The 120172-nt window shown below is 37.9% G+C and overlaps 1 protein-coding gene across 1 annotated transcript; it reads right to left on the bottom strand.

Moving 5' to 3' along the window:
- Positions 1–6265: 6265 nt before the first annotated feature.
- LOC127423956 (bone morphogenetic protein 1-like) lies at positions 6266–116531 on the bottom strand. The gene is made up of 20 exons (XM_051668674.1): positions 116387–116531; positions 80898–81011; positions 78773–78916; positions 75831–75948; positions 68596–68774; positions 59185–59290; positions 43773–43897; positions 38060–38175; positions 36448–36550; positions 36231–36347; positions 31051–31196; positions 29030–29225; positions 24927–25052; positions 19338–19498; positions 15916–16096; positions 15685–15810; positions 12108–12235; positions 9841–10054; positions 8007–8257; positions 6266–6654 (listed from the first exon to the last, which is right to left on the bottom strand). Exons 1-20 carry the CDS (start codon positions 116529–116531, stop codon positions 6517–6519), a joined length of 2934 nt encoding a protein of 977 aa, XP_051524634.1. The 3' UTR covers positions 6266–6516.
- Positions 116532–120172: the final 3641 nt, after the last annotated feature.

Here is a 120172-nt window from a genome sequence, read left to right as displayed (position 1 = left end):
TGAACTTCATAGTTTTTTTTAAAGATTCTTGTGAAACAAACATTGAGTTCTACAGCATAATATTGTGCTTCTAATGTGGTTTGTTTAAAAAAAAAATTATAATAATAAAAAAATAAACAGTGAAACCATTGCTTGCATTTGTGTTTTTGTACACCAAACGGATGGACTTAACCAAATGTCATTTTTGATTGTTGCCATTAATTTATCTTTTGGGAAACACACACAGGCTCAATCCAGAAATGATAATAACCGACCTTCAATTGGCTTGTTTAGTTTGACCTCTTAACCAGCACTCTAGAGATAATACACCACTTCAGCTGGCATCCATTTTCAATTATTGACACACTGTGCTTCTAAAAGCTCTCCACTGAACGATCTCTGTATACAGGAAAGTAGAAGATGCACAAAGAGTGGGTTTACCTGCACTGGAAAGAAAAAGGAATTTATAAGCTTGTGAGGTGGTTCCTCTGATCAAAGTGAGTGCTTTTTATTAAAAAAAAAAAAAAAAAAAAAAGTTAACCATTCAAGTAACCATGAGTCATAGTAACTATTCATGTTACAGCATTCAGGTCACCATGAAAATGCATTTGCAACCAATTTTACTTATGTAATTGGACAATTCTGAGTTAAACTGGATTTAACAGGAAAAAAGTGCTTGATTGGACGAATGTATTGAATCAATTTCAGTGGGAATTAATTCAATCTAGATACAGAATGGAGTTTGCAGTGGATTGTTAAGGACTACTCCCCTCCTGAAACACCAACAACACACACTGAAGAGGATTTTTGACCAGGTCCAGTTCACCCTCAAGAGCATCTTAATTTGTCCCATTAGCAGTGTAATTAGTGTAATGTAATTACAGGGTAATCAATTACTGTAATCTAAGTACTTTTAGTACAAAAAGAAGTGTAACACATTACATTTAACATTCTTGTAATAAGATTACAATAACTGACCTTCTATTAAGTTAATTACTTGCAAACACTTCTTGGGTTACACAAATAAAATTACTTTGGTTATTTGGGTTACTATAAAATTATATTATGTAGAAAACACGTAAAACATGAATTATCTTCATAATGTACGAGTGACTTTATTACTTGAGGAACAATTCAATATTTAAGCCATTTTTACTCTAAATTCTCTTCTCTAGCCAGTAGGTGGCGATATGCACGAAGAATGTGAACGCAAAAAACAAAAGAAGAATGTCAATATGACAGTGGAGATTGACAGTAAAAAAGGAATTAAATATTATTCTGTTTCTCACCCACACCTATCATATCGCTTCTGAAGACATGGAGTTAACCACTGAAGTCTTATGGATTACTTTTATGCTGACTTTAGGAGCTACAAAGTTTTGGCTACCATTCACTTGCATTGTATGGACCTTCAGAGCTGAAATATTCTTCTAAAAAACTTCATTTGTGTTCTGCTGAAGAAAGAAAGTCATACACATCTGACATGGCATGAGGGTGAGTAAATTTGAGAGAACTGTCATTTTTGGATGAACTACTCCTTTAGGAACATTACTAGGGTTACACATTTCTAAAATACATTTTAAACATGGATTATTTTTATATATACATCTGTTTGCATTTCTGTGCCATCTGAAGGGACATTGTTTTCATTTAGACATTTTAATTTTGTTTAGTGAAAAAGTGTTTTAGAGAGTAACTTAAAAGTATAATGTGATTACTTTTTCAATAGATTAGTAATTACATTACAAATGTAGAGAAGTAATCAGTAATTTGTTGTGGATTACTTACCCAATGCCGGTCAATATACGGGAGAAACATGTGGTGCGAAGTGCATGACTTGCATGTGACAAACAAGAAAATATAGAAATTATATTTTATTCATTGTGCGGACAAACAATCTTTTCTGTGAAAAAAGTATCTTAATAGTAATTCATAATTTGATTACTCAATGAAGTAATCAGTAAAGCCAGTGGGAAATGACAGAGCTGTAATGCCTGCAAGTGGACTTTCAAGAAAACTGTCAGAAATATATGTTCATACATTAACACAATGACATACCGTACATAAGACTCCAGCATGAAAAGGTCATTCTAATTGATGGGAGCATGATTCTTTATGGGTGTAAAGGAAGATCCTTTTTACATTTAATCAATAAAATCAAAATTCATAGACATCTATGTATTCTCACACCTACATTTAGACTCAAAACAGCTGTCATCTTTTCCACTATATTTCCACTCTACAGCATAACATGCACATTTTCATCAGGCAACTTCACACGTGACTTGCTAAAACACTTGCTTGACTTTATTTAGCTCACCCAATCAATTCTGCTTAATTTTTAATGCTGTAAAACGGTAGATAGGCATTAATAATGCAGTGTGGTGACCATATATAATTGATGATGTGTGATATATAGCAAAAGCAATGCTGATATGTGGTGTATTTGGAAATCCATACAGTCATCAAGATGTGGACAGCAGCCAAACCTCATCCTCACTGGGTTTACACTGAATGGTTTTGAGCTCAGACCTTAACAAACATAAGGAAAATAAAGAACTGCTTGCCCATAAGACAAAATGTACCAGTATTCCATTGTGTTGGTCAACTGTAGACCCAGTGGAATATGTTTTGTTCCCATTCAGTATACAGTTCAAAACCAACAGTTATATATATATATATATATATATATATATATATATATATATATATATATATATATAAACACCCTTGAAAATTGTAAAAACTACATGATAGAGTACTTAGCCTAGTCTAGTGAATTTCTTAAACTGTCAGGCCTTTCTGCTTCTAACACAGCTCATCTTTCTTACATAATGCTAACTGTTAATTCAATTGGCATATTTGGGCTTTTATTTAAATGAATGAAATGGTAAGTCCATAATTCCTGAGTCTACAAAACAAAGTGTGACATGAAGCATTTGAAAATGAAAAGAACATTTTATGAAACAGATGCACTTGTGAACACTATGTGCAAAACATAGGTGAAAATTAGCTATACGATATAAATAAATTGCATTTTTTGTCTGCAATTACACATAGCCTTACTTCTCAAGTTATCTATGGTTTAGTGTACTTTGAATACATTAACACATATTTACATTCATACATATGATAAAATGCATAAACATGTACCAAGTCTAACGTAGGAAGGCCTGTCAGGGTGAATAAATCAAGCATACACTATTATGCTGAGGTAACATTTCAGAAAACGTGGTAAAACATAATTTTAAGCTCCTCTTCACCCTCTTAACACAAAACATTACATTTCTAACAGGAAACAACAGGGGCCATTAAAACATTAATAATGCTTAGGAGGATGTGCTTTGATTAGAAAAATGTACAAGTGCTCCTCTACTCTAAAAAGCTATGCTAGAAAATATATTCAAACACGGAAAACTGGGTGTAGAGGTTCTTTCAGACAGAAAAAAAAATAAAATAAAATAGAGCTGAAGTTAATTGATCATCTGAGCATGACAGCTAACCACCCTTTCAGTGCAGGGATGTACTGTATACTGAGAAACTTGTTTGGTCATAAGCACAGCACATGTGGCTTGAGGTGAACAGAAGTTGACATTGAAATCATTTTACAGAAACTTGGCTCATCAATTGCCTAAAACCTTGTTAATTGTCATTTTTTGCCTTCCTGGATTTGACGCATCCAAGCCAAACACTAACCAAGTCCTGAAACAAATAAAATCTTGTTTCTTTAAGTGATTCAGAGAGTAAGAACAAGCAAATATTCTGAACCTGAGATTAAAAAGGTAAATCCACATAGGAAAATGGGTGCGAAATGATGTCATAAGATGAAATGAGTGCCTGGAATGGAGACAAAGTCAACAAACTTTGAAAGAGTTCTGCAGGAGAGAAAGAAAGAGAGGTAGGACAGCAGTGATGTAGACTGCATGCTTCACCAGAATATGCAGTCTACCGGAAATAAGAGTGCTGTGACACTTCAGATCAAATAATCAACCCCCGTGGCCCTTTACTGGCAAGACATGTGCCCGCACACCTTACACCATACTGCAAGAATTTGAGAGGGAAACAAAGGTTGAGCTTGGAAAACTTACTCAGCTAAACCTAGAGAGTACTGAGATTTAAAAAAAAATACTCCTCTCTTTTCCTTACTGCGATTAGAATTAATGGTGATTTCAAGTGTCCAACAACCAGTGTTAGGCTCATTAGCAATAGCACCATTCCTCCACTCTCACTATCACACACTGAGGTATAGTGTTGTTAGAAATTACCTTTTTACACTTATCAGTCTTGCCAACAGTTTTGCCATTGAGTGCACTAATATTAAGTGTCAAAGGGGCAGGCAATGCTACCTAGTAAATATCTATCTAAAGATGTTATAAAGGCCTATAAAGATATATATAAATATCTAAAGGCCATTGACGTTAAAAAGACTGCTAAACATGAAAATCCTTCTCAAATTCAACTCAGACTTATTGGCCAAGTTGGTACATAACAACTTAAACATAAACCTTAGGTCAGGGTAGACGCCATATTTAATTTGACGCAAATGAAAACAAGGTTGGGAGCGATAGATGTCCAATAGGTCTTAGGTCCTAGGTCAAGCCTAATTTTCACAAGCCATGTTTTGTCAACATGATCACACAGGAAGTTGGCATGACTTTTCTGAGTGTTCCAGTACTCTAGGTTCGTCCACATTGTGCCGAAATCACTGACATCCAATCACTCCAATCAGATATTTTTGCATCTGCTCCAATCTATTTACCTGATCCTGTGGCACGGGAGACCAGGGTTCGTAACCCATGTTGAAACCAGAAGTATTCAGAAGTAATTAGTGATGAGCGCAATTCGGAAGTTGCATTTTTCCCCCTAACTTCACATTTTTTTACTACACTGATGGTTAGGTTTAGGTTTGGGGGGTACAGATTAAAAAATATGCATTTCTCTTCACTGTATTACAGCCTGTACAGCTGAAAACAACTCGCTTTACAACTCAATTTTAGCGCCCCTCTGTGGACATTTCAACCAGAAAGTGGCACTCACACATGCCCATCTTTGCCACAACACTTACCGCTTTGGCCACTGGGGGCAGTGTTTTGCATTTCGGTAAGTACAAACCATGCCGAGTTTGTCCACTGGAAATTTGCGGAACAACTGACAACAGTCCAACCCACTGTACAGACTGTACTTCTTGGGCAGTTGCTTAAAATACCAGGGAGCAAGACAAAATTGTAAGGATGGGCCTCCCATTGGGTGGGTATGGGACTGCCACAGTCCCCATGTGTAAGCTTACCTATAGAACCTCAGTGGAGGTTCAGAAAGAGCAAGAGAAAATGGACAAAAAAAGTGGGTGAATGATTGGATAGGACAATAAAGAACAGGGTTAGGACATAAGGCATCTAAAGACATTATTTGAGTGGACCTGATTTGTTTTTGACTGGGAAAGCACTTACCCACAGCAAACAGAATGAGCATTACAAGGACAGCAGTACATTATATGGTACTTGGAAAAGATGTGTGCTTAAACTCATGATATCTGAACATTTTCCACCATAACCTTTTCCTTTTTTTATGCAAAAGTAATTACAGTAATAGCCAGCAGACATGGGCCATGTTTCATTTATTAGTCTTTTTATGATGATAACTGTTTCTGGAAAATTTCCTGGAGAGTGATGATATTGGGCAGGGAAATCTTCTGGACTACTGGCCAGGAAAATTCTAGTTGTTACAGATGCTGATGCCATCATGTCCACAATTTTCTGTTTGACTCTAAGTCCTGCTAACTGTACTACATGCATCTCTTTGACATACAGTGTCATTCGTTCAAGTAACGAATATCAAACAGCCGAAAATGGCCAATAAGACTGTTTATGATCAAGCAATGCCAATAAAGTCAAGAAGAGACGGTTGTTTCCCCACAGTGCACCAGTAATCTTATGTTTCAAAGTGGGAAATCCTGTGAGGAACCCGTCATCAATGCCCTACTCAACTCTCGCACTTTCTCTCCTTTTCTACATCCCACTGTTGTATAGATGACTGGTTTGTTGAGGGTTGACTGCTCAGTTCTCCTGCAGGATGTCCTCTGAAGGTTTGTGTTTTCCGAATGCAATCTCGGCTCATAAAAATAAAGTAAAATAAAGGGGTGGGTTCCATGGGGTGATCAGCATCAAGTCAACTATGCCCACCCCACCCTACCATACCATAATCCCTTTTGTTTTTGCTCATGATCCCAAAAGTATCCATCAACTGAATACACCCCCCCCCACCCCCCACCCCCACCCCTTTTCCACATCTTGCCCAAACTTTAGAATAAAAAAAAAGGTAAAAACAAGGTCTACTGCGGAATGGCTTTACTCCTCACAGTCAGTAGGGGATGCCAGAGCCCCTGTGAACTACTGAGGTGCGGTTGGTGTTCTTGCGGCTGGTCCGTCGTGTTTGAGTGTTCTTGGCGGCCGGGGGGCTCAGAGCGATGGGTGAGGCCCTCCCCTTGGGGCCCTTTCGCCTTCCCCTAGGCCCTGCACGGCCCCTCCCGGCCACTAGGGGTCACTTCTTACGGGAGTGGAGTGTGTCCTGAAACTTAGTGCTGGTGTAACGCACGTGGAAGCCCTTCTTATTGATGGTGTCGTCCGAACGGAATTTGATGACAATGGAATCGCCAGCGGAATAAATCTCCTCGGGAGGCTGGAAATACAAATGAAGGCAGAGGCAGTTGTGAACAAGTGCACACAATGTATGGAACTTATTTCCTACTGTTACATAAAACCATCCTCATTATTTAGCATATACAATTATACCAAATTAAATTTTACTCCACTTCAGTGCATTTAGTTTTATCCTGAAAGCCTTTTAATTTTTTCCCAGTGTGTTTAAGTTACACGTCAGTACACTCATAGGGCCTTATTCAAAAACACGATCAGAACATGGAAATCATAAATAAAAAATAAAAAAATAAATTAAAAAAAATCAATGGGTGTCAGAATGAATTTATGAATGATTTACACAGAAATTCGTTCTGCTCATGGTTCGCGAATAAGGCCCGTAGTCCCACTTAACCAAACTTTTGACTAATGGCATAAAGTCTCATCCACACTGCAGCTTATTCTGACCAAGAATTGCTTATTTAAGACACATAAATTTTGCTACGCTTACGCCTCTCATCCACACAAGAACGCATTTTCCTCCAACATAAACAGAGCATTTCAAAAACGCACTCCATTCCCACATACTTTGAAAAACGATGATGTAAGGAAACTGAAAACTGAGTTTTCAAACGAAAATGGATCAGAGTTACTGGCCTTAAAAAGGAAGACTTTATCTGAGGCCACGTCCACACTAATACGTTTTTGTTTGAAAATTCATTAATTTCATTAATCTCATCTGCACTAGAGCAGCATTTTCCTCCACTGAATACTTTGGAAAATGATGACGTTAGGAAACAGATTAGTGTGGATGTGGCCTGAAATAGACCGCAATTGACTGTAAAAAAAACAAAACAAAAAAACTCATTCAAATAATGGTGCGACAGTCTCTATAATCGGTTGTACAGAAAACACAAAAATAGTGGAACATGTACACCTTGTGATCAGAATTTTTGCCCGTGCACAAGTAATTAGTACTAATTATACTCATAATGTAGCGTGTTTTTTCGCCAGCAAAATCATCTTGAAAAAAATTAATAAAATCGCCCAACCCCAACCCCAACCCCACTGCCTAAAGCCCAAAGATACTTCAGGTCAGACGTGAACGCTAGGCGTATGCGTTCAGAACGCGTGACACAAATTTCGTCATCAGCAGAGTGCTCGAGCACTGAAAGCTTGCGGTTCAATTTTCTAACCGCGCAGAACACGCATTGGAATTATTTGCACTAATTAGCGGGTTCACAAGGTGGCAACACTCACAATTGAGCTGTTGCTGTCATGAAGACGCACTAGAAGATGTAATTGCAGCTAAATTTTATAACAAGATTTTTTTCTCTAAAATGCTTGGTGTGATGGTATTAGGGACAGCAGCTGTGCAAGAAATCTGTGCTTTACCCCTGATCCACAGTAGCGGCCTAGTCTGGGTGATTTGGTGTCCGCCCCATCAAACAGCTCCATGTAATCATAGCCGCAGTCTGCCTCTTCTTCGATTTCAAAGGTCTGGAAGATGAGCTCCACACCATAGCCCTTCTCTGCTGAGATCACCCACTGGCAGTCTGATGCTCCTGGGTAGTTATTATCACCAAACTGAGCATGGGAGTAGAGCTCTTTTGTTTTGACTTCCGCTTTCAGACGGCCTCCGCACTCTGGAGAAGAGAGGGCAATGAAGTGACGTGGGGAGGTATGCAAAAGGGTCATCAATGATATACCACAAATAAAGTAGCTTAGCATCTTTTTGGTGTGCTGTGACAAGTTAAAGGGATAGTTCACAACAAAATGAAAATTCTCGCATCATTTGTATGACTTTCTTTCTTCTGATATCTCAAACGAAGATTTTTAGAAAAAGTTTCAGCTCTGTTGGTCCATTCAATGCAAGTAAATGGAGGGCAGAACTTTGAAGCTCCAAAAAGCACATAAAGTCAGAATAAAAGTAATCCATAAGTCTCCAGTGGTTAAGTCCACACCTTCAGAAGCGATATGATAGGTGTGGATGAGAAACAGATTAATATGCAAGTCTTTTTTTACATTTTAATTTGTCTCCCTGCCCAGTAGGTGCCGATATGCATGAAGAATGCGAACTGCCAAAAACAAAATTAGAAGAATGCGAAAGTGAAAGTGGAGATTTATAGTAAAAAAAAAAAAAGGACTTAAATATTGATCTGTTTCTCACCCACATCTATCATATCGCTTCAAAAGACATTTAGAGATTTAACCAATGGAGTCTTATAAATTACTTTCATGCTGCCTTTATGTGCTTTTAGGAGCTTCAACATTTTGGTCACCATTCACTTGCACTGTGAGGACCAACAGAGCTGAGATATTCTTTTAAAAATCTTAATTTGTGTCCAGCAGAAAATAGAAAGTCATACACATCTGTGATGGCATGAGGGTGAGTAAATGATGAGAGAATTTTAATTTTTGGGTGAACTTTCCCTTTAAATCTGCTATAATATGTCTTATATGTGCTACTTATTACATGTATAACTCTGGCTCTAAAGTCTGATTGGATGCCAGTTCTCCTCTTGTTCCACTAACGTTTGACAACCAGAAGGTGTCCAAATACGTTTCTCTTTTGATTTATGATTTAAAACCCAATAAGCTTCATTTTCTGATTTTTGAGCAACGTATTTATAAAATAAATGCCCCTTGTTTTGATCTAATGCAGTGGCATTCAGACAGGCTTCAGTGAAATAATGTTTGGGGCCACTGTATGCACAAATGTAAAAAAAAAATTTGATTTGTATATTAATACGCCAAGTTGCTGTAGCAAACCATCAAAACCTTTTATCACCAATCCAAATGTCCAGACAATGATATCAACAACATTCAATCAATAATATCAACAATTATCCTGATCAGTACGAAGATGATTCATTCATAGTATGATCTTTGATTGCCCAGTTGCTTGGCAACTATATATATTTTGATAACATGAACCATACCAAACCATACGCTAATGCTAATAAACTTCAATAGCTGGAGCAAGACTTGCTTATACTGATTATCATTATTAATAAATGTAGTTATTTAACAAATACATTTTTTATGCTGTTGTCGCAGTTTTATAAAAGCAACTTGTGTAGTGCATTACATTAATTTACCATGTTCATAATGCATACATGTCTTCTGATGGCTTTTTGCTTGAGTGCTTTTTCTCTAGTCTCTTCAGTTTTACATGTAGTCTCAGTATTTACTGCTCCATTGATTTATTTATGATGTCTTCGCTCACCTGCAGTATGGGAAGCCTCGAAGCCTTTCTTCTGCACTGAGTTATCAGAGAAGAAGCGGATGAACATCTTATTGCTGCTGGATATGATCGGTGGAGGTTTCTTGGTGCCGCACAAGCGGCCGAGACTGGGCGCTTTCCCATCCCGACCATCGTAAATCTCGATGTGGTCATAAGCACATTCCAAATGAGGCTCCATGTCAATTTCATTAAAAGCCTGAAACAGATTGCTCACGTCAATGTTTGAATAGCACACAACCCAGATGGCACACGTACATCTCCGAGATGTCTGTTTTAGATCTTTTCATCTGGAAAACATCACATTCTAATTAACATCTACTAAACATCTTAAAAAGAGCAGATTTACAAACATTCTAAATGATAAACATCTCAAAGATATCTGCTGAATGTACTTATTGATATCCGAGATTATTGATATGCTTAGCGACAGGGCCGTAGCTAGTGGGGTGAGGGGTGGTAAAGACTCTAGGGGCCTAAAGGTACAGGGGGCCCCACAACAAATTCTAAACTATATTTTTTAATAGGAAAGGGGTCCAGAGCAATATACAGCCAGGGGGCCCCAGATTACCTTGCTAAGGCCCTGCTTAGCAACATCCGTCTTATAGACATATTGCAGATGAGCAAAAAACATAAAAGTACATCTTCCAGATGTAAACACTCTGGGTGATGTACAGTCAGATCACATTATTGCGTGGTGACAAATTTCCAAGAATGAAAAGTTTACAGCACAAGACATGTAAGCGCAGCGTAGTTCTAGCAGGAAGACTATCAGCTGTACACCATCGCACCATTAGCTAGGTAACTCCTAGCCAATCACATGTAAGCCATTGCTTTATAAGTCTGCTCACAATCTATCACATTGCTGTTTCAGTGTGCTAACACGGCAACCTCCACCACCCCACCGCCACCAGTTGAGTCCCGTCCTGCACGGGGGTAGGCTCCTCGCCCCTGCCTCCCATCTCCGGCAGGATCTTATGGTTCCGAGTACAACAACTTTGGACCGCCAGACGGGGCTTACGCCAAAGAGAGACATTACATTCCTGTTTTATATTCTTCAAATAAATGTAATCTAAAACTTTACTCAAATCTGCGAGTCTTCCTGATAGAAGTTCTATACACACAACCGAGTCAAAAGCTCTGTTCACCAGGTTAGCTGCCTTGCTGTCAACTGGCTACATTGGCAGCAATCTTCTTAGGCAGCATAATCTCATATGAAAGTGACAGATTTGGAACGCACTAGACACAGTAGGCAACAACGGTGTTAACGGTCACTCACACTTGTCATATGAAAAGTGCTCAACTAACTCATATATCTCATGTAATAGTTGATTCCAAAAGAGACTGCTGTTAGCACATTGCTAAGCTAATGATACTCGGTCTAACAAGCATAGAAAATACATTGCATACACAAATATTGGGTGGAGTATTCCCATTTAATTAATTAAATAATCTATTTAACCAATACTTTTCAGTACTGAATGAAATACAGGTATTTTTATAAATTACATTTATTACTGACTGAGCTCTGGGATTGCCTTCCCTGTAAAGAATACATGCAACACCAGACTTTGGTAAAATCTGGTGCCTTTGAAGGCAGCATAACTTTGCTACCTACTGTTTAGAGCAAACTTTGCATCAGGACAGTGGCTCTAATGCCTTCAGTGGCTGACAAGGCAGCTCACTATTTTTTGGAACAGAGCATTGTCAGGAACTGGACTTTGTCTAGTTCAGTCATGGTAAATCTATGTGTTAAGGGAAAAAATATACTCTGATATAGAGAAAACATATGCAAATATAATTTTCATTACTCTGTTCTCTGAAATAATTGATTTTGATTGGTCAATTGTGACATTCAGCAGTCAGATATTTTTGTACAATGAATGCAAAACCCTATAATTGACTACTGTCACAGGCAACCGATTTCATAAATAGCTGTGCTGGTTTCATGTTTCTCATATTGCGGTCTCTTTCTTCTCACATAATAAAATTATTTAAACTCATATCAATATTTCAAGCCAAGCCCATATTTTTTTGGTAAGTAGTCAAGTATTAAGAAGGATAATGTACAGTCAGAAAGACATTATTGCAAAATAAACTCCTTCATGGTGATACAAGATCTTTCCAATTCGCATCAGGATCCTGATCACCCTGTCAGGCTTTATATTGCGTTAATGACTGGCTGACTGCATATTATGCCTTACTTAGTAATTATGGAGGAAGTGAGATTGTACTGAGTGGGTATTACATACTATTTTGATCCGATGTCCTGGAGTGGTGGAGAGGGCCCAGGTGCAGGCCTTCTTACTGGGGTATTTATCTGGCCAGTTGGGGCTGGTGATGGTTCCGCTGACGCTGTTCACAACATGATCGCAGCCAGCTGCAAGAGACACCTCCAACAGTCAAAAACATGTGACTTTCAACACTCGAATACACACAGAAATATTCCCTCACCCTCTTGCTCATCACAACTCTAAACACAGAGAGGGGAAATTCACTGAGAATTAATTGCACCTGCTGATAATGTTGTTTTTGTACCCGGTTCACTAAAGAAATTATACAAATCAGGTAACACTGCCAATACACCGCCGTTAAGGTGTAATCTATAATAAAGACCTAAATATGATGCAGCCGATTAATTGCTGGTAATGAATTAGACAGGGTATTTTATTTTGAAATATCGTGCACAAAAGTTGCATTTCAGTTAAAAATGTTTCATATCATAAAAATATGTTTTCGACTATGATGATAAAATGTTATATATTATCGCAAAGGGGAGATCTCAGCTTTCTAATGCCACCTAGACTGAGCTTCTAGTCCACTCAGAGGCCGAGATATTGAGACTATGAGGGTGGTGCATAAACTGAAAATTAGACTGAATATCTATGGACGAGCACATCTGTGAGGGCTACAATGCATTAGAGCACCACCTACATTTCAGATCTGTATATTGTGATGGAGAAAAAATTATTTTTTGTAGTGCTTGCTGCCATCTAGTGGAATGAAATAAGGCTTGAGAACCAGAATTACATGCTTACAAATTTGGGCCAAAAAAAGAACAAAAAAAAACTGTTTATCATAAGATTATAAACATGTACATTATTACTTATAAATAATTGACATTTTTTTATTTATTTGGGGGCATTTCTTTGCAATTAGTCCACAGTGTGTGTGAATGTGAGAGTGAAAAATTGCAGGCAGCAGCCCAAAAATGCATCAGATTTTAACGAGTAAATGTTTAGTTGTGTCAGGCACTTTTCAAACACTTTCTCTCTCATTTTCTCTCTCTACCACTGCCTCAATCTTTCTATTTCTGCACATAGCAAGAAGGTATTCTCTAAAAATATCCTGATGCTAGTTAGTGCCAATGAGCTGAAATCGATGGCGAAGGTTTGGGGCAGTCTCGAGCTATTGGCTGATGTAATACAATCAGACTGCTGAAATGTACTCAGACAGCAGCAGACTGCACAATGACCCTCCAGACACACAGGTAATTCTGCAGTGTTTTTTGAAACAGCTTAAAAAAAAATCCTAAACCAATTTCCAAAAGAATTATGCCACTGTCTGAAATTGACACTTTTTTTCCCCATCGCCAATATTTGGCAACCAAGTTCTGTCTTCATTTACCCACTCATCTCGTTCCAGATGCATATGCCTTTCTTTCTTCTGTGAAACACAACAGTAGAAATTCTGAAGGATGCTCCTCTTTTCCATACAACGACAAGTTCCAAAATAGCAAGCTATCTTCCATATATTCCATATAAAAGATTTAAGTCATTATTCACAGATAAGCTTCACCTCTGCCACGACTCCAAAACCTCATTAGTGCTCAAATTCAGTTCAAACATGGTTGTTATAGGTTTGACGTTAATGATGGCAAATGGCACTGACTCATGACCTTAGTCCTGGGCAAAGTCCCTTTCAAGGCAAGTCAGTTCACTTGCCACCCATCTTTGGAATGCTCCCAGGCAGTTATTTTTATGGATACAAGCATCATAAAAATACAGCTCTTATCGACTTGAATGGGGAAAGACAGAGTTCTCTAAAACGGTTGGTTAAGATTAGAATCACAGAACATATTTCAAATGAGCATTAAAATACGACAACAATGGTATCATAAATTGTGCTTCTTTAGCTCAGATCACGCTTAAATAAAACCCTGTTTTTTTAGGCTGGTCCAGCTAAGGCACATGCACATTCTCGAGTTGACTAACAAGTGATCTGTATCTAAAAGATGATTGGCTCTTTAACCTGTAAGGCAGGACTTCCTTTTCTACACCCACCATTTTGGGTGTTCCAAATTCTTCCATTCATTTTTAAGTTCTCCATCTCAGGCTAAATAGTCTCTGTCCAGTGTTCCCACACCTTTTTACCTTTGAAATTCCATGACTTTTTCATAACCTTTCCAGTCATTTGTATTCACTAGATACAGCCTTTTTAAAATAATTTTGATTAAATTTGCTAATTTGCTAATGAATCATTCAGACCGATTTGTGAACCGTTTTGAATTACTCCTTGACTAAAATGAATGATTTGCTCACGAATCAGACAATGGTTTGCGAGCACGCTTTACTTACAAAAAACCATCTAGCTGATGAGATATTTTTTTCCTAAGAAAAAACAGTAAAATTCATATTCACTATAGATATCTTCATGTCTTTCCCATGACTTTTGAGATTACATACAAGCCATATATCTAACTGAATGGGGAAAAAATTGGTTGGTCAAGATTACAATCAAATACTGTATCATATTTCAAGTTGGCAATACAATCTGATCGCAAAGATATCATTAATTGTGCTTCTTAAGCTCAAATCACACAAAAAATCTGCCATTTTTTGAGCTAATGTGCGTTAGAGTAAACTGACAGTCATTGTAAAATGTCATTGGCTCCTTTAACTGGAAGGCGGGACTTCCATATTTAGTGTTTAGCCGCAATAAGTAGTGTTACCGTTCATTTGGCTCTCCCATTTATAAGTAAACCAGTCTTTGGTCATAACACACCAGTATGAATATGCAAAATGGATAATGACATTCAAGAGCTGTGGTGGAGGGGAAGATTATCAGTTAATAACAAATTAAATTTCAGTTTGTTCATCATTCCCTGGTGTCCTGGCCAAATTTCCCCCAATGGCCCTTATCAATCATGGCCTCCTAATAATCCCCATCCATTAATTGGCTCTATAACTCTACTCTCTCCTCTCCACCAATAGCTGGTGTGTGGTGAGCGTACTGACGCACTATGGCTGCAGTCAAATCATCCAGGTGGATGCTGCACACTGGTGGTGGTTGAGGAGAGTCTCCTGTTCACTGTGTAAAGCGCTTTGAGTGTAGTGTCAGAAAAGCGCTATATAAATGTAACATTCATTCATTCAAAGCTATTGTATGAGAGGACTTGGAATGCAGCGCACGAGCCGTGTGGGCTACATTTATGGTGCTTAATGTGCTTTTTTGTCATTTTTGGAGCTGCTGTGGTCATCATGAACTGTCATTGTATGGAAAAGAGCAGCATGAACATTCTTCAAAACATCTCCTTTTGAGTTCCACAGAAGACACCTAAAAAAACCTACACTCTGCAAAACAGTGGCCTTCAAGTAATGAAAATGAAAAGCCATGGTCTACACTCTTATTTCCTAAAAATAAAGGCAAAAAGACCCCAAAATAAAATACAAATAATAAACCACTCGAGGCAGTGCATTGCAGTGATTTTATATGTGTTTCAGGCATTCTGCGTAGTTTGCGTCATACCTAAACACACCCCATTACTATGGTATAATCACGGTAACATGCAGCCTCTCATGTTTCCAGATGAGCATGTGTTTTTCTCACCCTCCTTGCAGTCATGTTTATTCTCATGCAGCACGAAGCCACTTCTGCACTGGCAACTGTAGCTGCCAAACGTGTTCACACATTCATGTTGACATCCGCCGTTCTCCTTTGAGCACTCGTCTTTATCTGTGAGGAGACAGCACCACATCTCAGTTAACCACGCACGCACGCACGCACACACACACCACCCTCTCTCTGACTCGAAACACAATAATTCATGCACACACTCACCTGAAAAGAACTGGGCCTTAAAGCCCTTCTTGGAGACAGTGTTGTCAGATTTGAACTCAATTCGCATGTTGTTGTACTGCGAGGTGATGGCCTCTGGTTTCTCGGCACCACAGAACTTTCCATGCAGCCTGGAGTCTGCAGACAGACCGCTCCTCACCTCAACAAAATCATACTTGCAGACCTACACAGAAGACAGTAAACCCGAGTCATGGGTCAAAATCTAAAGATGCCTGCAGTATATATTCCAGAAAGAACAGGAAGAACTAGCATGAATTTCTACCCTTTCTGAAATAAAGCAGATGTAACAAGCCTGAGCTGGTTTGCTTGGCTTTTTTTCAGCAGGGATACTGATTAGTGCTGGTTTATGGGTGTTAGGTGCTGGTCTAGCCACACCAAACTGGTGATGCTAGTCAACCAGCATGATCTTTCTGGTTAATCTGAGTTGATCAAGGTAGCTTTGCTGCATTGTAAACCCAAATAAGTTAGTAGAACTCAGAAAAGTTGAGGTAATCAGTTACATCAAATTTTTAGGTTATTAAACTCTCATGTTAAAAGTTAATAGAACTTTCTGATTTAAATTTTGTACTACAGTACACATACATGTTAATTGCCCTTAACTTGAAACATTGAGTAAGCTAACTGATACATTTTGATGGCATTTCACTTGAAATTTAACTATTTGGCTGAACTTAAAATTATCATGTAGTCTCTACTTAAATACTTCAAGTTGAGGGAACCTACTGTAACTAGCCAGCATGTCCTAGCTAGAACAGTGAATGCTAGCATACTGAATGCAAGCTACCTGGCAACACCATGCTTTGATTAGCATAGCGATTGCTCAATGAATAAGGCAATATCTACATACTTGACTTGTATCTATTCTCAAACTAAACTCAAGCTCCACTATTCATCATAATGGTAACCCCTAAATCTCCAACATAACAGAGTCTCTTCTAAATAACACAGCACAACATTAAACACTACTAAGTCTCCCCTTTTACATTCATCTTGCACAAAGACACTTTATATAACACTTAATTTTAACATTTACTGTCCATTTCGAGTGCCATGCAAAGCATGCTGGGAAATAGAAATCCCCTGCCCAGTTTCAGACAATTTTAAGTTCCAGTAAATTTAAAGAGACAAGTTCATTAAACTCAAAACAATAAAACAATTCAGGTAACTTAAAAGGTGTCAGTTTGGTGGACTCAAAAGAAAGAGAAAGTTCTAAATACTCATCAAGGTTAATTTATTTGAACAAATTTGTATGATTTAATTTTTTTAAGTATTTTGAGCATTTGAGTTTAAAGTGTGGTTAAGCTAGTTAAAGGGATAGTTCCCCCAAAATTAAAATGTGTTCACTTTATTTTACTTTAAATTATTAACCCAGATGTCATTCCAAACGTGTATTTTTTGTCACTTTCAGAGGCATTTTGACCTGCACTTGAGCTCCAACCCCCCCCCCCCCCCCTTCTTTACTATAAATCATCCTACCCTGCACAGTAGGTGGCGATATGCACAAAGAATGTTAATTGCCAAAAACAAAAACAAAAAAATGTAAAAGTGAAAGTGAAGATTGATAGTAAATAGGGACTTAAATATTGATCTGTTTCTCACCCACACTTATATCTTTTCTGGAGACAAGGATTAAACCACTGGAGTTGAATGGATTACTTTTATGCTGACTTTTGTGCTTTTTGGAGCTTCAATTTTTTTGGTACCCATTCACTTGAATTGTATGGACCTACAGATCTGAAATATACTTCTGAAAATCTGTGTTTGTGTTCAGCACAAGAAAGTAAGTCATACACATCATTTACATGAGGGTGAGTAAATGATGAGAGAATTTTCACTTTTGAGTGAACTATTCCTTTAAGCAAAAAACAACAGCACATACACTGGTGGCCAAAAGTCTGGAATAATGTACATATTTTGCTGTTTCTGAAGGAAATTGGTACTTCAATTCACCAGAGTGGCATTCAACTGATCACAATGTATAGTCAGGACATTAATAACATGAAAAATTACTATTACAATAAAAAATAAATAAAACAATGTTCAGAACTTCTTAAACTACTTCAAAGAGTTCGCTTCAAAAAATCCTCCCCGTGCAGCAATGACAGCTTTGCAGATCCTTGGAATTCTAGCTGTCAGTTTGTCCAGATATTCAGGTGACATTTCACCCCACGCTTCCTGTAGCACTTGCCATAGATGTGGCTGTCTTGTCGGGCACTTCTCACGCACCTTACAGTCTAGCTGATCCCACAAAAGCTCAATGGGGTTAAGATCCATAACACTCTTTTCCAATTATCTGTTGTCCAATGTCTGTGTTTCTTTGCCCACTCTAACCTTTTCTTTTTGTTTTTCTGTTTCAAAAGTGGCTTTTTCTTTGCAATTCTTCCCATAAGGCCTGCACCCCTGAGTCTTCTCTTTACTCTTGTACATGAAACTGGTGTTGAGCGGGTAGAATTCAATGAAGCTGTCAGCTGAGGACATGTGAGGCATCTATTTCTCAAACTAGAGACTCTGATGTACTTATCCTCTTGTTTAGTTGTACATCTGGCCTTCCACATCTCTTTCTGTCCTTGTTAGAGCCAGTTGTCCTTTGACTTTGAAGACTGTAGTGTAACCTTTGTGTGAAATCTTCAGTTTTTTGTCAATTTCAAGCATTGTATAGCCTTCATTCCTCAAAACAATGACTGACTGACGAGTTTCTAGAGAAAGCTGTTTCTTCTATGCCATTTATGACCTAATATTTACCTTAAGACATGCCAGTCTATTGCATACTGTGGCAACTCAAAAACAAACACAAAGACAATGTTAAGCTTCATTTAATGAACCAAATATCTTTCAACTGTGTTTGTTATAATGGCAAGTGATTTTCTAGAACCAAATTAGCAATTTAGCATGATTACTCAAGGGTAAGACGTTGGAGTGATGGCTGCTGGAAATGGGGCCTGTCTAGATTTGATCAAAAATGACTTTTTTCACATAGTGATGGTGCTGTTTTTCACATCAGTAATGTCCTGACTATACTTTGTGATCAGTTGAATGCCACTTTGGTGAAAGTACCAATTTCCTTCTGAAACAGCAAAATCTGAACATTATCCCAAACTTTTGGCCGTCAGTGTATATAAATGTGTTTTTGAGGGCTAATAAATACAAATGAATCCAGAAAACAGCTTCATCTTAATAGACACTCTAACAAGGTTAGTAAAAAAAAAATGTCACCAGTACATTCATCACGTGAACTGTACCTGGCAACAGTGCCATAAGCAATCCACACTGTACAAGTGAGAAAACAAGAATGCAAATTGGAGATTCGGATGTCAGTCCCTATATCCCTGTCATAATTTACACTGATTCAGCTACTATGAACCAGACAAACCCACCCCACGCTCAGGCAAAAACCTAGTGCTCACATCGTTGCCCTCTGTCTCGAAAACGTCAAAGAGGAGGGTGATGCGGTACTGTGTAGGCGCCACCAGCTGCCAGATGCAGTTCTTGTTGGGTGGATACTCCTTGGGCCAGCCCGGACTGGTGATGGATCCATTCAGCTTGGTGATGAAACCACCACAGGCAGCTAATACCAAAAAGAAATCAGAAAAAGCAATAAGACAAACGATGTTTATGGTGAAAGTGTAATGAATTTGTGATTTATGATAGGTTAAAGGAATGTTTAGGGTTCAATACAAGTTGAGCTCTTTCGACAATATCTGTGGCATGCTGTTGCTTATGACTGACAATACTCATCTATTGCAAACAAATACAGTAATATAATTATAATAGAAGTCTATGGGGCAAGGCATTGTACCGGAATAACCACTAAAATACATACTGATTTGAAAATATAGAGCAAATCTACACATAGGAGTTACTGTGTGTCTGTAATGTATGCACTGCAAACAATTTTTTTATAGTATTTTTGCCTTATTTTCCAAAATGGCATGAGGCTGAGTAAATGATCAGAGAATTTTCATTTTTGGGTGACCTAATCATTTAAGGTTGTGAATGGTTTTGCAGTGCAATCAGAAGTTCATTACACCTAGAAAAGAAGTTCTGTCACTAAAAGGATAATTTAGAATATTTTATAGCTAAAATATAACACATTTTTTTGTATAGAAAAATATCAGTGCTTGAACAAAAATACAAGCAGCACTTTAATTCTTCTAAAACATCTGGAATGTCTTACCCCCATAGACTTCCATTCTAAGCGAATGTGAACCAAGCCGGTGATATTCACATTTTAAGAAGTAAGCCAATCATAACAGAGGTCATTTAGATATAGAAGTCTTAAAGGTACAATAGCAAAAACAGCATGATTACTTCCTAATTAATAATAAAAGGGTCAGAAAGAGAAAGTGAAAAATGTGTTGCATAACTAAATCACAACTCTTTTGGGGACTAAAGGAAACCTCCGGGAGAAAAATAAAAAACTAGAAAATCATAGCATAAGAGACCACTGCAAAATTCTCTGGATTTACAATTTATAGGTATGTGTTTGAGTAAAATGAACATTTTTGTTTTATTCGCTTGGGGAAATTACTGACATAATTTCTCACAAATTGCAAATATTGTCATAGCTTGTCATTTCACAGTGGGTGCGAGACACTGTGGCTTGAAGGGTCTCCAGGTCTCCGTCTAACGATTAGATGACTAGGTAGAGGGTCGTGATGATCTGGGGGTGCTTCAGCAAGGCTGGAATCGGGCAGATTCGTCTTTGTGAAGGACGCATGAATCAAGCCACGTACAAGTTTATCCTGGAAGAAAACTTGCTTCCTTATGCTCTGACAATGTTCTCCAACTCTGAGGATTGGTTTTTCAAGCAGGACAATGCTCCGTGCCACACAGCCAGTTCAATCAAAATGTGGATGGAGGACCATCGGATCAAAACCCTGTCATGGCCAGCCCAATCTCCAGACCTGAACCCCATTGAAAAAAATCTGGAATGTGATCAAGATGAAGATGGATGGCCACAAGCCATCAAACAAAGCCGAGTTGCTTGAAGTGGCATAAAGTCACCCAACAGCAATGTGAAAGACTGGTAGAGAGCATGCCAAGATGCATGAAAGCTGTGATTGGAAATCAGGGTTATTCCACCAAATATTGATATCTGAACTCTGTGTTGTTTAAAAATGAATATGAACTTGTTTTCTTTGCATTATTCGAGGTCTGAAAACACTGCATCTTTTTTGTTATTTTGGCCAGTTGTCATTTTCTGCAAATAAATGCTCTAAATGACAATATTTTTATTTGGAATTTGGAAGAAATCTTGTCAGTACTTTATAGAATAAAACAAAAATGTTCATTTTACTCAAAAACATAACTATAAATAGTAAATCTAAAGAAACTGATCATTTTGCAGTGGTCTCTTAATTTTTTCCAGAGCTGTTGCTCCTTTAAAGAGGGCTACATATCAGAAAATTACTAAAAACTAGACTATTAAACTCATCATTGGAGATATCTTGTATGGTCATTTATTTCATGCACAGCACACCAAAATTACAAAGCACTCGTAAAACGTTCATCAATTTCATCTGAAATTCATCTGATCAGAGCTGCAGATCTTCTAAATTGGCGCATACAATACATCAAATAACAAGAACAGTCCTGCTTTAATTAAAACACAGAGAACAACCCCAGGCTTTATATCTCAGCAAACACAAAGCACACAGGCAGAGGAGTTTAGTCTGGTGCGGTACCATCCAAATTAACGAACAAATCCCCTACAGCGATTTCCACGAAACACAAGCGCTTGAGGAAAGACGTTTCCATGGTTACAACCATGCCACTTAGATGCCTTTGGACAGCCAATGCCTTTGTGTACATTAAAGCCCTTTCTATCTCTATACCCACTGGACTGCCACCCAATGATTTGTTTCTTTGAGAAAGGGAGACATACACTTTAGCCATTATCATAATATTGGATTTACTGCTGATATTACAGCCATTGGGAAGGTATGCTTGCCCAATCTTTCATCTAATAGAGAATAACTGGGTCACGATTGAGCCGTTGAGTCATCTCAGTGCCTCTCTGAACACAAACAGATTTATGCTCAATATAGCAGCTGCAGGGTACATGCTGTCCAAAAACTGCCTCACGTATCCAGATATTAGCCTAGAGTCCAGACCATAATAAGAGACATTAGCTGTTAGTCAACACTTTATCTCAGTCCTGACAATAAATCAATGCGTTGACCTAAAACTTGCAATGTATATTCCTGTCCACTGCTCTGGAAGAGATGATATATTGGGGAGAGAGGCCACTTGTAGAACAACGAATGGGAATAATCGCAATTGGCAGATGCCTTTTTAGTTGAGTCAGTACTCTAGAAGTTGGGATGTGCAAAATTACATATTTTCAAAATCGACTAGTCCAGGGGTTGCCTGAAGAACTAGCTGACAAATCAGGTTTAAAGCTGCTGTATGTAATTTTTTCAATGTTAAAATCCTCATAACCCAGCTTAATATGAAGAGCCAACCACACTGAAAAAATGATGTGTAGGATTTACTTAAAAAATATATATGTAGCATTTTTGCATCATGCTTTGTAAGTGAATTCAACTTGTGGTAATTTTATGTCGGTACAACTAGAAAACCTTCGTTAGATATACACGAATGTATTAGTTCATTCAACTTTATTTACTTAAAAATATACGTCACAAGAATATGATTTAGCAACTAATAGCAAGTTGTTTCAGATTAACATTTCTATCACTGTTTCTACTAAATTTACTTAAAATAATAACTGAGGCCAGGCATTAAACTTGATTCCCCAAAGAAGTGCACATGCACTTCAGCTATGCAGATTCACATGCGCAAGGAAAAATTACATGAATTGAACAGGATCCAAGTTGACCACTTCATCATCCTAATGGTAAATTTACACAAAACACCTATTTACAGTAAAAGAACATGGGTATTCCCCCCAGCCTCAGTTCTGTACTTGATTGTTTAGTAGTGCTTAAAATCTTAATTTTATGGATTTGTTAGCTAAAGAAGTTCAAGGAACACAATTATTCACTGACTTTATAACCTGACCCTAAACGGATGCGTTTCTTAGGGGACGTTCACATAGGAACGTGTTCTTGTGTTCAAATACAACAAGACGGAGCGTAATGGAATGGAACACAATGCAGGGGTTTCGGAATTGTTTTTAATATAATACGGACATACTGTTTTTTGTTTAGTTTTTTTTATTTGACTTGGCATCTTACAAACACAATGCTCATGGTTCAAGACACATGAAAAACAGTAACAGTCACTGTGCTACAGCCAAAGACACCTGTCTGTATATGTATGGCTGTAGTGGCAGGATGAATTTAAAAATGCAACTTCTCAGACAGAGTTTTATCGCATAAACTAGCTATCAGCTAAAGTACAACAAACGGTGTCAGCCGCTAAAAAAAAAGGAAAAAAAAAGAAAGAAAAAAAAGAAAAAAAAACGATGTTGGACGACTAGTCAATCACTGTGACCTATCCCTATCTAGTACGCGCATATGCAATATGTGGACCAGCCTACAAAAAAAAAAATTATTTTAGTGTGACTTTAGTGCAAAATTTTTCATAACATTTTTGTCTGATTTTATTGCTGATTTACAATGTTATTAAAACGTAATCTAGAAAATGGAGATTTCTGTCTTTTCTAATTTACTAAATGCCCGCAGAGTGAACTGACTTGCCTTAAAAGGACTTCAAACAAATTCAAACTTTCTGATTATTTCAGAAAACAGAGCATCGCTTTGCTGTGTGGAGAAGGGTAAAGAAACCCAGACAACCCTGATGTCAATGTGAGGTAGATGCTCATAACTTGCTGGCAGCCCCAAGCCAATAGCACAAAACAGATGTTGGCGGTATGTCAACAGAGCAGGCAAGAGTATTAAATAAGAGCAGGCAAGAGTATTAATTACGAGGATGCAGTAGCATAGACTGTCCACTGGAGGCAGAGTGTGGTCACTGCTGGTAGCTGCTTGTCAGAAGAGCCTTTTTTAAAATCGAAATGTGTATTTTTTTTTAAAATACTTTATTATACAACTCTAAGTAAGAAATTTGTAGGTTTACACCCAAGAAAAGTAAAAAATTATGTGGCTATGTAGTGCTATCAAAACATTGCTCTGTTTGTTTAAAGAAGCAATATGTACCATTGACATCAAGCGTTTAAAATGGGTACTGCAGTCCAAATTCAAAATTTTGGAGAGTTGTCTCCCCCGCCCACTCCTCCACAGACTCTAAGCTCACGTGGGTTGCCAGGTTGAGGACACGCAACAGGAACAAGCAAACTGACAATGGCAAGCGACGAGCTTTACACTGAAAATTGATCAGCTAATGTATACGTTTGCAATGTTTTTATTGTTTGCAAATTATAAACCAGCTCATGTGGATTTTTTATAACTCTGTCAATGTTAGCTAGACGTATTGCTGGCTTCCATGGCTGCAGCGTGCTGTGTTTTCCCGCTAACTTGTTTCAAATCTGGCAACCTGGGGTGTCGAAATACTATTGGGAAATGGGCAGTGGGTGGGATCACACAGGCCAAAACACAAACAGAAATTTTAGCCCGGAACGGACATTTCAAAGTAGCATTGGCTGTAGCATTGTTTTCGGAGAAGCCAGTATTTCAACTTAGCATGTTTCCTAAATCTCTGATAACATATTATGATAATTTTATGCTTTACTACAGTAAATATATTACATATTGCACCTTGACGTAGCAAAATTGGCTCAACCAATTGCATGAATTTGAGGCAGGACAATCTCTTTGCTGATCAATGATTTTTGGGAAACCTTTTGAATATAGTCATTATTTTTGCAATTCCTTTTGGTGACGTTAGTGGTGCGGATATTATACACTTCACCTTTACAAATTCTCTCACTATTTCTCCATAAGACCCTGAAAAAACAGTGCTAGCTCTGCTGTACAATTGAGCACACCTTTAGATTACATGTCACCATGGAACACGTTTTACATATGGATCTGGCATGTATCCAGCAATGCATCCATTCACATACTCACCCTCGCAGCTCCGTTTGTCCGCCGCCAGCTCGTAACCAGGGTCACAGGCACACTTGTAACTACCAAGCGTGTTGACACAGCGTTGCTCACAGCGACCATTGTCAGGTCTAGAGCACTCATCCATTTCTGCAATGACAAGAGCATCAGAGCACAAAGTTACGCTGTCTCAAAGGACCGGTTGTAAAACTATTGAAAGAGCTATTTAACTCAAACAATAATGAAACAAATATACAACATATAAACTGGAATAAAATTGGTTTTCACTTTAAGTTTAATAGGAATGCACAGTATATAGGTGACTATATTGGTATCAGCAAGTATTAGCTATTAAATATTGTCATTTTTATTATTTTGGCATTGGTCTGATTAGGCCGATATCAGAAGCAGATAATATAAGAGCTTTAGGTTTGCCACCGTTTTTGACCAATGAATTTCTATGACTTTTCCAGTCGTTTCTGATGAATGGGAATTGAATTTTTAAAATCATTTTAATTGACCAATTGGCTAACGAATCATTTAGACCAATCTGACTCAAATTTTGACTCAGAATGCTTTGCTCACAATTTGGACATCACTGTGGCTTGTAATCAAGTTTTACTCTACACAAGCTCTACACAAGAACAATATCTAGGTGAGTAAATATTTTGGAGTAGAGCAAAATTTGAAAGAAATTATATTCATTAAGTATATAAAGAATTTCCATTACTTTTCCATGGCTTTTCAGATTTTATAGATTTCCATGACTTTTCCAGGTCGCGATCCAAAAGACGCGTGCTTGTGAAGCTTCGTCAACACGCGTTAGGACTCCGCTGCCAAGTATTCATCTGCTGCATGTCCGCTCCCTCGCCAACAAAACGGACGAACTGCTTCTGCTCACTCAAACAAATAAGGACTTTTTTAACTGAGCTGCTCTGTGTTTCATGGAAACCTGGCTGAATGAAGCCATCCAGGACAGCGCGTTACATCTGCCGGGCTTCTAGCTGTTCAGAGTGGATCATGTTGCGGAATCATCGGGGAAAACAAGAGGCAATGGAACATGCTTTTACATCAATGAAAGTTGGTGTACAGATGTAACAGCATTGAAGAAGATGTGCTGTCCTCATTTAGAAGCGCTATTCATCAACTGTAAGCCTTTCTACACGCCACGGGAGTTTTCCTCGTTCATTCTGGTGAGTGTTTACATCCCGCCACAAGCATACGTGAACGCAGAGTTGCAACAGCTGGCTGATAACATCACAGACATGGAGCAACAACACCCAGACTCACTTATTATTATTCTGGGAGATTTTAATAAAGCTAACCTGTGAACAGCCAAAATACAAACAACACATCACATGCCTCACCAGAGACAAAAAAATATACTGGACCACTGCTACACCATTGTAAAGGATGCATATTGCTCTGTCCCATGTGCAGCTTTAGGACTCTCTGATCACTGTCTGGTTCATCTTCTCCCAACCAACAAGCAAAAACTAAAATCAGCTAAGCCTGTAGGAAGGACTGTAAAGAGATGGACCAATGAAGCAGAACTGGAACTTCAAGTCTGCTTTGACTGCACTGATTTAATTGTTTTTGAGGCTGCAGTCACAGACCTGGACGAGCTCACAGATTCTGTGATATCATACATCAGTTTCTGTGAGGATATGTGCATCCCTACTAGGAAATTTTGATCATTCAATAAAGATAAACCATGGTTTACAGGAAAACTCAGACAGCTTCGTCATGCCAAAAAGGATGCTTACAGAAGTGGGGATAACATATTGTACAACCAGGCCAGAAATACACTGACTAAGGAAATTAGAGTGGCTAAAAGAAGAAAAAAAAAAAAATCACTTTTCAGCCAACGATCCTGCATCTGTGTGGAAAGGCTTGAAAAGCATCACCAAGTACAAGACACCTCCCCCTCACTCTGTAGAGAGTCAACTAATGGTTGATGAACTGAATGTGTTTTACTGCAGGTTTGAAACTCCCAGTCTCCCACCCCTCCCCCACTCTGATCTTCACTCACACACACACTCACACACACACACACACACACACACCCCAATACCTCCTGGAACCCCCTCCTCCCCCATCCTGCTACTCAATCTACACTTATGATCTGTGAGGAGGTCTTTCGGAAACAAAAGACTAGGAAAGCTTCAGGCCCTGATGGCGTTTCACCTGCCTGTCTGAAAGTCTGCACTGACCAACTGGCCCCCATCTTCACACAGATCTTCAATAGATCACTGAAGCAGAGTGAAGTTCCCTGCTGCTTCAAATGCTCCACCATCATTCCGGTCCCCAAAAAACCCAAAATCACAGGACTTAATGACAACAGACCTGTCGCTCTCACGTCTGTGGTCATGAAGTCATTTGAGAAACTGGATTTGGCCTACCACAAGGACATCACTGGACACCTTCTGGACCCCCTTCTGTTTGCTTACCGAGCAAACAGGTCTGTGGATGATGTTGTCAATATGGGACTGCATTATATCCTGCAACACCTCAACAGACCTGGGACTTATGCAAGGATCCTATTTGTGGACTTCAGTTCAGCCTTCAATACCATCATGCCTGATCTTCTCTCAACTAAACTGACTCAGCTCTCCGTGCCCACCCCAATCTGTCAATGGATCACCAGCTTTCTGACAGATAGGCAGCAGCTAGTGAGACTGGGGAGACGCGTTCTCTCTCCACTGCTCTTCTCCCTGTACACGAATGACTGCACTGCAAAGGACCCTACTGTCAAGCTCCTGAAGTTTGCAGACAACACCACGGTCATCAGCCTCATTCGCAATGGTGACAAGTCTGCATACAGATGGGAGGTTGATCAGCTGGCTGTCTGGTACGATCACAACAACCTTGAGCTGAACACACTCAAAACAGTGGAGATGATAGTGGACTTCAGGAGAAATCCCCCCGCACTTCCCCCCTCACCATCCTGAACAGCACTATGGCAGCAGTGGAGTCATTCAGGTTCCTGGGCTCTACCTTCTCTCAGCATCTGAAGTGGTACACCCACATAGACCTCATTGTGAAGAAGATTCAGCAGAGGTTGTACTTCCTTCGCCAGCTGAGGAACCTGCACAGGAGCTGCTGACACAGTTCTACTTGGCCGTCACTGAGGCTGTCCTGTGTACATCTATAACTGTCTGATTCCTTGTGTACGTAAGAACACTTGGCAATAAAGCTCATTCTGATTTCCAAGTTTTGCAACTGAAAATAATATAAGAGCTAATTTTTTTTATTATTTCATAAAATATCAGGCTTAAAGGGATAGTTCACTCAAAACAAAGATTTTTAGAAGAATATCTCAGCTCTGTAGGTCCACACAATGAAAGTGAATGGTGACCAGAAATCAAAAGGTCCAAAAATCACATAAAGGCAGCATAAAAGTAATCCTTATGACTCCAGTGGTTAAATCTATATCTACAGAAGCAATATGATAGGTGTGAAAAAGAACAATACTGAAGTCCTTTTTTCCTTCCAATCTCTACCTTTGACCAGCCCCAACCAGTAGGTGGCTGAAAGTGTAGATTCACAGTAAAAAAGGACTTAAATATTGATCTGTTTCTCACCAACACCTATCATATCGCTTCAGATCACTTGCATTGTGTGGACCAACAGAGCTGAAATATTCTTCTGAAAATATAATTTGTGTTCTGCAGAAGAAAGAAAGTCATACACATCTGGGATGGCATGAGGGTGAGTAAATGATGAGAGAATTTTCATTTTTGGGTGAACTATTCCTTTAATTTTTATCTTATTGAAGATAATATCAGGGCTTTTTTCCTAATTCAAACTGTATACTCTTTTTCTTTGCCATGTCTTTGCCATACCTACAATAACCAACACACTAAACATTATAGATTTTTTTTTTTTTCATATTGGTCTTCTGCATTATAATAATAATAATCATTATTATTGGTCACTGGAAGTGGCAAATATTTCTATACTGCTGTGTTTTAAAATTTAATTTAAAAGAATTCTGGTTAGTAATGCCAATCATAACCCATCTGATTCCAAATATCAAACAAGTTATACAGCAAAAATGTATATAAAAAAAAATTTATAATATACATATTAAAAAAGATCAAACAACCATACAGCAAAAATCACACCTTTGAAGAAATTAGCAGCAAAACCAGCCTTATTGACAGAACCGTCAGACACAAACTTCATCCAGAGCTGGTTGGAGCTGGATTTGATGTCATCGGGTTTGTCATAACCACAGAATCTGCCCAGCAGAGGGCTGCTTTCCGAGTTCCCATCACGAACTTCCAGGTAGTCATATGCACAGTTGTCGTGCCTCTCGATCTGCAATTGAAAAGGCAAACAATGATAGTAAAAAAGGAAATGTAAAAAAGTTGTCACCAAACATAATGATAAAGGAGTAGTTCACCCAAAAATTTTAATTCTTTCATATACTCATACATGTCACAAAAAAATGCAGGCTTTCTTTTTCTGTGGAACACAAAAGGTGACGTTTTGAACAATAGACCTTATTCACGTTAGTGCCATCTTTGATTTTTAATGGGAATGAAAACGAGGCACTGAGGGATAGACTTACCATCTCTTCAATGGCACGAATGGTATAAAGATGTATAAAACTCGTGTTGTCTGGAGTTCTTTGTATACTGAATGTTCTTGGACAGATACTGTATCAATGTTTTGTCTGTGAAATGATCCAAAAAAACTTGTAACTGCAGTACAGCCCCTTGAAGAGACTGTATTTCTATCCCTCACAGCCCCATTGTCATTCCCATTAAAAATCAAAGATGGCGCTAGCGTGAATAAGGTCTATACCCAGGACACTATTTTCCATTTCCTGAAAGGGAATAGGGACTGAGGCTGTCAAGCTGCAAAATGACAAAAAAGTACCATAAAATTATCATAAAGTTGGCCTATATGACTCGTGCACTATTTAAAAAGCTTTGTTAGGAAAAGACTGAAAATTAAGTCATAATTCACTCCCAGTAAAGCACCGAAATGGACTACAAAAGTTGTATAGATATAAAAATGCCACGTCAACGCAACTGATGCCAGAAACCATTGGTTTTCATGTGTCTTGTGAACAAACGCCACTGAAGTTATTGACAAAAGTCTAATGCCGGCATATTTGAGAGCTACAGTGGAAGAAAAAATGATTTCGGAAGAAGCGCACAAGTTGTACGGACCACTTTTAGGATACTTTTATAGTGCATGAAGTTATTTTTGAACTTGACATCCCCTGCCCCTATTAACTTTCATTATATGGAAAATAGTGTTCATAAATCACACGAGTTGGCTCATACAAAAACTGCCATGGAGAAAAATAAACGAACCACCGAACAATGTAATTATGATTTTTCCTAAGTTTAACCCCTAACCCAAACCTAAATCTAACCTAAAATCTTTTGTATACCGCAGAAGAAAGAAAATGTCTGTATTTGGAACAAGACAAGGGAATCCTGTTATAGGTTATTATTGACATAAGTCATTTGTACTGTAAAAACAAATGTGGACTGAGAAACCAAATTTGTTCACAGACATTTCTATAAATCAATTTTAAAATTGTTTGTTGATTGGTTGGTCTCTATATGTAAATAAACGTCGTACCTTTTCATATGAGTCAAGTTGTGCGATATCGTACGATTTCGCCATCTCGTACGAATTATTACTATGGTGGAGTGGCCAGAATATTCTTCAGAAATTCACCTTTTATGTTCTTTGAAAGAAGTCATATAGGTTTGGAATGACATGATGAGAAAATTATGACAGAATTATAATTTTTGTGTGAATCATCCCTTTAAAATTGTCATGCAACTAAGTGTGACTGCAACCAATCTTTTCAAGGATAAGATCTTCACAAGAATGAAGAGGGTCCAACGCTGAATGTTGTTCCCTGTTCATTTAAACTAAAAATTTACAACAGCCCTTTGTTCCAAATACAAGGATCATGGAGCTGGTTAGAGACAGCAGCCAATCTAAACCAAACCCAAAACGAGTACAACACAGCATATCAGAATCAGCCAGACAAATGGGACCGATGCTTTTATTTCATTTTTTCTGCTGTTACATTTCTATAAAAAAAAAAAAAAAGTGTATAAACAAATCATTACATGTTTATAAAGCAGTAATAACAACCACCTTTTAATCATACCTCAAAAGACTGGAAGGTCAGGCCTACATGGTAGCCCTGAGCCACAGTAATCTTCCACACACACACTTTGTTGGGTCTGTAGTCATCTGGGTAGTTTGGAGACTGAATTTGGCCATTGTCCTTCTTCACTTCCCCACCACATATAGCTGTAAGATAAAAGACAACAGTGTCTTTATTATCTTCAACACTGAAAACCCTAATAAGTTGATTCTACACAACTGATTGAGTAAAGTCGTTCCCTTAATGGAACTGAGTAATGGCGTCTCCAAAACTTGTGTATTAAGTTTACTTGGTGCTCATATAGTATGAACTTAACTATTTAAGTTATGGTAACAAGGTGCAAGTAGACTGAACCCAAATTCTCAATTTAAATGTTTTTGTTTTAACTTAATAATTTTAATTGAATGGACTCAAATGTATAAGTTTATAAGTTAAAAAAATAAATTCAAGGAACTTAGATATTTGAGTTGTGAGCTCATTACTTGAAATGTCAAGTTTTGTTTAATTAGGACAACTTGATTTTTTTCCAGCAATGACAAAATTAGGGTTTACATTGAACTTCATAATCTTTTTTTGGTAATACTGGCCTCTAAATACCAGATCCCTGCTGGAAAAAATACATCTTAGACCAGTCTAAGCTGGTTTGCTGTTCTGAAAAGCTGAAACCAACAGTAAAAAGGCCAAACCATAAAACCAGCCAACAGACCAGCTTTCCCAGGCTGAGAGACCAGCCAAGACCAGCAAACCATTATAGGCTGGTTTAAGATGTGTTTTTTGTTTTCTTTCTTTCTTTTCAGCAGAGTAGCTTGAGAGTCAAGAAACAAATGCATGGAAATTACTTCTATTACTACAGAAACGTCTGGAATCTGAGATGTTGACCTAATGGAAACACTCTGTGGTTCATATGCCAATGAGGGCTGGATCTAAGTATGTGGGGCAAAATACTCATAATGAATGAATTTGACAATGTTTTCTGTTATTCCGAGCTTCTTTCCAACACTCTGGACATCTCTTGCCCCAGATATTGACCCGTAATATCTGATTAAAGCTTGAGCTAAAGAGACTAGATTATAAACTTGCACAGTGACACAATACATTAGTTTGGTATCTCAATGGCTGCAAAAAGTAACTATCGGCACTGATTAATTGGTAAAACCGATATATCGGTCTATCTCAAATCCTAATTTGCATACTATACACACTATATAGTTACCCAATTTAACCTAAAAGTTAAAGGCGCAACTAGAAGCATCAAATTAAAATGCAATCTGATTGTTTGAGCACCCCGACATGACAGGACAAAACAACATTGGCTCTATCGATGTGAGTTTGGGAGGGACTACCTGTTTTTTGATCAATGGAAGACGGTGATATACAAAATCTTTTTGAAAACGGGAACTTATTGCAATTCTGTTTGGTGCTGCTAGTGGCGCATAAATTATACATTTAACTTTTAACATTTTAAGTGGATGAATTTCCTAACCATATCCTAACGTTTACACACAAATGCAAATGGTAAGTGACAAAAGGGTATATGGTGTGAAGACACAATTTTATGACATTATACTATGTGTCACATATTCCCTGTTTTTTTTATTGACTTGTATGTTGAAATTCTTGTTTAGTTCCCATGTTTCTGTTTCCTGTTAATTTGTAGTCCTTTTGTAGTTTCATTTTATGATTGGTTTTCCCCTGATTGTTTCCACAGGTGTTCCTCATTCCCTTGTTTGTCCCTGTGTATTTAAGCCTTTGTTTTCCCTGTTTCCTTTGTCAGTTTTCACATGTATTGTCATGTTCTGTACCAGGTTCCCTGTGTTCTGTTTTCTTTCTTATTCTGAGTTACTTTGTTCATCTTTTGTTTCTATTAAAGGCTGCACTTAGATCCTCCATCCTAGCCTGCCATGTTACAGAAAAACTGACCAAAAAATGGATCTAGAGGCCGTAAGAATTCTGCTCCTTCAACAAGGGGACCGTCCAGTTGAGGATCACGTCCGTGAGTTTTTAGAGCTGGCAAATGTAGTGCACTATCCAGACTGCTCTCTGGTGGTTTTCTTCCGGGCCGGTCTGAATAGTGCACTGAGAGAACTGATGCCTCCGGCTGATCCTCACTGGACGCTCGGTGAATGTGGAGAAGGCTCTGGAACTTTGCGGTTCCCTTTATACAGTAGATTATGGTGGGAACCCCGGGCCAAAACCTGCATCTTGGCTCCCTTTTCGAAGCCCTCCACAGCCCCCGTCTCGAAGCCCTCCACGGTCCCAGTCTCAAAGCCCTCCACGGTCCCAGTCTCAAAGCCCTCCACGGCCCCAGTCTCAAAGCCCTCCACGGCCCCAGTCTCAAAGCCCTCCACGGCCCCAGTCTCCAAATTGTATGATCTGCCACTAATGTCGGTGTGTAGGTCCATGAAGTCCCTACCTCAAAAATTGTCTGTGCCCACGCCTGCCACGGTCCACGAGCCAGCGCCCACACCTGCCACGGTCAACGAGCCAGCGCCCACGCCTGCCACGGTCAACGAGCCAGCGCCCACGCCTGTCCCAGAACCAGCGTTGCCAACTTCGGCCATCCAGAGGAGGAGGAAGAGAAAAGTTTCTGTTCCCAAGTCCCTTCCCATGTACACGACCACGGAGGTCATTTCCGAGTCTCTGCCCATGTTCACGACCACGGAGGTCGTTTCCGAGTCTCTGCCCATGTTCACGACCACGGAGGTCGTTTCCGAGTCTCCGCCCATGCCCACGACCACAGAGGTCGTTTCCGAGTCTCTTCCCATGTTCTCGACCACAGAGGTCATTTCCCATTCATCCAGGACTCTTTGCCCATGGCTCTGCCTTCCATGGCTTCGCCCCTCGAGCCTCTCCTGGCTCCGCCTTCCATGGCTTCGCCTCCTCGAGCCTCTCCTGGCTCCACCCCCAGAGTCTTCCACGGCTCTGCCCCCGAGACTATTCCTCCAGCAGCTCCGCCCGCTCCACCAGAGACTATTCCTCCAGCGGCTCCACCAGCTCCCCCAGAGACTATACCTCCAGCGGCTCCGCCCCCTCCCCCAGAGACTCCTCCTACAGCGGCTCCGCCACCTGACCCAGTCCCTGTCCTGCAGCCGCCTCCCAGGCCTCCTGACCCTGTCTCGGCCCTGCGGCCGCCTCCCAGGCCTCCTGAACCACTCCCCTCCTTGAGGTCATCTCCTTGGTCTCCTGGCCATCCGCCTGATTTGCTCTGGTCTCCTTGGTCTCCTGGCCATCCGCTTGATCTGCTCTGGTCTCCCTGGTCTCCTGGCCGTCCGCCTGATCTGCTCTGGTCTCCCTGGTCTCCTGGCCATCCACCTGATCTGCTTTGGTCTCCCTGGTCTCCTGGCCGTCCACCTGATCTGCTCTGGTCTCCCTGGTCTCCTGGCCATCTGCCTGATCTGCTCTGGTCTCTTGGCAGTCCGCCTGATCTGCTCTGGTCTCTTGGCAGTCCGCCTGATCTGCTCTGGTCTCTCTGGTCTCCTAGCCGTCTGCCTGATCTGCTCTGGTCTCCTTGGTCTCCTGGCAGTCCGCCTGATCTCCTCTGGTCTCCTGGCCATCCGCCTGATCTGCTCTGGTCTCCCTGGTCCCCTGGTCGTCGGCCTGATCTGCTCTGGTCTCCTGGCAGTCCGCCTGATCTGCTCTGGTCTCCTGGCCATCTACCTGATCTGCTCTGGTCTCCATGGTCTCCTGACCGTCCGCCTGATCTGCTCTGGTCTCCCTGGCCTCCTGGCCGCCTGATCTGCTCTGGTCTCCTGGCAGTCCGCCTGATCTGCTCTGGTCTCCCTGGTCTCCTGGCCATCCGCCTGCTCTGCTCTGGTCTCCCTTGTCTCCTGGCCGTCCGCCTGATCTGCTCTGGTCTCCCTGGTCTCCTGGCCGTCTGCCTAATCTGCTCTGGTCTCCTTGGTCTCCTGGCAGTCTGCCTGATCTGCTCTGGTCTCCTGGCCATCCGCCTGATCTGCTCTGGTCTCCCTGGTCTCCTGGCCATCCGCCTGATCTGCTCTGGTCTCCCTGGTCTCCTGGCCGTCCGCCTGATCTGCTCTGGTCTCCCTGGTCTCCTGGCCGTCCGCCTGATCTGCTCTGGTCTCCCTGGTCTCCTGGCCGTCCGCCTGATCTGCTCTGGTCTCCTGCCAGTCCACCTGATCTGCTCTGGTCTCCCTGGTCTCCTGGCCGTCCGCCTGATCTGCTCTGGTCTCCTGGCCATCCGCCTGATCTGCTCTGGTCTCCCTGGTCTCCTAGCCGCCTGATCTGCTCTGGTCTCCTGGCAGTCCGCCTGATCTGCTCTGGTCTCCCTAGTCTCCTGGCCGTCCGCCTGATCTGCTCTGGTCTCCTTGGTCTTCTGGCCATCCGCCTGATCTGCTCTGGTCTACTTGGTCCTCCGAGCCTGCAGCGTTGCCCTGGCTCTCCATCCCTCCGGCTACGCCTTGGTTTCAAGCCTCCCTGACTTTGCCTTGTTCCCTTGCCCCTTGTGCCCCCTTGAACTGCCTGTTTACCCCTTGTGCCCCCCTGAACTACCTGTTTTCCCCCACACCCCATGGACAATTTGTTTTTGTTTTTTTCTGGAGCATCTGGAATCCGTTCCTTAAAAGGGGGGGCTCTGTCAATATTCCCTGTTTTTTGTATTGACTTTTATGTTGAAATTCTTGTTTAGTTCCCATGTTTCTGTTTCCTGTTAGTTTGTAGTCCTTTTGTAGTTTCATTTTATGATTGGTTTTCCCCTGATTGTTTCCACAGGTGTTCCTCATTCCCTTGTTTGTCCCTGTGTATTTAAGCCCTTGTTTTCCCTGTTTCCTTTGTCAGTTTTCACATGTATTGTCATGTTCTGTACCGGGTTCCCTGTGTTTTGTTTTCTATCTATTCTGAGTTACTTTGTTCATCTTTTGTTTCTATTAAAGGCTGCACTTAGATCCTCCATCCTAGCCCGCCGTGTTACACTATGTCCCAATATTAGGGCACTGTCTTATTACACACTTAAAAGTATGTACCTTACCATCACCACTGAAAAACATACGTTACACGCTTAATAAAAGTATGCAAATTAGGATGCAGCCATTGTATTTTAAACATTTTAAACAGAAGTGTTCTAGTGTTTTATTATATTTTCTTCAATGTCAGTTAAAAACAGACATATTTTAGAATATTTGATTGTTGTTTGGTCAATAATTGTTCCTTGCTGGTAAAAATACCTTCATAAACAGCAGAGAAGCCCTTTCCCACCCAGTTGCTGCTGCTGCGGAACTCAATCCACAAGCGACTGTCTGTTGATATAATTGGTTCAGGTAACTTATCGCCACAGAATCGACCTTAACAGAGAGGCACAAGAAAATAATTCAAAATTAATAAAACAGCTTCACTTTCACTTGTTTGTATTGTTCATCAGAAGCATCAGTGGTTCATTCAAACCTTTCAATGGGGCTTTCCTCCAATAACCATCTCTGATCTCCACATGATCATACCAGCATAAATGACTTCGGTATAAATCCATAGATGTGAAGTTTAGAATGATCTTAAAAAAAACAAACAAAAAAAACCACAAGTGATAAATTGAGCTAAGTTTAAATCTGCGAAAGCAATGTCTTAATATCTGTGCAAATGAAAAAAAATTTTTTGGCATTCATAAGTGACAAAGTGGCTGATTGTCCATGACTAGATCTTGAAACATTCTGAAATACTCATTTCAACCAGCAAAAAAAGTCAAAGTGTGTGTTGGAATAGTAACGTCTGATTTGCAAACACATGATTTTTTATGATTATTTGCAAATCACTGGATGGTAAGTGATTTGTTGGAACTATAACCAACACAACATTTGACAGAATATTTCAGCACACAGACCTTAAAAACTGCATTTATCTGGAACAAATAATCAGGATCTCAATTAGGGTGACTAACTTTAACATATAAATTTATATTCAATACTTAATAATAATAATAATAACAATAATAATGAATTATTTATAGTGAAGAATTGTTACAGTTATATAGATGCATTAAACTAACTAAATATTTAATTTAGGACTGGGAAATTTAACATGTTAATTTCTGTGATTAATATATTTTGTTTAGCGCATTAAAAAGAATGAACTCAATTAATGCAGTATCCTTTTTTTTTGTTGTAATTCCTGAAACTTCACGCAAAAGGAAAAAGGTGTCCCGAGTTGTTCCTGGCAGGCTACTCAGCCTTATAGGCTCTGATTAGAGTGGGGGCAGGATTAGGGCATCTGCTGCCTGCCAGGAACAAATCCAGGCACTTTTGTACAATGTGCGAAACTTCACCAATGTTTTTCCCCTCTTTCTGTGGCTAACATTGGCATATTTAAATTTTCAGGAGGTACTCGCTTGACTCAACAGCACATCCTCGCACAGAAACCGATTGTATGAAGCACTGCATACTTATTCATAATAAACATAGGAGCGGATTTACTGTACAGAGAATGAAGATTCTTCATCCACAAGCGGGCGAGTGATACGGGCAAGCTGCTGTATCTCTTCGCATCACGTGAAAACGCTCACTGACTTTCATCTGAACCCATTTCAAGAGTAAAAATGCCCAATAAACTTTGATATGAATTGAATCTGCCCATTTGATCATATTATTACAAAAAAAGGTCCACTCCAGCCAGGTCTCCTAAGCAACCAAATTGGCCCGGTTGCTAGGGAGGGTAGAGTCACATGGGGTAACCTCCTCGGGGTCATGCACAACGAGCCACGTGATAAGATGTCTCTGTCTCTGACTGTCTCAGAAGCGGAGGCAACTGAGACTTGTCCTCCACCACCCAGATTGAGGTGAGTAACCGCGCCGCATGAGGACCTCCTAATTAGTTGAAACTGGGCATTCCAAATTGGGACATTCTTAAATCACAGCCCTAATTTACATATATTCATTACAACATACAAAATGCCACGCCGAGCTAAAATTAATGGGACTTCTCAACTCTTTGTGGGATTATTATTACTTTTGAATGAATGGCACAAAATAAGTAGTTTGTTTGCAACAAAGTTAACTGTTGTCTTCACCTTTTCTCCTGGTGTGACTGAAATTCTCCAGATGCAGTGCATATATGCTGAATAACCATTCGGAAAACCAGGGGAAGAGAAGTTCCCTGTGCTCTCCTGCAAACTGTCTCCACATCCTATGGAGAATAAAAAGAAAGAAAAAAAGAAAGAAAAAAGAAAAAAAGAAAGAAAGATCATTAGCTGTCAGCATTCAAAAAAGTTAAAAAGTGGTCATTATACATAATGTGCAATTAGCTCCACACAATGGTCTACGACAATGACCCCAAGCATACCTCCAAAGTTGTGGCAAAATGGCTTTAGGACAACAAAGTCAAGGTATTGGAGTGGCCCTCACAAAGCCCTGACCTCAATCTGATAGGAAATTTGTGAGCAGAACTGAAAAAGTGTGTGCGAGCAAGGAGGCCTACAAACCTGACTCAGTTACACCAGTTCTGTCTGGAGGAATGGGCCAAAATTCCAGCAACTTATTGTGAGAAGCTTGTGGAAGGCTACCCAAAACATTTGACCCAAGTTAAACAATTTAAAGGCAATTCTACCAAATATTAAAAAGTGTATATAAACTCCTGACCCACTGGGAATGTGATGAAAGAAATAAAATCTGAAATATATAATTCTCTCTACTATTATTCTGACATTTCACATTCTTAAAATAGTGATCCAAACTGACCTAAGACAGGGAATGTTTTCTACGATTAAATGTCAGGAATTGTGAAAAACTGAGTTTAAATGTATTTGGCTAAGGTGTATGTAAACTTCTGACTTCAAATGTATGTGCACGTAAAACAAACAAACATGTACATTCATATTTAGACATGCTAATACCTATACAAACCCATGTGTTCACAATTTTAAAGTAATATTTTTACATTTTAGCTTTCATATTTATACTACTACCTCTACAAACACGTGTTCAATATGAAAAATCACTATTTTTACATTTTATTTTTTATATTTATACTACTACCTTTACAAACCCATTTAAATGTAAATTCCTTTGCACATTTCTGTATAAAAACATACAGTATACTATTCATCTTGTCCTGTAATCCTGTGTCTAGCTGTTATATTTCTGTATGTACTGGAAGCTTTTGTTAAGAGGCCGAATTCGTTGGGTGTGTGTGTGTGTGTGTGTGTGTGTGAGCACATCTGGGCAATAACAATGTGATTTCTGATGGTATCAGATGCTAATACAAAGGTACTTTGATATACAACTATTCATGCACCATTCTGTAGTTGCATGGTGCTTCAAAGTACTTCAAAGAATGCCATGTTATTACCATGGTAATTTGATATATGATTCCCATATTCATATACTACTGTATTTACATGGTGCTTCACGGTAATGGTACATGTCCAAAAACATGGTAATGTCATGGTACTTTTTAAAGTGTTTTCGTGTAGGCTAATAAGTGTTTTGATACTCTTTGTTGGAAAATTTCTTAACTTGCAGAAGTCGTTCACAAAATGCACACGTATTGAAATTAATAAAGCCTTTCTTCATCACTGGCAAACGCTAGATGTATTTGCAGGTTTGGTTTCCATTGACTGATTGTAGATCCACTGTATCCAGCGTTATCTTTATTTGCCGTGTTATCAAATTATATAAAATATTCCATGAGCTTGTTGACAAGTGAGAGCACGCGCCAAATGATTCAGCAGCGCGAGCGCAAGCTTTCTGAGTCATTCAGATTGAATCACGAACCGATTCAGACGGCTTTCCTATCACGTGTGACCAATTCATTGTAAAGAACCGACTCAAATGAGAGATTAATTTGTGATCGGACATCTTTAGTTCTGATTCAAACTGGCATTAGAAAACACCGGGTACAAGGCATGATGTAGCGGTGTAGCTTTTGTCAATGCTACACCGCTACCTTGTCAAAAATAGTTTCGCTACTGAAAAGCTACTTGATTTTAAAACTAGTGACCTTGAATGTAATGCAATGTAATGTAATGAGGTATAATATAATATAATATAATATATGACAAGGATACTGTACAGTTATCTGTACAAACTAAAGGGGTTTAATGAGGTGATGTCCAGCAGCTGTGCACTATTCTGCTTATTACTATGCTATTAACCAAATATGAATATGAGACATGAAACTAGCACAGCTATGCAGGAAAAATTGGTTGAATGGGACAACCAATTTTTACAAAAATTAATGACCACAGAATACTGCAATCGACCAATAAGAATGCATAATTCCAAAGAGCTGTGTAATAAAATGTAAATGAAATATATTGGTATCATTCCACAATAAGGTTCCATTCATTAACATTAGTTAATGCATTAGGTATCATGAACTAACAATGAGCAATATAGTTTTACAGCATTTATGCTAGTTAATAAAAACACAATTGTTTATTGTTAATTCATGTTAGTTCATTAGTGCATTAACTAATGTTAACAAATACCACTTTTGATTTTAGAAATGTATTTGTACACTGTATGTTGAAATTAACATTAACAAAGATTAATAAATGCTGTAAAATATGCTGTGTTCATTATAACTAATGCTGTTAACTAATGTTAACAAATGGAACTTTATTGTAAAGTGTAAACAATATATTACTATAAACATTAACTAGTAATTAAATTAATATTAAATAATAATAATAACAAAACAATGAATGGTAAAATTTCCAGCAGTTTTGTAATAGATGCATGAATTTTCAGCTGTGTAAAAATGGAGTGGCAGGAGCAGAGTGTGGAGGCCAAGTGTGGACTGATCATTGTTTAAAACGATTAACAAGCGGTCTGGCAAGCCACAGCATATGACAGACACCACGAGGAATGCTGTGCAAGAAATCTGCCACACTTCCACCTTTCTTCCAACATGTGATTTTCTGCATCTATTCTTTGTGGCCACATCATCCCGTGTCCACTGCATGGATACAGCGTCACATGACTCATACTCCTCCAATATGCTTCAATCTTAACTTTAAAAACTAATGACCATACTGTATGTGAACATGAGCAACAGTCCCAACTTTTATTGTTTATGGGTTCCTTATTTTTCCAAGTGACAAGGAACTTAAATCTCAGATTAATTCACAATTTTGCAGGGTACTTCTTAAATGTAACCACTGTGAATTGATTAGTATTCAACGGCCGTGAAAACAGGCTGTTCCATACCAGAATAGAGTAAGACTTGAATACAAGTTTGCGGTGGACTACTCCTTTCCGGCACTCAAATTTGCTGAGGCTTCTTATTCAAATCTTAAATAACTTGTTATTTATGTATGCTGTATCTATTATTACATTACCTATACCTGGGTTTCCATCCAAAATGTTTTGCATTTGTAAGTGCATTTCTAAAAATTTAACTAAAGGAAATGCAAATCATTGCGCGTTTCCATCAACTTCCTTATGAGCATTATCTTGAGGGAGCCTGCCGGTATTGGAGCAAGTGTACATCGTTTTATTAAATGCTGCCTGGAGATGCCGCAGAATGAGTGCAATATCTCAAAAAAATGAGGGCTAAATTAGCGGCTACTATGCCCATACGCCATAAGTCTCTGCATACCTGGGAGCGCGCCTGCACTAAAAACTGTTCTGGCAGATTATGAGGACCCATTTTAATAACCAGCTGTGGGTTGAACACCTCCGAGTGGCAAGAGCTATGTTCAAAGAAATATGTGCCAAGATTGTACCTTTGGTTGGGCTATTAACATTAAGCTATTGCACACCCATAACACGTGCAAAAATCACCCTAATGCACATTTTGACAACTCTATAAAATTCACCTCTGCCTAGCGCATAAACTTTAAAGTACATTTTGAGAGTTTATGCCCATATCAAGCGTTTCCATTCAGGCTTTCATAAGTGCAAATTTAAAATCCACATAAAACTTTGAATGGAAACTCAGCAATTAACTGCTGTTAACTATTGGCAAGATTTTAGAAAGGCTGCATTACCAAAAAAAGTAACCTAAAAAAACGCCTTAACAGCTAATTTACTATTCGCTAACATTATTTTCACAAGCATAAAAGAAAAGTTGTTTCAGAGGCAGAGCAAGTTATTACAATTTGATAGAAAATTACGAAGACTAACGTTTTCTTTGCAGTATTGTTCACTGATGAATCATGCACATAAAGTCCAGGAACCTGTATTAAAGGCCTCATGACATGACTTTTTTATTATTTCAACATGTTCCTTCAGATTCACTTATAATATTAGTAAAGTATTTTCCACAAAAATCAGTCATATATTTGTAAAAAATTATCATTTTCCACCGTCATTCTGATGCTTTGTCAGAAATGCTTGGTTTTGGTGCTGCTTCTCCTTTAAGACTTGACAGTAAATGCCCACTGTTCTGATTGGCACTTTGCTCTTGACTGATAGGCTCTCTTTTTGCCATCTCACAGCTCACAACTACTGGGCGGGGCTACAGAAGGGATAAGGTAAAGTAGACATTGATGTGTTTTTGTGGAGGCGGTCAGATGCAAATGTCTACCACAGTGTGACATCACAATGAGGAGGAAGTAGAGAACGAGTTGCTTTGGCAGCTTGATTTCAACAAATTCTCTTTTTGCAGTGAGGTTGAAGTTTTGAGTTCTGAAACCTACAGTATGTTTTTATAATACAATGACCTCTCATATGTCAAAAGATCAAGGAAAATGTAATCCCTCAAGTCATGACCCCTTTAAGAAGTATATATGGTCAATTTTGATTTCATGTTGACTTTAAACCTGGTATTTTAAAAACAGTTTTATGATCTGTTTTCACTCTCTGGTGGTTTCTGTTTGAACATTTCCATAGAGATTACATGGAAAATGTCTTGACCCCTTGTGCTCCATTTAGTTGCAGTATCCTAGAAAGCAACTGTTTTCTCCTCTTGATTTATCTGGGAAAGAGGACAGATGACTAACTTCCTGTGCTTGACCAGTGTTTACTCTGCCTTCTGCCGGACTGGGAATCAGAGAGACCGTCGCCAAGATAACGTACTACATCAGTTGCGGATACTCTGCTATTTTCAGACAACGTGAACTACATCTGAGAACCCTTGAAGAGTTTCACCCAAGTGATCTGTCAAGTGAAACATTAGACACATTGGGATCACAGAACTTCAAATTTGTTCTGTACATGGCAACAGCAGGAGGAAGATTTCTCTGTCCACAGTCTGCATCCCTGTGTAACAGTGTGTGATTAGCTTTGTACAATATCCTGCAATAACCAAATGTGGAATTTGGCAAAAGTGAAAATAAAATAAAACTGGAATGCTTTGTGTTCACAAAGCATGTTCTAAGCAAACTGTGTCGGCGGTGCAGAAATCTGGAATAGAGTTCATTTAAAGTGTTCATGTAAAAGCCAAATTGTTACGAACTGCCCAGTAATTAAACAAGTGTCACCCAGAAGTTCAAAGAAACTATATGCATGTGGGAAGCAGCATGAATCTGGCAATACTATTTTGGCTTTTTGTTGCAATTTTGTTTTTCACTCACATCATCTGAACTTTGTGGGCATTCTCTTCGCCAGCAAAGGAATAAAGAGCCACAAAGAGCACACATAAGGTAAACTTTGACCAGTCGACTAGTTTTCTGGACAACTAGTAAAAATTAGTTGTCGGGAAAGCCCTAATGCAGATGCAGTAAGATTTTTATCTCCACAATTTTCCATGTTTTCTAGTCAGACAGTAGCTTTACCTTTAGTAATTGTACTGATGGATGTTGACAATTACAAAAGTTTACATTTCTAGGATTCCCTTACTTGGACACTTGTAAAGTTTTAGTGCCTGTGCGATGTCTCCTTTGCTTAATCTGGTCCTTTGACCGATGGGCGGCCGAACTCCATTCACATCATATCGCGGCAGAATGGTGTCCAAGAAAATCCCTCTGTGAGACAAAAAGAAAAAGAAAACATCCCTTTAATAAGAATGTATGCAAACACAAAAGACATATTTCTGGAAAATCCAAATGATGTCCGACAATCTTTTATATCATACTTCTTGTCTCTTGTCAAATCATTGTCTCCTGTTATCTGAAATTTCTAGCAATACACATCTACACACAGCATCATGAGTGCAAACACAAATGTTATCTCGCAGGTAATGCTTTAAGATATTGCTGTGATATGTTTTGGCAGATGTACAGAATGTCTATGGCAGTTTGAATTCAACAGACTGCAAAATCATTTGTGTGGAACTGACATCATGCCAAATGGGAATCAAGTCAAGCTGTGTTCTCCGTAGAAGCATTTATGGCTCGTCTGCTCTTTTCTGTTGTTTTGGCAAGGGGTTTTCTGTGTGTAATACTGCATAAAATGTTGAGTATACCTAGATCACTTTGCCTTGGTTTCAAAACAAACTCACTATCCTAAAATTTCCAAACAGCAAGAGCCTCGTTTACACCTGGTATTGTATTAACATTCATCTTGGGTGATCCGATCATAAGTGGTCAGCAAAGTCAAAACAGATTGCCATTTACAACTGGTATAAATGTTTGTCTTAAACAAGTCTGTGACTACTCAGTGACCACTTGTGATCAGATTTTGTTGAGGAAAGCTCTATAATTTCATGACTAGTGTGTTACTGCATGTTGAAATGTGCATGTATATGTGTGGGCTTTTCCAAATGATCAATTGCTAGCTCGCAAAGTTAAAAAAAAAAAAAAAAAAAAAAAGAAAAAACAATCTTATGACCACCTCTAAATGTGCTTTGGGTGACTGGATCACAAAATACTGTTTGCACCTGTATTTAGGTGATTGGACCACCCAAGAATAATTAACACCAGGTGTAAGCAGGGCCTAGTTGTATTACAGATAAAAATGGATAATAGATGATAGACTGATTGGAATAATCATGTCTCAGCCTCAGATAACACACTCATGTACCACCAATGAACCATCCACTGATAATCAAATGCATACCACACAGGGGCCTGGGTAGCTCACCAAGTAAAGACGCTGACTACCACACCTGGAGTCACAAGTTCGAATCCAGGGCATGCTGAGTGACTCAGTCAGGCTTCATAAGCAACCAATTGGCCCGGTTGCTAGGGTGGGTAGATTCATGTTGGGTTAACCTCCTCGTGGTCGCCATAATGTAGTTCTCGCTTGCAGTGGGGCGCGAGGTGAGTTGTGCGTGGATGCCACGGAGAATAGCATGAAGCCTCCACACGCACAAGGTCTCCGCGGTAATGCGCTCAACAAGCCACGTGATAAGATGCACGGATTGACGATCTCAGACGCGGAGGTAACTGAGATTCGTCCTCCACCACCTGGATTGAGTCGCTACGCCACCACAAGGACTTAGAGCACATTGGGAATTGGGCATTCCAAATTGGGGAGAAAAGGGGAGAAAAAAAATGCAAACCACACACAAAACATGTTTTATTCAGTTTTTAGGAGGAACATTGGAGGAAGGTGCCCTGATTAATGCCTGATAAGCTGATGTAAACAAAGTTGTTTTTACAAGTTCTCCTTCCTGTCTAAGCAGTGTTTCATTTTACACCGTTTTTTGTTCTAGTCATAGAACAAACGCAAATTCCTTACAAATGTGATCAACATTTTGTCGTGTCGAATTCGTTAATTTTAGTCCGTTTTACTCTAACATGGACTAACATTTTTGACAACGAAAATAACATTTTAGTTGACAATGTGTAAAATGACAAAACACTTGTCAAACTGTAACACACCAAACTTTATTTAAATATTCAAACATTTAGAAAAACGTATAAACATTTATTAATTTAAACACGTTTCAAACATATAAAAGATACAACAAAGTACAACTGTCCTTGTAAAAACATGAGCTCCATATATAGTAGTGTAAAATAAATGTACTGAAGTAATTCTACTTAATTCTGAATTATTAATTTTTCGTGTTTTAGCCGGTTTAGGATATTGCATGCAGCACATTTTTGTGGAAACAACAAATTCACAACACAATCTACTTATTCTGACACATAACTTATTTCAAGTTCATCTGTTTATCCGCTTCACTGTTTGTGCAGTTTTAGGATGTAATATTACATACTGTTTATGTTGTGGATATAGTGATTAACCTCATGTATAAAAAGAATGCATCTGAGTTAGGTAATAACCCATTTGTAAAGCGGTTCATTTTGCTGGTGTTCAGCTCTTTCTGTTCACGCAGCTCAAGCGGGGAAATCCCCAAGAATTATTTGAACTAAATTCTATCTAAATATTTCTTCTTCTAAAACAGGATGTTTAACTATATGCATCTTCTTCTGTTTGTGCACTGCTAATATCTTGCAGTATTATTTTTCTCATCATATTTTCTTTAAAATTAAAGATTAAATTAAAATTGTTTAAAGTCATGATGTGTCTTTTTGTCTCATCTTTGCTATTGTTAACTAAAACAAATAAATAAAGCTGTGGATTTAATACAATTAACTATGCCCCAGACCAAAATTCAGATTATTCCAACCATCTGAGCAATTCAAGCTTTTTATTTTATTTTATTTTTTTTATCACCTTTTCTCCCAATTTGGAATGCCCAATTCCCACTACTTAGTAGGTCCTTGTGGTGGCGCGGTTACTCACCTCAATCCGGGTGGCGGAGGACAAGTCTCAGTTGCCTCCGCTTCTGAGACAGTCAATCGCACATCTTATCACGTGGCTCGTTGTGCATGACACCGCGGAGACTCCACATGTGGAGGCTTATGCTACTCTCCGCAATCCACGCACAACTTACCACGTGCCCCACTGAGAGCAAGAACCACTAATTGCGACCATGAGGAGGTTACCCCATGTGACTCTACCCTCCCTAGCAACCGGGCCAATTTGGTTGCTTAGGAGACCTGGCTGGAGTCACTCAGCACACCCTGGATTCGAAATCGCGACTCCAGGGGTGGTAGTCAGCGTCAATACTGAGCAATTCAAGCTTGAAGCACCACCTGTTTTCAACAGGGGGCAGTAAGCGAAACTCCAGCTGTATTTGCAACGTGCAACTGTACAGACAACAAAATTCACTCAGGCTTGCTTGATAATAGCAACAGCACAAGATGAGAATGCGTTCTTGCGTTCAAACACAAATGGACACAATTAAGTGCATTAAGTGCAATTAAGAATGCAAAGAATCTTGAGACGTGTTTTTCCAAGTTTCAAACTACATTTAACTTGACACATCAGTCAAAAATGCTGTTTATTACGTACCGCAAATAAAGTGGGATGCTCTGAAAGTGTCCGTCTGATGCATGTTTACACTGATTAGAAAAGCCCTTGCAATAAATATATCTTGAACAGATTGTAAAATGGATTGCCGTGGACTGTTGGCCAATGATTGGCTTAAGTTCAATAATATGGAAATAAACAATTTACTGCCTTTTAAAGTCCTCACAATAATGAAAACATTTTAATTATTGTAATTGTTATATTAATAATATATATTATGTTTATAATTATTTAATAATTATATATTGAATTATTGTTATTTGAGGGCCTTTCTCAGCAAATTATATATATATACACACATACACACACTAACACACTCTACCGGTCAAAAGTTTTGAAACACTTGACTGAAATATTTCTCATGATCTTAAAAATCTTTTGATCTGAAAGTGTATGCTTAAATGTTTGAAATTAGTTTTGTAGACAAAAATATAATTGTGCCAACATATTAATTTATTTCATTATAAAACTAAAATTTAATTTAAAAACATTTTTGAAATTGATGACTTGGACCAAATAATAAAGAAAAGCAGCCACTAAGTGCCCACCATAGATGGGAACTCCTTCAATACTGTTTAAAAAGCATCCCAGGGTGATACCTCAAGAAGTTGGTTGAGAAAATGTCAAGAGTACATGTCTGCAAATTCCAGGCAAAGGGTGACTACTTTGAAGATGCTAAAATATAACACAGTTTTGATTTATTTTGGATTTTGTTTAGTCACAACATAATTCCCATATTTCCATTTATGTTATTCCATAGTTTTGATGACTTTACTATTACTCTAAATGTGAAGAAAAAGAAAAAAAAAAAAGAAAAAATTATAATAAAGAATGAGTAAGTGTTTCAAAACTTTTGACTGGTAGTGTATTTGCAGTTAATTGTGATTAATTCGATTAATTAATCGGAATATCATGTAATTTATTCTATACATTTTTTTTTAATTAATTGACAGCCCTACAAACCTTTGTCAACAAACATTTTCATCAGTAATTTCACTGATGAGATTAACACTGTGGTTGTTTTTTGGCCAGAATAAGCTGCAATGTAGACCAGACTTTAGGCCAATAGTCAAAAATCTGGCTACCCAAGGCTAGAAATGTATTAAGGAACAACACTTTAACTGTGAAAACATTCTTTAAATAATAATACATTTAAAAAAAAAAAAAAAAAACTCTTGTATGCATCAATGGCCCACTGGCTCTCCATACTGTTATTCACTCAGCATGCTCTCCAACATATTCTTGAGCTGAGCTAAATCCTCCCTCATAGGCCTGATGGAGTAATGTTTCGTAAGCTGTAATACAGTGACCAGTACACTGGCAACTGAAACATGACCTGAATTCAATGTTCTAGTTGGCACCCACACACGGCACAATAACTTCCTATTTGACATCACTGTACACTTCATTACGCACTCCAGGGCTGTGGCTTCCTTAAGGCAATAGTTCATCCAAAAAGGAAAATTCTCTCATTTAATGTCGTTTCAAACCCATACTCTGTTACTTTTTTTCTGTGGAACACAAAAGTGGAATTTTTTGAGGAATCTTTTTTGCAGCTCATGCCTTACGACGGCAGTTTACAGTGACAGCTGCTGTCAAACTCCAAAAAGAATAAAAAGCATCATTTAAATATCATAAAAACAGATCATATGGATTAAGCACTATATTTCAAGTCTTCTGAAGAACAGACCAAATTTAAGTAATTATTCATCGATGCATCTAAGATTTAAAAAATCAAATGTGTTCCACAGAAAATAACAGCGTACAGGATTGTAAATGATGACAGAATTTTAATTTCAGGGTGACTACTCTTTTAAGTCAATCGTATCACCATGACAATATGTGGTCATAAATAAGCTATAAATAAAGAAAAGTTGAGTAAATATGGAACGAATTTGGTTTCAGCTGCTTGAGCTTTGCAACAAGTCTCATTCTCCAGATCTTCAAATGATAGCTGAAAAAAAAAAAAAAAACATTTGCACAGTGCAACAAAGAATGATTCAGTATCAAAAACCTGTCCCTTTTCTCACACTTCTTTTCTCACTTTGACACTTTTTGCTAGTTTATCGCCTTTGCCTTTCACTCTATGGTGGCCAGCGAGGGTCCGCTCATTTGTTTGTTCCCATGGGAACCTTCCATTCAACAGCAGGCATGTTCAAATAAGGGAAGGATGGCCTTTCCAGAGCTCAACTACAAGCTTTATAGAAAAAAAAATCAGTAAAGATATGCAGACAACATTTCAAGTAAACATTTTCACTAAATTTGCAATTCAAGATAAGCCTGATAAGTTCAAGTTGAAGTCTGGCTTAGGGATTTAATTATGTATCTTTTCAGGTTTCATGTCAAAACAAACATATTTTCAACTACAAAAGACATACTCGGTTTGATAAAACCCTATTCACTACCAGATATGGGCTTATGATTGAATGAGGGACATAATTTGTGGACATTTACCCCAAATCAAAAGAAAAACATCAGAAACTATATTTTACATAAAGAAAACGTTGCCAGGGGTGGGGGCCTGGGTAGCTCAGCGAGTATTGACGCCGACTACCTTCCTAAGCAACCAAATTGGCCCGGTTGCTAGGAAGGGTATAGTCACATGGGGTAACATCCTCGTGGTCACGATTAGTGGTTCTCGCTCTCAATGGGGTGCGTGGTAAGTTGTGTGTCATGCATAACGAGCCACGTGATTAAGATGCACGGATTGACGGTCTCAGAAGCGGAGGCAACTGAGACTTGTCCTCTGCCACCCGCATTGAGGTGAGTAACCGCGCCACCACGAGGACCTACTAAGTAGTGGGAATTGGGCATTCCAAATTGGGAGAAAAGGGGGTAAAAAAAGAAAATGAAGCCTATTTGTAGGACCATTGCAATTTTTAGTATTGTGACATTAATGACAATCAAGTTAATTGTTTTTATTCAAATTCAAACTCTTTTTTTCATTCCTATAATGCAAAAAAGGGATGTATTTAAATGTACAATTATTTCTATATTAAGGTAGTATTTGTTATACTGCCTTTAATTTATGCAGATTTAAATAAGAAATCGTGTTATAAGAATTGTGAAGTATCCGTATTTGTCGTACCGCCTTTCATTTATGCTGAATTAAATAGAAATGAATCATTACTGTAATTCAGAAAAAGTACTGTATTGCAGTAATGAGAAAGGAATGAGTCTCGATTAAGAATAATGGGAATTATTGTATGAAAACACTAATGACTTGGTGCATTACAATAAAGAGAATTTTGTGGGAAAATGTGCTTAATTGAAAATAATGTCACAAATTGTACTAAAATAGGCTTCATTTTCTTCATCATGCAAAACCTTTTTTCATATTGTTTTCTTTTGATTTTGGGTTGATAAGTGACCTGAAAGGGTTTTCGAGAGAGTCACCCTTTCTGTCAATCTGTGTGTATTGAGCTGAACAGTAGTTGTGTGGGTGAGCGCTAGCACTCGGCTCCATCTCATCTCACACTGAAGACATACTGCTAGCTCTTTATTTGCTTTTGACTCAATTTGCCAGTACCAGTTTCAAGAAGAAAAAGCTCCCTTAGTAGGGTGGGTGAAATGGGGGGCAGGAGACAAAGGAGGGGGTCGGAAAACATGCCCTAGACAAGAAGCCAGGAGGGCTCACTCGCTTCTTACCGAGCAAAGTTTCGAGAAAAAAACTGAAGGAAGGCCATGAAATCCGCCCAATACAAGTGCAATCAAAGAGCCTGCCTTCCCACGGAGATTTACAGTACGAGCACTCTTCAAACACAGCAGGGACAATGGGGACAAAAAACAACAGGACAGTCGACAAATACAGCAACCAATAAGAAGCTGCCGTAAGGTTCTGTCCATCTTGCATAGTAAAGCCTTGTTCTCATAAAGCATTATAGAACCGAGTGACATACCCTTTAATTTAAGGTGTAAAAGAAAAAGAACGGAAGAAGAGAGGAGAACTCAGGATAAACTCCACAGACTTGAAGCATACTACATTATGTAGTAATCATTTATTAATTATGGGCGGCTATGAAATGATCTGGGAGGAAGCCCTGGATGAGTTCTCACTGTATTCTATACCTACTCTGTGCTATAGTTAACTCTGGGCTTGAGTTTTCTAGAACACTGCCAGAAGATACTGTAGCTTTAGAGTAATCTGAGAAAGAAACCAGTACATGCAGTGGCCATGCAATAAAACCAGAACCACCCTCACTTTGCCTCCTACAACTAGGGCTGGACAATATAAGTAAAAAAAAAAAAAAATGTATATCTAAAATAAATAAATAAATATATATATATATATATATATATATATATATATATATATATATATATATATATAAATAAATATAAATATATATATATATATATATATATATATATATGCATTATTATTTATACTGTATATAGTACAGATACAATTTATCTATATACTGTGTGTGGGGGGGGAATAGCGATCAATGCCCCCAGGAAATCAGCTGTTACAGAAATACTCAAACCAGCCCGTCTGGCACCAAAAATCATGCCATGGTCAAAATCACTGAGATGACATTTTTCCCCATTCTGATGGTTGATGTGAACATTAACTGAAGCTCCTGACCCGTATATGCATGATTTTATGCACTGCACTGCATAATGCATGATTAGATAATCACATGAATAAGTAGGTGTACAGTGTTCCTAATAAAGTGGTTGGTGAGTGTATATACTGTATAGCCAAAACCCTCACGGCACCATCATATTTTGACCTCAGCCTATAAATCGTACTCTAATTGAAAGAATCCCTAGAGATTTCTCTTGTTCGTAAATAAAACTGTAGACACTATCAGGGGTCTGATAAGTCATGAAATTATGATTAAACCTTTTAGTCGTAATGGGTGCTTACAAACTATCTAGTAATAGTCTCTCAGAGAACTCTCTCTCTCTCTCTCTCTCTCTCTCTCTCTCTCTCTATCAATCTATTTGTCTAACTGGATGAAAGCATTACGTGGCTTGATGACAGGCTCCCCTTAACTGAAGTATTATCCAGATATTCATTCTCTTCCTAGAATCCTGCAGCCATGAACAAATAGCAATTCGTTTAAAAAAAATTTTTTTTGAGAAACAGATGGCAAAAGAGAACTGAAGAGAAAGAAAGAGAGAGAGAGGGAAAACGAGAACAAAAGGAGAGGAAACAGATGGTTCTCATATAAAGGCTGATCGCAGTCTCTGCGTTTGCGTGTGCCTGGACTCATGTTACCTTCACTGGGGGAATGTTGGCTGTAAGCTGTCAAAACTATTCAGGAAAACTTACTGATAAACACATGAAATGGGAATAACATTCTTCAAAGTCTCTTGAGAATGTTCTACGGTCGCTTTCATTCAGCTAAGGACTGATACCAAACTCGGTTTCTGGTGTCGTGTTATCTCAAGACTAGAACCAATATTTTGCTTCTTTCCTATATTACATTCTCTAATGTTCCATCAAGGGAAGATACAGTTTGTAGTACATGAACCCATTGCATTAACCTGAATGTCTGCATATATTGGTCATACAGTTTGATCTGATCAAGTATATTTTACAGTACAATCCTGTATCGATATTCTAATGCCACGAAATTATATTTTAACTAACATTTTTCACATTAATAATTTGGAGAATTAGCACCATAAATGTGTGAGAAGCCAAAATGTACTGCAACATTATGTCAACGAACATTCAATTATTTAAATTCCACCAAATGTGAACTCGGAACAAGCTAAGAATACAAGTACTTAATTTTATTAATTTGAAAGGTTGTGCTACTTTTATGGTTCTACGATGAAGTCAAGCAGGAAATTTAGCAGTTGTGCAAAGCACTGAAGTCCAATCAGACTGATCTCACAGTGAAATCGGAAACAGTGGGATGACTTTTCTTTAGCTAAAATCGGTCTGAGCTTACCGAAATTTGAATCACTGCACCCAGTGGCCAAAGCGGTAAGTGTTGTTGGGTGTACGGGCATTTGTGAGCTCCATTTTCCGGGTGAAATGTCCATGGAGGGGCGTCAAAAGCGAGTTGTGAAGCGAGTTGTTTTCAGCTGTACAGGCTGTAATACAGTGAAGAGGAATGCATATTTTATACACTGTACTTCCCAACCCAAACCCTAAACCTAAACCTAACCAGCAATGATGTAACAATGTAATCTTAGAGGGGAAAATACAACCTCCGAATCGCGCTAGTCACTGATTATGCGAAAAAGATTACTTCCTGGTTTCGACGTGGGATCCCATCCACACAAAGGAAGATAAACACTATGGAGCCGATGAACGGAGATGGCGCTTGTCAGTGAGTTGGCATAATTTGGAAGATTTTAGGGTACAGGAACTCTTGGAAACAACATACAGACGTCCCATGTGATCATGTTGATCCAAAGAAGATTGCAATATATCGCTGTCTTGAATACACTAAATATAAAGACTCGCAATATTATTGTATGGAGACCTAGATCCCTGCTGATTCCCACCACTAATATTCATGAGTTACCAAAACGGAAGTCCGACTTCAAGTGGAATTTTCTTGCACTTCTTCAAGTAGGGAGTCTGAAATTCTGACCTTCTGAGTTGAATGGAATGCAGCATAGAAATTAGCATCAGCATAACCAATGGAGACTTAAACAACAGCTGGTGTAGGTTTCGTAATCGAATGAACAAGTATGGAAAAATATCAAACAATTGATTTAAAGTTGTTGATTAAAAGTATAGAAACAATATCCAGCATTTAAATTTTATTGCAAAATATTCAGATATGTACAAATATACAAGTAGTTTAAGAGTGTAGAAGACCGACTTCATGCGAATGCGGTCGCTGCACAGCTAGTTTAGCACACTTTGTTTGGTGTGATTCACTGATTGGTGGATCTTTTGCCTATGTGGATTATGTGTAGTGTAGTTCTTCACCAAAATGGCACTATTAAACATGAAAAAAAAAAAAACAAACACATTTAAATAACATGGATTGATAGCTTCGGCAGAGGAATATACCATCGATTAACAGCCTCTGAGCTCACAGTAGGTCTTGTCTTTAAAAGTTTATAAGTTATCATTAAAGTTCAATTCGACTACGGGAAAAATGAATGGGATTTTTACTTCCGGAACCGGACTGTTGCGTTGTATTCCAACAAAACAACAGGTAACGTGCAGAGGAACAAAACTGATCTCCATTAGTGTCTAGAATAAAGCTATCCAGCTTTCCTTGCTCAAAGCCTGAGTCACTGTGATAGAGTAGTTTGGAAATGATAGGATGACTCTGTGTGGTTTCACAGACGTCACTGACAGAAATGAATTGTTTTAGTTTGTGTATGAAAGTGTGTGTGAGTCTGTGGATGAGAAAAGAGGTCAGTCAGTCCGTTGGGGCAGAGAGACACATGCACATAGATAAAACATTTAGCGTTAGTGCCATTTTTACGAAAAAGCAGTGCTTCAGAAACATGAATGACATCATAGGTTTCATTTAAATGCCTTTTACTTAGTCACTACAGCACGACTACATCATTTTCAAATTTACTTTTTTCATATACTGTATATGAATAGTACTGCTTATATGTCATTTAATTTGGATTGATTGTGAATTGAATTTTAATTACATTGCAAATAACCACTAGATTCAAACAAGTCCACACAAAAACCCAACTCGAAATCCTAAAGTTTTTGAGTGTTTTATCTTTAAAAATGTGGGCTTGCCATCTTGAAATGACAATGTGTGCATTTACATGCATGTTCTTACACCTTCACTTAAATGGTGTTCTTCAATTAGGGAAAACTCATGAACGGTTAAAGCAAATTAAGAACGGCACACCTATTGTACATTTTTGCCCATTAACCCCATTTCTCTTTGCATGTAAACACTTTTAACAGCATTGTGACAGCGTATTCAATGTGTACGTGTTTTTTTCTTGTCTGTATACATTTGGATATCAACATTGGAGAAAACCCAGATGATCTCAAACGCGGTCTCATGTAAACACATATTTATTCCATTGTCTGGTTTTATAAGGAGCTGATATCTGTTCTCACCCTTTTGATGTACAAGTTAACACATTCATATACACACTAGAGGACTTTTAAGGACAGGACAACATGTTCTCACACATTAAATTTCTGCCCTCCTTATGTGAACAAGCTGTGTTTAACTGACATAAAATGGAGAAATAGCAGCTTATAAATCACTGTCATATGACATCTGGAGAGCATGGAGATACCAAGTGCACTTTAAAAACTCTCATTACATTAATTACATATCATTGTAATTCACATATCATTACATATGCCTAACATCATCATATGTGCATAAACATAACACAGAAATAAATAGCCGAACAACTCTGTCTTCACAAGGACCGCTTTGCAAGATCGAAACGGCAGCCACCTCACACACACAAGGACACGTGATAAAACAGACAGAAAGACCAATCTCAAAGATAAATGACAGCACACATGCCAAGAAGGAAAGGATGCTTCTTTATTTATTCCTTTTTACAAGAGGCTGTGGTATGGTAAAAGTCTGTTATAAAAAATAAAGTCTAATCCCTAAATCCACGGCCAGGTTTATTGGCTCCATCACATGGTCGTGCCACATAGGGCTGGGCAATATAATGATTGAAAAGTGTCAAGCATATTTTGATCTACGGTTCATACCACTGTGGATTTATCTAAGTCTAAAGGAATATTCCGAGTTCAATACAAGTTAAGCACAATCGACAGAATTTGTGGCATAATGTTGATTTCCACAAAAACAAAAATTTGACAAATTTAACTCCATCCTTTTCTTAAAAAAAAAAGTAAAAATCGAGTTACAGTGAGGCACTTACAATGGAAGTGAATGGGGCCAATTTTTGGAGGGTTCCAAGGCAGAAATGTGAAGCTTATAATTTTATAAAAGCACTTACATTAATTCTTCTGTTAAATTATATTAATACTTGTGTATTATTTGAGCTTTAAAATTGTTTAAATCATTTTTACAGTCATTTTAGGGTTAACGGCATTGTGTAGTTATGTTGTCATGGCAACAAAGTTGTAAAACCTTACATGGAAAAAGTTAGTAAGCGATTTTCTCACACTAAAATAAACATACTGTTTACATATTGTTGCTAAAATTTTGACACAGTTAGTATTTTAACCTTTATGAATTAGCCCCATTCACTTCCATTCTGGAACCCAGATTTTTGCTTTTTTATAGAAAAGAAGGGACGAGTCTAAATACATTTTTGCCATAATGAACATTATGCCACAAATGCTGTCCATTGATTTTAACTTGTATTGACCCCAGAATATTCCTTTAAGTGAGGAGGACTGCTTTACTTATACATTTGAGAGTGACAAAGACCTGGTTACTAAGGGGTGTTGTTAAGTAGAATGCAAAGCTGTGTTTAGGTTAGGGCTGGGTAACAAATATCGATTTTCCTATGAATCGCAATCTTCATTTGAACAATCTCAATATGAATCCTTGAATCCCAAAATCTATAATGCAAGTAAATCACTCGCATTTATGACCAAATGCCCCGCGCTATCTTTGAAAACAAGGCTGTGAGGGATAGACTTACAATCTCTTCAATGGTACGCACGGTATAAAGCTGTATAAAGCTCCTAGATCACATCTGATTTTCCACAAATGTTTTTTATCTACTGAATGTTCTTGGAAATATATTTTTTCAATGTTTTGTCTCCAAAAACAATTTAAACTGCAATACAGCCAATTGAAGAGACTGTATGTCTATCTCTCAAAGCCTCGTTGTCATTCCCGTCAAAAATCAAAGATGGCGCTTCTGTGAATAAGGTCTATTCCATTACAGTTAACATTTACATTTTTGGTATTCAGAATTCAGTTACATTCAAAAAATATTTTGATTACTAAAGAGATGACTTGTCTCTTTAGTTGAAAACTTTTATCCAATCCAAAGAGCAAACCGAAGAGCGTTTGAACAGCGGTGAAACATTTTCTTATAATTTGTCCCATTCATCCGTGCAGACAGAGGGCGCTTTCACACTGTAATGAGTGAAAAGGTGGATATTACATCATTGAGGGACTTTCTTTTGGGAGCTTTAATAGACAGAATCCACATACAATCAGAAAAAGATGTCGTTGTGTACACACTGTGGGGTTTTTAAGCAAGTTTGGAACAGCAGAAATAGTAAACATTGTGTAAATTGTCAAGTGAACATTTCGCTTTATGCTAAGCTAAACTGCTATTTCTAGCCCTCTTACATGCACCTGTTACCAGGCACAATATTTTTTTTCTATCAAGAAAATCCATATTAGGTTTTTTTTTTTCTCTAGTAAGACATCTACAGTATTTAAGGTTGCTGAGCAATGTCGCAATTTACTACATCGTAATTCGGAAAACGCATCGGAATGCATCTGATGTGCTGATATAGGCATGCGTATATTAGCTATTTTACAACAGCATAAAATGAGGCCCATCCAATCAGAAATTATAGTTGGAAATATGCATAATATTAGTTTTTCTTTTTCAGCCTTTTGCTTTTAACTTAGGTATTATATTATGTGAGGCTATTTTTGAACTGATGCAAGTCTTATCATTCATTTGTTATTAATAATCTTTCTTTTGGTTCGTGACCATCAAAGTTCAAAATAAATGTATTAAATAAGCAAATGTAGTACCTTTAATTTGTAAAGTATTTAATTGTCAGTATCATCCAATATTATAAAAAATGCATTTTTCCGATTCTAAAAAGCCTACAGTTAGGATAATTAACTAAATTACTTGCTGGAAGAATTGTTTATTCTGATTACTATTAATAGTAAATTATTTTATCGGGTTTATTGAGCATTTGTAACTTTTAACCTATTGCCGTTTATGGTCTTTTATTAACCGCTATGTTGTGTTCTGGTCATTTTGACCCAGACAACTTTTCTTTTCTTTTCTTTTTTTTTTTTTTTTTTTTTTACTTAATCCAATTGGAATAAAATTCCTTGACTTTATTCACATATGGTATCTGAAAAGACAAAAAATTGGACCATTTTCTTTACATATTATGGTTTTATTTCACTTTGTTACACTTGTTGTGTTCCCGGTCAAAAATGACCGGCCATTGGAAATGAATGGAGTAGACTACAAAATACAGAAATATTAAGTGTTCAATCCTTTAGATAAGCACATATTTGGATGTGTGCTTTCACACACAAAGTCCTTCACAAAAATTTTGGTAATACTGCCTAGCCCTAGTGCCACACTCTCATGCAGAGAATGACATGGGGAGGTGCTGACACTGAGCGAACGGATCAACCAAAAGATTTGAAACTAGATGGAATCTGTGCTGAAACTTTCCATCTCTCTCTCTCTCTCTCTCTCTCTCTCACACACACACACACACACACACACACACACACACACACAGGGATACTGGCTCGCTCAGATTGCTCTATGAAGAACTGATTGTCAAGTGAGAAGCACAATAGCTGTGATGTGAAAGCTCAGCAGAATTAATGTAATAGGAGAGAGATGCTCAGATAGCCACGACCGTCCCAAAACAGCTGATGCCACATTAAGAGGTCACCCTGAGACTACTGATAAAAAGATGTGCGTCGAAGAGATTCCACTGTCACAGAACAAAACTGATAGATATAAGTTGTTGCGCAACAACGATGCAATATGAATCTGGTTGAACTACAACTATTAGGCAAAACAGAAAAAAACAACAATGTAACAACAAAAATATTTTCTCCCCTCGATGTCTATGTGGTTATAGCCCAGCACATGTCATATGGACCACTTTTATGGTGCTTTTTGTCCTGTTTGAAGATTCACAGCCTCCCGTTGTCACTATAAGTTTGAATTGTTTACAGAACAAAAAGGTCTGGAACACTATGAGGTGAGTAAATGATGACAGAATGTTCATTTTTGGGTGAACTATCCCTTTAACAGCTGTGATTTTCTGCATAGCAATAGCAAATATCATCATGCCTGCAGATAAAATCATAGTGAAATGTGGAATGAAATACTCTTGAGAGCAGGCTTTTACCTGGAAAAAGTGTTTCTTGCATAGTGCATGATACTGTCGAAGTCATAGACCTCTCCGAGCGAGTCCACCTCACCAGGCTCCATCTTCAGGAAGTTGTACTCCTGTCCTATGAGATCAAACCAAGAATGAGATCTTACAGAGAAAGGAAGTATATTGTAAAAGTCAATTTGTAACAAAAAGGCTGCTTATACAATTTATTTGGATTCATGGATTTTTTTTTCAGATAGTATCCGGATAATTTATTATTCTGTTACAGGGCACGTTCAATAAATTCAGAGCATTGTGTACCCAGAATGCACTATGGGAGTGTTCCCAAGTATTCTTGGGTGGTTAGCATGGCAACACACCACAAATGCTGAAGCATATTTCCTGTTTGCTGGCATTTTTTGGAAGCCACTCAAAGATTTATATATATATATATATATATATATATATATATATATATATATATATTATACACATACACACACACACACTACCATTCAAATGTTTTGAAACACTTGACTGAAATGTTTCTCATGATCTTAAAAATCTTTTGATCTGAATGCGTATGCTTAAATGTTTGAAATTAGTTTTGTAGACAAAAATATAATTGTGCCAACATATTAATTTATTTAATTTTCAAAACTAAAATTTTATTTAAAAAAAAAAGTTTTTGAAATGGATGACTTGGACCGAATAATTAAGAAAAGCAGCCAATAAGTGCCCAGCATATAGATGGGAACTCCTTCAATACTGTTTAAAAAGCATCCCAGGGTGATACCTCAAGAAGTTGGTTGAGAAAATGTCAAGAGTACATGTCTGCAAAACCAAGGCAAAGTGTGTCCACTTTGAAGATGCTAAAATATAACACAGTTTTGATTTATTTAGGATTTTGTTTAGTCACAGCATAATTCCCATATTTCCATTTCTATTATTCCATAGTTGTGATGACTTTACTATTATTCTAAAATGTGAAATAAAAAATTATAAAAAAAAATACAAATAAAGAATGAGTAAGTGACCCTAAACATTTGAACGGTAGTGTGTATATTATATATATTATATATATATTCATATATATATAAATTCATTAGGCCATAATCTAATCTAATCCGTGCGTATGGAAAATTTCTGGGATCTTTTATTTCAGCTTATGAAACATGGGACCAACACTTTACATGTTGCATTTATATTTTTGTTCAGTGTACACACACACACACACACACACACACACACACACAAACAGATCAGACACAACATTAAAACCAACTGTCTTATATTGTGTAGGTCCCCCTCTGTAGACTTTGTCAGTTAGAACCATTCTGGCCATTCTCTGTTGACCTCTTTCATCAACCAGGCATTTCCGTCCACAGAACTGCCGCTCACTGGATGTTTTTGGTTTTTGGCACCATTCGGAGTAAATTCTAGAGACTGTTGTGTGTGAAAATCCCAGGAGATCAGCAGTTACAGAAATACTCAAACCAGGCCATCTGGCACCAACAATCATCCATGCGATTATCTAATCAGCCAATCGTATGGCAGCAGTACAGTGCATAAAATCATACAGATATGGGTCAGGAGCTTCAGTTTGTTCACATCAATACATCAGAATGGGGAAAAAAAATGTATCTCAGTTATTTGGACAGTGACATGATTGTTGGTGCCAGATGGGCTGGTTTGAGTATTTCTGTAACTGCTGATTTCCTGGGATTTTCACGCACAACAGTCTCTAAAATTTACTCCGAATGGTGTCAAAAACAAAAAACATCTAGTGAGCAGGAGTTCTGTGGATGGAAATACCTTGTTGATGAGAGCGGTCAACGGAAAATGGCCAGACTGGTTCGAACTGACAAAGTCTACGGTAACTCAGATAACCGCTCTGTACAACTGTGGTGAGAACAATAGCATCTCAGAATGCTATTCTGAGATGCGGGTTGGCACTGTTTTGGCGGCATGAAGGGGACCTACACAATAATAGGCAGGTTTTGCTCTTATGGAAAGAAATTGGTACTTTTATTCACCAAAGTGGCATTCAACTGATCACAATCTGTAGTCAGGACATTAATAACATGAAAAATTACTATTACAATTTGAAAAAAATGTTCAGAACTTCTTAAACTACTTCAAAGAGTTCTCATCAAAAAATCCTCAACATGCAGCAATGACAGCTTTGCAGATCCTTGGCATTCTAGCTGTCAGTTTGTCCAGATACTCCGGTGAGATTTCACCCCGCGCTTCCTGTAGCACTTGCCATAGATGTGGCACTTCTCACACACCTTACAGTCTAGCTGATCCCACAAAAGCTCAATGAGGTTAAGATCCATAACACTCTTTTCCAATTATCTGTTGTCCAATGTCTGTGTTTCTTTGCCCACTCTAACATTTTCTTTTTGTTTTTATGTTTCAAAAGTGGCTTTTTCTTTGCAATTCTTCCCATAAGGCCTGCACCCCTGAGTCGTCTCTTTACTTTTGTACATGAAACTGGTGTTGAGCGGGTAGAATTAAATGAAGCTGTCAGCTGAGGACATGTGAGGTGTCTATTTCTCAAACTAGAGGCTCTGATGTACTTATCCTCTTGTTTAGTTGTACGTCTGGCCTTCCACATCTCTTTCTGTCCTTGTTAGAGCCAGTTGTACTTTGACTTTGAAGACTGTAGTGTAACCTTTGTATGAAATCTTCAGTTTTTCAGCATTGTATAGACTTCATTCCTCGAAACAACGATTGACTGATGAGTTTCTAGAGAAAGCTGTTTCTTTTTTGCCATTTTTGACCTACTATTGACCTTAAGACATGTCAGTCTATTACATACTGTGGCAACTCAAAAACAAACACAATGACAATAGCTTTCAGCTGTGTTTGATATAATGGCAAGTGATTTTCTAGTACCAAATTAGCAATTTAGCATGATTACTCAAGGATAAGGTGTTGGAGTGATGGCTGCTGGAAATGAGGCCTGTCTAAATTTGGTCAAAAATGACGTTTTTTTTCCAAATAGTGATGGTGATGTTTTTTATATCAGTAATTTCCTGACTATACTTTGTGATCAGTTGAATGCCACTTTGGTGAATCAATGTAACAATTTCCTTCCGAAACAGCAAAATCTGTGCATTATTCCAAACTTTTGGCCGCCAGTGTGTATATATACACAGTACATTTTATATATATATATATATATATATATATATATATATATATATATATATATATATATATATATATATATATTAGTTGAAGTCTGAAGTCTACATACACTTAGGTTGAATTTAAAACTCATTTTTTAACCACTCGACAGATTTTATATTAGCAAACTACATTTTTGGCAAGTCATTTAGGACATCTACTTTGTGCAATGACACAAGTAATTTTTCCAACAATTGTTTACACACAGATTGTTTCACTTTTAATTTGACTATATCACAATTCCAGTGGGTCAGAAGTTTATATACACTAAGTTAACTGTGCCTGTAAGAAGCTTTGAAAATTCCAAAAAATGATGTCAAGCCTTTAGACAATTAGCCAGTTAGCTTCTGACAGGAGGTGTACTGAATTGGAGGTGTACCTGTGGATGTATTTTAAGGCCTTCAAACTCAGTGCCTCTTTGCTTGACATCATTGGAAAAATCAAAAGAAATCAGCCAAGACCTCAGAAAAAAAATTTGTGGACCTCCACAAGTCTGTTTCATCCTTGGGAGCAATTTCCAAATGCCTGAAGATGCCACGTTCATCTGTACAAACAACAGTACACAAGTATAAACACCATGAGACCACGCAGCCATCATACCACTCAGGAAGGAGACGCATTCTGTCTCCTAGAGATGAATGTAGTTTGGTGTGAAAAGTGCAAATCAATCCCAGAACAACAGCAAAGAAACCTTGTGAAGATGCTGGAGGAAACAGGTAGACAAGTATCTATATCCACAGTAAAACGAGTCCTATATCGACATAACCTGAAAGGCTGCTCAGCAAGGAAGAAGCCAATGCTCCAAATCCACCATAAAAACGCACATGGGGACAAAGATCTTTCTATTTGGAGAAATTTCCTCTGGTCTGATGAAATAAAAATGTAACTTTTTGGCCATAATGACCATCGTTATGTTGGAGGAAAAAGAGTGAGGCTTGTAAGCTGAAGAACACCATCCCAACTGTGAAGCATGGGGGTGGCAGCATCATGTTGTGGGGGTGCTTTGCTGCAGGAGGGACTGGTGCACTTCACAAAATAGATGGCATCATGAGGAAGGAAAATTATGTGGATATATTGAAGCAACATCTCAAGACATCAGCCAGGAAGTTAAAGCTCGGTCGCAAATGGGTCTTCCAAATGGACAATGACCCAAGCATACCTCCAAAGCTTAAGGACAACAAAGTCAAGGTATTGAAGTGGCCATCACAAAGCCCTCACTTCAATCTGATAGAAAATTTGTGGGCAGAACTGAAAAAGTGTGTGCGAGCAAGGAGGCCTACAAACCTGACTCAGTTACACCAGTTCTGTCTGGAGGAATGGGCCAAAATTCCAGCAACTTATTGTGAGAAGCTTGTGGAAGGCTACCCAAAATGTCTGACCCAAGTTAAACAATTTAAAGGCAATGCTACCAAATATTAACAAATTGTATGTACATTTCTGACCCACTGGGAATGTGATGAAAGATATAAAAGCTGAAATAAATCATTCTCTCTACTATTATTCTGACATTTGACATTCTTAAAATAAAGTAGTGATCCTAACTGACCTAAGACAGGGAAAGTTTAAATGTATTTGGCTAAGGTGTATGTAAACTTCTAACTTCAACTGATATATATTATAGGGGTGTAATGGTACACAGAAGTCACGGTTCGATACGAGTTCGGTACAACAGGAAAAAGCAACAAATCCCAAATGCTAGGTTTCTATTCATTTATTTTGAACAGACAGTAGTGCAAATTACAGTTTGTTCCACCTAGCGGCATTTAGTCTATGGTGACCATATTTTTTCCAAAAAAGAGGACACCATTTTTTTCCGCCGTTGGGGGAGGGGTATAATAATAGGGTTCTAAAACGGTGTTATAATGAATGCAGACTTTAATACAGTGAAAAAAGACACTCTATTAGCATAACATAAATATATATAAATAAATAAACAAACATTTCCAACATTCTTTTGAATGAGTGTACCTTCATTTACTATTACTATTATTTTGAATGGCCATGGAAAATGAAGCAATTTGATAATTTTACCTGGTCGCAAAAAGTAGTCCGTTAATTTACCTGATGAACTTTCACCTTTTGCTGACCCTTTATGCTTCGCAGAGCTACTGTGTACTTCTAAATCACTTGCACCTTTATTAGCAACTGCAACCTTTATTAAAGTGCCAGCTTTACATGTCATATATTCTGCTTCCCACGGATCTCAACTTGGACGAAAGCATGGGATTTTTTTGTGCAAATCTTCTGTAAATTTGCACTTTCGTTTGGGCATTGTTTCCACTCGGCTGTCATTTGCTGCTACTGTCAAGCAACTGTTTGATGCCGAACACAACAGCGCTTCGCGCATTCACGGAGAGATTGACAGGCAGGAATTTGGCCAATAGTTGCTGCAAGCCTCTTATAATTGACCAACTGGTGTGCGAGAAGACAGGACTTACAAAGAGGCATTAAAGCAATGCAAATATACGCGTGCACACACACAATGAAGTATTAGACCAGATGAACATCACAATGCAACTAAAGCCGAATCCCGGACATTTTCGCAAATTTAGAAATCCTGGCCGGACACTTTAAGGTCTGAAAAAAAGGCTACACAATCAGCTACAAAACTGAAAAGCATCTCTTGTGTTATAAAAGTACAAAATAAATAGAATAATGAAAAATAAAACTTCTGCATTAGGGGAAGCTATTCTCGTTTTAGGTTGGTGCATAGATGGTCTCTTCTTCTGCTCTTTTTCCTGTTGTGGCGGTTAGCAAACAGCATTGCATTACCACGCGTGCCCCCTTCTGGATTGGAGTGGATCGCTGTGTCAGATGTATTCTTTGTCTGACTGCATGCGCTGAACTGTGACATCAGTACCGTGACAGTTCGGGACGAATACATGTACCGTTACACCCCATATATATATATACACATATAACATTTTAAACAATAAGGCAGCGTTGGCATTTTCACAAGAGTTGTGCACAATTATTTATGCCATATTACGGGGCTTGCACGAGTGTTTAACATCATTGCATCATGTCCAACATCAGCCATTATTTCAAGATATTCATTTCACTTTTCTGATTCATTTGTGCAATTATTTAAGATGATTTTTAGTGGATGCATGTTATCTCTCCTCAAGTTCACACAGGTGTCCTAGTAGAGTAACCACATGTATACACAGAAAAAAACAAAGAGGATTTTGTGGTGAAGTAAAGACAGCAGAAAAGATTAAGTACATTCTACATTGAATAAGTTAAAGCGTGAACTTGACAATATGAAGTAAATTCTACATTTGTCCTCAATTCAAACATGTAAAATGAATGTTCTAGCTTTTAAGTAAATATTATTTATGATTATTTGAGTAAATTTCACAGGTAAATTCACTGTTTGCAAGTTGATTTACACCGTTTTTATTGCTGATTTTGTTGCTACATTTGGTAACTTCTTGTTGATTTTTAACGTCATCATGTTACAGCATGTGCACCAAGTGTTCAAGTCTGCGTGCGCAGCAGTTATGTTGTCTAAGACCCCGTTTACACACCAGGTATTAAGATGCGTTTCGGGTGATCCGGTCAGTGCTAAATACGGATCTAAAAAGTTTTGCGTTCAAATCACAAAAACCATACACGAATGTGGTCAAAAACACATGTGACCACATCACATTTGAGGTGTAAATGCTAATACATCCCTTACACTGTACATCCCGGACAGAAGCGAAGCACCTCCCCTCACCTGTCAATCAACTGGTGTGCTAAAAAAAGAAAAGTTTAAACTTTTCCGGTAACAAGTGGTTTTTAAAAAGAAATAATCGTCTGATCAGAAAATTAAAAAAAAAAGCGTATACATAAACACGAGAACTTCACGGATCTTCTTCGGTGTGTCCGATATCAACATGAAGGGACACATATGAGAAGCACGAACATCTGAAGCTCCATTAATACAGGTACTTCCTTAAAATAACAGAGAATTGTTGCATTTGTGCTTACATTAAATCTGAACTCTATCTGGGGGAAACAGCGCACCAGTTTTATTCATGCTTTTTTTTCTTTTATTACATTTTCGTGGTTTATCATGCATCACACTGGCATAAAGACTGATGTGTGTCTTTAAAGACCCTCCCCTCGAAATTCGAACAAGTGGTCACAGGAGATGCATTTAAGTGACCAGGTGTAAACACTGATGTGTCTCACCTGACCACATGTGACCAGATAACCCGAGACTCATCTTAATACCAGGTGTAAATAGTGATGTGTCTCACCTGACCACATGTGATCGGATAACCCGAGATGCATCTTAATACCAGGTGTAAACAGTAGCTTAGTTTCCATCCACTTTTCACGCTATTTTGTTATCGACAAAGTGAAAATGCATAAAAACAAAAATAATAATAATTTGCCGTCTTCTGCCTGTTTCCATTCAAATGGCCTTTTATCGATAAAAATGGTGTGCGTGATGACATCATGCCTAAAAAAAACACTTTGTCGCATACGTTTTGGTTTATCGCAAAAGAAATCTGCCCTTAAGCCGTTTCCATACAGAAGTGTGTATATATCGCTAATTGTGTACCTTTCGCCTCCCAGATGTCCTTAATGATTTTTCCTCCGAAGTTTTGGTGAAATGGGGAGAGTATTGAGACAATTCATTGGAATTAGCCAGCTTACTGTCATTTTAATTTCACAAATAAATGCAATCAGAAGACGAGGAATTGCAATCAAAAGGGAGCAGTTGCCCTTCTGATAGGACTGTAATATTGGTCCTGATGTTGCGCCTATCGCAGGTTGCCACCGGTTCTGACCTGAAAGCGAATCGCCATGGCCCTGTTCAAGCTGGCAACCTGCAACAAGTAGTGGGGGAAACTTTCGGTCTTAGTATAAGAACCATCCATTGATGTGTATATGCTGTGTGCACCGCTATTAAAGAAACATTGATGCGGTGTAATGTCAGAGTTTACATATGATACATTCCTGATATTCAATAGGCTATTTTATTTATATTTTATTTTATTTGTCATCTAACTTTCAACGGATGTAGAAAGGAAGTTCCACCTTACAGTTAAAAGAGCCAATCACCTTTTAGATACAGACATCACCTGTCAATCAACTCTAGAATGTGCATTCACATTAGCTATACAAGCCAGGAAAACTGCGTTGTTTAGCATAATTTCAGGAAAAGAATCACAATTTATGATTCCAGTATTGTCAGATTTTATTGCTGATTTGAAATATGTTCTTTGATCGTAATCTTGACCAACTGTTTTTGAGATTTTCTCCATTCAAGTAGATAGGAGCTGCACTGACATGACTGGAAATAGCCTCCAAGGGGCGTTCCAAAGATGGCCGATAGTGGACTGACTTGCTAGAAAGACTTTGCTTAAGTGTTCAAATATATTTTAGGGGCCACTGTAAATTAATTTTATTGTTGCGACCAATAGTTAGAGGGCTATTAGGTAACAACAAAGGTTTCAAATCAAATACTTTGGCCAGAATCATAAATGAGAAATATACAGTACACAAGTGGGTTGTGCTGAACTCAGCCGGCAATAATTTGTTTAATAAAGTGAGCCATGTTGTTCCAAGCATGTGGTGTAACAGCTGCTTATGTTCTCTGAAAGTTGGCACAAAATCATCTTTTGTGCTTGTTGTTAGATTGTTGGCCTTCGCAATCTTCTGCTTTTAATCAGGACAGTTTTAGTTCTAAACCAGTACGTTATGTCATCTATATTGACAATTGGCATTGCACCTGAATTCTGAATACAAAGTATTTGGACACTTAAGCTGCACTTAAAAATGCATGAATGTCATTGTCGAAGATAATGAAATACCAAACCAAGTACAATTTATTATAAAGAGAGATAGAACAAGCAAAACATTTCACAAAAATACGTTTGTTAGGTCTGAAATGATGAAACAAAATATATAGGTCTATTATTCAAACTGAAAACAGAAGGATTTGGACACATTCCAGTTGTGAAATATTAGTGGAACATGTGCACATCATCCACTAAAATGACCTTTGGACCTGTCAGTTCATTCAGTGTCATGGCAAAAATGGACCAGAAAACTGAAGTTAGTTCTGAGAAAAGCTCAAGCGTCATTTCATTGCAAATGCCACTTGGTTTGATACTTTGTTGTCTAATTCAATGGCATTCAGACACTTAAGTTTGGCTCAAGTGTCCACATACTTTTTGGGGCCATTGTAGATATTTTAAATGTGTTTTTTTTACTGTACTTCAGTTAAGATTTTCAGTTTTTCTGTCCTACCTGGCTGAATATTGTCCCGTATAATGCTGACGTGATCATCTCTGTCGGGTCGCGTGTGCTCATGCCAGAATCCGATCACATGCCCGAGCTCATGCACCACAATTCCAAACTTATCACAGTTCTTCCCAATGGATATAGCCTGCGGACCCCCTCCTCTCCGGCCGACATACGAACAGCACCTGTAGAGGAAAATGTGGTGCATTATGACATCTGAAAGTTCATGTACCCTGAAATCAACCCCATTCTACAAAATCGCTGACAAGCGACACATGAACAGCATGAACACATTTCTAACGCTACTGATAGTGTGTTGCACGTGCAACCTCAGAGACACGGGTTCTGGTCCCATGGGAACCAGGATGTAATCGCTTTCACATAAACAATGTTAAGCACGATTCTGAGGTTGCATTTTTGCTCTAAAATAACATTTTTACTCCATTGACGGTTAGGTTTAGGTTTGGGTCGTTCTACATCATTTACAACAAAAAACACAACTCGCATTTGGTGCCTCTATGTGGACATTTTATCTGGAAACTGGAGCTCACATGTGCCCATATGTTCAACACTTCCAGCATTGGCCACTGGGGGCAGTGATTTAAATTTCGGTAAGCACAGACCGATTCCAACTGAAGGACTTTCAACCTCATGTAGCCGATTTCGCTGATTTTGGAGTGATTCATAATTGTTTTCAAAAAATATGCTGAAGACACAAATGAAACTGGAGGGTCAGTGTCCATCATAGTACAGTGGATATAAAAAGTCTACACACCCCTGTTAAAACAACAGGTTTTTGTGACGTAAAAAATTAAAGATAAATCATATCAGTATTTTTGCACCTTTAATGTAAAAATTACAACCTATGCAATGCCACTGAAAACCAAAGTGACACATTTCAGAGAGAAAAAAAAAAAAAAAAAAAAAAAAAATAGAATCACCTAACTGCATAAGTGTGCACATCCCTGAACTAATACTTAGTTGAAGCACCCTTTGATTTTATTACAGCACTCTGTTTGGATAAGAGTTTATTAGCTTGGCACATCTTGACTTGGGAATATTTTCCCACTCTTCTTTGCAAAAACATTTCAGATCTGTCAAATTGCGAGGGCATCTCCTGTGTACGGCCCTCTTCAGTTCCCCCCACAGATTTTCTATAAGATTCAGGTCTGGGCTCTGGCTGGGCCATTCCAAAACATTAATCTTTTGTTTGCTGAAGCCATTCTTTTGTTGATTTGGATGTGTGCTTTGGATCACTGTCATGCTGAAATGTGAAATCTCTCTTCACCGTGGGTATGGTGTTCTTTTGCTGATGTGCGGTGTTGTTTTTGTGCCAAACATTCCTTTCGCAGTTTTGGGCAAAAAGTTCAATCTACAGTTCAAACACATTTTCCACATGGTTTTGGGAGACTGGATATAGGTTTTAGCAAAGTTTAGCCAGGCTTGGATGTTTTTCGTCAGAAAAGGCTTGCATCTTGCCACCCTGCTCCCATAGCCCAGACAGATGAAGAATACGGTACATAGTTGTCACATGTAGGGAGCAACCAGTACTTGCCAGAAAGAGCTGCAGCTCCTTTAATGTTGCTGTAGGCATCCTGACAGCCTCTCTGACTAGTTTCCTCTTTGTCTTCTCATCAATTTTGGAGGGACGTCCTGTTCTTGATAATGTCACTGTTGTGCCATACTTTCTCCACTTGTTGATGACTGTCTTTACTGTGTTCCATGGTATATCTAATGCCTTGGAAACTTTTTGTAGCCCTCATCTGAGTAATACCTTTCAACAATGAGATCCCGTTGATGCTTTGTAAGCTCTATGTGGCCCATGGCACTTGTAGTAGCATGCAACCAAGATGATGTCAGAAAAATCCTAAAAGAACAGCTGAGATTTATTTGGAGTTAATCAGAGTCACTTCAGGTGAAGACAGGTGTGTACTATTTCACATGAGCTTGATGACTGGTTGATTCTGAACACAGCCATATACCCAATTATAAAACGGTGTGCACACTTATGCAGTTAAGTTATTCAAAGTTTTTTTTTTATTATTCTCTGAAATGTGTCACTTTGGTTTTCAGTGGCATTGCATAGGTTGTAATTTTTACATTAAAGGTGCAAAAAGTCTGATATGATCTACCTTTGTTTCATTTTTTACATCACAAAAACCTGATGTTTTAACAGGGGTGTGTAGACCACCGTATATTTGGTGGATTTATACAAATGAAAATAGTTTAAGAAATGTATTTTGGATAAGAAATTTTGAATTTTCATTCTCAGATGTATTGTCACATTTCCTTCTGAAACAACAAAAAAAAGTCTGGGTGGGTTATATGAAAGGGCTTGTCTCCTTTTTTTAATAGCCAATAGCCTTTAGTTTACATCACAGCCATGAACCATGATTTGCTACTTGCTAATTGGTTGCATGTGGTATTATGGGGAACGGACATTCTCATTCTTTAGAACATTTAATTGGACAAAAATCTGTGTAGTGCAAGATGAGTCATCAATATTTTTGGCCTGTTTTCCCATAAAAGAAGAAGACTTTAAATTTTACATGTGTGCATATCTGCTAAAAGATTAACTTTTTGGAGTACGCTAGCCAATGCCTGCAAAGCAAACAGACGTGGACTAAAAGCCACAGAACTCTCTAAAACATTTTGATTTCATAGGATCTTTAACAACACAAGCTACAAAAGTTACTTAAACTTAAACAGAACATAAAGTGCACTCAGACAAAATGTCATTCATCGTTTGCTTTGAATATTTGCTTAGAGCTAATGTGTTGCAAAGTCCAGATAGACAGCGTGTGTGTATCACACCAGCAAGAAGTCTTGTATAAAACACAATCAAACAATTCCTTTCGGAAAGGGCACGGGATGTGTGGGAGAAAGGCTGCCGAGAGCTCGCTTGCTTGTGATCGGCACACACACACAAACACACATGCACAGCCCGTGTGGGTGCAATAGAACACTCTTAAATTACGAAGCATCCAGCAGCTCGCTCCAGAAACTCTGCCTTGAACTTTGCACAGCACAGACAGAGATTGCCAATATACACATGCATCCGAGTCCATCCGTGCATGGGTTCCCTATCTGTCACTACCGCTGCCTGCAATGGGGAAAAATCTTCATGTATCGCCACTCTAACCTAAGCGTGCATACACACACAGATAGAGTGTTTGTGTGGCCATCATAACCTGCAGTGCGACACAAAGGCCCCCTGTACTTCCACAGAACCAAATATGACTGGCACAGCATGCACAGTGGTATTTTTCATGAAGTTTCCTCTCGCTGCTTGACCGCAATGGCAAGCCTACTTATTAGACAGTGAGAAAGCAAACAGTCCCTGTAACATTTGTCTGTGTCAATATTGCTTTTTCGAACTTGTGAAATCAAAATAGGAGTTTTGCGGCTTTTAGTCTAGCTTTGAGGCCATATACAGTATACGCTAGTGTACTCCTAAAAGTTGACTAAATAAACTTTTTATTTAAGCAGATATAACGCATTCCAAATTTACTGTATTTTGTCCACATGTGTGTATCCAAATTCTGGTCCAATAATTCTCTCTTGAATTAAAATGTGTCCTCTCCAAAAATTATAAATACCACCTGCCTTTACGTCAATACAGCAAAGACAACTGCTCATCAAGCCATTGCATGGGGTCTTTAATTTGTAACAAGTTCATTGAGAAAATCAGTGGATTAAAAAGTGGAAAAAGTGGATTGTGACTTTATAGATGCTAGTAAAGAAAATCTTGCATTTGTAATTAATAATAATAATACGTTTATTTTATACAGCGCCTTTCAACAAACTCAAGGTCGCTTTACAAATAGCAAAAAAATAAAAAAAAATACAAAAAATTATTTTTAAAATAAGTGGGATTAAAAGAAAATAATTTCATTATGTTCGATCAAATTACTAAAACGGGATGACTAAAGAGAAACCAGCAGAAGCTGTTATGTACCAACTAAAGTGTTTGGCCGGGCGGCTAGCTCTAGGAAGAGTCCTGGTGGTTCCAAACTTCTTCCATTTACGGATGATGGAGGCCACTGTGCTCATTGGGACCTTCAATGCTGCAGAAATTTTTCTGTACCCTTCCCCAGATCTGTGCCTCGATACAATCCTGTCTCGGAGGTCTACAGACAATTCCTTGGACTTTATGGCTTGGTTTGTGTTCTGACATGCACTGTTAACTGTGGGACCTTATATAGACAGGTGTGTGCCTTTCCAAATCATGTCCAATCAACTGAATTTACCACAGGTGGACTCCAGTCAAGTTGTAGAAACATCTCAAGCATGATCGGTGGAAACAGGTTGCACCTGAGCTCAATTTTGAGTGTCATGGCAAAGGCTGTGAATACTTATGTTCATATGATTTTTTTGGTTTTTTATTTTTAATAAATTTGCAAAGATTTCAAACAAACTTCTTTCATGTTGTCACTATGGGGTATTGTTTGTAGAATTTTGAGGAAAATAATTAATTTAATCCATTTTGGAATAAGGCTGTAACATAACAAAATGTGGAAAAAGTGAAGCGCTGTGAATACTTTCCGGATGCACTGTATGTATGTATATATATATATATATATATATATATATATATATATATATATATTTATTTTTTTTTGCAAACTTTGTGTGTCATTTTGAGTAAATATAATGCTAAATTTGTTTTTTATTTTATGTACAACTCCAATTCCAAAAAAGTTGGGACAGTATGAAAAATGCTAATAACAGTCGAGTGCTTACCAATATGAAACATCACCATTTCTTCTAATAACACTTATTAAACATTTGAGCACTGAAGACACAAGTTTGGAAAGTTTAGAAAGTGGAATTTTTTGTAGGTAGGTCTTCAGCAGCTCAACTGTACGGGGTCTTCGTTGCCGTATGGTGTGCTTCATAATGCACCACACATTCTCAATTGGAGACTGGACTGCAGGCTGGCCAATCTAGCACCCACACTCTCTGCTTACACAGCCATGCACATGAAATCCGGGCAGTATGTGGTCTGGAGTTATCCTGCTGGAAAATGCAGGGACGTTCCTGGAAAAGACGGTACTGTATGGCAGTATATGTTGCTCCAAAATTTGTACATTTCTGTCTGCATTCATGGTGTTCTCACAGATGTGTGAGTTACCCATGCCATGGACACTGACACATCCCTGGCCCATAGAGGCACTAGCTTTTGGACCTGACGCTAATAACAGCTTGGATGGTCCTTTTCCTCTTTGGCCCGGAGAACAAGACAGCTGTGTTTTTCAAAAACTATTTGAAATGTGGAACTACTTTCCATCTAAGATGAGACCGAGCCCAGAGAAGTCGTCAGCGCTTCTGGACAGTGTTGATGTAGGGCTTCTGCTTTGCATAGTAAAGTCTTAACTTGCATCTGTGGATGCAGCGGCGAGTGGTGTTGACTAACAAGGTTTACTAAAGTTATCCCAACCCCATGTTCATGATATCCATTTTTTTTTTTAAACATATCGGTTGATCACTAGTAAATACCTTAACAATTTTGAAAGAACCTACGTTTTCAGCTTACTTTTAATAGTCTGGGTGGACTGGGGAGTGAGCTTTGCGCTTAAAACGTTAAAATATGTCCTCAAATGTCTTTTATCGTATCTTAACCCGACGTGATGCAATAAGATTCCAGTGACAAGCAATTTGTTTCACCACACTAAGCGCGAAACTAATGCATGACACCGCACAATCACAGCAAATCAGAACATATTTGATGTTTAATGTACAGTTATGAAAAGCAACATTTTGGGCAAATGGGATTTCAGAGTGGAATCGCAAAAATAGAAACCAAGTGACCGGCAAAATGTCCTGTCGCTTGTTACTTGTCATGCTCTCGACTGGTTAAGACAAAAACTCTAATACATATGGAAGAGATACCTTTGATCAGGTAGGACACAGTGTTTTATTTCAAAAGAGCAAGAAAAATTATACTTTTTATTATATGGCCCCTTCAAACTTGTGTAATAAAATCACAGTAGCAGACAAAATGAGCTTAAAGGAATGGTTCACCCCAAAATTCTTTACTCACCTTTAGATGTGTATGACTTGCTTTCTTCAGCGGAACACAAATGATGATTTTTAGAAGAATATTTCAGCTCTGTTGGTCCATTCAGTGCAAGTGAATGGTGATCAGAATTTCTAAGCTCCAAAAGGCTCACAAAGGCAGCATAAAAGTAATCATATGACTCCAGTGGTTAAATTCATGTCTTCAGAAGCGATATGATAAGTTTGGGTGAGAAACAGATCCATATTTAAGTCCTTTTTTACTTTAAATTCTTGATATGTATGAAGAATGTAAATCGCCAAAAATAAAAGAAGTAGAGCTCTTAGGAGAGAAGAGCGCTTAGGAGGGCTGCTTGAAAATGGAGATTTATAGTAAAACAGGACTTAAATATTGATCTGTTACTCACCCACACCTATCATATCACTTCTAAAAACATGGATTAAACCACTGGATTCGTATGGATTACTTTATGTGCTTTTTGGAGCTTCAAAGTTTTGGTCACCATTCATTTGCACTACATGGACCAACAGAGATGAAATATTCTTTTAAAAAACTTAATTTGTGTTCTGCGGAAGAAAGTAAGTCATACACATCTGGGATGGCATGAGGGTGAGTACATGAGAGAATTTTCATTTTTGTGTGAACTATCCCTTTAAGGGGAAATGAACGTGCCAACATGGTATCCAGGGGTCTGAAAAGTTTCTTAACTGATGTGAGTGACAAGCTGAGCTCTGGACTTCTGACACACTACTGAAGCATCAACGGGGAGCCATTGTGTAAGTATAAAACACACACATGTTCAGGTGACAGTCCCGTGGTGTGCAGTGTGACAAAGTCGCCTGGTATTTCCTCAGTGAAGAATAGAGCGATCGTTAGGTCGAGACATGAGGGCCCACCCACATATACACACACAAAACTTTCTGTTGGCACACAAAGAAGATAATCAAGAACAGAAGAATAAATCGGACGAAGAGGATGGAAAACCACTTGAGCGATAAATCAGGACGAGATTGAATAGAAGAGAAAGAAAGAAAGAAAGAGAAGTGTAAGAAAAGAGAAAAGAACACGCTCCAGATGAGCGAGAGACGGAAGAGTCAAAGGTTCCCTTCTCCTGCTGTGCAAACTCTCTCACACACTGACACACACCAACTCATACACACCCCTGTGAACTTGCACATATCCTCTAGGAAGCCTGTTATGACACATACACACACACACTTACCCACACGGCCGGTAGGTGAAGACGATGTAGCTCTCCTCAGTTGTTCTCTCAATGAACGTCACACATGTGTGTTTCTCCCAGTGTCTCATAGCCTGTCTGAATATGGCTCTCTGGCTACCTGTAAACACACATACACAAATGCGAAAGTTTACTTTGCTTTGTATATAGGGGCATATCATAGATTTCTATTGTTTTTGTATGTAAAGCTAGGAAAATGACTACAGGGTTATTCCATGTCAAATCAACCAAATTTCAGAAACTTCCCCACTTTTTCTGAAGAATGATAACATAAATGATAATTAAAAGCCAAAATATGAAATGCCATGAGTAATCCATTATTTTTTAAAGCATAATAATTGTATTTTTACACAGAGATAGGTAGGTCTATTGCTAGAATCAGTTAACTGTAGCACAACCGTTGCATTATATGCCAACAAAGGAGGTCCAAAAATTGGAAAAGGCTCTTTTTTGTGATGTGTTTTCAATGTTGGAGTGCATATAACTCCAGATGTATTAAATATATTTTCCATTTCTTACAGACTCTGGTTTAGAAGAAACTTTCCTTTTGGTATCTTCATTTTTAAGGCCCTATATGGTTAAATCCCAGAGATATGTGGCTCTCAATGTGGCTCTATCTGCCATGTGTAGAAGATATCACTGATTATAAGGGGAGTGATTTGATTTTGACAAGAAGTGACGTTTGCATCTGGTGTAGACAGGGTGTAAACTCAAATAAAACTTTTTGCATTTTTAAATTTAAAAGAAAAGTACAAATATTCCAATTTGATTGGAAATGACCAGATTTTCTAATTAAGGACGTCCCCAAATGACTTGGTTTTCTCAGATTAATCTCACTTTTGTGGACAGTTTTGTCCCGAAACTATAGTCAATTAGGGCTGCGTCGATACAATCCAATCTCGATATAACCGCGATACTTTTTCTCATGATATTGTATCAATACTTTAGATCCTTTATATCGATATTCACATTAAACGATTTGTGTATTGTTATCATGTTCAGCATTTCAATAAAGAAGAAGCAGGTCATCTAAATAAGAGCAAACTCAAGAGCTGTTCCTCAGTGCAGTCAGAGACGCTTCAATGAAGAGAGAGAGACTGAAACTGACCCTGTTTCTCTAGCTGACACATTGGGCCTCTCTCACGCGTTTGGCACTATGGGGCCGGACAAAAATATCGATTTTCCGCTTAATCGCGATCTTCATTTGAACGATCCCGATGTCGATTCTTCAAATCCCATTGTTCTGATTTTGGACTTTCTGTTCTTTACAGACAATTATTGATCAAAAACAACAAAAGAAACTTTTAATTCTAATTACATATAGCATAGATGCTGCAAAGAATTCATTCAAGCTAAACACTTCTGTCAAAGTCCCTGCCACTGGTCTTAAAGAGACAGTACCATTTTAACACTTATTATACATTTCAATGTAAATCCTTGTAAAAAAGTACAAATTATATATATATATATATATATATATATATATATATATATATATATATATATATATATATTTAGTTAGATAGAAATTAGTTTTGTAGACAAAAATATAATTGTGCCACCATAATTTATTTCATTATAAAAACTACAATTTAATAAAAATAAAAAAAAAGTTTTGGAATGGATGACTTGGACCAAATAATAAAGAAAAGCAGCCAATAAGTGCCCAACATAGATGGGAACTGTTTAAAAAGCATCCCAGGGTGATACCTCAAGAAGTTGGTTGAGAAAATGTCAAGAGTACATGTCTGCAAATTCTAGGCAAAGGGTGACTACTTTGAAGATCCTTAAATATAACACAGTTTTGATTTATTTTGGATTTTGTTTAGTCACAACATAATTCCCATATTTCCATTTATGTTATTCCATAGTTTTAGTTCTAAAATGTGAAGAAAAAAAATTATAATAAAGAATAAGTTAATTTATACAGTATAAATTCTATATATTTTATATAAATATATAGTATATATAAAAATGATGAAAAACTAATCAAATAAAAAAAATAAAAAAGATTGTATCTATTATTTTTATCTATTTATATTGATATCCCTATATTGAAGGTCCCCTGTAAAAAATTAATAACAGCATTAGCTGACAGAATTTCTTTCATAATGTATGTCAGCAAAATGGAAATTATAACTGAAATATACTCAAATGAATTGGAATTGAAAGCTTGTGAATTGAACTGTGATATCGATGTACCGCAATATATCGAATCGCTGGCGATACCCAGCCTTAGGTAAGTATGCACTCAGAGTTTAAAGTTGAGGAAAAAGTGCATGGGGAATTTATGGAGATCAAATTAAAATAAACTAAAAGATCGAATTTCAGAACAACAGCAGGACTGCTGACATCTTGTCTAAACTGTGTGCAATGTGTCAAGTTTTCAGATTCAAGTAATGCGTGTTGATGCAGAGAGCCAATCAGAAAATAGTTGTCGTTTAATCTCAATACGTGACCAAAAGGCTTCTACTATCACAAAGTCTAAAATGGCTGAATGCTGAAAAGAATTTGGTGTTAACGATCAGTGTCGAAACACCATAGAGGGACTGGGTCACTGTGGCGGGCCATGACCTCAAGTTCTATAGGAGAATTTGTTTCAGGACTAACCTGAATGAAACTCAATGAAATACACAAATCTACACATAAATACACACATCTATATCCATTCCTGTCAACAAATACACTTTTAAAACATTCCAAAGAAAACCACTTAACAATAGATCTACACAATAAAACTCATGTCAGATTAAGATCAATAACAAACACATAAACACACTTCAGGTTAATAAACAAGTAAAACACATACAGTACATACAAATATCACTCATAGACATAATGAGATTACCCCCATGTAAAAGGGAAAGATAATCAGATGTGTGTGTGTGTGTGTGTGTGTGTGTGTGTGTGTATACATGACTTACCACTGAAGTTCCCGCTGATAACATAAGGAATGACCCCCTCAGGCCACACCCTCTCAGGTCTGGAGGTCGCTGCCCTCTTCTTGCGATGGGACCCCGGCTGACCCGATGCTGTATTGTTTGGATTCGTCTCATTGGACAGTGAACCTACCATTCCCAACATCAAATAAAAACTGATGTTTAATTATGAACTAGTCTGGATCACCACGATCACTTTTGATTCAGTCAGCATTTACTCACCCTGATGTTGTTCTAAACCCATAACTTTCTTTTGATATACAGATATTCATATATAACAAAAGCCAATATTCATTGTTGGCCATTGTTGGCCAATAACCAATATGATGATCAGTAAAAACAAACCTATACTGTTTTATCTTTACTTAAAAAAAAAAAAAAATAGACTTCACAATAAAGCTCCATTCTGGATGTTTACATGCTTCAAATGAAATCAGGAGTCAAAAACATTAATGTAAGTGTAAAATAGAAAAGATGGATAACCATTTAATACACTGTAATCTGGCATGGAAGTAGAGAATACAGTTAGAGTTGGAAAAAATAAGCCCTGATACAATCTGCTTCCAATATTAGCCTAAATATTGAAAACAAAACACCAGTACTATCGGTAATTGGCCAATACTGATATGGTCACTGATACATTGTGCACCCCTAATTCCTATATTTTAAATATATGTAAATGTATGCTCTTTGCAGGGGAGTTCTTGCCAAACCAACTTACTGAAGATCTCAAAAATGGACGATTACTTTAAGAGGGCAAATACGTGACTTTAAATTCTGCTCAGCAGTCATGTCTAACTCATATGTGTTTCAACATGTGCAACAATAGCATTTTTTTTCTATGGCATTTTGAATGCTTACCCATATTCAAACAATTTTTGCAGTGATTCTGCACAAAAGATTTGTCCAGCCTGATCTCATGATCATTACATGACGGTGGCAAGATTTTTGCAAAAACAATTACGTGCTTCATTACACATTTCGCTGCAGATTCCCAGTGGGTGAAATGGTGTCGGAATCAAACAAGGTTCTTAAGGTGAATATTAGATGGAAGTTTTAATGAGTAAAAAGTACCCCTCTAACCTAAAACTTTAACCTAAACCTAACCGTAAGTGTCCTATAAGCAAATGAGAGGTGAACCAAACAGACATCCTTACCCTTAACCAACGCCTATACCTAAACTATAGTGTCATAAAAGCAAATGCGACATGAAAAGCACATTTTCTGAAGAACAACGTTTGCGTTGCTTCTACGACACTTTTGTCTCACGAGTCAACTTGCGTGCTTGTTTTGGGTTCGAACCAGGGTCGTCCGAGTCCAACACTCTTTCAGGTGAGCTACCGTGGAAGCTAATCACATTGAAATAAGTGTGGAAATGTAGGAGAGTCTGTAATACAAGTGTTAACATGTTGTTTTTCAAATGATGCGTTAGAGTATGTGTTTCAATATCAAAACATAGCAGTGCGATTAATAGAGCGAAAAATACGTTTTTATAAAGTCATAATCAGCGGTTGTAGTCGTGACTTGTATGAAAATGAATGAAACGCACAGTTGTTGTAGCGCCTCTAGTGTTCCTTTCACCAGTAAACTGCGACGAAATGTAGAACGCAGCACGTAAGAGTCAGTTTGCAAAAATGTAGTTACAGTAATGTTCATTTTGTAAGACTTGATTGCAAACGATTTGTCTTATCCTTTTAAACTCCTACTTCATTGCATTTCCCAATCACCTCTTGTTTTTGCAATCACTGCAAACTAATTTGTTCTTCTTTCATTCTTTCCTTATCTATCTCTCTCTCAGTCCTTTTCTGGGGAGAAAACATGATAAAGACTTCCCTCATAATGACCTTTCAGTTAAGTCATTTTGTCAGCTCCACCTTGCATTTGTTTTTTTTTTTTTAAATTTTGGTGAATGTGGGAAAAACAGTTTTTTTTTTGTTTTTTTTTTTTACAGTTTTTTATTTTATTTTATTTTTTTGGTTTAATAACTTACAACTCTTTGTAACTATAAGTACCAATTAAGTCTGACACAAAGTTTATCTAAACTAGTCCAACATGTGCAAGCAGTCACACACAATCACACTCATACATACACAGAGACAGAGAGACTTACCCGTATCGTTGTGATTAACAATTGTGACTGTTCTCTGGGCTACATTCACAATGCGGTCCACTATAAACATGCGCATATCTTCCTCATCGAGTGCAATGTCTCCAAGATAGGCAACTGAAACAAACACAAAATAGGCACTTTTTAATTTCAGGATAATCTCATTATTCAAGTACATTGATTATATAGCACATAAAAAAATAAATAATAATAAATAAAAAAAAAAGATAAACAAAACAAACAAAATGCAAAGTAAAACAAAAAACAAAGCAAAACAAAACAAACAAAATGCAAAGTAAAACAAAAAACAAAGCAAAACAAAACACAAAGTAAAACAAAAAACAAAGCAAAGCAAAATGTGAAGTAAAACAAAAAACAAAGCAAAACACAAAGTAAAACAAAAAGCAAAGCAAAATGTGAAATAAAACAAAAAACAAAGCAATGCAAAGTGAAGAAAAGCAAAGCAAAAAAAAAAACAAAAAAACAATGACAGCTTTCAAACAGGTTTCCAGAACACTCTCCTATCTTTAGTCAATAAAACTGAAAGTCCCGCCCCAAACTCATACCATTAGTTGCATCAATGTTGCTATATCAGGCTGGTCGGGATGCTCAAACAAACATCAAACAGCATCACAGAGCCACAACTTTTCAAGAAAAACAACCTTCACCTTTAAACACTCTTTAATGGTGCATTTGTTAAGGTTTGTAACGGACAGTGTGAAATACCCTCTCATGAAAATTTTCCTCTCTTTCATTTCACAGGATTTTCAAACGGTTATTCAAAAACAACCCCCTACAAGCTTGCAGGGTCCAGCTCGCTGATAGGCAGCTCATCCATTTTTAATGATCATCTATGATGCCATTTATAGCTGGGGTCATCACTCGTGCCATGATGAATAAATCATCCAGAATAGAGGGACGCTGATTAGCTGAAGGAAGTTAAGCATGCTATGACGATAACTACACCACTTCTGACGATCTACACAGCAGGATAGTGGTGACCCAGAAGGAAATGGATGCAATTCGTAGAGTTTAATTAACTCGTCAGGGAATAATTGCACCTCTAGGAGCTTGGTGACTTTGATTGGGAGTGTGATAATCCACAGAATTCAAGGGCAGCTAATTATCACGAGTATGAGATGACAGTAAATTAACTATGATTGTATGGAACAGATGGGGCCATATTCTACACATTTGTAGCGTTTTGTGTTTTCTACTAATAATGTTAGTCAAGGTTTTACACCAAAGACAGTCATCATTTAGTTTAACATGTTCAGTCCTCTCTCTGACCCTTGGGAAACTGGAGAGGGAGTTTTGTGTTGTGAACGTTGCTGTATTGGAATTTGGCAGTTTTGTCACAAGATTTTGTTTCCATCAGGCTTCCCCCTTAATTGCAATGATGCTTTCTGCCAAAATGCCATAGTAACTGCAGTTATGTAGGCCTACTATTGTAGCTATTCCATATAAAACCAATTTCACCATCAATTTTTAAAAAAAGGTATTCAGAATCTTCATTCCTTTTCTATGACAGTTAACAGTCTACAAGGAGATACAGAAAAAACAAAGCATCATATTAAGTGATATTTAATTATAGTTCCAACTGGATTGTATTGATTTTTAAATTCAGAGTACAGTTCTTCAAAAGAACACCATAGTCCATGTGGAACAAAATGCTGTCTAAACGTGTAGGTCCTTTTTTGTTGGCGTTTGTTTCACAGCGCGCAAACTGTATTTTAGTAGTAAACACTTTCAGTAATGGATATCCAAATACTTCTGTTTACTTGTGCTTAGTCAGCAAACACCTGGAATGTAGCACTCATTCTTTTCTTAATGTGGGTTGAAAAGAAGAAATTACCAAACAGAGAGACTTTACGAGGCTTGTAACACAGGTTATTTGCTTCTTTATGAAACGTTCTGTGGCAATGACAGTGTGTGTGTTTAGTGTGAGAGTGAGGCCTGAGGCTAGGGTTTTATAAAAGCCTATGAAAATGAACACGTTTACTGTCTGTGCCTGGACGCAGCGAGTAAGAGGTGGGGCAAATAAAGCATTTGTGTGTGTGTGTGTGTGTGTGTGTGAGAGAGAGAGAGAGAGAGAGAGATCAAATGGAGCCACAGCCACCTCATAACCCTGCCTGAGGCAGCAGGGCAGTGGGGCAGAGACCTGTCGCTTCCTGTACAGGACAATGAAGCCAATTATTCTTTCTCTAAGCAGTCTGCTGCCTCTGTGTTGCGTCTAAGTATTTTGATACTTAGATTGGCATTGCTGTGGCACACATAATCACAAATATTCCAGTGCAGGGGAGGTGACTTTGAAACTGTAACAGGCTACAAGCTACTCATAACAGTGTTCTAACCAGATGCTATGCAACAAGTTTCCAGCAAAAAAAGTAATTAGTCTGTCCATACCAGTGTTGGGTGTAATCTGATTACAAAGTAATGATTACTGTAATCTAATTATTTGTAATTTGTAAAATTACATTTTAAATACTTGTAATTAAATTACAGTTACTGACTTTCAATAGAGTCAATTACTTTTAAGTACATTCCTTGGGTTACACTTATTTCTAAAACAATTCTATTTATTTAGAATACGTTTAAAACATTTCTTATTTTAATTTGTACGTTCATTTGAATTGCCGTGACAGCACTAACAAGATTCACTAAAGTCATTGTAAGGGAGAAAGATGCGGTTTTGCTGTAAGTGAATGGCTTGCATGCAACATTGAACAAGGAGGAAATATACTGTAGACTGTATATAGCTCAAATTTGTTGACAGGAAAAAAATTTACTGTGAAAAGAAAGTAACTTAAAAGTAAAGTAATTAGTAAAGTGATTACCTTTTCAATTAATAATCAATAAAGTAATCATATTACAATTTTAGAGAAGTAATTAGTCATTTGCAGTGGATACATTTTTTTTTAGTTTACAGGTTACCCAACACACGTTCAAAGTGAAAATGTTGTCTGTTATATGTTTCTGCCAATCAGAACATATTTCAAGCTTGACATTTAACGCTGTGGAGCGGGATTTTACTCCAGTGAAATTCACTGTTGGCAAGTATTTCATTATATCATCGAAAATGTTTCTCCAGATTATTTTTGTAGAGCTCTTAAAAGCTTGAAATTGACTTTCTGCTGCCACTACTCATGTTTCCATCCAAGTTACAAATTTAATTTATGCCAAAAAAAAAAAAAAAAATCACAAAAACAATTTGCGAATACAGCAGCATTTCCATCCCTTGTGTTTAAGAGAACAAAATTGTCGTTTCTGGGGAAATTGGCACAAAATAGAAATGAATATGGAGGTTTAGGTTAACGGACGTTTTTTTTATTCGCAATTTTTGAGATTTTATCCGTATCTTGTTTTTGTTTCCATACAACACTTTTTATGCGATATTCCAAAATTTGCATAAAAACATGTGGATGGAAACCCAGCTATTGCCAATAAACCAGACGCATGACAAATGTTTCCAGAACTGAGCGAGCATGAGCAAAGATGGCACCATCAAGGTTGCGTACTTCCAGGGGTCATGCGCCAGCTGAGCAACTGCCATTGAGATTGAGAGATTGGAATGCAAATGCATAGCTTTCTCCAGATATTCTAGATCTCCTTGGTAGAAACCAAGAGACCAACAAAATGTCCTGTTGCAGTAATGTGGGAAATGTTATTTGAAACCGTTCATTGAAGTGAACCATCCAAACAAACCAATTTGCTAAAATGAATCAGACTTCCCAAACGCTACAGTAGTTGAGAGAGATGATAACGATTGATAACTTGAGATACACACTTTTTTTTGTAAATTATGTGACTGTGGTAACATTTTTGCAAAATGATTTTACGTGGTTCATGACATGTATCACCGCAGTTTCAAGGTGAAGTTTCCACTGTATGACGCTAAAAGAGAGTAAATGTTAAATGTTCTCCCAAACAACTGACGATTTTTACTCTAACTGATAGTGGCATAACAAACAAATGTGAGAAGAATAACAGATGAGGTTTTGAAAGTAAATGCTCTATCGAGTTTTAAAGCAACAAAACCAATCTCTCTATTGTGAAACTTAAACTGAGAGTGTCAAAAAGGAATTGTGAGATGAAAAACCAATCACGTCATTTTGTGGTGCTTCTATGACACTTTCAGCTCACATGTTGACTTGCGTTCTCTTCAGGACTCGTACTGCTGTGTTTTTCACCGTAAGTGCAATGCTCTTTCAGTTGAGCAATCGATCCAATTCGAATAAGCTTGTAAATGTAGTTGGTTACATAATGCAAGCGTTAAAATGTATCACCCTCCAAGTCATGCACTATAGTTAAAGTGTCTATTCATAAAATAGCATTGTGTGAGGAATAGGGCGAAAAGTGTTTATGAACTGATTTCGTTTGAAAGTCATAAAAGTAATTGATGTTGCAGCGCCTCTAGTGTTCATTTCACCAGTAAACTGCTGCGATATGCGTATCAAACCATGTAAAAACCATTCCGCAAAATTGTAGGCATAGTAATGTGATTGAGACCTGATTGAAACAGCAAAATAGAATTTTGTCACAAATCTCATTTCTATCTCTCCCAAAGAAGATCACAGCTAAATATCTGGGCAGCTCTCTAGGTCTGCAGATAAAATTCACTGAACTCCCGTCTAAAAACAGACTGAACTAAAAACAGCTGACAGAGCTGAAATGATAGGGTTTTACTTCTCAAAGCACGTCCACACAGACAACCACAGGCCATGAGAGGCAGAGAGAATACATCCTGACAAGAAACTCCAAAGAAAATAGGCTGAAGTAAAAAAGAGTTTGATCACATTGTAAATTGTGTTGCATTAAATGGACTGGACTGTTTTAAATAGAAAAGTTGTGATGCATGATTAGGGTCTAACCAAAACAAAAACAAAAGTTACCAAAAGTAGTATTGTTTATCTTTAAAAAAAGAAAAGGTGCTTCCTCAAAAATACTAAAAGAACCATCAATGGAATTGATAAGGAAATAGAATAGTTAAATTCCTTATAAATCCCATACTTGAATGGATTAGCTAGATGAACTTGTGAAAGAAAAGATGGGATTGGGAAAGAAAGACATCACAACAATGAGATTCCAATAATGATTGGCTTGTATTTCTCTTGATGACAGAGATATCCCTTAGTTTATGGTGCAGATCATTTTTAGTAAATGACTTTATATGAGGTTGCAGACTAAAACTGACCAAAACAAAAGCGTAAATTCTCCCCGACAAGTCCAGACAAGCTCTAAACCAGAAGACCAGAAGATCATCTTACACTAACATCCCTCCCAAACGCACATAGATGAAAGAGCGTGGATGAAATTGAAGGAAATGACAGCGACTGTGATTATCCCATATAGCGTGGCATTAATAAATCAGACTGAAAACAGAGAGTGAGATCTCCAGAAGATGTTCTCATAAGAGCCAGATACCAGATGTCAGTGACTATATGGAGAAAATCCAGCGAGAGTGGACTCGCAAGGACACTCTCTAAAATATGACGAAATAAATGCCTCATGCAGTAATCATAAACCACTGTGATTGGTCCATCCTGAGCAACGCTGAGAAAAGTCCCATGTCGGAACACCTATGTGCTGCTTTTACAGCGGCTTGAAGAATAATTCACACTTGATTAATGACACTGAGAAACTTTAATAGCCATTTAGTAGAAAATACCCAGTGGAAAGTTACACTGCCTTCAAGTCATGTCGAAATGATTGTATTTATGAGATGAGTGAAACTGAATGCCATCATGATGTCCTTACTACTAGCAGTATACTATTGGTAGTTTCAGAGTTGGAGGCATCAATTAAAGAATTATGTGGTAAGCTAACTGCTACTGATTATATAAAGTTGTGAATGTTGACTGTAATTTGTACACATTTTGTGTACTACAATGGTAATAGAGATATTCTGGTAGATATGCCTCGGGTCCCTACTTCGATGTAAATTTATGAGATTTTTTTTTCCACCCATTTTTATTGTCTGCCAGGCCAAACTCGTAATCGCCTGGAAAGTTGTAGTATTTATGGTACCATTCATGTCCATTGCACAAAAAGTGTGGGACAATTTAGTGAGCATTTGAAATAGTGATTATTTTAATGTTCAAAAATTGGCCCCCGTTCACTTCCACTGTAAGTGCCTCACAGTACCCCAGATATTTGCTTTTTTTAAAGAAAAGGAGAGGCAAGTCAAAATTAATTTTTGCGGTAATCAACATGCCACAAATGCTGTCGATTGAGCTTAACTTGTATTGAACCATGAATATTCCTTTAAGGAACTCAAAACATTTGTACGAGAAAAAGCCCCCTTCAATGCTCTGACTGAAAACCCAAACAAACAGTTGCTAGGCCACAACCCTGTTTGATCTCACAAACCTGGACTCCAAAAGGCACCAATAGTGCCAATGCCAGGGCCAGCACCAGGGTTGCAGTCTCAAGGGAAAATGCCAGCGATACATGGCACAAACAGACAGAGACAAACGGGTTCTCCTCCAGTCTGCTAGAAACTCTGAATTCCACCCTCCCGAGAGAGGGGTGCAATCCTTCATATCTCTACTAGCCCCTTAATCTAGCGTGTAATTGTGCTTCATCAGAAGCCAAGACCAGTGAGAACAAGTGAACAAACATGCGGCCGACCTGCCTTGCTTGACTTCTTCATCCAGTTGTTGTGGCGACACATTATATCCTTGTGTTCCAGAGGGATTCCCCTTTTAATCCGCTCTGTCTCCCTAGCTTAAATTCCCCACCAGGGAAATCACAATCCTGATGCTTTCTATAAACCGGAATGAAAAAGAGCTTATAGGCACGCAAGGCCACAGATAGTGATCAAACAATGCCTAAAAGCCTTCACATTACAAATCTGGAATACAATGGCTCTGATCTGGTGAACTTTGAGTGAATGTACAAAAAGATCCAACATAGGAATGGGCAAAACTACATATTTTTCAAAATCGACAAGACTGTGGGTTACATGAACAACTAGTCGACTAATCGGTCTTGCAGAAGCCCAGTACGATTTGTTTGGTGTCGGGTTTAGCTGATCCTGATTGGACGTGTTTCGTAGGGGGCATTTACTATTCAAAAACAGCTAAACGTAGTGCAACGGAATGGAACAGAATGCAGTGGTCTTAAAGGAACATTCCGGGCTCTATACAAGTTAAGCTTAATTGACAGTACTTGTAGCGTAATAATGATTGCCACAAAAATTTATTCTGACTTGCCCCTCCTTTTCTTTAAAAAAGGCAAAAATCTAGATTCCAGTGAGGCACTTACAATGGAAGTGAATGGGGGCCAATTTTTTAACGTTTAAATACACAATTTTTCAAAAGTCTAGCCACAAGACAACAACAATATGCATGTACACATGATTTTAGTGTGATAAAATCATTTATTAACCTTTACTGTGTAAAGTTATAGCCAATTTTACAAATGTGTTGCCATGACGAAGTAATGTCAACAAACCCTAAAACCCCAAAATGACTGCAAATGTTACAATTTAAACAACTTAAAAAAAAAAAGAAGAAGAATTAATGCGAGTGCTTTTATAAAATTATAAGCTTCACATTTATGCTTTGTAAGTGCCTCAATATAACCTTGATTTTTGCTTTTTTTAAAGAAAAGGAGGGACGAGTCAAAATAAATGTTTGCATAATCAACATTATGCCACAAATGCTGTCAATTGAGCTTAACTTATACTGAGCCGGGAATATTCCTTTAAGACACATTTTTAAAAGTTGAAATATTTTTAATTTGGAAGGTGTCTTAAAAACCCAGCGCTCATGGCAGGATGTGTCTGTCTGAATGGATATGGCTGTAGGTGGTTTAAATAGACTTAATTTAAAGACATAAGCAGCTAAAAAAATATCAAAATTAAAAATATATGTGCTAGAGAAAATCTAGTCGAACTAACCAATCTCTCAAAATGACTAGTTTTTCTAACTAATCGGCAGTGGTGGCTCATCAGAGGAGGCAAGGGAGGCTGAGCCTCCTTAAAAATTTATTCAAAATGAATGTAACAACAAAAGTGTCAAAACATCAGTTGTTTTAATCTATTAACCTACTAACGTGCTTAAGTCAGATGCCTTAAATTATTTATTTTTTTTTCCATGCACGGATACCCAGGTGAGTTTTGGTCACTGTCAAACGTCATCTGCTTCCATCAAAAATGTGTCCAAAAAGTGGTCAAACGGAGGCAAAATAAAATTGGCAGATGCTATTACACCCCAGTGCATATAGTGTCAGATACTATTTGCACCCATATTTAAATACTAACATACAGTATGGGCATCACTGCAGTGTGTTTACTGTGTTTATTTAGAGTCCCACAGATAAAATACATTAACCTCTACCCCTAAACCTAACCTTAATCTAACCCTGGAAAAAATACCTTGGTTTTACTACAGTAACCATAGTTTCACACGGGAACGAGTGCGATCGACAGACCCCGCCTCCGGATCAAACCCTTTTCTGTACTCCTCGACCTTCACTGTGACCAAATCACGGTGATGAAATCAACATTTACATTCATTTTTATCTTTTATTTTAAGTAATATTAAAGGAAATCTTAAGAGTGGAAACAGGAATTCGAAAGGGGAAAAGAGTAAGACAGAAAGCAGATTCGAACCACGGTGCTAGGACAACACTACGCACCGTCTTTACACCGCATGCCACTACAGTGACATCTATTGGTTAGTTTGCACCACTGGTTAGTGGTATATTTCTGTGGTTCCACCAGACTATTAGGGTGCAAATAGCTGCCCTATGTGGCAGATGCTATTTACACCAGGGAGCAAATAGACACTCCGAATAAAATTTGCCTCCTTCCACATTCATAACCAATAATTTTTAGAGGTATCTATTCAATCAGCTTTCAGTATCAGGTTGCGTCATCAAACTTGCTTGTGGTTAAAAAGACAGGTGAAGAGAAACTTTCCAAATTTGGCAAAATATGGATGATTAAATGTTATTAGAGGATCTAAAACATGCAAAAGACAGAACAACAGGATCATATATAAATTCAACTCAATGAAGCAGTGGAGGATTGAGTTCCTCTACACATACTGTATTAGGTAAGTATTGTAGATGTTACTGTACATGGAATGGGGCCTTCCATTTATTTATAAACGTTTGCATTAGTCGTAGGCTGTAGATGACACCGTTCTTTTACTGCATTGACAAGTGTAGGGTTGGTGATCGGAAAAGTTCTAACACATAGTCATCAAGTCTATTTTAAGATATCAGGGAGAGGACATCATCCGTGTACAGGAGCATAATTACCAGCAGAAACAAATATTTAAATCTACTGCAATCTTTTATTGGTTGGATCTTTCCATATGGATTTACATATGTGTCTCTTCGGAAAATTCCATCAAGGACCGCCACTGCTAAATGGCCTTATGGAAGTCCTGTATAATTAGGCTGGTTTCAGGTTCACCTGACTGGATGCTTTCATAGGGGGTGTTCTTGCATTCAGAAACAGCTACACAGAGCTCTACGGAGTTGAACAGAATGCAGAGGTCTCAAGACACGTTTTTTAAATTTTTAATATTTTTAATTTAAGACAATGTCTTTAAAAACGCAATGATCATGTCGAGATGCCAACCCCCCTTTTTTTTTTCTCCCCAATTCCCAATGCGCTCTAAGTCCTCGTGGTGGCATAGTGACTCGCCTCAACCCGGGTGGCAGAGGATGAATCTCAGTTGCCTCCGCGTCTGAGACCATCAATCAGTGCATCTTATCACGTGGCTTGTTGAGCGCATTACCGCGGAGACCTAGTGCGTGTGGAGGCTTCAAGCTATTCTCCGCAGCATCCACGCACAACTCACCATGTGCCCCACCGAGAGCGAACCACATTATAGCGACTACGAGGAGGTTAACCCAATGTGACTCTACCCACCCTAGCAACCAGGCCAATTGGTTGCTTAGGAAGCCTGACTGGAGTCACTCAGCACACCTTGGATTCGATCTCACGACTCCAGGTGTGGTAGTCAGCGTCTTTACCCGCTGAGCTACTCAGGCCCTCCTTGAGGCAGTGTCTTAGAACGCAACGCTCACTACAGGATGCTCCAAAAACAGCGCAAACAGTCTAAACAAGTTTGTCTTCTTTTGGAGTGGTGCTTAAAAAAGGGCAAAAAGGCTTTTCCAAGAGACTTTTATTGTGAAAAACGTCCTAACAGCTAAAGTACTGCACCCTGTCAGTATGCTAATTAAAGCACCGCCCCTAAAAATCCCAAAATGAAAATATACGCAAGAGAAAATCTAGATGAACTTACCAACCTCACTAAACGATTAGTTTGTCAACTAATCTGCCTTATTGAAGCACTTTAACAATTAGGCAGGTTTTTGTTTCATCTGATCCTGATTGGATGCATTCAGAGACCACTATTAAAATGAACTGAAGAAACTGGAATGCCCAACAGTCAACGGATGTAGAAAAGGAAGTCCCACCTTTCAGGTAAAAGAGCCAATCACCTTTTAGATACAGACATCGCCTGTCAGTCAACTCGAGAACGCGCATGCACTTTAGCTGAACCAACCTAAAAAAAAAATATTTTTTAGCATGATCTGGGCAAAAGAAACAGTTTATGATACCACTGTTGTCAGATTTTACTGCTGATTTTAAACATGTTCTTTGAATGTAATCTTGACCAACCGTTGTGAAGATTTCGGTCTTTTCCAATTCAAGTCCATATGAGCTGTACTTTATGCCGCTTGTTTATAGTGAAAATAGCTGCCTGTGAGTGCACGCAACTCATAAATATGCTCATTCTGACATGACTTGAATGCACCAACAGTACTTCGAACATCCTACATGGAACATTTAGCGAGGTATTGCAGATGAGCAAACACTAAAAATGATATTGCAAACATGGCATTGGCATTGCGTCATTGTACTTGTGCAATCAGGGCGGGTATTCCACTGCAATAACAAGCGTTCTTGAGTCTTTTTGTCATTGTTGAATTTTGTCTATAACTTAGTGCATGCTTTCATACAACTCCAAGACATGTTTTAAACAGTGCATTTAATTATTTGTGTACAAACATCTGATAATCATCTCTAAAAAGCAGATTTGCATACATTCTAAATCTGCTGAATGTCCTTCTAACGTCTAACTGGGAACATTTCAGAGATGTACCGCAGATGGGCAAACAATAAAAATGCCATCTTCCCAATGAAAAAACACACATTAAAAGGAAAAGATTCCTTCGAAGCATCTGACTACAGTGGCTATCTGCAGTCATCAACACAATCATGCCTGTCAATCAAACTCTCCAACCAAGGACAAATATACTGTATGTTGTGGGGATTGAAAGTGAAAGAACGAACAGAAACTCTACCATAGATGGAATAGGTTTAAAGTCTTAAACTTGATTTCTTTTTTTTTTTTTTCACTTTTTGACTTTTTCCATTGCCTGCCCCTTCTTGACAATCCCCGCCTTGGCTCCAAACAGCACTTTCATTAACAAAAGCCAGTTTGGCACCTACTTCACCAACACTGATTTCTATTCAAAGACCCGGGGGTATTACATGTGAGGTCTAGACAGGTCTTAAAGCTACCACCCACAAAAATCAGACATGTCTCCCCCTTCAGCATCTTTGAGGTAAATGGTGAGAAAGCGTGGCCTATGGGTCTTAATGCAGACGCACGTTAGACTACAGGCCTGCTGTGCATGATAATACCAGTCATTGCTACTACTGTGGCACCTCCTTAAATGTAATCGCACCATTCACATTCATAAAGAGATGTCTATTTAAGTGGTCTATGTAGAAGGTTAGTCCCAGTTTGTAGTTTCACTTACTGTTGTCATTTATGTAAAATCATCAAGTCAATAGTAATTCAATCACTGGAACTTGTTGATATTGGTAAATATAAAAATAAAAAAATTAATAGCCTTTCAAAATATGCTCTTTAAGTTTTCTTATTATTCTAAAAAGTAGATAGTCAATGTCACGAAACTGGTCAAGAACATGTCCTGGTTATATTTCACCCCAAAATCAAAAGAAAAAAATTATATTTAAATATGTCTTTTTTTTTTTTTTTTTTAAGATTTTTGCATTGTGACTTTATGCTCATTACATTTAACACACCACAGAAATTCTTATTACAGTAATAAAAAATAAAAATATTTTTTTTTAACAAATTACAATGCGAATCAGCATTAAGAATAACAGGATTTACTTAAAGTAACTGAGAAAAAAATATTTTACTTTTAAAACTAATTTTTTTAAAAAAGCATCGATGTAAAAAGTCCAGAATCATTCAAATTATTAGAATTTGAGAGGAAATGTGTTTAACTGTCATGAAAATAATGCCACAATGCATTTTTTTATTTCAATATTAAAAACTTTATATTACTCAAAACAATATTTAAAAAATATATTTTTTTATTAAAAAAATTTTTTTTTTAGAATAAATGTAAAAAGAAAAAAGAAATAAAAAGAGTAACATTTTATTTTACTGTCAATATCTCTTTTTTGTTAGTAAAATCAACATTTTACATTTTACAAGTAAACTGTCTGGATGCATTAACGCATTAATTCTGAATTATTATGCTTAATTAAAAAGTCATGTCATGTTAAATGGTCACATTATTAATAGTCCTAAAAACAGGCTTAAAAATTATAAAAAAAAATTTAGGGAGGGATAAATGAGGCCTGGACATGTGGACATTTTTTTCATGTTTTAGAGAATTTAAAGAGTTAGGGGAACTATTTAAAAGTATGTACAAAACCAATTTCCCTGGGGGAAACGCCATTGCTTTTCTTAAAACACAAACAAATTTCTACTCTGGACAAACCAATATGGTGGTAGCATTCATGTTAGGATCAGAAGGAAAGGGGATTCTCATAAACACAGCAGTCCTATTATTCTTCTCTGCTGTAAAAATATTCACAGCTGTTCTGCCACAGCAAATGCTTACCTTGACATTTCCTGACTCTGCAGTTTGAACCTCAGGCCACAGAAGCTACCAGCACACACGACAACTTCTTTTCAAAGGGCTAATCATATAGTTTGTGTTCCAGACTAGACTGGAGGCATTGACTGGGGAATGGCGTTTATTCCCTAGCAAGCTGTGTTGCCTTCAGGGATTGTCAGAGGGAGGCCAGGGATGAAGAAAGTGTTATTGGGGGAGAGTATACTGTATATATACTCACCGACCACTTTATTAGGTACACCTGTACACCTACTTATTAATGTGATTATCTAATCAGCCAATCGTGTGGCAGCAGTGCAATGCATAAAATCATTCAGATATGGGTCAGGAGCTTCAGTTAATGTTCACATCAACCATCAGAATGGGGAAAAAATGTGATCTCAGTGATTTGGACTGTGGCATGATTGTTGGTGCCAGACAGGCTGGTTTGAGTATTTGTGTAACTGCTGATCTCCTGGGATTTTCACACACAACAGTCTCTAGAGTGTATAGAGAATGGTGCGAAAAACAAAAAACAACCAGTGAGCGGCAGTTCTGTGGATGGAAATGCCTTGTTGATGAGAGAGGTCAACGGACAATGGCAAGACTGGTTCAAGCTGACAGAAAGGTTACGGTAACTCAGATAACCGCTCTGTACAATAGTAGTGAGCAGAATAGCATCTCAGAATGCACAACATGTCGAACCTTGAAGCGGATGGCTACAACAGCAGAAGACCACGTTGGGAACTTTATTAGGACCACAGTGTCACTAAAAAAGTGGTCGGTGAGTGTATATACAGTATATATATGCGCAATATGATAAATCCAATTTCAAGACATCATATTTATTGATGAATACATGGAATTTGTATATTTTAATTTAATTAAACTAAAATGTAAATCAAAATGATAATGATAAAATTATATTTGTAAAATGTAAAAGTTTTGCAATATACCAAGCTAAAAGGTCCCCTGTGTAATTAACAGCATTAGCTTAAAGATAATTTCTTTCATATGTAAGCAAAAGACATTATCAAGGAAATATACCCAAATGAGTCGGAATATAATCTAATCGAGAGTTTGTGAATCAGAATGGAATCAGGAAATCTGTATCATTCCCAAGCCGTATGTCTCAACTCAAGGCGAGGATGAAGGTGTTATTGAGGGGTGTTGCTATGCACAAGAGAAGCTGCAGTTTAGATGTTTACTGTTGCTGAGCAGCATCGCAACTTGGCACATTAATATATAACTCAACCGAAGTTCAGTAATTGGTCTTAGAGTCAGAACTATCAGTTTTATATTAGTTTTACAGTTATGAGTTTCAAGTTTTAAGTCAACATTTAATGTGCTGTTTTTGCATTGGTGACAGACATCGCTCATATGTAATGAAAAGTCGTATCTTTTCATCAAGTTCCAAAAAAAAAAAAAAAGAGAGAATTAAATAAAGTAAATGAACTACATTTATGAAAACAAAGTTTGAATGGCTGAAAACTATTTATCTAAAGCTGGATAAACTAAATGCCCTGTAAGATCCTGAATGAATAATTCTTTGGAAAAGCTATTTTAAACAAATTTGTCAGGTTGGGCAACTGCACGTGCACAATCAAACGTGAGTGTACACACACAAACGTGTGTGTCTGTGTTAAATGGAAACAGTTGCTGTAAGGTAGCAGGGGGTCAGAACAGTGGCTGCGGTCAGTCTAACCATAACAAACCAATTACTGTGTCTACAAAAAGCCATTGATCCAACCATTAACCAAACCAGCGATCCTCTTTTACACACTCTTATTAATGACACTTGATGAACAGAAAGACTGCTTAATGTCTTCAAGGGGTGTGACCACGTTTTGTACACATTTCTCTTTTGCATTATTAGCAATACTGGGTTTGAGAAAAGAAGAATCTGATCAGTGTTATTTCAGACAAATCTCACAGTGAAATCGGAAATAGTAGGTTGAATATCTTTTAGCTAAAATCGGTCTGTGCTTGCCGAAATGCGAAACACTGCCCCCAGTGGCCAAAGCGGTAATTGTTGTTGGTCGAATGGGCACATGTGAGATCCATTTTCAGGGTGTACTGTCCACAGAGGGGTGCCAAAAGTGAGTTGTGAAGCGAAAAAAATTAAAATAATAATAATTATGTTAGAGGGAAAAATGCAACCTCCGAATCGCGCAGGTCACTGATTATAAAAAGGTGATTATTCCCTGGTTTCCCACGCTGCTGAAGCAAAGTGATTCCGATTGCGCCACAAGAGAAGGTAAACACACTGGAGCCGATGCAAAAATGTCTAACCGGAGATGGCACTTGTCAGTGAGTCGGGATAAAGGATCCGATCCTAGGGTACTGGAACTCTCGCAAACAACATGCCAACTTCCGTGTGATCATGTTGGTTAGTTTGATCTCAATCTGAAGGTGTGAATAATGGGTGAATGGTTGCTTAGAGGACAGCTAACCATACAAACACTTAACCACTCATTAAATTTGCATTTTTAAACCAACAGTAGTAGCCTAAGTACTCTGCACTGATTCTCAAGCAGTTAAGCGTGATTCCTCAGGGGAACTATTGACTACTTGAAATCTTGAGAAATGAAACTTCCACCTTCAAGAGTATCTTTTATATTGTGTGTGGTGGTAATGACATTTTTCATTTTCTCAAAACTTGGATAAGGCTTGGACTTCGGTAACAACATGTTCGCTGGAAATCAATTATCTTTGAATTCTTAAAAAACATATTTTTTAAATTGACTGTTTACAAATTAAATGTCTTAAAAACAATGACAACCTGAACCTACCTTTTGGTAATAGCAACCTACTCTCAGATCGTGAGGTAAAAAAATGTTTCAATATAAATAAATTAATTATATGATTAATACATACAGTTGAAGTCAGAAGTTTTCATACACCTTAGCCAAATACATTTGAACTTAGTTTTTCACAATTTCTGACATTTAATCGTATAAAACATTCCCTGTCTTAGGTCAGTTAGGATCACTACTTTATTTTAAGTAGAGAGAATTATATATTTCAGCTTTTATTTCTTTCATCACATTCCCAGTGGGTCAGAAGTTTACAAGCACTTTGTTAGTATTTGGTAGCATTGCCTTTAAATTGTTTTACTTGGGTCAAACGTTTCAGGTAGCCTTCCACAAGCTTCTCACAATAAGTTGCTGGAATTGTGGCCCATTCCTCCAGACAGAACTGGTGTAACTGATTCAGGTTTGTAGGTCTCCTTGCTCGCACATGCATTTTCAGTTCTGCCCACAAATTTTCTATTGGATTGAGGTCAGGGCTTTGTGATGGCCACTCCAACACCTTGACTTTGTTGTCCTTAAGCCATTTTGCCACAGCTTTGGAGGTATGCTTGGGGTCATTGTCCATTTGGAAGACCCATTTGTGACCAAGCTTTAACTTCCTGGCTGATGTCTTGAGATGTTGCTTCAATATATCCACATAATTTTCCTTCCTCATGGTGTCATCTATTTTTTTGAAGTACACCAGTCCCTCCTGCAGTAAAGCACCCCCACAACATGATGCTGCCACCCCCATGCTTCACAGTTGGGATGGTGTTCTTCGGCTTGCAAGCCTCACCCTTTTTCCTCCAAACATAACAATGGTCATTATGGCCGAACAGTTAAATTTTTGTTTCATCAGACCGGAGGACATTTCCCCAAAAAGTAAGATATTTGTCCACATGTGCACTTGCAAACTGTAGTCTGGATTTTTTTATGGCTGTTTTGGAGCAGTGGCTTCTTCCATGCTATGCAGCCTTTCAGGTTATGTCGATATAGGACTCGTTTTACTGTGGATATAGATACTTGTCTACCTGTTTCCTCCAGCATCTTGACAAGGTCCTTTGCTGTTGTTCTGGGATTGATTTGCACATTTTGCACCAAACTACGTTCATCTCTAGGAGACAGAATGAGTCTTCTTCCTGAGCGGTATGATGGCTGCGTGGTCCCATGGTGTTTATACTTGCATACTATTGTTTGTACAGATGAACGTGATATCTTCAGGAATTTGGAAATTGCTCCCAAGGATGAACCAGACTTGTGGAGGTCCACAATTTATTTCTGAGGTCTTGGCTAATTTCTTTTGATCTTCCCATGATGTCAAGCAAAGAGGCACTGAGTTTGAAGGTAGGCCTTAAAATACATCCACAGGTACACCTCCAATTCAGTACACCTCCTATCAGAAGCTAATTGTCTAAAGACTTGACATAGTTTTCTGGAATTTTTCAAGCTGCTTAAAGGTACAGTTAACTTAGTGTATGTAAAGTTCTGACACACTGGAATTGTGAATTGTCAATTAAAAGTGAAAAAATCTGTCTGTAAACAATTTTTGATGCTATTTCTAAACTAGATTCTTGTAAAAACTCAACTGTTCTCTAAAAAGCTTGCCTTGATGGTAATGATCAAAAATAATTATTTGTTTAAAAATGTACCAATAAAATCAAAATCAGATTTTTCAGTTCATAGGAAAAAGTACACAGCACTTTACAGATTTGAAGACGTATTAAAAAAAAATGTTATAAATCATTTTTTATACAGTACAATGTAAGCCCCAAACTACTGAAATCTGTCCAATTTAAACTTTCAGCATTGTTAAAAATGAGAAAGAATTAAAGAGAGTTTAGTTTAAGCAAAAAAATAATAAATAAATAAATAAAAGTTTACAGTAAAAGTTCCATAAATTGAAGAATCACCCTTATGCTCATGTAAAGGAGCTACATAAATGGCAAGTTGGCGGTAATGCAGTTTAAATAATGTTAAATGTAAAAAAAAGTAAGTCACTGGTACAGTGATGGGATGAATTCTTCAAAGCTACATAGATGCAAGAGAGGTGTTGCTGGCTTAGTGACCAAAAAAGAACAGCCGCCGTTCACGGTCAGTTTGCGTTCTCATTATTGTGGCTAATTAGGTGTGAAAGAGATGATTGAACAGCGTACTCCAAAAGTTTTTGTGATGTTTCACACCACCAACAAAGCATATCATCCTTTCTAATGCATCACACAGGGCTCGTCTTTATTTAGAAGACAATGCACATACTCTTATGGGGCTAATTAGCTGAAACCTTCAGAGAATGTGTTCACCAATGTGTTTGCAGGACTTATGAACACTTAACTAGCCATGTTGGAGACGCTACCTTCAAACTGTAGCATGCAAAGCTACAAGTGATCATTTTTAAAATTACAATGCAGTCAAGTTGTGTTTAATAAGGTAGTTTACTAACAAAAAGTAGCTAACTACATTGAAGCTATTTAAGGGGGTACTTTCTTTATAAATACAGTAATTATCAGACTACAGGATTAATATAAAAAGCAGTATATATTACTCATAGCAGTATTTGTCGAGGACAATTTATACAACTAAAAAAAACACCCAACGTTTTATAACCAGGTTACGGAGCCCCTTGGTGGACAAGGAGAGAATTTTGTATTTTTATTTAAATATTATTATTTGTATTTTTTTTTTTGCATGTGTGTTCCCTCACAGTTATTTGGGTTCCCTTGCAATACCTTTATCCATCTAATTTACAGCAGACTGCAACGGAAGCATACCGTAATTAATGTATGTAAGAACATAGATGTGTGGGAAGACATCTGCCAGGCATGAAGAATAAACCTTTCTCTAGGGTAAAGTTCTGAGTGAGAGCAGAAATGTGCTGTAACAGAAATAAAGGTTAACCTGTGACCCTCTGTTACAGGCCGCCGAGCACAGGTCAGAATGAAAGCAGCTTACTGCACATATAACACCCACAGAATCAAAACCCTCCCAAGTCTGCTTAAACCTTTCCCTGAGGAAGCAATGCCTTCTTCAAAATCACTTCATTACTCACTGCCTGCTCACACCACAACGGCTTGCGATCCACTCTTCTCACATATATATAAACATTCGTATACACACATTTTCTCTCTCTCACTCTGTACACACACGCTCGTGCTGAAGACATCTAGAGGATTCATGCTGTGTTTTGGATCCTACTGTGTCATTATTTGAACAAATGAGGTGTAATGCCAGAGGTGACAAACAGGCTTGTACTACTGAATTATGTGAAGAGTGTCTTGAGACTGAATTTTCTCTCCCTGCTATTCTCTACTCATTTGCTTTGGAATGAAGTTGGAAGAGAGTGTGCTTATGGGGAAATTAATACAAAACTGCAGTACCAAATGTTTGGACACACTTGACTGAATTTATTTCTCATGATTTTAAAATCCTTTTGATCTAAAGGCTTTTGCTTAAATGTTTGAAATTAGCTCTGTAGACAAATATAAATTGTGCATACATCTGAATTTATTTATTCATTTTTTAAACGGATGTATGGGAGCAGATAGTGAAAGAAAAGCAGGCAACATGGGAACACCTTCAATACCGTTTAAAAAGCCCCGGGATGCAAGTTAGTTCAGAGAATGGCCAGAATGTGCGGAGCTATAATCTAGACAGGGTAGATAATTTGAAGAAGCTAAAATATATGATGCCCGTATTTTCATGTTATTTCATAGTTTTGATGACATTTCTATTATCCTAAAATTTGGAACAATAGCAATAATAAAGACTGAGTGGGTGTGTCCAAACTTTTGACTGGTAATCTAAAACAAAACATCATATAAACACAAGAAGATACACTGGCGGCCAAAAGTTTGGAATAATGTACAGATTTTGCTCTTATGGATAGAAATTGGTACTTTAATTCACCAAAGTGGCATTCAACTGATCACAATGTATAGTTAGGACATTAATAACATGAAAAATTACTATTACAATTTAATGTTCACGACTTCTTAATCTACTTAAATGAGTTCTCATCAAAAAATCCTCCACATGCAGCAATGACAGCTTTGCAGATACTCAGGTGACATTTCACCCCACGCTTCCTGTAGCACTTGCCATAGATGTGGCTGTCTTGTCAGGCAATTCTCACACACCTTACAGTCCAGCTGATCCCACTAAGCTCAATGGGTTTAAGATCCATAACACTCTTCCAATTATCTGTTGTCCAATGTCTGTGTTTCTTTGCCCACTCTAACCTTTTCTTTCTGTTTCTAAAGTGGCTTTTTCTTTGCAATTCTTCCCATAAGGCCTGCACCCCTGAGTCGTCTCTTTACTGTTGTACATGAAACTGGTGTTGAGCGGGTAGAATTCAATGAAGCTGTCAGCTGAGGACATGTGAGGTGTCTATTTCTCAAACTAGAGACTCTGATGTACTTATCCTCTTGTTTAGTTGTACGTCTGGCCTTCCACATCTCTTTCTGTCCTTGTTAGAGCCAGTTGTCCTTTGTCTTTGAAGACTGTATGTACACCTTTGTATGAAATCTTCAGTTTTTTGTCAATTTCAAGCATTGTATAGCCTTCATTCCTCAAAACAATGATTGACTGATGAGTTTCTAGAGAAAGCTGTTTCTTTTTTGCCATTTTTGACCTACTATTGATCTTAAGACATGCCAGTCTATTGTATACTGTGGCAACTCAAAAACAAACACAAATACAATGTTAAGCTTCATTTAAGGAACCAAATATCTTTCAACTGTGTTTGATATAATGGCAAGTGATTTTCTAGAACCAAATTAGCAATTTAGCATGATTACTCAAGGGTAAGGTGTTGGAGTGATGGCTGCTGGAAATGGGGCCTGTCTAGATTTCATCAAAAATGACTTTTTTCAAATAGTGATGGTGCTGTTTTTTTACATCAGTAATATCCTGACTATACTTTGTGATCAGCTGAATGCCACTTTGGTGAATTAAAGTACCAATTTCCTTCTGAAACAGCAAAATCTGTACATTATTCCAAACTTTTGGCCGCCAGTGTATATACACATATACATGTACACAACAATCAACCTTGTACAGTTCTGTATATCAAGAAAAAAAAAAATCATATAATAACTAAACAACATTTCAATCTACAAAAAAACAACCCAAAGAAAGATCTTCATTCATTCCCAGAGGATACATTGAATTCAAATCATAAATCCATCTATATTCCCTCTGACTATCGTGATGGAAAGGTTTGTCCATGGTGTCTGCAATCTTTGGAGTCACGTAGAGTTCAGAAACAAGTTCGCTTCAGGCTTGAGCTCTGAGTACCAGACCGACTCTGATCCCGATTTTTTATGTGAAAAAAAAAAAAAAACGGTGAATCGAGCACTTATACTCCACAATAATGACACTACAACACTCGAGGAAAAAGACACGTCGAGGCAGACGGGGGAGGGGGAAGCACCTCACACTCGAAAACACCACATATTAACTGCTATTAGAAAACACATACAGTGGGGTCCAAAGGTCTGTGACCACAGTGAAAATTTGGGACTCAAAATCTGATTTAAACCATGAACTGGATTTTGACAAATTTAAAAAAAAGGAAACATTACGATGTAAAAATGAAGAAGAAATATTTAAGATTCTCCACTATTTGTGACACTGACCATATTAAATCCTTTGTACAAAAGGTCAGAGTACCTTGCTTACATTGAAGCACACAAGATGTTCTTTGAAAAATCTTTAAATCATGCCGGATAACATGATCATCTAGTTTTGCACAAATTTAAGTCCATCTCAGTTTGAGTGCATGCTGTCATAAAAGCAAAAGAGGGACATAACAAATGCTAAAAAAAATACAATTCTGAAATTCTTGTACTTTTTCAGTTCAACTTTTCACTCAGATTGTTATGCAGATAACATAATTCATTAATATAAAATTACATTTTATTCAATTTATTCAATTAGAGGCAAAATGCAAAATAAAAGCATTATCAAACTTTTGGACCCCACTGTACTTAGAAGATGAAGAGTTTTTCCAGTCAAGCAGTGGATTTTGATCGCTGTAACGTGTTGAGCAAAAAGTAGAATGCAATACAGTATATTCCATCTTGAAAAAACATCCAAAACACTGGAAGTTACCTCCTGAAGAGAAAACAGAGACAACATATAGGTTCTTTGAATGGCAGATGTATATAAACCACATGGTTTCCTTGCTTTCCACCCTCTTTTTACCTCCCTCGACCTTTTCTTATCAGTCAAAAGTTGAACTCAAGCTGTAGTGCTAAAACTCAGTCGACAACCCAAGCCGATCAGGTTTGAAATACATTGGTCCCACATCAGTTGTAGCCGAGTTCAGATGTGCAGCACAGTGATGTATGATTGAGAGTTGAGCTGCCAGAGGGATCTGAATGAGCCGCAGTCACATCAGCTGGCAGACAGACGGAGAAACCTGCAGGACTGGCCCATACTGGCATGCACTGAATGACCAACAGTCTGCAGGCAAACTCACCTCTTCACATTTAGTCTCGAGTAGCCAGACTAGTCCGGACCACTTAAGAGGACACATCCACACTTATCTGTTTTCGTTTGAAGGAAAATGCTATTCTAGGGAGGATGAGAGGCAAACAAAAACATATTAGTGTGGACGTAACCTTAGACAGGAAGAGAATGTCTGACTGACAGCGATTAATCAGTTTGTTTTGATTTAACATGCCGTTTTGGGGCATAAAACCAATGTGGCCTTAAGGCCGATTTATACCTCTGCATCAAACCTGTGCCGTAGGCTATGCGTAGCTATGGCGGTGCACCCTCCAAAAATATATCAATGTATCACGTCGATGCAGACCACAATGGCTGTGATAGGTCCGTTTGTAACCAGCGATCCTCCACCAGGATGATTAAAGACACTGTATCTGAGGTAGTGTCGCATTTTCTCCAAGATTACAAGATCATGCATAATATCCTCTTTGGACTGGTTTTAATTGGGAGCATCTGCTGTTTTTATATTCTGTTTATGTTTCATGAAGTTAAAGATTGTGCATCTAAAGACGTTCACTGTTATATTATTTTAGTATGGCATTTCGACCGTTTCTGCAGAACAATGCAATGACTTTCAAGAATCAATAACAGAAACAAACAACATGGTATTTATTTGGTTCAACTATTATTCCAATTATTATTTATTTTTATTTTTTTTATGGAACCTAGGGCCAATTATTTAACGATGGTAATCGTTCAGATTATTCGAAATAAAATCGAAATCACGATGCAACCCAGTGCGATTATTAAACCGCAAGGGCTGTGAATAGTCTGAACACGTGGCCCGCTGTGCTGCGCTTATGTGCACAGCTGTTTTATCTGTAGTGTTTTCTTAAATACATGTAAACGGGGTCAGTGTATTACACGTGTTTTCTGGTGTTCCAGATCTATCTGGTGGCTGGACATATATGCTCCGAGTTTGGTTCGGTGTAGGGCTGGGACGATTCATCGACGTAATTGATTACAGAAATACGTCGATTTGCATAACATGCGTCGGCGCGTCACAATGGAGTCATTAAAATGGCAGCGCCCGGTTTAAGCATGGATTCCCCCAAAGAACAAGCTGCAGCTAAAAAAAACTCGCCTACGGTCATCTAAAGCGTGGGAGTATTTTAGCCAGAGACCCAACAATGTGGTGCTGTGTAAGCTATGCAAATTGGAAATGGCTTATCACAGCTTGAATTTTACATTTGTTTAATTTATTTTGTTGTTGGACTGTAAAATGGAGATTACCAGTTAAGACAGGGCTATTTTTGTTGCAGAATAATGCCCTGCAGTGCACACTTTGTTTCTTGTATATTTGTTTGTGTTTAAGAGAAGATGATTTAATAAAATATTTAAATATTAATGAGACAAGCTTTTTATATTTATTTTGGGTTAATTAATTGTTATATTAATCAAGTAATAATAATAAAAAATCTTTAGAATAATCGGCAAATTAGTCGTTAGATTAATCGACTAATTGGAAAAATAATCGTTAGATTAATCGATAAAAAAAATAAAGGAAAAAAAAATTATCGTTAGGTGCAGCCCTAGTTCGGTGTGCTAACATGTGCTGAGCACATTATATTTAAAGTGCCCCTGATTTACTTTAATTTCACATTTGCGTAAATTCACATACCTCTACTGTATGTATGGCTGCTACAATTAACTATTTAAATCTAAAAACAGTTTTTTTGTGGACAATAAGGGAGATGAGACCATTTCACTGCATTAAAAGTAGAGATTGACGATATTGATTTTTATGACTGATACGATACTGATTATTTTTGTGTTTAAGTATACAATAACCTATATGCATAACCGGTTTTTATTCATGTTATTTCTGCTTTTCGGCATAATAACAACTTAATCATTTATCACTAACCTCAAGTGAACTTCTTTACAAAACTAATACTGCGCACAGTCCACAAATTAATTTGACTAGTTTTAGTTGTAATATACATTTGTTTAAAGCCACTCACTTAAGTAATATTTAAAATGTAAAGTCTTTTGTGTCCAACTTTATTGGTAAACCCGATATTAAAGAACCGATTAAGTGGAAAAGTGTAAATATCAGTAAAAAACGTTGGTCAAACCGATTATCAGTCTATCTCTAATTAAAAGGCTGTTGTCAACTCAATTACAAACAACAGAAACTACAAGCTTCCGCCAAAATAAAGGCTTAAGGGTTTAACCGGACTGCATAGCAATGCCATGAGCAAGTTAAGAAATAAATTACTATTGAATAATACTACTACTAATAATAATAATTATTGTTATTATAATTAGTGGCAGTACTATTATTATTACTATTTTACAATAATAATACATTTCTATTATAATTTCTTAACATTATTATTATTAATAATATTATTACATTACAATTATACAATACAAATTTGATTGGGTTTCAAAAACTGTCTGAGGAAGAGCCGGTTCTTGATCCCTAACCCTTATCCTTACCTACAGGGCCAGAGAGTTTGGCTCAGTTACATTTCTAACTGTCTCTTGCACAACAGCAGTGATGGGTTCAATAAAACAATAAGAACAGACAGGAAATGGCACTAAGAGAGTTTAGGTGAATCCTGATGCTTAGGGAAATGAGTTCTTACAAATTCAACTTTTTCATTTGTTGTCCTAAGGCTGGATTATGGAAATGATGTTGACGGACAATGTTACGCAACACAGCTCTCTAATCCTTTTAGGAAAAAGACATTGAGGTTGGAGAGGCATACAGTAATTGTGCGTGACTGGTAGTCTTTCATTTTTCATTTCATAAATGGGAATTTATTTAGATGGATGCTCACAACGTTCCTGGGAGGCTTTCCAGGTTAGATACTTTTAAAAATCCATTTTTTCTTTTTAAATACGGCCTCGTATTTCTAAGCAGACCACTTCAGTATTCAAGTTCCTAAGATTCCTATTATACTGCGTGTGAGTTTCCCAACAACCAGACCAAGTATATTCGTCATGGTGTTTTGCAAAAGCCATTATTTAACACTAAATATTTTAGCTAAAATTCATGTTTTTTTTTTTAATGGACTTAACTCCTTACCCCCATCCCCCCACCACCATCCACCCATTTGTTGGTTGACAGATGTCTCTGCACATAAAACTGGGATAGGAGAATACATTTTAATATAGAAAAGATTACACACTTCACCCATCATCAAATGGAACTGCAAAAATAATGACTAAATCCAAACATGTATCGCTCAACTTCCATTAGTCTCACGCCACTGGTTGAGCCAATGATGCTGTGTTGGGCTGGTTGGGATGCTCAAACAAACTGAGTAACATTTTAATAGCACCACAAAGTCACAGTGTTAACACTTTTGAGAGAATCAATCTACGAATTGCTTACTTACAGTACAGTCGTATATTACAGTCTACAGTCGTATACACAGTCTGCATATTAAACTGGGATAAAAGAAGGTATTTTAACATCCAAATAATGACATCATCTTTTAGGAATGTGTGACCAGGAGGGGGGCGTGGCCAGGCGTGCCTTCTTACGGCCCGGCCACACCCTCCTCCTCATCACAGAATGCAATTACAACTCTCTGAAAAATTGCAATGTAATCCAGTATGCTGGAATCACAAAGCATACTCCAGTATTAGCGCCCTATTACTTTCACATACGCATATAACCCAAACATTTCTCAAATTTTTTTTAACAGATTCCAAGCGTGGAATTGTTCGGAATTATGAGGAATCGCAGAGAGTCCTTGAAAAGTTCAAAATGACAATAACCACCAATCCTCTCCAAAAGAAAAATGCGTCTAGGACTATGAACTATGGGAGGGTATGATGTCACCAGGCGTGCATGCATGACCCAGTCCCTGGGCTCTGCTGGCCGCTCCAGCTGAACTGTCTGCGCTTGTGGTTTTCCATGCCGAGCTGTGAGACAGACTTCAATGAAGAAAAGTGGAGGAATTTAAACAGAACCACATTTCAGGGTGAGCGGTGCACCAGTGAATCAGGTCAAAGAGTGCTTTATTAAAACCATGTTGGGGAAAGAGATGGGACAATGGCTGCCATGTGAGAAATTCAGGTGCGAGCTGGTCTGTTTGTCTGTATATTTGGTGTCTGGTGGTGTATTTAATGGAGTTTATAAATTGAGCACTTAGATAACGTGTTTGTAATAGAAGAAGGCAAATCTAAAAAACTGTGCTTAAGAATACAGAAATATTTTCAAACTAATGATTTCTCAAAATGAAAGAAAAAAAATGGACCCTATTTACTTTATTCATAAAAAAAATAATGGTTTTATTTTACATGATTGATCAGTGTACGTTATTCCAAAGGAAAACAAAGTCCTCTTTCATCAGAATTAAGGCTGCCAATCGAACAATTATTTTTGAAATTAAATGAAGTTTAATTAAGTTGAGTTTAATTAACTGAATTAATCACAATTAAATTGCATATATCAATATTTCTTGCTTTATTAAAGCACACAAAATGTTCTTTGAAACATTCTCAAATCATGCTGATAATATGATCATCAGGTTTTGCACAAATGTGTTTAATAATCTGAGAAAGGTCCCCAAATAAAGATATTTTAATACTCAATTAATTATGAATATACTGTAAATATAATTAATTTGATTAAAAATTGTAATCGATTGACAGCCCTACTATATTATATATATATATATATATATATATATATATATATATATATACATACTGTATATATAGAGTACAGTATATATTAGGGCTGTCAATCTACTTAAATTTTTAATTGAATTAATTACATGACATGGGGATTAATTAATCAAATTAATCACATCATTATTTGCTGAGAAAGGCCCCCAAATAAAGATAGTTTATTTAAAAAACACATTATAATTCAAATATTTATAAATATAATATGTAGGGCCTATAATAAATGTATAATACGGATTGAAATTCAGTATTAAATAAATTGCATTATTGTTGCAGATGAAGCATTGATCAGAATAATAAAAAAAATGTCTTAAACTTAAACGCACATCGTCAAACCAACGAAATCAGGCAGCTCATCCTTTCACATATGACGTGCTCTTGCGCTCAAAAACAGCTGGACTGAGCACAAAAGAATGCAGGGGTCTCAAGACGTCTCAAACTACGTTTAACTTGACACAGCTTCCTAAAAACACAGCGCTTATGACTAGAGCAGCATCTGACGCATGAGTACAGAGACCAACAATTCAGAATGGTGACAAAAATAGGTCAATAATAACGTTAAGTTCAATGATGGAAATAAATCAAACAATATTTGGACTTTTATAGCCAATTTTTGTATTGTCTAAATGCTTTACTTCTCTGCTGCCACAATAAATGTCGATGATGTAACACACAATATTTGTATTATCCGATTCAGTTCAAAATGAATTCTGAACTAACAGGATGTAAATTCCGATTCATTTCTAAATGAATACTTACAGAAATCGCCACATTTATTCTTCAGGGCTCAAAGGTCAAAATAAAACAAATAGATGTGTATGTTTTAACCCAAAGTTTTATTGATGAAATTAGACAGTTTGAACATTGTACTTTCTCTGTGCCCTTGATAGAAGTGTAAATAAGGCACACTACATCTGTGTTCCTACTCGTCTCTCATACACACAAACCTCTGCTCTCATATAATCTCTGCTACAGCTGGGACACTTGGGCCCCGTCCAAAACCAATCCAAAACCTTGTGCTTGTCTACCTCTCTCTTAGATCTAGAGGGCACTGGAAGAGAGGTAGAGACATGTTATTTAGAAAGGTGAGCTTTCTCCAGGGTTATTGAAATGTTTACTTAAATCCATCCAGGACACAGAGCCAGGCACTATGGGTATAGGCATCATGGTTATGGTATTAGTTGTAATGAAAGATTGGGCAATACTCCTCAGTACCTCAGTATTTTTCATTGTTGTTGAGAAACTTCCCCACAACTTTCCATTAAATTAAAGGATTAGCTCAATGAAAAATGAAAAATCCACCATTGTTTATCTGCCATTGCTGGTCACTTTTTTTCCATTCACTTGCAATTAATGGGGACTGGAGCTTTCAAGCTTGAAATGGATGCAAAAGTACCAAGTATATTAAAAGCAGTCCGACTTGTGCGCTATATCTCAAGTCTTCTGAAGCCATATGACAGCTTTCTGTTGTGAACAGACAGAAATTGATGTCGTTCTTCAATGAAAATCTAGACATTCTTCCTAGCTCTCTTTGGTGTATTCAGGACAGTTCAAGAGAGAAGCTTCAGTGTCCTTTTGAATCAGATCTTTTCTTTGAATCAGTTGATTCCAGTTCATAAAACCAGTCTCAACGATTAATTCTCTGATCGAATGATCTGTGTGCAGCAGTTCTGTAATGAAGGTCTCACTGGAAGGGTAGATCATCAATGAATAATGACTTAAATTTCAGTCCGTTTCTCACACAAAGCCATCATATGGCTTCAGAAGACTTGGCATATAGCACACAAGTCATATGGACTACTTTTAAGGTGCTTTCGCGTCCTTTTTGAAGCTTGAAAGCTTCAGTCGCCATTCATTATAACTGTATGGAAAAACGCGACCAGTAAATTTGTCTAAATTTCTCCTATTGTGTTTCACAGAAGAAAGAAAGTCATAAGGGTTTGAAACAACACAAGAAGGAGTACATGATGACAGATTTTTCAATTTTGGTCAACTGTTTGCTTTGGCAGTGCAGTCACCTCGTAAAATCAGTTTGTTTTTGTTTTGAGACAAAGGCTAAACTGTTTAATAGTGATGAACTCTTTACAAAAAGAGAAGGAGGTGAATATGGGGAACAGCTGCGAACGCTACAATACATTCTGTGTATCGCGTCATTGCGGCCAATAAACTGAATCAAAACAAGTTGTGTAAACACATTAATTCCGTCATACAAAAAGATTATTTACCAATAAATAAAACGAACATGACACTGCAAAGAAAAACACTTCTCTTAGCTGAGCTCACTTGAATGACGCATGAAATGTGATAGCGAGGAATCGCACACAAAACGGACTTCCCCGGAGAGCCTAAATCACAGAGAGTGACAGAACAATCCAGGAAGTTAATCCTAGTATGAGATCGACGCCCCCTGTGTCTTTGCGGGTCAACCAACCTAATCTGCCCGGAATACCAATTTCAGCTGGTGGGCCATGTTATTGTCCTATAGCCACTCGTTAAGAGGAAAGTCTGTCTCTCAGAGGGGTGAAAATGTAAAAATGAACAGCCAAGGGCCCTATTCAGCTGCAAATGAGGACAAGGAAAAAGGCAGGCTTTAAAGAGTGAAAAAGAGTAAGATGAAAGAGACAGGAGGAGGAGAGGAGCAGCAGACAAGTTAATAGAGACCAAGATCCCTGAGATTTTACACGTCTCCTGTGACCCCCGAGAGAGAAAGAATGAAGTGAGCTTCAAGAAATTTGCTTTCATTTCAATCCATCCGCTTAAAGGGACAGTTCACCCAAAAATGAGAATTCTGTCATTATTTACTCACCCTCATGTCACTCCAAACCTGTGTGACTTTCTTCTGTGGAACTTTTCAATATAATGAATGAGAATGAGTCTTCTGAAAACCATTCCATTGCTTTGTATGAGGAAGAGACTGAAATTTGACCTGAGAAGATTTGGAATATTGTGTACGAGTTGTATGAACCACTTTCATGATCCATTTGTGGCGCTTTTGTGTCATTTTGAAGCTTGACAGCACCAGTCCTCATTCACTTTCATTATATGGAAAAAATTAACTTTCAGTATCATCAGTTTAACTCAATCCTCCCTTGTTCATATTACTCAAAAATGTATGTAACCAAGGGAACTTAACCCTTAAACGCATACTTCGAGTGACCCGGGACCTCATTCCACCCCTGTACCTCATCCATTTTTTGGAGTTGTGCCCACACCTCTTTAGTATTCCTCAATCTATCTCTTATAAACAGTTATAAAAAAAAATTATATATATACTGCTTTAAGTACCAAAGGTATATAGAGTTATGAAAGAGTGTGTGTGGTTTTTTTTTCACTTTAAAATATAATATTTTTATGATTATTTTATATCTATTTAAGTTTACTATCACATGAGATCTATTTCTTTGTTTATTACAAGAGAAATCTGAACTATCTTCATACAAATAAATACTATATTACATTGACTTTCTGAGCAACAATGAATTATCAATGAATTATCAATGTACAAATACATATTAAACATGATATTTCTTACTCAAGGTGGCATTGATGTTTCAGTGATTGACATGATTTACATTTGACATTGCTATTTGATGAAGTAGCAACATGGAAGTAAACTATAGCAAGTGCAACACATGAACAGTATGATATGACTATTGTCATTTGGGTGTAAAATTGAAATAAGTTGTGCATCTTTAAGTTGTGACTCAATAAGTGTCTGAGAAACTAAGTATGTGTAACTTATGTTTAGCTTTTGTGTTTCTTATGTGTATATTATGTGTTATGTGTAGCCTAAATGTGTTTGGCAGCCAGTTGCATGTCATGAAATTTCAGTGTGAAAATAGTGAATCCTGTTCTAGATTTGTCCTAATATCTTTGATTTATGAAAATAAAACATCAAAATATATTTTATTGAATTATTTTCTAATTTTGACAATTTTAATCTCTCTCTGGGCATTTTGTACATCCATTTTTTATAAATATAAGTGCCGGGTCTCTAAAGACCCAAATATGTAAAAGTGGGAGAATTAACATGCATTTAAGGGTTAAATAAACTGAATTGATTAAACAAAAACAAAGTGTCTTGTCAGCTTTACTTAATTGTTTTGCATTGTGACAACATTGACATTTTTTTGTTTGGTTAACTGAAACTGGGCAGATAATTTTTAGTTCCCAGCATGCTTTGCGTTGGACTCGACAGGGAGAGTAAATGTTAAAATGATTTTAAAATGTTTTGTTATGTTGAGATTTAGAAGAATATCTGTAATGTTGTAGTTTACCATGTAAATGGTAATGTAGGGTTACCATCACTGTGAAGAGTGGAACTGGAGCCTAAGAGTTATTTTGGCATTTGAAATTGTGCTGGGTTTAATTGATTCAGTTAGGTTCCATCTATATTTAAGTACTAAGAAATATTTAAGTTGAAGTTAATTTAAGAAGACTCATTTCAAACATGTGAAACCACTGTCCATGACTGAATCAAGTTGAGCCAAAGAGTTATTTCTTTAAAGTCAAGAGTGGTAAGGATATTCTTCAAAGTTCCCCTTTTGTGTTCTACAGAAGAAAGACGGTCATACGGGTTTGGCCTGGAATGACATGAGGGTGAGTAATGGGGTCACTGACAAATAAGGTTGTCTAAGAAATCCTTTAAAAAAAATTGAGTTTAAAACACATGTCAAGTTCATAGAAATGTAATCCTTGTGTCCATGTTGGTTTCATATACACCAATCTGCCACAACATTAAAACCACCTGCCTAATATTGTGTAGGTCCCCCTCATGCTGCCAAAACAGCACCAACCTGCATCTCAGAATAGCATTATACTCGATACTCAAACCAGCCCATCTGGCACCAACAATCATGCCACGGTCCAGATCACTGAGATCATATTTTTCCGCATTCTGATGGTTGATGTGAACATTAACTGAAGCTCCTGACCCATATCTGCTGATTTTATGCACTGTACTGCTGACACACGATTGGCTGATTAGATAATCGCATGGATGATTGTTGGTGCCAGATGGGCTGGTTTGAGTATTTCTGTAACTGCTGATCTCCTGGGATTTTCATACACAACAGTCTCTAGAATTTACTCAGAATGGTGCCAAAAACAAAAAAACAGCCAGTGAGGGGCAGTTCTGTGGATGGAAACGCCTTGTTGATGAGAGAGGTCAGCAGAGAATGGTCAGACTGGTTCAAACTGACAAAGTCTACGGTAACTCGGATAACCGCTCTGTACAATTGTGGTGAGAAGAATATCATCTCAGAATGATATTCTGAGATGCGGGTTGGCGCTGTTTTGGTGGCACGAGGGGGACCTAAACAGAATTAGGCAGGTTGTTTTAATGTTGTGGCTGATCAGTGTATTTTTGAAAAACATATATTTATTTATAAGCATTTTCTACCAGAATAAAAAAGTTTTTTTTTTATTAATGACTTTAAAAATGTCATGTGATGTAACCATCTTGTAAAAGGTATTAAAATACTTTCCTTTGCACCAAGAATACATAAGAGTGTAGGCAGCTTAATCATTCATTTCAAAAGAGTTTTCAAACATACTTTAAGGCAAAACATATTTTTAAGTCAGGAATATCACAATGTTTTCTCAGGGTTACTCCATTTAACTGGAACAAAATGTGCCTTTCATAAAAATGTCAAAATATCTGATTTGAAGAAGAAAAATATTCTGTATAAATGGCACTCTTTTATTTCCATCACATGACAGATAAAGGGCTTTAAAAAAAAAAAAAAAAAACACTGATATGGTGGGCTAAAGTTATTTTATTTTTTTTAATAATACAATTTTAAGACAAAATTGTTTCACTGCTTTTTACTGCTTTTTTTATTTTATTTTATTTTTTTAAGAAATTATAATAAAAGATTATTCTGCACTACTTGTGCCAACATTTATTTTTTTAAAGATCTTCAGATTTTAATGAGACTGATTGTTTTTACTGTCTCGGGACAGTTTCATCACATAATATGTTTTCTGGGGCTTAAAGTTAAAAACAGAAAAATGTTTTTGAAGTCAGAAATTAAAAACATGTTCATCATAGAAGACGTGTATTCAAGTAATTGTTCTGTGTAAATTGCATTTTTAATGTATTTTTGAATACATTAATAGAGCTGGACAAAAAATGTGCACCAAGTCATTGACCCAATGATAGAATTGTAATTTTTGGGTGACCCATTCCTTTAACATCGCTTATGTAAAACCCAATAGCAACAATCACATGTCATCCTGCAGGTGGCAAAACAAAGAAAACCCATAACATCTCACCACAATATGCAGATTACTGCAGTTAACTTTCTGTTTGCAGTTCTCATGTTTTCCTGTAGAAATATACTTTAAACTAAAGTTATAATCCTTAATTTCACAAATTTCTGTGCATGATCTCTTAAAAACTTGCATACAATAGAGACTTACAGACAGGCCTACTCCCTTGCACCCTAAAATGTATTGTTATTGATCCAAGTTCTAACTATAAAGTAAAAGCTAATGTGCATACAATCTCTGTGTAACCAGTATCACCAAATGGAATTGCAAAAATAATGACTGTTTTCAAGCAGGTTTCTCTGAACACTCAAACAAACAGAGCAGTGTTTTGATAGCACCACATAGCAAAAGTGTTTACATTTTTCGGGTGAATCGACCTATGAATGGCTTACTTATAATTATCTCTGCAGATTAACCTGGGATAAGATAGTATTTTAATATCAAAATAAATGACACTTCACCTTTAAGTATGGAGTGTCATTTTTAATATAAAGCTTATATGAAGGAAATATGAAGAACAGATATGGGGTGTTAAATGTAGACATTTTGGGTATGCCATTTGTGGGGCCATTCCTTCAAAGTAAACATTTTAGCTGAGAAACTCAATAACCCCTCTTTGACCAACTACAAATTAAGGGCGCCCATCCTGACAACACGAAAAGTGAAAATAGTCAGTGCTTCTCTTGGGACACAAGGAATTAATTACTTCCCTAGAGCCACTAAACCAAAATTATATTAGACATAATTGGTTAAATTCAGGTCAAGCAGCCCACAGTTATGGAACATGTGGACAGTACATGTTTGGTCTAGCCATGAGACTGGGGACTCTGTGCTGAGCATTTCCTCTTGCCCTTTAAATTTGGAAAAGTTTCTATAGAACTCATACTATTTCAGCAGTATGCAGTATGCATACTGTGCAACCAGTATGCAAATTTACCAACACACTCACACAGTGAAATCATCAGGATTCGTACGACTTTTCTAAATTTGGCTAATTCGTATGATTTTGTGCGACTGCACTCATTTGAATTCCTAAGACTTTCATTACAGCCCATGACGCTGCTGGACATCGTTTCCATCTAATACGCGACAATTACTTGCTTCTGTCACACACAACAGCTTCCTATCATGTTTACACACTCTACTGATCGGTTAAGTTTAGATAAGGGGTTTGGGTAAGGGCATAATATTAATAAGTATGTCCTTAACGCCTCGTGCGCGGAACTCACGCTTACTTCCGCATTAGACATCCGAGAATTTTCACATGACGAAGTCGTACGAGTTTATGCGAACAACGTCGTGCGAGACCATACGAAATAGCCAACTCGTAAATTATGTATGAATTTTCATGACATCGGGTTGAAATGTACAGTATGAAGAGCAATGTGTAGTTTACAACAGAACACATGACATGCAATACTGTATCTCTCAACTTCACCTTACATGTCCAATGTGACGAATGAAACAAAAATATTATACGCTGCAATTTTTTACATATTTTTCTTGAGTCACTATTTAGTCGGACTGCCGCGAGAGAATTTACTCAAGGACGCTTTTGCGCAGATTTGAATTAAATGCAACATAACCGCCGCCCATTTATTTCCGAAATTACAATGTCACGCGCTAAATGAAATATGAACGTTAGGTCATGTGACAACAATATAGCATACTATTTTATGGATGCGTACTTTCACATACTATTAAAAAAATAGTAGACAGTATTCAGTGTATAATGTGCACTTTGCAGTAAGCAGTACGCTAGTATATCATTCTAGTGGTGTCACTGTACTGAATGACGTCGCCGTACGTCATAGGGCAACTATGTCATCAACTGTGCTTTATGACGTGGTGGACCGTGATTCGTTTACGTCATTCAGCACAGTGACACGGCAAAGGGTATTTTTTTCTAAAGAAACACACATTTTTGCTACTTTTTTGCAAACCATCAAGAAACATAAATTAAAAGTTTCACCGATTCTTTTTATGGCAATATACTCGCGCTACAGTTCAAATTAACGATTATTCGTAACCGTGCGAAAATCAACTGTACCAAACTTTCGCGAAAACTTTTCGCAGACAAAAACTTTCCGGCTACGACTTGGCAAAAAGAAAACAACACCTGGTAAACGTTTTCGTGTCGCGTGTCAAAACATCGCACACTCTTCAAGACAGCGTTATGTCAACAACATTTCTACTTTGCGCAAAGTATATTCGCGTTCATTATCGTTATGTTTATTTCGCGTGACTCCGCTGTCATCTACAGTAGCACTTTATAGTTTCGCACAGTATCACAGCGGCTTTACGTGGCTTGCGCGAAAGCTTGCATCAATAAAAGCAGGGTGAATAAATCTGTTTAGGGCTCACCAGCTTTGCAGGGATCTTTATAGTCGATCACTTCTGAGGAGGCGCTGGTCTCCACATAGTAGCCGGGATCAATCGCGTCCAAATCGAGCGCCGCGAGCACGGTGAAGCTGGAGAGCAGGAACGCACACCTCGCTGCGAGGTCCATGATTGGGATAGTGTAGCAGGAATAGAGGTACAGACGGAGAGAGATGATCGGGGGGAGGGGGGGAGGAAAAATGGGAGGTTTTAGGGGAAATGAGATTCCTCTCGAGGGCGGGTTTAAAAACACAGCTCTGCCTCCCCACACACACATGCACTGTGTTCCCATTGCAGAGAAGTGATGTGTGCAGCTGAGCTCTGTGCCAGTTACATAGGTTGCAAACTTTGCAGGAGAAAAGTGTTGGTGCTTCTCACACAGGATTGTAACATACTTCTGTGCATAGTGTGTTCTCTGTGTTTGCTCTGTTTCTGTGCACGCTGTGCGTTTTCTCTGTGATATGTGGGTATGTTCTCTGTTTCCTGTATATGTGTTTCTATGTGCATATGCATGTTCCCTGTGTTGCAGCATACAGATATCTATCTATCTATCTATCTATCTATCTCTGTCTGTCTGTCTCTCTGTCTGCCTGTGGTAGCCGTTAAACTATCTATCTGTCTGTCTGAAATTCCAAGTATAAACACTAGATGGCTGCAGAGAGCTACTTATTTATAATGATTTTTAAAATTTGTAACAAGTACTGCATTTTTATTTAAACATAATCAAAGACTACTTTTGTCAAAATGTAGCATTTTGCAGTTTGATTGATTTGAGGTTATTTTTGTGAGTTTTTGCAATAATGCCACATACCTATTACAGTCAACCCTGAACATGGTGTTACAAAGAGAAGACATATGTAGAGAAAGCATCACTTGTCATGTATTTCAAACATCAAAATTCAATAACTCAAAGTAATTCAATATAAATGTCAAGAAAATGAACATGAATGTGCAATGGTAATTCAAACAGAAGAATAAACTTTTTCAACGGCAAACTTAACATTTATTCTGCAACATTCAGTCTGTGTATCTGTGTGTGTGTGTGTGTGTGTGTGTGTGTATGTTCAGCATTGTTGTAGATGTGTTATCTCACCAATTCATTTTGGTGTGTGTTCTGCATTGTGGCTGATTTATTGTGTTTATTGTTGTTGCTGTTGTTTTTGTAGATTATTTTTTTTTTGGACACATTTCAAAATATTGTTCCGTTTTATAGTCTGACCAGTTAACTTTTGTGTGTAAGGTAAGTGTGTATGTGTGTATGTGTGTGTGTGTGTGTGTGTTTTGCACTCTTGATGTTTGGTAGTCTCACCCCTTCATGTCTGTGTGTGTTTATTCTGCATTGTGGCTGTTTTGTTTTTTTTGTTGTTGTTTTGTTTTTGTTTTTGTTTTTGTTTTTGTTTGTTTTTTATTTTCTATGATAAATAATACAAAATAATAAAAAAAAATCTCATATTTTACCATTTCTGATTGTACATATTTTTTCTACAACTTAGACCGATTGAATCAACTCCTATTTCTTTAAGTGTGTTTTGATATCAAATGGACGAAAAGTCACCAAGTCTCATACCTGTCAGATAAAGGAAACCAGTTTTATTGAAGAAACAAAATTGATTTCGGTCAAAAATGACCAAACAGTGCATGAGGGTTAAGCCGAATGAAACAAATGATGCAAGACCTTTTCTCAGAACGAACTTCACTTTTCAGAGCCGTTTTTGCAATGACTATCTGTCTGTCTGTCTGTCTGTCTGTGGTAGCCGTTAAACTGTCTGTCTGTCTGTCTGTGGTAGTCGTTAAACTATCTATCTGTCTGTCTGTCTGTGGTAGCTTGTCTGTCTGTGGTAGCCATTAAACTATCTATCTGTCTGTCTGTCTGTGGTAGCCGTTAAACTGTCTGTCTGTCTGTCTGTGGTAGTCGTTAAACTATCTATCTGTCTGTCTGTCTGTGGTAGCCGGTAAACTGTCTGTCTGTCTGTGGTAGCCGTTAAACTATCTATCTGTCTGTCTGTCTGTCTGTGGTAGCTGGTAAACTGTCTGTCTGTCTGTGGTAGCCGGTAAACTGTCTGTCTGTCTGTCTGTCTGTCTGTGGTAGCCAGTAAACTTTCTATCTGTCTGACTATCTGTCTGTAGTAGCCGGTAAACTGTCTGTCTGTCTGTCTGTCTGTGGTAGCTGTTAAACTATCTATCTGTCTGACTGTTTGTCTGTGGTAGCCTTTAAACTGTCTGTCTGTCCGTATGTGGTAGACGTTAAACTATCTATCTATCTGTCTGTCTGTGGTAGCCGTTAAACTATCCATCTGTCTGTGGTAGCCGTTTATCTATCTAACTGTGGTAGCCATTAAACTATCTATCTGTCTGTGGAGTGGGATGTGGTCGTGTGTCTGTCATTGGGGAGAGAGGAAGCGGTAAGGGCCATCACCTGGTGATTGTTAATACAAAACACCTGTGTCTTGTTTCAGTGATGATGGTGAAACAAGACATCTTACTATTGGAATCCTCTACACTGGTGCCGAAACCCGGGAAAAGGAAGAAGACTGGTCGCCATGGACACCTCACCGCTGGACGAAGTCATCCGTGCCTTGGCTAGCATCCAGGAGACTCACCACCAAGCTCTCCTCGTGCAAGAACACCGCTTCCAGGAGCTCCTCCAAGCCCAGGCCGAGGATCGGCAGGCCTTACGGAGCTGGCTAGTTCCAGGCGGATCCTCTGCCGTGACCCCGGAGGCAGCGATGAGGCCACGGTTAATTCCCGCCTCACCCATCCACTAATTCTGGGAACAAATTGGCCGGGGTTTAAAAGGTTATTAAAAGCGCTGTGTTTGGATGGGTTCTGCAAACCAAAATCTCGGTGCGTGATGTGTGATGCGATGGCTGGGGGAGGCGGAGCTGGGGCCATCCACGTCTGCTCTGCGTCAGAGTGATGCAGTGGGGGAATCCTCCAGCATTCCCGCCCTTAGGGAATTCCCGGAGGGGGATTTCCCTCTAGAGCAGTTGCGTGATAAAACCCTGGCCAGCAGCTCCAACCTGACTTCGCCCTCACATATCCATATTTTTCGATTATTAGGGACCTTTTGTATTGAGTGACGCAGGACACTCTAACCCATGAAAATACAACCCAGTTATTAGTCCCGAGGAGCCGTCGGGAAACACTTTTTCAGGCGGCGCACCACAATCTTATGGCAGGTCACTTAGGACAGGAAAGAACACTGCACAGTTTAATGGCCCACTTTTATTGGCCGGGGATGTACGCAGATGGTATGCGGCATGCCGCGAATGTCAGTTGTTGTATCCACCGGCCACCCCAAGAGTGCCATTGCGCCCATTACCGTTAATCAAGGCCCCCTTCGAAAGAATTGGTATGGACCTCGTCGGGCCATTAGAACGGTCAGCATGCGAATATCAGTTTGTATTAGTCCTGATGGATTATCCTGAACCCCTATTATTTGCAGTCAGGGAGGTCCCACAAGCCTCCATGGGGTTTTCACCCTTCGCGCTCCTGTAGGGGCAGCAGCCCCACAGGGTGCTTGATGTCATATGGAGGCATGGGAGGATGGACCTTCCCAGAGCAAATACGAAATTCAATATGTCCTTGATCTTCGAGCAAAGGTACACACACTGGGTCAGTTGTCACAGCAAAATTCGGGACGAGTTAGAGGCAATGCTCGAAATGGGGGTAATAGAAGAATAGCACAGCGATTGGGCCAGTCCGGATGTTCTTGTACCTAAGAGTGACGGGTCAGTCTGGTTCTGTGTTGATTACCGGAAAGTCAATGCG

The sequence above is a fragment of the Myxocyprinus asiaticus genome, chromosome 33 (genome assembly GCF_019703515.2).
Source record: "Myxocyprinus asiaticus isolate MX2 ecotype Aquarium Trade chromosome 33, UBuf_Myxa_2, whole genome shotgun sequence".
Taxonomy (NCBI): domain Eukaryota; kingdom Metazoa; phylum Chordata; class Actinopteri; order Cypriniformes; family Catostomidae; genus Myxocyprinus; species Myxocyprinus asiaticus.
This window is presented reverse-complemented; position numbering and strand designations above follow the sequence as displayed.

What these genes read in the sequence shown, in the direction of transcription:
- LOC127423956 (XM_051668674.1), bottom strand. Translation starts at nt 116,531, where the DNA reads ATGGACCTCGCAGCGAGGTGTGCGTTCCTGCTCTCCAGCTTCACCGTG. An exon ending in TGTTAATCACAACGATACGG is followed by an intron (nt 78,917 to 80,897) that starts GTAAGTCTCTCT and finishes TGGGAATGGTAG; the next exon opens with GTTCACTGTCCAATGAGACG. An exon ending in TGCTGCTAATTTCTTCAAAG is followed by an intron (nt 25,053 to 29,029) that starts GTGTGATTTTTG and finishes TTGTCATTGCAG; the next exon opens with AAATGGATGAGTGCTCTAGA.